This window comes from Neofelis nebulosa, chromosome 15, assembly GCF_028018385.1.
Source record: "Neofelis nebulosa isolate mNeoNeb1 chromosome 15, mNeoNeb1.pri, whole genome shotgun sequence".
NCBI classification, from domain to species: domain Eukaryota; kingdom Metazoa; phylum Chordata; class Mammalia; order Carnivora; family Felidae; genus Neofelis; species Neofelis nebulosa.
Window position 1 is genome coordinate 24,500,016 of NC_080796.1, and position 111,931 is coordinate 24,611,946.

General features: G+C 41.0%; 1 pseudogene; it reads right to left on the minus strand.

The window, feature by feature from the left end:
• Positions 1–29,034: 29,034 nt before the first annotated feature.
• LOC131495538 (small ribosomal subunit protein eS4, X isoform-like) lies at positions 29,035–90,839 on the minus strand (annotated as a pseudogene).
• Positions 90,840–111,931: the final 21,092 nt, after the last annotated feature.

The window sequence follows — 111,931 nt, forward strand, 5'->3', positions numbered from 1 at the left end:
CTCTACTAGATTATCAGCTTCAGCTTTGTATCCCCAGCATGTAACATACTTGGCCCACGGTAGGTGCTTATTAAATATTTCTTAGGGTAGCTCAGTTGGTTGAGCATCCAACTCGATTTCGGCTCAAGTCACCTCACAGTTGGTGAGATGGACCCCCAACTCCGGGTCTTTACTGACAGAGCCGACATTGCTTGGGATTCTGTTTTCCTCTCTCTCTCTCTCTCTCTCTCTCTGCCCCTCCCCCACAAGCACGCTCTGTCTGAAAATGTTTATTAACATTTAAAAAGAAAATTTTTTTATTTTTTTAATGTTTATTTTTGACAGAGAGACAGAGCATTCGTGGGGGAGGGGCAGAGAGAGAGGGAGACACAGAATCGGAAGCAGGCTCCAGGCTCTGAGCTGTCAACACAGAGCCCAATGCCGGGCTTGAACTCACAGACTGTGGGGGCACCTGGGTGGGTGGCTCAGTCCGTTAAGCGTCCGACTTCAGCTCAGGTCACGATCTCGCGCTCCAGTGGTTGAGCTCCGCGTCAGGCTCTGGGCTGATGGCTCAGAGCCTGGGGGGCCTGCTTCCGATTTCTGTGTCTCCCTCTCCCTCTGCCCCTCCCCCATTCATGCTCTGTCTCTCTTTGTCTCAAAAATAAATAAACTTAAAAAAAAAAAAAAAAAAGAACTCACAGACTTGAGATCATGACCTGAGCCGAAGTCAGATGCTCAACCGACTGAGCCACCCAGGCGCCCCAAAATATTTCTTGACTAACAAATAAGTAAAGCAGTTGATCTCATTTTTAGTTTAATTATTTGCTTAAAGTGTGCTTTAGTTTTTCCAACTAAATTGTAAGCTCCATTAAAGAAAGGACTGTATTGGTTCTTACAAATGAGTGCATAAAAGAAGAATGTAAAGAATCTGATGAATATTTGTTGAATATTTTCTATACATTGGCCTGGACTAGGCAAGGAAGAGATAAAGAAGCATATAAAACATTGTCCCTGCATTCAGGAAGCTTAAGGAATAATTGAAGAATTAGAAAAATACATAAAAAGATAAGTAATGTTGGAGGGGAGGGTCTGGGAGAGTTGGGGCTGGGGGAGGATAAGTAATGTTACCAAAGAGCACATACTAAATGCTCAATGAGTAAAGCAGAGAATAACAGTTTGAGCAGAAACAAACGTAAATGCTAAGGGCCAGCCATGTTGGGGGGTGGGGCTGATAGGCCTTTAAGAGAAAAGTGTGACTTGCTCAGTCAGAAAGTGTAAAGTCATGAGCCCAGAAAATAAATAAGTAAAACTGCTTACATCAAATTCAGACATCTATTTCATTGGGGGGAGTGATTATTCAGAAGTTCATCTGAGGCCCACTTTGGAAAATAACCTATAAGCACTCGGAAACAATGAAAGCATTACAAGGAGGTAAAATATATTCAAGGTGTTGCTTTGAAGATTAAGTTTTCAGCACATTAATCTTTCAGAAGAGGTGGGAGATTAGGAGCAAAGAAACTAATTAGGAAAAAATGATGGCGTCCAAACATAAGTGATGAGATTGTAGATTAAGGTGCTGACAAGGAAAATAAGGGAGTATTCTGAGAAAAAAAAAAAAGAAAAAGAAAAACTGTAGGATTAAGTTACTCTCTGTAAAAGAATCTTTAGATACCTGAGGGCATAACCCATGGTCTTGTTCATCACTGTCTTTTCCAGTGCTTGGCACAAAGGCCAATAAATTGATTAAGTAAAAAAATTATGGAATACAAAGAGGAATGACTCCAAAGATGTGTCCAGGGATAATAACATGATGACAGCATCAGAGATGGCCAGTGAATGCTTTAGTTTGTGTTGAGGAAGTAAGACGAAAATATATTCAAGTAAGCATATCCAGGCAGTGACCAAAAATTCAGGTGAAGGCACGGGAGAAAGTTTAGGGCATGAAAACTAAAAATTGCAGGTTCCTGAGGTTCTGACTGTAGGTCTGGGGTAAGGTCTATGAATATGCATTATTACCAGCACCCCGGTAAACCGAATCCCTTGAGAAACACTGTGATTGATATTGTAGGGAATGTAAGAAGTATGTAAAATGGTTTCTTCCTTCCAGGTAGCTTACTTACTGAGAGAACAAAAGTGGTATGACCCCAACTGAGAAGTCTCCTAGGAAGAAATCATCTGTGCTTAGTATTACCTCTTTGGAACCTAGCTTCAGTAAAATCTAAATGTGCAAAAGGAAGCTGAGGGGAGAGAGGATGTCGTGCAATAGAATTTCCCTTTTATATCAGTTAAATGTATGCAGACTATTCTGAAAGTACACAGTCCTTAGTAGTTTCCACTGGCAAGTTGTTCTGGAAAAGCAGAAGAGAAAAGAGGAAGCATGGCAAAACACACACACACACACACACACACACACACACACACACGGAAGTCAGACAACTCAGGAAAAGAAACAAATAGAAGACAAAAAAATATATGATAAATGAAAGTAAATGTAAAATAAAACCTAAGCGCTTAATAATTGAAAGAATTCCGTCGTGTTGTTAAATATTAATATTAATATTGTCAAAAATGACAAGACAAAATCCAAAGTCTTTTATGAAAATACTGTTACTGAAGTAAAATCTAATGGAGTTTCGATGGAATGGAATTACCAAGAAGATTGAACTTCCCAGACACATTTGTAAAGTGACTTATACAAATATGATAGGGAAATAGGCAGCTGGTTTCTACCTCCAGCTTGTCCTACCCTTTGGTAACCAATTTCTCAAAAAGATCCTTTCTAAAAAGCTTTACCTGCCTGAGTCACCTGAAGACTTTCCTACTTGTTAGCCCTATTTGCTGTCCAACCAAATCTCTGAATAATAGCGTCCTGTTAAGTTTTTTTTTTTTAATTTAATGGTGTTACCCTGTTTTAAAAAAAATGTGAAATGAACACGGTATTAAAAAGCTAAAGTTGGGGCACCTGGGTGGCTCAGTCGGTTGAGTGTCCGACTTTGGCTCAGGTCATGATCTCACAGTTTGTGAGTTCGAGCCCTGCATCGGGCTCTGTGCTGACAGCTCGGAGCCTGGAGCCTGCTTCAGATCCTGTGTCTCCCTCTCTGACTGCTCCTCCCCCTCTCACGCTCTGTCTCTCTCTCCTTCAAAAATAAATAAACATAAAAAAAAATAAAAATAAATTAAAAAAATAAAAAGCTAAAGTTGGTGGGGAAGGAGAAAATATATTTTTTTTGTCAGTGTGAATGGACAGGAAAGAAATAGAAAAGTTCCTGTAATACAATAGTATAATAATGCATCTGGAAGAAAATAATCTACAAGCTACTGGTAAAATGAAAAGCTCCAACTTATACATTAAAAACCAGAGGTAGACGGTTACCTATAGAGAACTGTAATTTCTCAAGAGTTACTGTTTGCAGACAATCTCCTTTCTAAAAATGTCTATCACACTGATCTCATTGCTAGAATTGCATTGTTAGCTTTTATTCTCTTCTCCCAGTGTTCCTATGTAAAATTACAAGCACTGTTCAAAGAAGGTAAATGAATAGTGCTAATACCTTGGTAAGTCAGTCATCGTATTAAAAGAAGTTAATTTCCTTTATTAAGGCACTCCTTTGGCAAGCTACTGCTGGCAATTTTAGTCAAAGCAGTTGTAAAATAGGCCAATCAGACATACTGTAACAATGAAAGATTGTAGGTGGAGCTGTGAATGTAAATGCAAGTTACCAAATAGGTTTAGTCAATTTCAAAAAAAAATGCCAAGACTGGGAGAAAACAACATTGACTAGAAAAACATTTGCTCATTCTGTATATAGCAATATGTACATATTTTATGAATATGTGGGCAGGTTTAGATGCACTTGAATGTAATAAACCAAAACAAACTGATGTCTAATGAATTCAAAGGAAAACAAGTGGTGTCATCATTAGGTGGAGCCCAAGTAATAAAGGATAAAAGAAAAAAAAAAAAAAAAACCTCCTGTTGAAAATGGAAACACATAACCTCGCAAATCTTTTGCTCCATGGATTTGACCACCCATGCGTGTGATGTGGCATAACTAAACAATCTGGGAAAGTGTATATAGCTAGAATCAAGAAATGTTTAAAACAGTAACCTGTTCACTGTAATTTGCAACAAAACTCCTTCCTAGTGTGTGATATTTCTTCCTGCCTAGTGCCCCGGGAAATTCCGCTGTAATAGCGGGTGAGTCATACCATGCGTGACTCCTCCTGCAATGCTCACTCCTATCAGCCACTAAATTCTGTTAAGAAACTGGGAGTGCTAAAGAAGCACTGAAGTGTGAACTTATGTAAACAACCTACAATGAAGAGTGAATAGTATTTGGTTATAATATAATTATAATTGGATTTATATCAGGTTGCAAGAGAAGTTACTTTGGGAAGCCTATTAACCCTTGAAGGTGATGTCAAATAAAACAAGGATTCCTTTTTTTTTTTTTTTTTTGACAGAGAGAGAGCTAGGAAAGAGAGAGCGAGTGAGGAAGGCGCAGAAAGAGGGGAAGCACGGAGAGAGAGAGAATCCCAGGCAGGCTCCTTGCTGTCAGCGCAGAGCCCAGTTTGGGGCTCTATCTCACAAACCATGAGATCGTGACCTGGGCCGAAATCAAGAGTCAGGCGCTTAACCAACTGAGCCACCCAGGCGCCCCAACAAGGATTACTTCTGACATGTTTCCTCTTTTTTTTTTTTTTTAATGTTTATTTATTTTTATTTGAGAGAGAGAGAGAGAGAGCGTGCCTGCGTGCAAGTTGGGGAGGGGCAGAGAGAGAGGGAGACAATCCAAAGCAGGCTCCAAGCTCTGAGCTGTCAGAGCTCTCATTACAAACCTTGAGATCATGACCTGAGCTGAATGAAGTCAGAGGCTTAACTGACTGAGCCACCCAGGCGCCCCTGACATTTCCTCCTCTTATTTCCTGAGTCCGTATGGTAATTCTTATCTTTTCAATTCGATTTACTCAGATAACAAAGGGTATTTCTTTTCTCACCCTGTTGAGCCCTCCCACACACAGCCTCAGGCATCTACCATCACACCAGTTCATAAACTGCATTTGCACTTATCAATTTATTGTGAGATAGTAGAAATTCACCTTCAGTTGGGAAAAATTAAGTCAGCAGTAAAGCTGCTGGCCCAAATCCTGGCACCCCACCCTATGTTCAAAAATCGAGGGTTGCTGAATCTGGGTGATCTCTGACAATGGTTCAACTGATATAAGAGCATATATTAGTTTTGAGTCATTAAACCAAAGTCCTAAGTAAAAACTACACCATTCTTCCTCCTTCCTTCACTGTATGCTACTACATCATTCTCAAATACTTGGTTTGTACCAAGATGTAACCGATATTGATAACATGTCTGAAGACATTATAAGCTGAATCCCATACTAAAAATCAAATTCAGTCTTGGTATCTGCTGCAGTGTCAGTAGAAGTGTATTACTTTTCCCTTGCTGCCATAACAAATTACCACAAGTTCAGCGGCTCAAAACAACAGAATTTAGGCTTGCCGATTTCACTGCCAAGTCTCACAAGACTGAAATCAAGCAGAGCCGTTTTCCTTTCTGGAGGCTCTGGGGGATAATCTGCGTCTAGGCTCCTTCGAGTTGTTGGCAGAATTGAATTTTATGTGGTCATAAGACTGTTTCCTTCCTGGCTGTCAGCTCAGAGCTATTCTCAGCTTCCATTCACCTGCATTCCTTGGCACATGGCCCCTTACCTTTCTTAACAGCAACAGTGGATCAAGTCCTTCTCACGCTGTATCTCTCTGACTCTTCTGCCTTCCTCCTCCGCATTTTAAGGGCTTATGTGATTAACTGGACCAACCCAAATAATCCAGGATAATCTCTCTAAAAGTCAGCAAATTCCACCTGCAAAATCTCAATGCCTTGTAACATAACATTGACCCAGTTCCAGGGATTAGGGCATGGACCTCTTTGGCAGGGCTTTAATCTGCCTACTATATGCAGTATAGACTACATATTGCTCAATGAATACTTCTTGGTTGATTAGGCAACATGAAGTACTACATGGCTTATCTACACAGGTAAGAATTTGCTTCTTCCAAAGAACCACTTTATAAGATAATGATTCCTTTGAATGTTCTCTTTAGAGAAACAGAATACTGAGAAAATCTGTTCCTCTTCTTGTGTGAATCATCTCAGCTTCTGACATTAAGTGGACCAGTTGCCTTCATTTAGTACACTTATTAAATATTGATTAACTTAACATATCAATACAAATTTATACTGACTGATAAATTTAAGTACCCACTCTAGACATCATTACTGAACATTTCTTTGTATATCATGGCAGAACAATGCACCTGCTTCCTTGATAGGAATTTTTTTCCATGATTTTTTTTTTTTTTTGAATTGTGTCCTTTCCATGGCTGTGTCAGGTTACCTTTTCTTTTTTTATTTTTTTTATTTTTATTTTTTTTTTTCAATGTTTTTTATTTATTTTTGGGACAGAGAGACACAGAGCATGAACAGGGGAGGGGCAGAGAGAGAGGGAGACACAGAATTGGAAACAGGCTCCAGGCTCCGAGCTGTCAGCACAGAGCCCGACGCGGGGCTCGAACTCACAGATGTGAGATCGTGACCTGGCTGAAGTCGGCCACTCAACCGACTGCGCCACCCAGGCGCCCCTCTTTTTTTATTTTTTTTAACGTTTTATTTACTTTTGAGACAGGGAGAGACAGAGCATGAACAGGGGAGGGTCAGAGAAAGAGGGAGACACAGAATCCGAAACAGGCTCCAGGCTCTGAGCTGTCAGCACAGAGCCCGACGCGGGGCTCGAACTCACGGACCGCGAGATCATGACCTGAGCCGAAGTCAGACGCCCAACCGACTGAGCCACCCGGGCGCCCCTCCATGATTTTTTTTATACTTAGAGCATATTTATATTGCAAGAGATTCTTTCACCTGAGAAGTGAGACAGAAAAATCCGGGGAGCTTTGAAATTTGGTTTGTTGAGCCAGCATGTCATTTATTCCTCCTATTCTACTCTACAAATGAATACAGAAGTAGAATTTACGACTAAAATGAAAACCTTGTGATTGCTACTTCAAGATGGCAGACTGAGATCACACATTTACCTCTTCTCTTTCTGAAAATGCCTTGAAAAGGAAATGAATGAGATCTCTAAAGGAATAAATTCTTAACAGCACCATAAAACAGAATGGAAGACCAATAGTGAACAAGAAAATTGGGGGAGTTTCTCAAATATATATGTATATTTGTATCTATATGTACATAAGTGTATACTGTATATAGCAGATGGTAATTAACTAATATATGCAGTTATACTATGATAGGATATATATATATATATATATATAATATAGATTTTATGATATATGTGTATATCATAATAGACCAATGAAGAATCTAGAGTAGACAAGGTCATTTCCAAAGTATATTCAGGCTAAAGTTACTGGAGAGCAACAAAGCCTTTTTTTCCCAATAGAGCCTCAAGCATGATGAAGCCTTCTAGCACTAGTTATGATAATTAATTAAAAGACTACCTGTGGAACAGTTGGTCTAAGTACATACAGATGGTACAGTAAAACTACAAATGGCTCATTAAATCAGTTATGTTTCCTTTGGTTGTTCCCTCCTCTCCTACTTGAATAACTATGATAATTCTAGAACTAATACATGCCAGTGGCAGGTGGGCACCGACCCCCCCCCCACTTGAACATGTATGCATTTATCAGATCAAAACCAGGACCTCTGTGGTTAAGCCCTCCCCCATTCAGCTATACCTAAAAAGGCTAGCAGTGATAAGATTTGTCTCTAAGCTAAAGACCAGGAAAATCTCTCAAAGAAAGTGAATCCTCTAGATAAGCAGGCTCTTATTATAGGTAAAGCATACCGTTGAGAGAAAGGCTGAATAAACCCTTAGATAACATGGACTCACATAATGGACAGGGGAGTAGTGGAAAGAAGGAGGAAGATGGAAATTCAGCCTTTGCCCAGTACCCTCAAGAATGAAGCCCTCCTTCCTCCAGCACTTGTGGAAGTGCCCGGCTTTACATGCTTCCTTCCACATCCATACACCCTGAGGAGATAGCTTATTGCTAAGTGACAGAAGCCAGTCTGAAAGGCTATATACTGTATAATGCTAACAATATGACATTTGGGAAAAAGCAAAATGTAGAGACAGTAAACATATCAGTGATTTCCAGGAATTCAGGGAAGAGGGAAGGAGGGATAAATAGGTGAAGCATAGGGGACTTCCAGGCCAGTGCAACTACTCCAAGTGATACTATAATGGTTGACACAGAGCATTATACCTATATCAAAACCCACAGAACTGTACAACACTAAGATTGAGCCCTAATGTAAACTATAGGCTTTAGTTAATAATAGTGTGTTAATATTCCATTCATTCATTATAACAAATGTACTACACTAATGCGGTATGTTAATAATAGGAGAAACTGTTGGTGGGGGTGGAGGGGGGGAGATAGGGAAGTTCTATGTCCTTTCTGCTCTTTGTGTCTTTAAATCTAAAACTGCTCTAAATAATGAAGCCTATCAATTAAAAAAAAAAAAATACAGGCTCTTGGATGGTTCCGTTGGTTAAGCATCTGACTTCGGCTCAGGTCATGATCTCACAGTTGGTGAGATCGAGTCCCTCTGTGTTGACAGCTCAGAGCCTGGAGCCTGCTTTGGATTCTGTGTCTCCCCCTCTCTTTGCTCCTCCCCTGCTTGGGCCCTGTCTATCTCTTTCAAAAAACAATAAACATTAAAAAAATAAAGATAAAAATAGGGGCGCCTGGGTGGTTCAGTCAGTTAAGTGTCTGAATTCAGCTCAGGTCGTGATCTCACAGTTCATGGGTTCGAGCCCTGTGTCGGGCTCTGTGCTGGAAACTTCTTTGAATTCTCTGTGTGTGTGGATCTCTCTCTCTGCCCCTCCCTGTCTGCTCCCATTCTCTCTCTCTCTCTTTCAAAAATAAACATTAAAAATTTTTTGAAAAATAAAAATAAAAATAAATACACAAAATTTAAAAAACAAAATAATGTGTTAGCTAACATGAATTTAAATTTTTAAAAAATGAAATGAATTTTCAGAGGTTTAAGGAATAGGTTATGGATAACTAAAGGGAAAAAATAGACAAATGTTAAAGAAAAATTCCCAGATCAGAATAAAAAATTCCCAATCATTATAATATTATTCATGACAGATCTGTATTGAGACAGTAAGATCAGACTACCTAACAAGTGCCAAACAAGAACATTAAAAAAATATTTTACCAGTGAAATTTCAAATCATCAAGGATAAAAACAAAGTACTAAATTTTTTCCTCTTTTTTTTTTTTTAAAGATTTTATTTTTAAGTTATCTCTGTACCCTAAGTGGGGCTCAAACTCACAACCACAAGATGAAGAGTCACCTGCTCTACTGGCTGAGCCAGCTAGGCACCCCAAGAAAATACCAAATTATTGTCAATATATAGGAAGGTAAGTATTACTTTAAAATAATGAGAATCAGGGGTGCCTATGTGGCTCTATCCAAGGAGCATGTGAGTCTTGACCTCAGAGTCATGAGTTCAAGCCCCATGTTGGGTGTAGAGATTACTTACATAAATAAATTTTAAAATAATGAGAATCAGATTGACATTGGATATTGCTATGGACTGAGTGCTTGTGTCCTTCCAAAGTTCTTATGTTGAATTCCTAACCCCCAGCGTGATGATATTAGGAGGCAGATTTGGGGAGGTGATTAGGTCAGCCCTCATAAATGGAATTAGTGCCCTTACAAGAGACAAAAGAGCTTACTGCCTCTCTCTCCCTCCTCACTGTCATATGAAGATACAAGGACAAGACAGCCATCTACAAACCATGAAGTGGGCTTTCACCAGATACTAAATCTACAAGTACCTTGATCTTGGACTTCCCAGGCTTCAGAGCTCAGAGAAGTAAATGTTGTTTAAGCCACTCAGTCTGTGGCAATGAGTTGTGGTAGCCCAAGCTGGCTAAGACAGATGTGTTGTAAGCAACACTAGATGCTATTAGAAAAAAATGCCTACCAAGTTCTGAGGGAAAACTATTTTAAGCCTAAAATTCTAAAACCAAAGTATGAGTCAAGTGTGAGGGCAAAACAAAGATATTTTCAGACATAAAAGTGCTTGAAATGCTTACTACCTGTAGTAGATACCGATGGTGCCCAACCCAATTCCTTTTACCTGGCCGGGTCACCTGGCTGTTGAGTATTGGCTGCGAATGGCTCACAACACAGCCTTGTTTTCTGGAGGGTGCCCTGCTGCAGCTGGGAGCCACCTTCCTAACTGGCTTCTATCCTTCCACCCATCTTCCACACCGGGAGCCAATGGCCAATCCACTGACACAAGCTGAACAAAACTCCAGCCTCCAGGGACCAACCCTGCAGTGTACATGGTGCTCCTTGGCTCCCCAGAAAACTAGACTGAAATGAGTTGCCAGATGAAACCTCATTCTCACCTTGTTTTCTTCCCCTACCCTATCCTGCTTCCCTCCCTCCCCTTCTCCTGAGAGAAAACCCTCATTAAATCATTTTCATAAGAATTCCCATCTCAGACTCTGCTTCTAGGGAACACAACCTACCACCCTACACATTCCCCAAAAAAGTTGGCTTAAGAATGAACTCCAGGGGCGCCTGGGTGGCTCAGTCGGTTAGTCGTCCACCTTCAGCTCAGGTCATGATCTCACAGTTTGTGAGTTTGAGCCCCGCGTCAGGCTCTGTGCTGACAGCTCAGAGCCTGGAGACTGCTTTGGATTCTCTGTCTCTTTCTCTCTCTGCCCCTCCCCACTTGTGCTCTCGCTCTCTCTCTCTCTCTCTCGAAAATAAATAAATGTAAAAAACTTAAAAAAAGAATGAACTCCAATTGGGGCACTTGGGTGTCTTAGTTGGTTAGGTGTCTGACTCTTGATTTCGGCTCAGGTCATGGATACAGCCCCAGGCCAGGCTCTGCACTGACAGCACAGAGTCTGCTTGGGATTCTCTCTCTCTCCCTCTCTCTTTGCTTCTCCCCTGTATGTGTGCTCTCTCTCTCTCTCAAAATAAATAGATAAACTTAAAAAAAAAAAAAAAAAAAAAGAGGGGCGCCTGGGTGGCGCAGTCGGTTAAGCGTCCGACTTCAGCCAGGTCACGATCTCGCGGTCCGTGAGTTCGAGCCCCGCGTCAGGCTCTGAGCTGATGGCTCGGAGCCTGGAGCCTGTTTCTGATTCTGTGTCTCCCTCTCTCTCTGCCCCTCCCCTGTTCATGCTCTGTCTCTCTCTGTCCCAAAAAATAAATAAAAAACGTTGAAAAAAAAAAAAAATTAAAAAAAAAAAAAAAAAAAAAAGAATCCAAGGGACTTCCATTTCTGACCAATATGGAGTAACATGGACTAAATTTACCCTCTCACAAGAAACCACTAAAAAACTAGGCTCACTGTGTGAGACAATGCTTTCATTTTTTTATTTTTTTATTTTTATTTTTATTTTTAAAAATTTTTTAACGTTTATTTATTTTTGAGACAGAGAGAGAGCGAGCATGAACAGGGAAAGGTCAGAGAAAGAGGGAGACACAGAATCTGAAACAGTCTCCAGGCTCTGAGCTGTCAGCACAGAACCCGACGTGGGGCTCAAACCCACGGACCGAGATCATGACCTGAGCTGAAGTCAGACGCTTAACCAACTGAGCCACCCAGGCGCCCCTGCTTTCATTTTTTTTAATGTTTATTTTATTATTTTTGAGAGCGAGGGAACATGAGTGGGGGAGGTGCAGAGAGGGAGGGAACAGAGGGTCTGAAGTAGGCTCCACGCTGACAGCAGAGAGCCCAATGCAGGGCTCAAACTCACGAACCATCAAATCATGACCTGAGCTGAAGTCAGACACTCACCCAACTGAGCCACCCAGGTGCCCCTAAAACAATGATTTTAGACATTGGATATTGAGTAGCGTAGAGCAGTGGTCCCCAAGAAACGGGAAATAAATGAGGTGAACCCTAAAATTATCCCAGCTTACTGCCTGAAGAACATCTCCAGTCCACTCTACACCCCCAGGCAGCACCAGAGGGTGGTTCTCAGTTGAGGAAACGTAAGTGGGAGTTGGAGTGGCTGAGAATCCAGTGGCTAGAGTTTTCAGGGCAGTGCTGCAGAAAGGAAAAAACTATATGAAAAGATCTAAAAAGTATCTTAGGGTGGCTCAGTCCATTTAGCGGCCAACTGTTGATTTCCACTCAGGTCATGATCCTAGGGTCATGGGATGGAGCCCTGCATCAGACTTCAGGCTGAGTGTGGAGCCTGCTTGGGATATTCTCTCTCTCTCTCTCTCTCTCTCTCTCTCTCTCTCTCTCTCTCTCTCCCTCCTCGGCCCCTCTTCCCCTCTTACATGCTCTCTCTCTAAAATAAAAATAAATTTAAAAATCTCTTAAAAAGATAAAGAAAGAATATCTTCTTTAAGTCTTCAACTGAATACCGATTCATGCCTGTACGTGAGGAAAATGCCTGAGATTGGGTAAGAACCACCCAAAGGAGCAAGATTGGAATCACTCCCAAAGTCTGCACTGAACCAGGAAGAGACATTGCAACTAGAGCAAATTACTCTGGCTAATTCACCAGAATTTCATCATGGTCTTCAATTCTGTCAAGTGCTGAAAAAATAAAAATAACAAGACATAAAATATGGAGAACCAACAGAGGGCTGCTGGAGGGGTTGGGGGGGATTGGATAGGCTAAATGGGTAAGGAGCTCTAAGGAATCTACTCCTGAAATCATTGTTGGACCATATGCTAACTAACTTGGATGTAACTTAAACAATAAATTAATTAATTAATTAAAAAAATAACAAGACATACAAATATTACACAAAGAGGCAGTGCTATCATTATTCAATAAATAATGTTGGAAACATTGTTCATTTAGAAAAATTGTAAATTAGGGGCGCCTGGGTGGCGCAGTCGGTTAAGCGTCCGACTTCAGCCAGGTCACGATCTCGCGGTCCGTGAGTTCGAGCCCCGCGTCAGGCTCTGGGCTGATGGCTCGGCTCGGAGCCTGGAGCCTGTTTCCGATTCTGTGTCTCCCTCTCTCTCTGCCCCTCCCCCGTTCATGCTCTGTCTCTCTCTGTCCCAAAAATAAATAAAAAACGTTGAAAAAAAAAAATTTAAAAAAAATAAAAAAAAAAGAAAAATTGTAAATTAAACCCCCGGTTTGTGCCATGCAAAAAAATATATATTCCAAATAAAGTTTTAAATATAAAAGAATAAGGGGCACCTCAGTGGCTCAGTCAGTTAAGCAGCTGACATCCGTTCAGGTCATGATCTCATGGTTCCTGAGTTTGAGGATGTGCAAACTGACAGTGCAGAACCTGCTTGGGAGTCTATCTCTCTCTGTCCCTCCCCCACGTGTGTGTGTGTGTGTGTGTGTGTGTGTGCGCGTGCACGCTCTCTCTCTCAAAATAAACTTAAAAAATTATATATATATAAAATAATAATTATCAAGTAATAGGTAGTATTTCTGAGCGTTCATATTGAGCCTGACATAATCTTTTCCAAAACGTTATGGAATAAATATACTAGAACATTTAGGTTATAGTGAAGAGGGTTGTAGGTTTTGGAGTAAGACTCTGATATCTGTGTCATTCCCCACCTCCAGCCCTCACTCTCTTCTAGTATTAAAACCTGAGATCACGTCCTTTATTCTTGTCTCTTTTGTTTGCCACTCTAAGGGCCTCTTCAAACTGAGTAGTGTTTTGTTTTTTTAATTCTGGGAAATTAATCATCACAGTTCATTATATTATTTCACCTTATAGTTCCTCCTTTTTCTTTCCTTCTCGATTTCAATTAATTGGTTTTGGCACTTTTATTTTTCTTCACTCTACCTCTTATCTATATACATATACATATATAGTTTACATGTTGTTATATATATCTATAATTTATATATTTATAGTATTATCTATATATTTATATTCTCCTTCATTTTTTACTTTCAAGTAGAGCTCCTCCATCTAATTATCTTTCACTAATTTTCATTCATCTGTTATTCTATTATTATACGTTTCCTACCAAATAGTTCCACTTTTTTGTTTTTTAAATAATTTTTGGTTCCAGGGGTGCCTGGATGGCTCACTCAGTAGGGCATGTGACTTTTGATCTTGGGGTTGTGAGTTCGAGCTCAGTTGGGGATTGAGATTACTTAATAAATGGAAGTAAAATTAAAATAATAATAATAATAACTTTTGGTTCCTAAGAGACGTAAGATTAGCAGATGATATCCAATCATAACTTAATTACTAATCTGTAGAAGATTCAGTGTGTCAGTCTTTCTCTGTTCTTCAGGAATAACATTTATTCATTCAACAAACATTTATTAGATACTTGCTGTGTATCAACCACTGTATCAACTTCTGGAGACACGGTAGTTACACAAGCTTCCTTCCTACATAAGCTTTATGTGCTAATAAATATATTAAGTCAGTAGATAAATTCTGTGAAACACAGTTGACTGATGGAAATGATGTTTTGATTAAATTGGTCAAAACCATCTCTAATGAAACTAATATTTCATCAGATAATGAAACCTGAATGAAAAAAGGAAGTGGGCCAGGGAACAGCCAGGGAAGATCATTCTAGGCAGAAATTATCAGAGCGTGTGCAAAGGCCCTTTGTAGGGGGAACGCTTAATAGTCGAAACTCAAAAAAAAACAGTGTGCTAAAAGAGTATGTCGGCGGGGGGGTGGGGGGGATATAAAGTTAGAAAGGTGGTGTTATGGGCTAAATTGTATCCCCTACCATTCATATGTTGAAGTCCTAACCCTAATCCTTCAGAATGCAACTACATTTGGAGATAGGGTCTTTATAGAGGTGACTAAATTCAAATTAAGGCCTTTAAGGTAAGCTGTAATTCAATCTGACCAGTGCACTTGTAAGTAGAGAAATGTGGACAACAGAGAGATGCCAGGAGCATGTACAGAGGAAGGAGCATGTGAGGAACAGCAAGAAGGTGACCAGCTGGAAGCCAAGAAGGTAGACCTGAGGAGAAACCAGTCCAGTTAACATCCTGATCTCAGACTTCCAACTCCTAGAACCATGCGAAAATAAATGCCTGTTGTTTAAGCCACCTAGTCTGGGGGGCGCCTGGGTGGCTTGGTTGGTTAAGCGTCCAACTTTGGCTCAGGTCATGATTTCATGGCTTGAGAGTTCAAGTCCTGCATCCGGGTCTGTGCTCACAGCTCAGAACCTGGATCCTGTGTCCCTCCCTGCCTCTCTCCTGCTTGCACTCTGTCTGTCTCTCTCTCTCTCCCTCTCTCTCTCTCAAAAATAAACATTAAGACAAAATTTAAGCCACCTAGTCTATAGTATTTTGTTATAGTAGCACTCGCAAACTAATACAGGTAGCCAGGAACCATTTTTAACAGTAGGTGTTATAATTGTAACAGATTTTATTCACAGAAACTATGCGAGATTACATGTTCTTGTTTTAATGGTGTACTTGATGAGACTTTCTTGAGAATAACATTAAGACTCTGTACAGATCAAGGGAAAACTACCCTAACATATGCCACTTTGGCATATTGATCATTTTAAATAAAAGTCACTTAAGAGATGACTTATACAAAAAGGACACTCAGACCCTTCATCCTTCTGAAGGCAGGAAATGAATTTCCCATGTGAAAGTTACCCTCCCTGTACCAGGAGGTAAAGAGACATCCTTCTCACCAGAGATGAGAAATTTAGAGCTCAGAAGGTTGTATAAATAACTCTTGTTACTTTGTTTTTAGAAGTTTTATTTAAAGATTTTATTTTAAAGTAATCTCTATACCTAATGTGGGGGCTTGAACTTACAACCCTGAGATCAAGAGTCACATGCCTGACAGGTGCCCCAACTTTTCTTACTTTTTACTAATTTACTACCCCAGCCCAAATTCTGTTTAGAATTCCTTAACTGAAACTCCCCAAGTTAAGTTTTTTTAATCCTGTCAATTCCTCACAGATTTATTGTTTCTTTGGCTGAGAAGTATAAAAACTGCTGCCTTGGTAATTTCTTTGGGTCTCCATTTCATTATGTGGCCTCTGTGTGCACATAATAAAACTTTGGTTTGGTTTTTTTTTTCCTGTTAATCTGTCTCATGTAAATTTAACAGTTTTTCATCTAGCTGGAAGACCTTGAGGATAGAGAAGCACTTTTCTTTCCTTTCAACTCACAGGTTGTTTCCATTTTTTTCCCCATGAGGAAAGAAAGCATAATCAATAGTGTGGTGAGAATTAAGAGTTTGGCTAAAGGTCCAGAACTAATCACTAAGAACAAAAAAATAGACATATTATTTAACAATAAGAACAATAAAAATGCAACTCCCACTTGTCAAGAAAAAAAAAAGAATGAAAGAAAGAGAAAGAAAAAGGTCAACATAAAAAGGTAAATCATAAACTGTGGGTAAATTTTTGCAGTAAATAAGAATGACAAAACATAGGCCCTCTGTAATCTATAGTAATTGTGGTTTTTTAAAAAAATTTTTGATGTTTATTTCAAGAGAGAGACAGAGAGAGACAGAGTGTGTGTGTGTGTGTGTGTGTGTGTGTGTGTGTGTGTGAGCCCAGGAGGGGCACAGAGAGAGGTAGAGAGAGAATCCCATGCAGGCTCTGTGCTGTAAAGGCAGAGTCCAATGAGGGACTGGGGGCTCGAACTCACAAATGGTGGGATCATGACCTGAGCTGAAATCAAGAGTTAGATGCTTAATGGCCTGAGCTCCCCAGGCGCCCCAGTGATTGCATTTTGAATACCACCATCTATTTACCTTACCTCTGGTGACACATGGAGAGCTGTGCCCTTTCTCATTTCTCATTTTCAGTCCACGTGGTTCTGAAAAGAACCAAACCCCAAAACTCCAAATTTAACATATTATCCAGACTTAAACCAATCAGTGAATCACATTCTTAGGGCCTTACCCACACCTCCAACCAGAATGATTGGTTTAGGAATGGACAAATTATTCAAGAAAGGGGAGCTTTTGCTGGGACATCTAGAAAGGAGAGGGGTTTTTTTTGTTTTGGTTTGGTTTTTTATTGGATATGAAGCTAACTAGGTCATAGGGACTGAAACTGTTGCCACCATAATGGTACCATCTTGTTACCACGTGGAAACCAAGAATGAGTCCGACACAGAGGAAAGCAGTATTAACACGTGGAGAGATGAAATTCTGACCACATCATTTCAGCCCTGAATCCAGCCATATCTGATATTAGCACCAACCCCAAGTATTTAGTTACACAGGCAGTAAATCCCTTACTGCTGTCATTGCTCTTGGCATTGTAGTTATCAATATCTTTCAACAAGATTGTCAGGTTCTTAATTGTAATGACTATTCTGATCTATTCCTAGCATCTGGCAAAGTGCCTAGTATATAAAGGGCAAGGTACATATATTTTTGCTAAACGGATATTGAATTAAGATGCTGTCATATTTTAAAGATGCCTTAAAGACTAATCCAACTTCCCCTGTGATTCTGACTTTTCACAACATCATGAAGATATTTTCTAGTCCAAGGTGAATGTATGACTCACACAGAACTCACTAATACCCTCTTAGTATCACGACTCCATATTTTTGGTGGGTGATAAATTTTATACACTTCCAAACACCCCCATAGCAACTAAAGTTTCAAAAATACACTCAAAATCGTATTTTTATCCTCATCAGCTCATATACTATTTATCATCTCAGATCGGAAGCCCCAGTAGCAATCTACTTCGGAAGTCCTGGTTTGCCTTCCTCCTACTCAGGAAGGAACAAAATCTCCAGAGTGACATTGTTCATTTGCACATTCTTTCCTTCACGTGTTCACTGTATCATTGATCTGTGGCTACTTATCAAATGCCCATAAACTTAGAGGCTTAAAAAATATCACTTACTGAGTTCTTCGCTCTACAGGTTAGCGGTTTCCTCTGAGCTCCACTGGGCAGTTAGCTCTTCATGTCTCAATTGGACTGCCTCACGCTCCTGCTGAATTGGCTGGGAGCCAGCTGTTCTATGATGACTTTAGCTGGGACACCACAGTCTGCTCTACGTACTGTCGTATCACTCTATCCTGAACATTAACTCAAGGTAAACCATAAAACATAAAACCCGTATGTTCAGGATGTCACAAGGTAGGCAATACCAAGAGAAATTACTCATAAGACTGGAATAAAAATCAAATCTGGATTTAATGAAGAAGAGATGGTATTCAAAAGCATTATTGCAAGAGAGGGGAAAGGGTTATTGCAAGTGGGGGAGGGCGATTATAGCAACAGGAAGAAGGCTTTGACCACAAGGTGTGCAAGCAACACGCAAGACTTAAGCAAAAGGGAAGAGTAAACAAAGCTAAAAAGAACTAGGCGTGGGGAAGTGGGGTGAATGGGTGGTGTGAAACGTAATTATTGCAAACCTCACTAAAGTGGCATTAGGAGGTTTCAACCACACCAATAGTAGTTAATCGCAGCCCCAATAGGAAGAGATGGACTTGACTTTAGGACTTGACCTTACATAGATTTCACCTTGCATGTGGATACTACTCTACCATTCCAGCCGGAGGAAGAGAAGCTTTCCTCCCCAATCCCCGCTTCCCCGTAACAGTTCAGCCAATGAGGAGCCACCACACATTGAACTTCCAGTTTACTCCAATGGGGGCTGAGTTTATAACAGCCTTTCCAACTTACCTCTTTTCTCCTTGCAGAAGGGTGCCTCTCCGGGTGCCTAGCTGGCTCAATCTGAAGAGTATGCGACTCTTGAGCTAGGGATCCTGAGTTTGAGCCCCATGTGGGGTGTGAAAATTACTTACATAAGAAAAATACCTAATTAACAACAACAACAAAAAAAAAGCCTGCCCCTCTTTTATTCCCCAGACTTGGGTAAGATTTTGCTGTAGCTTGTTTGTCTCAGATTTCATTCTCTTTTATTCCCCATAACCCCATCTTTGGCTGGTGAAGTAACCTGCAGTTTAAGGTTAAGGGTGGCATATCCAAGTAGTAGATGAGAGAATATTTTATTTTACCCTGATGCCCGTGTATTCTCAGGGGAATGTATACTGCTCAGGTTGAGGATGGGCTAAAGTTTAGGGGCCTGAGGTAAGGAGACAGATTAACAGAAAAAAAAATTTTTTTTAATGTTTATTTTATTTTTGAGAGAGAGGACGAGGGAGGGAGGGACACAGAGAGAGGGAGACAGAGAACCCGAAGCAGGCTCCACGCTGATACCAGACAGCCCTACCCAGGACTCGAACTCATTAACCGTGAGATCATGACCTGAGCCGAAGTCAACCGCTTAACTGACTGAGCCACCCAAGTGCACCCCCCCCCCACACACACACCAATTTTTTTTTTAAAGATGTTTTAGTTACTTAATGGGAGCCCCTCAAAAATATAAGACTCCAAGCCTAGAAGATTGAGGCTTATAGACCACCATGAGCTAAAGAGAGGCTTAGGGGCTTGGGGCTTCAAAAAAATGGAAAGGCAATTCACAGAAGTTGAGAAAAAATGTTTGGTAAACAAAGGTTGCCTGGCCAGGAAGGTAATAGCTCTCTTCCTGTAAACAGGCCCCCTTTCTAATGTAAATTTACTTTACAAATGTAGATTTCTCTTACAAACAGGTAATTTCTGTTTTCAGAGCTTCTGCAGGGTCTATAGTTTCTTAAAAATAATCAGTTTAAAATAATCCTTCTGCCAAAGAGGCATATTTTGGGGTGGCTTATTATGCTACTCTTCAAATTGCTAAGTTGTTTTTATTATAATAAATCTTAAAAAGTCCTATCTCTTAGGAATGGATAAGTATAAAAGAGCCTGGAGGAAAGGTGATCCCTCATTCTGGTAGGAAAAAGACTTGCATGTCAGCAAAGACATGATTATTTCATACTTTCCAAAGGAAAAGGGCAGGAAGGCTAACTTTTCCCAATTTACATGAAGTTAACTGAAGAATTTTTGGTTGTTAGGAGGGAATAATTTTTAAATGTGGACATCCTGATGGCAGTAGGCAGAAAGAGAATGAACGGAGATGTTCTATTAATATCAAGGGAACGTGTGTGGGTGTCTGTGGTACAGCAGTGACTTAAATCACTGCTAACTTGGGAAGCAGGGGCTATGGCGTGAGTTTGGTGCAGGTCAGGGCCTTGGTCACAGCATGCTGGTTAAGCCCGGGGCCCAGTAGTCCTTGCCACAGCTTGGGAGCCATGGTTTCTTGCCAGGAGAGACAAGCCCAGGGGATCTCAGGCTGCTGCCTTCCCCCACTTCGCTGAACACTCAGCGTCTGCAGCAGAGGTGGAAGTCTCAGAGAAGCAAGCACTGTTCCTAACCCCAGCTCAAGAGCTCGGGCTCAGAAATTTTGCTTAGAGAGAGAAGTAGTCCATAGAAGTTTATTCCTAATCTCATCATCGGGAGGACATGGAAGCTCCCAGTTTCCAAAAGAACTGACTTTGTTCTTTTTTTTTTTTTTTTAAGTTTTTATTTATTTATTTATTTAGAGAGAGAGACAAAGAGAGTCAGCAGGAGAGGGGCAGAGAGAGAGAGAGAGAGGGAAAGAGAGACTCCCAAGCAGGCTCCATGCTGTCAGTGCAGAGCCCAATGTGGGGCTCAAACCCACGAACCCATTAGATCATAACCTGAGCCAAACCAAGAGTCGGCGCTTAACCAACCGAGTCACCCAGGTACTTCCGAACGGACTTCATTCTTACAGCTTGCAGAAGTTCAAGCCTAAGGACCTGAACCACAGAGGTTGTGGTGAAAGGCAATTGGAAAGAGATTCCTGCATTTAATGTAGACACAGACTAGACTGTTGGCTGGCTAGTTTGTGGGAGAGATCCAAGGAATAGGACAAGGGGGAGGAATTCTCTTTGAGTCAGAAAATATATCAAACACTGACTTCAGAAACTATTCCTTTAAAGGAGACACCATTTTGGGGCACCTGGGTGGCTCAGTAGGTTAAGCGTCTGACTCTTGATCTCAGCTTAGGCCACGATCTCACAGTTTGTGAGTTCAAGCCCCATATTGGGCTCTGTGCTGATGATGTGTAACCCGCTTGGGATTCTGTCTCTCCTCCTTCTCTCTGCCCCTCCCTGGCTTGTGCTCTGTCTCTCAATAAATAAATAAATAAATAAATAAATAAATAAATAGAAATAACAAACTTAAAAAAAAATAAAAAGGATAGGGGACCTGGGTGGCTCAGTCAGTTAAAGCATCTGATTTCGGTTCAGGTCATGATCTCACGGTTTATGAGTTTGAGCCCCTCATTGGGCTCTGTGCAGCTCAGAACCTGGAATTTGCCTCCGGTTCTGTGTCTCCCTTTTTCTCTGCCCCTTCCCCGCTCATGCCCTGTCTCTCTCTGTCTCTCAAAAATGAATAAATGTTGAAAAAAAATTTTAAAAGACACAATTTTATTGGATTGGTTTGCAGAACAATTTATGCCTAAAGACAGTTGAAAAAAAAATAGAGCAACTGGCCGGCAATTAGCGTTTAACAGTTGAATGTGGTCAGGGAAAGAAAGGAAGAGTGCCAGGTGACCATGGGCATACCCAAAGTATACCTCCATGAGGAGCAATATGAAAGGTTCAGTACAGTGTATGTGCGCATGTATTGAGGGGTGGAGAGGGGACTAGACTTCCCTAAAATAATCTGGCCAATCCCTGAACGAGTTGAAGGAGAGGTGCTTGCTGCTAGGGTTGCTGCTATCAATCTGAACCAGCATGGTGGCCAAAACCCATGCCCTTTCTAAAGGCAGGAAAGTTTGGGTACAAATGAATGACAATTAAATGATAAACGGACAGAAGGAGAAATAATAGTTGAGCATAAAAAACAGATAAGTGGGTTATGAAATGACAGAAACTCGACATTATATTAATACTTTGAGAGAGAGGCTCAAGGCAAGAGAATAGTATTATCTCTTAGCGCAATTATACCAGATGTCCAGGAAGTTGAAGCTAGGTTTCCTGAGGCTCCCCCCGCTGTTGGAACCTGACCAGGTCAGATGGGAGTCTGCAAACCTGAGTGTGGGAGGCATTCTGGTCATACAATCTGTTGATGAATTGGATCAACTGTTAATGGCTAAATTGAACTCTAATAATGCCCTAGCATCTTTTGACTAGTAATTTTCAGGCTACATCTACTACAGAGGACATCATGTGGGAGGGGATTTCCAAGAATTGCTTCCTACTGAGACTTTAAGTCATTTGGTATATAGCTCCCAGCACACTGATTGCTGCATGGCTATAAACCTTGACGATCAAATGCTTGCAAAAGTCTCTGGTTATAAAGGAAAAATGTAACGGCAGCATGCCCAACATGCCACAGTGTGTTATGTGTACCCACAACCTTCTTGTCTGGGGGAACAGAAAGCTATTAATCAGAATAGGGGAAAACAATAGGCTCCCGATGAAATTAAAGCATTGGGCATCAAGTGGTAGATCTGAGATCCTCTAAGGAAGGGACCCACCCTGAGAGGAGGAAGGCTATGCGAGGCCTTATGGCATACTCAAACTAAATTACAGATGGCTTCGACTACCACTCATTTAACTCTTATATGGGGTGCCCAACATTTTTGGGTAGAAAATATGTATCCTAACCATACCCAAGCCATTAGTACACAATGGAAACAACATACATGGTGTATCAAACAATGGCCCCCAAGTCAGAAAAGAACCTTAGAGGATATAGATGCCAGTCTAGCTATCCTGAGACAGTAGAATTTGTTTTTGATGAAAAGCAGAAGTCAGAGGAAAAAGATTAACTAGAATAGGCAGATTAGAGGGAGTTCTCTTCCTGGAGGAAGATAAAGGATAGGAGTCAGCCTGGAGAAATACCAAAGTGTTAGCAGAGTGGGTTTGGCCGACTCAACAAATAACGCTGGATAATGCCTATTCTCTGACCAAAAAGTATGTCTTGACTAATTTAATACAGATAAGAAGCTGAAATGGCCATGGAGGAAGAGATCCCAGCCTGAGGTTTGACAGACACACCTGTACAAATCTTTTCTTTTTTTACGTTTTTTTTTTTAATTTTTAAAATTTATTTTGAGAGAGCGCAAGCAGAGAAGGGGCAGAGAGAGGGGGGGAGAGAGGAGAGAGAGAGAGAGAGAGAGAGAGAGACAGAGACAGAGAACATCCCAAGCAGGTTTTGCACTGTCAGCATGGAGGACGACTCAGGGCTCGAACCCACACAGCACAAGATCATGACATGAGCTGAAACCAAGAGCCAGATGCTTAACCGACTAAGCCCCCCAGGTGCCCCAATGTTCTTTTTCTAATGTTTATTTATTTTGAGAGACAGAGAGAGAAAGAGAGAGAGCAAGCACGAGCAGGGGAAGGGCAGAGAGAAAGAGAGGGGGAGAGAGAGGATCCCAAGCAGTCTCTTAGCAAAGAGCCCAAGGCGGGGCTCAATCCCAGGAGCAATGAAATCATGACCCCAGCTGAAATCTGAAGTCGGATGCTTAACCGACTGAATTACCCAAGCTCCCCCATGCCTGTGTAATCTCCTGACCTCCAAACTCCTGGAAGTTCTCTAGAGGTTCTTGTAATTTACACTGAGGTATCATGACTGCTTGTGCCCCCACGTAGGTTCAAATAAAACATATCCTGCAGTATAATTAGTAGGGATAGTGAAACTGCTATAGAAACGTAAAAATGGATGGAAATTAAGATGGACACACTACTGCTTCAGCAAAGCTTGACTTTAAACTGAACAAATTTTTCTCTTCCTCATTCTTGAAGCCCCCACCCCTTCACTTATTTTTCTGTCCTGTATTTTCCTATAAAATCCCTCAGCCTTTTACCCGGGAAGGATTTGCAGCCTTGGAGGCACTTGCCTGCTTCAGTCTCCTTTGCCTGGACAAGTAATAAACTATCTCTCTTCTTTCTTCTTCTTCTTCTTCTTCTTCTTCTTCTTCTTCTTCTTCTTCTTCTTCTTCTTCTTCTTCTTCTTCTAACATGTATTTATTTTTGAGGGGGGGGAGGGGCAGAGAGAGAGAGGGAGACACAGAATCGGAAGCAGGCTCCAGGCTCTGAGCTGCCAGCACAGAGCGCAATGTGGGGTCAAATCCACGAACCTTGAGATCATGACCTGAGCCAAAGTCGGACGCTGAACCGACTGAGCCACCCAGGTGCCCCTCTAAATCTTAAAAGTGTATGAAGAGGTCCTGACTGGGCTCAGTCACATGTACCATGCAGGTGTTTTCAGCACATCACCATCTCAAGGCTCTGTCCTTGGAGCAGCCTCTGGGAGCCTGAAAGGCAAGGGGAACCCACATTCCAAGGACAGGGGAGGGAGTGAGGAGCCTCCCAGTGCCCAGGTCCAGCACAGGGGTCAATCAGTGGTCACATCTTTCTGATGACCTTCTGAAACAAAGATAGATTGAAAAACTTCCTGTAAGTACTCTTTAGCTCCATCCCAAATATTTAATATATGTTTATTACTAGTTTCAAATAAGTGTTAATTTTTCTGATATCTTTTTTGATTAATGATTTAGAAGTTTATTGTTTAACCTGCAACTGGCAAATATTTGAGACTTTTAACAGACTTTTTTTTAAAGTTTATTTTTATTTATTTTGAGAGAGAAACAGAGAGCAAGCAGGAGAAGGGCAGAAAGAGAGGGAGACACAGAATCAGAAGCAGGCTCCACATGGTGTCAGCACAGAGCCCAATGCAGGGCTCAAACTCATGAACCGTTCATGAAGTCTTGAGCTGAAGTTGAGAGTTGGACGCTTACCCCACTGAACCACCCAGATGCCCCGGAATATTTCAGACTTAAAAATACCTAATTGCCATTGACTTCTGATTTAATTTGGTTGTGTTTAGAGAACATATTCTGTAAAGTTGCAAACTTAAAAAATATTGAGATGTTTTTTGTCCTGACATGAGGTCTTTCTTGGTTAATGCTCTGTGTGCACATGGAAAAAAACGTGAATTCTGCTGTTAGTGGATAAATGGTTCTATAAAGGTGAATCACGTTAGAGCGTTCAATAGTTATTTTTAGATCTTCCACATCCTTCTAGAATTTTATCTAGTTATTAAAGAGGAAATTGATATTTCTACTTCTGATTGTAGATTTGTCTATTTTGCCTTCTTAGTTCGGTCAGATTAGCATTATCTATTTTTTTTAAGAAGATTTCACACCCAGTGTGGAGACAAAGTGGGTCCCAACTCACGACCCTGAGATCAAGACCCTGAGCTGAGGACCCCAGCCAAGATCAAGAGTCAGACGCTGAATGGACTGAGCCACTCAGGCACCCTTTGCTTCATCTATTTTTAAGCTCAGTTATTAGCCACTTACATTTTAGGTTTGCTATGTCTTCATTCATCATTGTAAATGTCTCCCTTTATTTCTGATAGTTCTTCTTGTCTTAAGTCCATTAAGTCTAATATTAACATGACCATGTCAGCTTTCTTTTGCATCCCATTTATATGATGTATCTTCTTTCATGATTTTCCTTTTGACCTATTTATGTTTTTGTTTTACATTTAATAAAATCATGGATATGGTCGGATTTAGGTCTATTCTTTTTGTTAGTTGCTTTCAATGTGCCAATGCTATTATTTTGCTTTTCTCTTTTTCCTTTCCTGACTTCTTTTGGGTTAATAGAATATTAATTTAGTATTCTAGTGTAATCATTCTGTTGGCTTTTCAGCTATATTTCTTTATGTTATTTTTTTTTAGGGTTGCCATCAGGATTGCAATATGAATCCCAACCATAGTCTACTTACAGTTAATATTATGTAATACTTTTTGTAAAATGTACGACCCTTGGGATGCCTGGGTGGCTCAGTCAGTTGAGCATCTGACTCTTGGTATTAGTTCAGGTCTCTCTCCCTCAAAAACAAACGAACAAACAAACAAACAAAAGTAGCATCTCTGGGGCACCTAGGTAGCTCAGTCGGTTAAGCATCCGACTTTGGCTTGGGTCATGATCTCAAGGTTCATGAGTTCAAGCCCCACATCAGCCTCTGCGCTGACAGTGTGGAGCTTGCTTGGAATTCTCCCTCTCCCTCTCTCTCTCTGCCCCTCCCCTATCCACTCTCTATCTCTCTCTCTCAAAAATAAATAAACATTAAAGAAAATGTATGACCCTTGTAACAAAGTGGTTCCTGTTTTCTACAACTCCCCTCCCTTGTGCTTACATATTTATAAACATGTATGTATCTATTGGAATATATAGATTGTGAATGCTATGTAGTTGAGAGCCTGGGTTGCTACTTTTTCCTTCATAAGGAATACTGAATTTTGTTTTGCAATCATCTGAACTACTGGTAGATCCTTTTGGTCTTGTCAGGCTTCAATTTTGAGCTTAGTCCTAGGATGTGCCCCTTAGTCTGGATGATGATTCTTACTTTAAGACATGAACTTCCTGGGGCATGTGGGTAGCTCAGTCAGATGAGCGTCTGACTTCAGCTCAGGTCATGATCTCACAGCTTGTGAGTTCGAGCCCCACACTGGTCTCTGTGCTGACAGCTCAGAGCCTGGAGACTGCTTCAGATTCTGTGTCTCCCTCTCTCTCTCTCTGCCTCTGTGTCTCTCTCTCCCAAAAATAAATTAAAACATTAAAAAAAAAAAAAAAGACATGAACTTCCTGAAGTTCTGAGGATGCTTCTGAGATGCTGGGCTGGGTCTTCAATGTAGGATCATAATTTGGCTCTCAGCTCTCGGCAGGCCGCCCCCGCTAGGCCTTGAGCAGTTTTGTCCTGTGCTCACGGCCCTGGTCCTGCAGTGAGTCCCACGCTGACATCTGGGCTCCCTCTTCTCAGGTACCCTGCTGCACAAATTCGAGGCACTTCAGAAGTCTCTAACTTTTGTCTGTTCCTCAGCTGAAAGGAGCATCATTCCACCAGGCCTCCACTTCCCTCTTCCACTGCACCAGAGTTATCTCCTGACAAACATCTGACCTGATTGTGGGACCCCCTTTATATATTTCTATTTTTGCAATGTTCGGTCAGAAACTGACTGTTGTTCATGCCTGAACACAATATTTTGTCCTTATTTGGGTTGTACTTGATAGTTTGGTATTAATCTCTCTGCCGTGGCTAGAAGCAGAAGTTTCTGCATGGTATTTTAGAAATGCAATGGATTGAACACAATGTGAAATCCTGGACTGGATCCTGGAATAGAAAAGGGGCATTTATTTTATTTTTTTATTCTTCTAAAGATTTTATTTTTAAGTAATCTCTACACCCAATGTGGGGGTTGAACTTCTACCCCAAGATCGAGAGTTGCAAACTCCACCAGCTGAGCCAGCCAGGCACCCCAAGGGCATTCTTAAAAAACTGGCAAAATCAAAATAAAGTTTGGGGTTAATTTAATGATAATGTACCAATGTTACTCTTTCAGTTTTGGCAAATGCATTGTGGTCATGTGTATTAACTTTAGGGAGAACTGGGTGAAAGGAACACAAGAATTCTCTATCATTTTTTAAAAACTTTTTTGTATACCTAAAATTATCTAAAAATAAATTATTAAAAATATGGTGTTGCATTCTAAGCCCATTAATAATAGTAGCTGACCTTACATAGCACTACTATATGCTACGTATTGTTTTAAGTTATTCACATATGTTAACTTACTCTCTCCTCACCAGTGAAACAGCCCTGTATGGTAAGTGTTCTTAACATCTGCATTTTACAGAAGAAGAAATTTCCCACAGAGAGATTAAGTTAGTAAATGGCAGAACTAGGATTTTAATCCTGAAATCTGGTCCAATCATTCAAGCTTCTAACCACCACGTTAGGAGTAAGAGATGCTGCTTTCCTTTCTTTTCTTTTTCCTTTTTAAATTTTTTTTTTTTTTTTTGAGAGAGAGAGAGAGAGAGAGAGAGAGACAGAGCATGAGTGGGGGAGGGGCAGAGAGAGAGAGAGGGAGACACAGAATCTGAAGCAGGCTCCAGGCTCTGAGCTGTCAGCACAGAGCCAGACACTGGGCTCGAACTCACAAACTTTGAGATCATGGACAGAGCCAAAGTTGCACACTTAACTGACTGAGCCACCCAGGCACCTCAGAGATACTGCTTTTTTTTTTTTTTTTAAAATGTTTATTTATTTTTGAGAGAGACAGGCAGAGCATGAGCAGGGATAGGGCAGAGAGAGAGGGAGACACAGAATCGGAAGCAGGCTCCAGACTTTGAGCTGTCAGCATAGAGCCAGATGGAGAGGCTCAAACTCACAAATGGTGAGATTGCAACCTGAGCCGAAGCTGGAAGCTTAACTGACTGAGCCACCCAGGTGCCCCGAGATGGTGCTTTCTAATACCTACTGCCAGGTCTGAACAATTTTGCTTCAGTTGATGCCAAGCATATATTGAAGGATGCAGTGTGAAAAGAGAATTACACAGAAACAGGAGGCCAAAGTATCAAAGGAAGGCACCTGGACCACACATTTCTAATACCATACAACATAAGTCACCCAGAAATTTTGTCCCCTATTGCCAGGGGATAGGGGCAGAAAAGGAAGAGGGGAAAGAAACACTACATATTTATTCTCAAAGAAGTTGTGTTAATAGAGAAGTAATTAAAATTTTCCCCGGGGTCATCATTCCCACTAAAAATGTGTCCGTATATCCACTAAGTGAGGACTTTGAGCCTGTGTTAACAGAAAATAAAGTTTTATTTTTGCAAGTCACCATCATGTGTGAATTTCAAATCTGCTGCAAAAGCACATCTTGTTATGTCACTTTCTTTTTGAAAACTAGTGTCTTCTCCGTCTCTTAAAGCCCAAGTTCTTTCAACAGCCTGAAGGGCCTTCTTCCTGGCTCTCTGACTCGTCTACGATCTCTCCTTTGCTCTCCTTGCTCCAGTCATTTCTTTAAAAATTGCTTTGTGTAACGTTTTGGTTAAATTTGTACAATGTGTTAAGAGAAATGCCCCCCTCCCCAGTAGTGTGCTTGTGGTGGGGTGGGGGTGGCAGCGTGTGAATCTGCACCCAGAGAGGGAGAAGTTGTATACGTTTTTACTCTTTGCTGCAAGAAGCCTTATTGTTTCCATTTGGCCCACCGCTTGGGAGCCAGCTGCAGGCGCCCGGAGCGGTTCAGGCAGAAGCCCGGGCTCCGTGGGGGAGGCCATCGGGGCCCCTCCGAGGCTCCTAGCGGGGCCGGAGGGTGGGCCTTCGGAAGAGAACGCGCCGGCGCAGCCCGCAGCCTGCGGAGGTGAGTCGCGTGCCGGGCGTCTTCCGATGAGCCGCGCGGCCTCGTGCAGGAAGTGGCCGTCCGGAAGCCACCGAGCCGGGCGTCCGCGTGGCGGCCCCGGGCCCGCAGGTCCAGGGGGCCTGGTTCGGCTCCGCTCGGGTCCCGCGGCGGTGGGACCCACGTCCTCGGGAGCCACCAGGTCTTGGCCGAGCGGCAGCTCCGAGACAGGTGGGGGCGAGGCCCGCAGGTGCCGGGGAGCGGACCGTGGAGTCGTTCGGGTGAGCCCGGGAGCTCGTGGCCCACGGCGACGGGGCGTGAAGCTCAAATGTTGTGTCGGCTGCTGGCCGGGGCAGAGGGTCGCGGAGAAGACGGTTCCGGAGGCTGCGGCTGGAGAGGAGGTTAGAGGCTGGTGGGAGGCCGGAAGACAGGGGCGTCCCTGGGTCACTTGCGTCCAAGTGAAATTTTGTGTGTCTCTTTTCTGGTCTGTTTTCCTGCTTGTTCTTGCCCGTGGTTTCTTGTTTGTTTATGCACGTGGTTATTTGGGTCACCAGAATGTGGTGTGTCTCCTCCAATGGCCTGGGGGCTCCCAGATTTAAGGCGACCGACCGGATTGAGTGCAAACTGGTGGCAGGAAGTGATAGGATTTACCTGCGGCAGAACAATGGCGCCAGAAGTTTATCGAGTACATTGCAAAAGAGCTGTGGGCAGGACCACATAGACCTTCTCCAACAAGGCAGTGGGTAGGGGCTAATTTGTAAAGGGGGAAAGTGAGGTGTGCTGTCGGGTGGGATTTTCTATTTTTTGTTAACCGCACCTGGTTATAAGTAGCCCATTGGTCACTTAGGGCCTATGGATACTTTGAGGTGGGTCGCCTGATGTGCATGTCTGTATTCAACCAGGTGGTCGCTGTGGGTCTTTGTGCCTTGATCCAGTTTCTGTTGCTCAAGCCTGTTGCCTAAAAGCAGCCTCTACACATTGTAGCAATAACATTAGGCCAGGACAGAGTCACATTCCTCCGGAGAGGATTTCCATTTGCCTCCACCGCATGGAGTATTGGGGGGATTATTTGGGGTATTCTCAGTGGACAACCTAAATTTTAAGGATCGGGGTTCTCTACATATCAGGCAGGTAGAATGTAAGATGAAATTCTATATGAGGGCTGGGCCACATCCTACATCCTGGGGGTGGGTCCTTTTGGGGGGAGGGCAGCTTCTTTGATACATTGTTATTAATTGAAGTTCATGCTTATTCATATTTTCTTACTTTTTACCTAATATGCTGCTGTTCCAGGACCCTATCCACAGTACATTACATGTAATAAAGCATCGTGTCCCTCTAGGCTCTTCTTGGATAGTTTCTCAGACTTCCCATTTTTTTTTTTTTTTTTTTTTTTTAATTTATTTTTGGGACAGAGAGAGACAGAGCATGAACGGGGGAGGGGCAGAGAGAGAGGGAGACACAGAATCGGAAACAGGCTCCAGGCTCTGAGCCATCAGCCCAGAGCCTGACGCGGGGCTCGAACTCACGGACCGCGAGATCGTGACCTGGCTGAAGTCGGACGCTTAACCGACTGCGCCACCCAGGCGCCCCAAGACTTCCCATTTTTTAAAACATATTTTATTTTTGGGGCGCCTGGGTGGCTCAGTTGGTTAAGCGTCCGACTTCGGCTCAAGTTGTGATTTCGCAGTCCGTGAGTTCGAGCCCCGCGTCAGGCTCTGGAGCCTGTTTCAGATTCTGTGTCTCCCTCTCTCTGACCCTCCCCCGTTCATGCTCTGTCTCTCTCTGTCTCAAAAATAAATAAAGGTTAAAAAAATTAAAAAATATATTTTATTTTTGAGAGAGTGTAGGCGGGGCAAGCGCAGAGAGAGGAGACAGAAGATCTGGAGTGGGTTCTGGGCTGACATTAGTGACCCCGATGTGGGGCTTAACTCAGCAATCTGGAGATCATGACCTGAGCCGAAGTCAGATGCTCAGCTTACTGAGCCACCCAGGTGCCCCTGGACTTTCCAACACTGTGACAGTTTTGAGGAGTATTGGCTAGGTATTATATAGAATGTTCCTCACTTGGCATTTGTCTGATGTTTTTCTTATGATTAGTTTGAACTTGTGGATCTTGGGGAACAAAGCCACAGAAATAAATTACCTTTTTTCATTACATTATATCAAAAATATTTTCTAGCAGCATGACTGATCATCTGGATCACCCGGCTGAGGTGATTATTTGTCATTTCTGTACGCTGAGTTTCTTCCCCTCATCACCCCTCTTTCCATACTGCAGTCTTTGGAAAGAAGTCATCATAGGCAGCTCATACTTAAGGAGCAGGGAGGTAGGCTTTACTTCTATGAAGACAGAGTATCTACATAAATTATTTGTAATTCTATAGAGGAAATTTGTCTCTTCTCTACCATGTACTTATTTATTCAGTCATTTTTTTATATCCATACGGGCTCATGGAATTTTTTTTTGTTTAATACTTTTGGTTATAATCCAGTACTACTTTATGTTGTTTATGCTTAAATGGTCCCAGCTTTGGTCACTGGGAGCTCTTTCAGTTGGCTCCTGGGTCCCTTTGACATACCCTTATCGTTGTGATTTTATTTGTTTGTTTTTAGTACTTCTTACTTTCTGGCACTGAAAGATGGTCCAGTTTTGTGTTGGATGTTTCCTGCCCCAGTTCTGGATTCAGCTGTTTCTCCAAGGCACTCTGGTTCCTTTTATTAGAGAAGAGTATTAAGATCCAAGATCTGGATGCTAGGTGTATTTTTTGATACTGGGTTGTCATTGCTCAGCTGACAGATGAAGGAAATATATGTGTATATGCTAACCAGTGTATATACACGTATCTATAAATTTTTTTATATGTAACTATTCATTAAGGTAAACATAAGTTCATACTCTCTCCAACTCCAGTCCATTACCACAGGGATCTTTGTGGCCTCCTCCCCTTGTTTGTGTATGTGCTGCTGAAGTGAGCACTCCCCTTGCTTGTTTGCAAATTCCCATTTCAACAGTGAGAACATTGGCTCCCCCAAGTCCCCCTCCCCCCTGCCACACCATCCCACCCATTTACTTCAATTCCAGTGCATTGATTGTAGTATACAAGAATAGCAGTATCGAAAATTAAGCCCCAATGGGAATGAGACTACGGTTCTATGGACGGTTTTTTTTTTTTTTTTTTTTTTTACTTTATTTATTTATTTATTTATTTATTTACTTAAAAAAATTTTTTTTTAACGTTTATTTATTTTTGAGACAGAGAGAGACAGAGCATGAATAGGGGAGGGGCAGAGAGAGAGGGAGACACAGAATCGGAAGCAGGCTCCAGGCTCTGAGCCATCAGCCCAGAGCCTGACGCGGGGCATGAACTCACGAACGGTGAGATTGTGACCTGAGCTGAAGTCGGACGCTCAACCGATTGGGCCACCCAGGCGCCCCACTTTATTTATTTTTAATGTTTTTATTTATTTTTGAGACAGAGAGAGATAGAGCATGAGCAGGGGAGGGGCAGAGAGAGAGGGAGACACAGAATCTGAAGCAGGCTCCAGGCTCTGAGCTGTCAGCACAGAGCCTGATGCTGGGCTCGAACTCACGGAGTGTGAGATCATGACCTGAACCCAAGTCGGATGCCCAACCGACTGAGCCACCCAGGCACGGCATCTTTTGACTTTAATCTTACAGCCTCCACTTATTTCCAGAGTTACTTGGATCAGCACCATCTTCCCCATTAGTGAAGTTGTTTTGTTGATTTGTAATGCAATTACATTATTTTGTCACAATCTGCATTTTTTTCTAGGATCTCTGCCACTTCTAAATGATTTTCCTTTAGGGGCGCCTGGGTGGTTCAGTCAGTTAAGCATCTGACTTCAGCTTAGGCCATGATCTCATGGTCTGTGAGTTTGAGTCCCGCATCAGGCTCTGTGCTGACAGCTGGGAGCCTGGAGTCTGCTTCAGATTCTGTGTCTTCTGCTCTCTTTCTGGCCCTTCTCCACTCACACTCTGTCTCTCTCTCTCTCAAAAATAAATAAACATTAAAAAACATAAATGATTTTCCTTTAAATTTTCATATACTAAGATTCACTGTTTATGCTGTGATGTTCTAGGAGTTTTGTCAAATGCATAGTATTATATATCCACAGTTATAGTATCATAGAGAGTAGCTTCGTTGCCATGAAAATAATCCCTTGTACTTCACCTTATCCCTTCTCCTCATCTCCTCATGTCTGGCAACTACTGATCTTTTTAGTCTCCATAGTTTATTCCAGAATGTCATATATTTGGATTCAACAGCCTTTTCAGATTGGCTTCTTTCACTTAGCAGTATACATTTAAGGTTCCTCCCTGTCTTTTCATGGTTTAATGCCTCATTTGTTTTTATCTTTAAATAATATTCCATTATATGGATATAACACAAATTATTTACCCCTTGAAGGAGATCTTGTCTGCTTCCAGTTTTGACAGTTATGTATATTGTATTATGTATTATCGTATAGAGTTTAATGTTGACACAAGTTTTTTTTATTAATTTTTTTCAATGTCTATTTTTTATTTTTGAGAGAGAGAGAGACAGAGCATGAGTGGAGGAGGAGCAGAGAGAGAGGGAGACACAGAATCCGAAGCAGGCTCCAGGCTCTGAGCTGTCAGCACAGAGCCCGACATGGGGCTCAAACTCACAGACCACGAGAGCATGACCTGAGCCAAAGTGGGAAGCTCAACCGACTGAGCCACCCAGGCGCCCGGTATTGACACAGTTTTGAAATCAGTTGAGGAAATACCTATGAGCACACTTGCTGGACCATATAAGAAAAGTGTGTTTAGCTTTGTAATAAATTGCCAAATTGTCTTCCAAACTGGTTTCACCATTTTGCATTCCCACCATTTGCATTCCCACCATTTGCGTTCCCACCAGCAAAGAGTGAGTGTTCGTGCTGCTCCACATTCTTCACAGCATTTGATGTCAGTGCTCTGCATTTTAGCCATTCTTTTTTTTTTTTTTTTTTTTTTTAAATTTTTTTTTTTTTTTTCAACGTTTTTTATTTATTTTTTTTGGGACAGAGAGAGACAGAGCATGAACGGGGGAGGGGCAGAGAGAGAGGGAGACGCAGAATCAGAAACAGGCTCCAGGCTCCGAGCCATCAGCCCAGAGCCTGACGCGGGGCTCGAACTCACGGACCGCGAGATCGTGACCTGGCTGAAGTCGGACGCTTAACCGACTGCGCCACCCAGGTGCCCCTTAGCCATTCTTTAAAAAAAAATTTTTTTTTAATGTTTATTTATTTTTGAGAGGAAAGAGAGGCAGACTGCAAGTGGGGGAGGGGCAGAGAGAGAGAGAGGCACAGAATCTGAAGCAGGCTTCAGGCTCCCAGCTGTCAGCACAGAGCCCAACGCGGGGCTAGAACTCACCAACCGTGAGATCATGACCTGAGCGGAAGTCGATCACTTAACCGACTAAGCCCCTGGATTTGAGCCATTCTAAAAGGGGTGTAGTGGAAGGTCGTTGTTTTAATTTGTATTTCCCCAGTGGCAAATCACGTTGTGCATCTTTTTTGCCGTCTCATCTCATTTGCCGTCTGTTTATTTTCTTTGGTGTGATGTCCAGATCTCTTGCCTGTTTTAAAAATTGAGTTTTTGGGGGCGCCTGGGTGGCTCAGTCGGTTAAGCGTCCGACTTCGGCTCAGGTCACGATCTCACGGTCCGTGAGTTTGAGCCCCGCGTCAGGCTCTGGGCTGATGGCTCAGAGCCTGGAGCCTGCTTCCGATTCTGTGTCTCCCTCTCTCTCTGCCCCTCCCCCATTCATGCTCTGTCTCTCTCTGTCTGAAAAATAAATAAACGTTAAAAAAAAAAATTGAGTTTTTGGAGCCCCTGGGTGGCTCAGTTGGTTGAGTGTCAGACTTTGACTCAGATCATGATCTCTCATAGTTTGTGAGTTCGAGCCCTGCGTCGGGCTCGCTGCTAGCAGTGCAGAGCCCGCTTTAGATCCTCTGTCCCCCCCCCCCCCCTCCCCGCTCCCCCTTCCCCTTTCACACTTTCTCTCTCAAAAATAAATGTTAAAACAAAAAAATTGAATTTTTTTTTTTTTTTACTTGTTGAATTTTAAGAGTTGTATATTTTGGATATAAGCCCTTAGATATGTGTTTTGTAAATATTTTTTTCTCAGTCTGAGGCTTATCTTTTGATTTGTGTTTGTAGTATTTTATTTATTTTTTTTAAAATATTTTTTCAATCTTTATTTTTGAGAGAGAGACATAGTGTAAGCAGGAGAGGAGCAGAGAGAGAGAGAGGGAGACACAGAATCCAAGGCAGGCTCCAGGCTCTGAGCTGTCAGGACAGAGCCCGACGCAGGGCTTGAACCCAAGAACAGTGAGATCATGACCTGAATTGCAGCCAGATGCTCAACTGACAGAGCCACTCAGGCTCCCCTGTTTTTGTAGTATTTTATTTTTTTAAATTTTTTTTTTTTTTCAACGTTTTTTTATTTATTTTTGGGACAGAGAGAGACATAGCATGAACGGGGGAGGGGCAGAGAGAGAGGGAGACACAGAATCGGAAACAGGCTCCAGGCTCCGAGCCATCAGCCCAGAGCCTGACGCGGGGCTCGAACTCACGGACCGCGAGATCGTGACCTGGCTGAAGTCGGACGCTTAACCGACTGCGCCACCCAGGCGCCCCTGTTTTTGTAGTATTTTAAAGTCAAACAAGGTCTCATAGGTTTTTTTTAAATGTTAATTTGTTTTGGCGGGGGAGGGGCAGAGAGAGAGGGAGACAGAGCTGAAGCAGGCTCCCCACTGTCAGCACAGAGCCCTACCAGGGCCTGGAACTCAGGAACTCTGAGATAACAACCTGAGCCAAAGTTGGACGTTTAACTGGCTGAGCCACCCTCGTGCTCCTCTCATGTATTTTTTAAAATAGTTATTTCTATGTTCTGTTATATATTCTTTCTCTTCATTCATTCTCTGGACTGTATTATTTCTATTGGTACTGAATATAAATCACAACTACCTGAAGAAAGTTTTGCATTATTTTCTGTGTAACTTGTAATTCAGGGCTTCCTGCAAGGTTTATTTTTTTTTAATCATTATTTTTACAAAAAGTAATACAAGCTCATTGGGAAAAAAATAAAACAATATAGAAACATATCAAAACGTGAAGTTTTACAGTGAAGTTTTATAATTTCATTCCTATAGATATTACTCATTTTGTGTTTCTTCCCTCCCCTGTGTAAGTTATGGTAATGTATATTAATATCTATAAGGATGGGTATTATATTTGTATCAAATGTCTTTTTGGCATCTATCAAAATAACCATGTAACCAAAATAACCAAATAACTCTTTCTTACTGGAGTAAGTCACATTAATGGATTTCCTGATGTGGAACCACCCTTGTGTTCCTGGAATAAATCTTACTTGGTCATAGAGTGTTATCTTTTTAACACACTGGTAAATTAAATTTACCTGTCTTTATTTAGGATTTTTGTTTTTATAGCCGTAAGTGAGGTTGGCCTTCTTTCCTATTTTGTGGTATTTTATGCTTATTTTCTTGTGTTCATTATCAGATTTTCCAAAGGTTTGATTATTTTATTGGTCATTTTATAGGACCTTCATATGAGTTTCTTTGTTCATGTGTAGATTTTGGTTGACACAACTTACAGTTCTTAAAGAGACTTAAAAAAATGTCTTAATAGAATCCAATTTATTTTTTAAATGCATGATGCTTTTGTGTTGTATCTAAAAATTCATTGCCAAGGAAGTTTGAAAAAATAAAAATGAAATACATTTCCAAATCCAAGGTCCCTGAGATTTTCTCTTATGTTTTAGGAGTTTTTTGTTTTTGTATTTTATGTTTAGATTTATGGTCTGTTTCAACGTTTATTTTTGAGAGAGAGAGAGAGAGAACGAAGGAGCTGGGGAAGTGCAGAGAGAGAGGGGGATAGAGGATCCAAAGCAGGCTCTGCGCTGACAGCAGAGAACCTGATGCTGGATTCAAACTCACAAACTGGGAGATTATGACCTGAGCTGAAGTTGGATGCTTAACCGACTGAGCCACCAAGGTGCCCCTTATGGCCTATTTTGAATTAATTTTTGTGAAAAGTGTAAGTCTAGTTTCATTCCTCCTCCTCCTCCTCCCCCTTGCACATGGACATCCAATTGTTGCACATCATTTGTTGAAAAGACTTCCTTTTTTTTTCATTCTATTGTCTTTACTCCTGACACTCTCCTTGACCAAACCTTGGTCAGGCTCCTCTTGGCCCTCCTCTCTACTAGGCCCCAACTTTGCGCCCTGTCCTTGGCTTGCTTAGTTCAGTTTTAGCAAGAATTCTAAATCAGTTTGGAAGACTCCCCATTCTTAGTAAGTAATGACCCTTGATATCACATCAAATTCCTAATCTCTCATCCTCAATATCTTATCACCATGGCCTGTCTTTAGCAAGAATCCCCTGCTGGGTGGGTCTGGCAAGAATCCCCCTTACTCCAATGTTTCCTTTTAGTATTTTCCATTCTCTGAATCCCACCTGCTCCTTGGCTATAAATCTCCATTTGTCCTTGTTGTATTCAGAATTGAGAGACACGTCTCTCTCTCTCTCTCCTTCTTCAGATCTTATTGCAATAATTCCTGTTTAATAATGTCTTACTTGTTATCTTTAACAAGTGGTGACACATATTTTTTTATTTGACACCCCTTTGTCAAAATCAGTTGACAGTATTTTATGGGGATATTTCTGGGCTCTCTGTTCTGTTGCTCTATGTGTCTATGATTTTTTTTTTTTTTTATGGATACCGTACTCTCTTGATTACTGTAGCTTTATAGTAAGCCTTGAAATCAGGTAATTTGAGTCTTCCAACTTTGTTTTCAGTATTATGTTGGCTATTCTATGTCTTTTGTCTTTCTATATAAACTTTAGAATCATTTTGTCAGTATCTACAAAATAGCTTGAAAAGAATGTGATTTGAATTGCATCAAATCTACAGATCATGTTGGAAGAATTAACATCTTAATAATATTGAATCTATTAATATATGAACATGAAACATCTGTTTATTTAGAACTTCCATTTTTTATCAGAATTTTATAGTTTCCACTTATAAATATTGCAAATATTTTCTTAGGTTTACATCCAAGTATTCTTTATTTACTTATTTGGCAGGATGAGTTGCTATTATAGGTTTTAAAAAATTATTTTGTTTCTTTTATTTGGTGAGGGGGGCAGAGGGGGTAGAGGGAGAGAGAAAGTAATTAAGCAGACCCCACACCCAGCATGGAGCCCAATGTGGGGCTCCGTCTCACAGCCCTGAGATCATGACCTGAACCGAAATCTAGAGTAGCCACCCAGGCTTCCCCCCAATAATTTTAAATTCTGATTGTTCATTGCGGGTATATAGGAAAGCAATAGACTTTTATATATTAATCTTGTATCCTGCAACCTTGGTATAATAGGTTATTACAGGAATATCTCCTTTTATTGCATTTCGTTTTACTGTGCTTTGCAGATACTGTGTATTTTACAAATTGAAGATCGTGGCAACCCTGCATCAAACAAGTCTATTGGTGCCATTTTCCAACATCATTTGCTTACTTTGTGACTGTCACATTTTGGTAATTCTCACAATATTTCCAACTTTTCCAGTACTATTATGTTTGTTATGGTGATCTGTGATCAGTGTTTATGACTTGTTAAAAGCTTAGATGATGGTTAGCTTATTTTTTAGCATAGAGTATTGCTTTTTTTTTTTTTTTTTGAGAGAGAGAGAGAGAGGGCACAAGTGAGTGAGGGGCAGAGAGAGAGAGAGAGAGAGAGAGAGAGAAAGAGAGAGGGAGAGGGGCAGGGGTCACCTGAAGCTGGGCTCGAGCTCCCCAGATGTGGGACTTGAACTCAAGAACCATGAGATCATGACCTAAGCCAAAGTCAGATGCTTACCACCTGAGCCAGTCAGGCGCCCCAAGCATAGAGTATTTTTTAATTAAGGTATGTACTTGTTCCTTTAGACATAATGCTTTTGCACACTCTATATACTACAGTATGGCATAAACATAACTTTTACGTTTGCACCGGGAAACCAAAGGAAATCATTTGACTTGTTTTATTGTGATATTTGCTTCGTTGTGATGGTCTGGGACTGAACCTGCATCTCTGAGGTATGCCTATAGTTCGAGAAATGTGGTAGGTTTTTGGGAATTTCTATATAGGCAATCATGTCATTTGCAAGCAAGAACCATTTTATTTCTTCTTTCCAATCTACATGCATTTTATTTCTGTTGCTTGTTTTATTGCAGTAGCCAGGACTTGCAATATAATATTGCTGTGGACTGAGGGTTTTTGTTTTCCCCAAATTCATATGTTGAAACACTAACCCCAAATGAGATGGTATTTGGGTGAGGTTTTGGGAAGTAATAAGCACCTTGGGTTATGAGGGTGGAGCCCTTATGATAGGATTAATGTCCTTATAAAAGAGGAAAAGGTACGAATCTCTTTTTCTGCTTGTTTGCATCAAGGAAAGGCTATTTGAGGATATAACCAGGAAGAGGGCCCTTACTGAGCATTCGGTACCCTGTTCTCAACTTCCCAGCCTTCAGAGCTGTGAGAAATGAATGTGTCTTGTTTAAACCACCCAGTCTATGGTAATTTGTTATTGCAGCCTGAACTGACTAAGACAGATGTTAAAGAGGCGTGGTGAGAAAGGACAGTCTTGGCTAGCTCCCGTTCTCAGGATAAAAGCATCCCGAAACTGGATGTAGTGTGAGCCCTGACATAGTTCTTCTAGTGTCTTGTTTTTGATCTTCCTGTGATGTTTGGGCTTCCCTGAGACCTCCTCACTGGAGAGAGTTTGCACTTGCAGGAAAGGGGAATATCCTGTAATCTCACGATTAAACTTCAGCGTTTCAGTGGGCTTTTAGCGTGTCTGCAGGCTATGACCTTCACAAGTTTTTCTTAGCTTTGTTCCTCTCTCTTAGAAGAGATAGGAAGGTTGGATGGGGCTGGAGTCACACACTTGCCTTTATCATGTTTGATGGTCTTTTCTCCTGCAGAGTAGGCCTGCTGTGTTATGGAGAAAGCTCTGGACTATACGATTATTCTCCCTTCTCCCCACACCCTTCCACAGCCACAAGGGGATCTTGCTTGGATCTTCACCATGAGAGACTGGTGGGGCTACTGGAGGTAAAAATCTGTGAGGTTGTGGTAGTCCCCCCAAGACTGCGGCTCTCCGGATTTATTTCCTCGCTCCCATGCTGGTCCCCGTGCAGACTGGCGTTTGTCAGTATAACCACTGAAATGTTTCTGCCAGTTTATGGCTCCAGCAGTTCGGCTTCAGGTAAGCAGATTTCAGCTGTGTCCCTGAATGAGCCTGTTTCTCCAGAATTTGGGGTGGTGATTTGTCCTGCAGCCACAGTTCTCTAATGAGTCCAAGAAAAATCACTGATTTTTAGTTTGCCCAACTTTTTCTTGTTTTAAGTACAGAGTGACCTCTTTCAAACTCTTTACAGGTCCTTGCTGAAGTCGGAAGTCTGGGAAGTGTTTTACCGCTGATACTGTTTAGAATGGCTGACTCATGCTGCTGATAAAAAGTAGACTTTTAGTAGGTTTTATTTTTTTGTTTTAAGTTCTCTGTGGATAAACGTACTCCTTATCGCTTCATCTGGGATGACTATTCCTCTCTCCACCTCAAGCCCTTTGTACACGCAGGACCACCCCTGGTTTTTCTACCACCTCTCGTGCTTTACCTGCTGACTCTTAATTATCCTTTTGGTCTCAGATCTCATTTCTTCAGGAATATCTCCCTTCAAACCGGGTTAAATCTAAACTAGGTTAAATTACTTTATATTCCTTTAGCTTCCTGTATACCACTTTTTGTAATATTTAACTTCCTTAAAATTATGTTTTCAATGTCATCCTTATAAGGGCAGGGATCACCTGGCACAAAGTAAGTACTCAGAAACCTTTCATTTGATTGATAATTGACTGAAAGGTGTGACCCTGGGATTGTATATCTTGCTGAGTTGCCTTTAATGTGCAGTGGTAACAGAAAGTCTGTAAAATGTCATAATTGAAGGGCCCTTGGCTGGCTCAGTCAGTAGAGCGTGTGACTCTTGATCTTGGGGTTGTGAGTTTCAGCCCCACGTTGGGTGTAGAGATTACTTAAATAAATCTTTAACAAATATATTTGGAAAATATTACTTGAATTTGTAATCCAGCTAATCAAAAAATAAAACAAGAAATCATGCATAACTGTAGAAGATGTAGTATAAATAGTGAGTTGTCAACATTAAGTCCAGTAAGTCAGAAACTTTTTCTTTCTTTCTTTTTTTTTTTAAGCACGAAACAGACTGCTGTTGTTGTTAGTATCATTGGAACAGGAGTTCTGTGATGTATTGCCAATAATAATAATTTGGCAATAATAGAATGATATAAAAATTGTAGGACGTGACCCAAAATTGACAAGTGTCAAATCTATACGGTTTAATTCTGAAGTTAACTGACTGAAAAACATAAAGGTCTAAGGATTTATTTAAAAATCTTAAAGGTTATCATTGGTTTAAAAAAAAAAAAAAGGAAAACAAAAAACAGATTATGACTTCCAAATTTCTTTGGCAGAGGATAGGAGAGGGAGCAAACAAAGTAAATAGAAACTGCATAATAAAAGTTAGAAATCAGAGACAATATTAAGCATGAAAAACAAAAGTTATGAAATAATACAGAATTAGGACCTACTTGGAGTGCCTGGCTGGCGCAGTTGGAAGAGCGGGTGACTCTTGATCTCGGGGTCATGAGTTTGAGCCCCATGTTGGATGTAGAGATTACTTAAATAAAAACTTAACAACAACAAAAACTTAAAAAAAAAAAGTAGAACCTACTCTCTCTATTCACCCATGCAAACCTGTACAACTTAAAAGGGGTAAAATTTTCTAATAAAGGAAAAGAGATGCTCAGATCAAGTAAAAAGATACAAGCACACACATATATTGTCTATGGAAGACATAATTTAGAAAAGTGACTCAAATTAAAAATGAGTATGCAGGGGCACCTGGGTGGCTCAGATGGTAGAGCATGCAGGTCTTGATTTTGGGGTTGTGAGTTCAAACCCTGCGTTGGGCCTAGAGCTTACTTTTTTTTTTTTTTTTTTAAATTTTTTTTCAACGTTTTTTATTTATTTTTGGGACAGAGAGAGACAGAGCATGAACGGGGGAGGGTCAGAGAGAGAGGGAGACACAGAATCGGAAACAGGCTCCAGGCTCCGAGCCATCAGCCCAGAGCCTGACGCGGGGCTCGAACTCACGGACCGCGAGATCGTGACCTGGCTGAAGTCGGACGCTTAACCGACTGCGCCACCCAGGCGCCCCCCTAGAGCTTACTTAAAAAAAAAAAAGTATGCAAAGAAATGCAAAAAACAGTGTGCAAAAAATGCAATAAAAACCTTACAATGACAGAAAAAGTTGCATTTATTTGTTTATGAAAAGATTTTTGGGGCACCTGGGTGGCTAAATCAGTTAAGCATCTGACTCTTGATTTTGGCTTAGGCAAGTCATGATCTCATGGTTTGTGGGGTTGAGCCCATGTCAGGCCCCATGCTGACAGTGTGGGGCCTGCTTGGGATTTTCTCTCTGCCCCTCCCTGGCTTGTGCTTTCTCTCCCTCAAGATAAATAAATAAACATTAAAGAAAGATTATATTTTGTTTTTATTTTACTTATTTTAAGTAGGCTCTATGCCCAACGTGGGGTTTGAACTTACAACCCCAAGTCACATGCTCTACTGACTGAACCAGCCAGGCACCCCCAGAAAAAGTTGAATTTAGAGAGGAATATCACTCATGTTCATAAAGGGTGTAACCCAAGTAAGATATAACCAGAATATATGAACCAAAAGGTTCTTTTCAGGAGTATAAAGAAAATATATGAAAAATATAATAGTAGTGGAAAACCTCATCTAACCTCTTATAATACTTGAATGATAAAGTAGACAAAAAAATATGTGAAGATGTAGAGAAATAAAAGTTGGACTAATAAGATTAATTGATATGCTTTTCTTCATCTCCATCTATATCTAGCAAACAGGTAATACACTTGCTTCTCACTTATAAAATACTTATAGATTTTGTCCATAGATTAGATCACAAAGAAACCTGACTAAATCCAAAATATAATACAAACCGTGTTCGCTGATTATGATTTGAAAGATTTCTGATATTGTTATTTATAAGCATGAGTGCAAATAAGATTCACCCATTGGGAGTGAAATAAATCTTTCTTCATACCTTCATGTTAAAAAGTTGGATTCAGAAGGGACGCCTGGTAGGCTTAGTTGGTGGAGCGTCTGTCTGACTTTTGATCTCGTGGGTGTGAATTCGAGCCCCATATTGGGTGTTGAGATTACTTAAAAATAAAATCTTAAGAAAAAAGAAAAAACTGGACTCAGAAGAAAATGCATTCTTTTAAGTATTTTCATTATCAGGGTGCTGGGTGGCTCAGTTGGTTAAGTGTCCGACTCTTGATTTCAGCTCAGGTCATGATCTCTGGTTTGTGGGATCAAGCCCTGAGTTGGGGTCTGCGCTGACAGTGTGGAGCCTGCTTGGGTTCTCTCCCTCTCTCTCTGTCTCTCAAAATAAATAAACATTAAAAAAGTTCATTATCAAACAAGAACAATTATAAATATCAAACTCAGATTTAAAAAAACTATGGAAAATGGAATATAGGAGTATTAATGCATTAGAAAAAAAATAGAATAAATATATGATCTAAGATCTATTTCCTTGAAAACAAACCTTATTAAATAGTAAACCCACTAAGGTGAACTTATCAAGAGAGGGTGAAATGTAAATATAGGGCACCTGGCTGGCTCAGTCAGTAGAGCATGTGACTCTTGATCTCAGAATCATGAGTTCAAGCCCCAGGTTGGGTATGGAGTCTACTTAATAAAAGAGAAAAAAGGAGGGATGCCTGGGTGGCTCAGTTGGTTAAGCATTAGACTTCAGCTCAGGTCATGATCTTGCAGTTTGTGAGTTCCAGCCCCATATCAGGCTCTCTGTTGTCAGCACAGAGCCTGCTTTCGATCCTCTGTTCCCCTCCACCTTCCACCTTTCCCCTGCTTGTTCTCTCTCTCTCTCACTGTCTCTCTCAAAATAAATAAGCTTTAAACAAAAGTAAAATATTAAAAAGAGAATGTAAATACGCAAAACTCCAATGAAACAGTAAAAACAATAGCTTTAGAAAAAAAAAGAAATAAGAGTATTTTTCAATTATGTTAATAAATTTGAAAAATGGACTGGTATTGAAATTTATATGCTGCTGTTCAAGTTTTATAAAATTCATAGTTTTTTAAATTTTCTATAAGTGACCTGAATATTTTCAGGAACTCACATCCCAGTGAATTGTAGAAAGCTAAATGTATACTTGCCAATTAGAAACATGTCGTTCTCTTCACGATAAGAGTCTCCTTTCTTTAAAACTGTCCCTTTTGGGTAAATGCCCAGTCTCTGATTTTCTTACCCCTCTTCTCCCCCAAGATAGGGCCTGGGTGTATTGGACCGGAAAACTGCTGTTTGGTGATGGGGAAGGGGAAGGCCTTGCACTGGCTCTTCAGCGGCCTCTGCTGTTGAGCTGTACTCCTGGTGAAATTCATGGTCTGCTCTCTCAGCCTGGGGATTACTGGTGGGGAGTATGGCCAACTTCCTTGTGAGTAGACCTTTCTTCAGCTTTTGCTGAGGCTTCTGACCTTCAGGGATCTGGTTGAGACTTCTGTGTCACTCCTTGGGGCCACCTGCCCAGAGGTTCTCAATTACATTTTTTGCTCTGCCTCTCCTGTAGCAATCCCTTGGCAAAGTCACTAATCAGCAACATTCTGCACATAGGAACTTCTGGATCCTTTAGGATCTTAGCACTATAGCTGGCTATCTATTTGGTGAATTTGTTCTGTAGATTTCACTCTGGAGTGGTTGTCCCATTTTGATGTGGCAACGTCTGGAGCCATTCTCTACCCTGCTTGAGGGCATCTAACCTTTCCACTAAATCTGGAGCTTCTATTTTGGGAGGGGTAGTAGAAAAGAGGTAAAGGAGATTTTTAATGTTTATTTATTTTTGAGAGAGAGTGAGGGGCAGAGAGAGAGGGAGAGAGAGAATCCTAAGCAGGCTCCATGCTGTCAGTGCAGAGCCTGACACGGGGCTCAGTCCCACAAACCATAAGATCATGACCTGAGCTGAAACCAAGAGTTGGACACTTAACCAACTGAGCCACCCAGGTGCCCCGGTAGAGGAGATATTTTTAACTGAAAGATAATATTTTAGATCAGAAGAGAATAGACTCTTAGGGGCACCTGGGTGGCTCAGTCAGTTGAGCTTCTGACTCTTGATTTTAGCTCATGTCCTGATCTCACAGTTCTTGGGATTGAACCCTTGTTGGGCTCTATGCCGACAGCACGAAATCTGCTTGGGATTCTCTATCCCTCTCTCTCTGCTCCTCCCCCATGCACATTGCTCGCTCTTTCTCTCTCTCTCTCTCTCTCTCTCTCTCTCTCTCTCTCTCTCCCTCTCTGTCTCTCTCTAAATAATAAACATTAAAAAAAAAAAAGAATAGGCTGCTATAAACTGGCTACTTTATCCTCTTCTTGTACTGCTTACTGGGATGGGTACCCAAGAGCAACATGGGTTTAGTTATGGAAAATAAAATAAACCTGCTTGTTTTTCACATCTCATTGGTAGTTTTTAAATTTTTGAGCTCACTACATTTGAAGTATTTTGAGGTGTACTCTTATCTGTTGTAAATCTTGTTGCCCAAAAGGTGTTTCCTTCAGGGACAGGGTAGATTCTATTTAGAACAAAAGGAGTCAAGGATCTTGAAAGTTCCTAGTTGACTTTTTTGGAGTCTTTGGTGAAACACTAGTCTGATGGCCAGAATTTATTAACTATGAGAAGATATTTCTCAAGAAACAAATGTCCCTTTATATAGCAAAAGCAAAGTTTAGAGCACTGAATAGGAATTCTATTGTAAGTGTAAGGCGAAGAAAATTTAGGGTTTAAGACTGGGAAGTATCCACCAGTCAAGAAGAGGAGGAAGGTTTCCACATAAAAAATTGGTAGGGAAGAAGGTGCATGAGGCCAGAAGTTAGCATCTTCATCTATCCCCCTCTCAGGGCCAGACCTTAGGGGATCACAGACCTTAGGTGGCACATACAAATGGGCACAGGTAAATCAGGGCTAGTGACCAGCTTTCCTAGGCACAACCAGGGGTTATGGAGGCCTCTCCAGTATGACTCACATACAAGTAGGGCCACACCTAAAATGACTCAGGACCCAGCAACATTGGAAAAGATAGGTTCCCCATGACTTGTGTCGAGTTCAGAAGATTGAGAAAGCCCCGTGTACTCCGTGTGGGGGACACAGAAGATAGCCAAGTAGAGAACAGGTGGGCCTACTCTGGAGCCACCTTGGCAAGGAACAAGGTGACTCTACAGCAGAGGCTCCTGGGTTAGTGATTTAATCCTAGGGCAAATGGAGGACATGGTTGAGACCCAGAGGATCTCCAGCCCCAGAAAGAGTGAAGGTGGGACCATCAGACACTGATGGTATCTAGAAAACAGACCAAGTAAATCACTACTCTGGACTTCGGTATTGGAGGCCAGTGAGTTTCAGAGGCTAACCTAAGGTCATACACATGGACTCAAAGCACCTCCCTTTTTTCTTTAAGGATTGATAAGCCTCCAAACATACCGGATTACATCTTGAGTAGAGACAGTGGGGAGAAATTCTGAAGCATTCAATATTAACCCTCCACAGGGGCACCTGGGTGGCTCAGTCAGTTAACCTTCTGACTCTTAATTTCGGCTCAAGGCATGATCTCACGGTTCATGAGTTCGAGCCCCACACTGGGCTCTGTGGTGACAGTGCAAAGCCTGCTTGGGATTCTCTCCCTCTCCCTTTCTGTCTGCTCTTCCCCTGCTTGTCCTTTCTGTCTTTCTCTCAAAACAAATAAACATTTTAAAAAATAATAAATAATTTTAACTTCCAGGATGATGCAAAGGCCTGAGAACCCTTTAGCTACATTTACCCACATTCCAATTTACATGTTTATTGCTACCATGTAGTTTATTTCTCTGGCTAGCTAAGTCTAAACACCACAAAAATGTTACTGCTTTATACAGTATTCATTTAAATTGACCCCTCTAATTGTTCTTCATTTCTTTTTATACCTCTGGCTTACACCTAGGGTCATTTTCCTTCAGTCCGAAAAATGGATATTAGAATTCCCTTTTGTGTGAGTAAGTCGGTTTCTGTTTATATAAAAAATTTTACATATGTTTTTTCTATATCCAAAGGATTCTTCGACTTTGTAGAGCTTTCTAGATTGGCTGTTGTATTGTACATCACCTTGAAGACATTATTCCTGTTTCTGGTCTCTGTTGTTCCCATTGAGAAGTTAGCTCCTAATCTATCTGTAGCTCCTTTAAGTAATCTGTCTCTTCTCTCTAGCTGCTTTAAAAGATTTTCTACTGGGGCGCCTGGGTGGCTCAGTCGGTTGAGCGTCCGACTTCAGCTCAGGTCACGATCTCGCAGTCTGTGAGTTCGAGCCCCGCGTCGGGCTCTGTGCTGACAGCTCAGAGCCGGGGGCCTGTTTCGGATTCTGTGTCTCCCTCTCTCTCTGCCCCTTCCCCGCTCATGCTCTATCTCTCTCTGTCTCAAAAATAAATAAACGTTAAAAATTAAAAAAAAAAAAAAAAGATTTTCTACTTAATTGTCTTATGCAAGTATTTGAAAAGATAATATTTGAGATTTGGTAGAACTCATAAAAGACATCAATGCAAAGAAGTCCAGTGAATCCCATGGTAGATAATAAAAAGAAATAGACATTTTGTAGAGAAATTGCAAAATGTCACTTTTAATAGTTGCTAGTTTATGACGAATTTGGATGACACTTTTATACATTTTTGTGTATATTCTCTAAATTTTCAGTTGTCTCCAGTGAGAGGGTTTGTCCAAATTATCTTGTCTGATATTTACCTGGCATTTCTTGTCTATAATTTAAACTCATCTTGATTTGAGTTTCCAGGCTAGGTAGTGAAAGGTAGTGAGAGGGAGTAATTTCCACTTTCCAGTTAAAACCATCTTGATCTCAGGGCGCCTAGGTGGCTTAGTCGGTTGAGCATCCAACTTTGGCTCAGGTCATGATCTCCTGGTTTGTGAGTTCGAGCCCCACATTGGGCTCACTGCTGTCAGCACAGAGCCTGCTTCAGATCCTGTCCTCCTCTCTCTGCCCCTCCCCTGCTTGCATTCTCTCTCTCTCTCTCTCTGTCAAAAATAAACATTAAAAAAAAAAGATCCTTAAAAAACCCACAAAAGTGCATCTTGGTCTCTTAAGCTTTAAAAGAATGAATTCAGTCTCTTTTGGAGAAATTCAAAGTTTATTTATTTATTTTGGGAGAGGGAGAGAGAAAGAGAATCCCAAAAGTCTCAGAGCCTGATGTGGGGCTCGAGCTCATGAACCATGAAATCATGACCTGAGCCAAAATCAAGAGTTAGCCACTTAACCGACTGAGCCATCCGGCACTCCTAAAATTATTGATTATCAGACTTTGGTAAGTGAAGAATCCATGTTGTAATTTCTAGTGTAACTATTAAAAAAATACAGAAACAACATATAATTTACAAGTTAATAGATAGTAAGATAAAAAATAGTAAATATGTTCAAAAGACGGTTATACCGTTCTCCTGAAGTCTGTAGTATCCCTATATACCACCTTTTATCATGACCACATACCAATATTCCTTGATCACTTACACAAAGAGAAGGGTGTGTTACATTAGGGCAAAGAAAAAAATGTCTTTAAATAGTGCTGAGGCGAAAGGGAACACTAATTCTACACGCTATTTTGGGGTTATTTGGATATAAGCCAAGAAACGGCTTATGTTATCCTTTTGTAGCCACCAGCATCTCCCTCCTTCATTCTGTCACTCAACATCTGGCAACTAACAATCTGTTCACCATCTCTATAATTTTGTCATTTAAAAAAATGCTTTCATAAATGAAATCATAACCTTAAACTCTCCATGTTCCCCTTCTCCGAGCTCCTGGCAACCATTCTACTTAATGTAAGTTAAAAAAAAGTATTTATTTAATTAGGGAACGTGTGTGTGTGTGCACGCAAGCAGGCACATGAGAGTGGGGGAGGGCCAGAGAGAGGGAAAGAGGGAGGGAGAGAGAGAATCCCAAAGAGGCTGTGCAGCTGTCAGTGAGGAGCCTGACTTGGGACTTGAACTCAAACCATGAGATCATAACCTGAGCCGAAATCAGGAGTCGGGAGCTTAACCGACTGAACCCCTCGGGCACCCCTACTTTCTGTGAATTTGATTATTCTCCATAATTTATGTAAGTGGAATCGGATGGTGTCTCTTGTGACTGGTTTTTGCATTTAGCATAACATTCTCCAGCTGCCTCTGTCTTGTATCGTATGTCAGACTCTGCTTCTTTTTAAAAGCTGAATCCTGTTCCATGGTATATGCAGGTATAGCATTTGCCCATCCATCTGTCAGTGGACACTTGAGTTGTTTCCACCTGTTGGCTATTATGAATAATGTTGCTTTGAAGACACATGTACAGATATCTTTTCAAGTCCCTGTTTGCAATGCTTAGGGGCAAATGTGCAGACGTGGAATGGTTGAATCATTTGGTGATGCCACTTTTAATGTTTTGATGTAACACCATTCTGTGTTCCATGATGGCTGTACCATTTTACGCACTAACTGAGCACAGGGGTGGTAGTTTCTCTGTGTCCTTGCTGACACTTGCTATTTTCTATTTTTTAAAACCTTATTTATCTATTTATTTTAAAGGTTATTTATTTTTGAGAGAGATGAGGGAAGGGGCAGGAGAGAGAGAGAGAGAGAGAGAGAGAGGGAGAGAGGATCCCAAGCAGGCCCTGTGCTGTCAGCACAAAGCCCAATGTGGGGCTGGGATTCATGAGCTGGAATTCATGGAGGTCATGACCTGAGCGTGAGTTGGATGCTTACCTGGCTGAGCCACCCAGGCGCCCCTCTATTTTTCTTTTAATTAATTAATTAATTAATTAATTAATTTTTTGCATGGTAGCCATCCTAATGAGTGTGATATGGTATCTCATTATGGTTTTTGTGTGCATTTACCCAATGATCGGTAATGTTGGACACCTTTTCATGTGCTTGTTAGCCATTTGTATATCTTCTTTGGAGAAATGTTTATTCAAGTCCTTTACCCATTTTTAAATCAGGCTTTTTGTTGTTGTGATTGAATTGTAAGAGTTCTTTATATGTCCTGGATGTGAACTCTTTATCAAATATATGATTTGCAGATACTGCGTCCCTTTCATAGGTTGCCTTTTTTTTTTTTTTTTTTTTATTTTTTTTATTTTTTTTATTTTTTTTCAACGTTTTTTATTTATTTTTGGGACAGAGAGAGACAGAGCATGAACGGGGGAGGGGCAGAGAGAGAGGGAGACACAGAATCGGAAACAGGCTCCAGGCTCCGAGCCATCAGCCCAGAGCCTGACGCGGGGCTCGAACTCACGGACCGCGAGATCGTGACCTGGCTGAAGTCGGACGCTTAACCGACTGCGCCACCCAGGCGCCCCATAGGTTGCCTTTTTACTGTATTGTGTTTCTGTGCACACAAGGTTTTAATTTTGAAGTAGTCCAATTTATTTTTACATTTTTTTGTTGCTTTTGTTGTCATATTCAAGAAATCCTTGCCAAATCCAATATGATGCAATTTTTTCCTGTGTTTTCTAAGAGTTTTATAGTTTTAGCTTTTATATGTCATTTCTTTAATCCATCATGTGGTATCTTTGATTTGTTGAACTCTGTGACTTTATCACCTCCACAAATTTCACACAGAAAAACTGGTGAAGAAACATTATTGAGGCATTTATTGAGTTGAGATTAAACTAATACAATCATTTGGAGAGAATTAGCAACTTTGTAGTTTTCAGACTTCACATGTAAGAAATTTTTATGTAAGTTTATTTATTTGTAGGTTTTCTAATGTGGCCGATTAAATATTTGAATTTTTTTTTTACACAGGCTTTGCATGTTTCTTTCATTATTCCTAGGTACAATATATTTAAATGCTATTCTAAATACTACACGTTCCTATTATGTTTTTTCACTGTTTGTACCTGGCTTTGAGGAAAACTGTGTTCAAAATGATTTGTATTGTGTATTTCACTTTGATGAGCTAATTATTTACATTGTTTCTTATACATTTTCCAATTGTTTATAGAATTGTCTGTATGGAAGAAAATACAGGAACTCATCTCTATTCCCAGATGATATGTTTCTCTAGCAGTATAACCCTAGAGCATCAATTTAAGATTACTATACAGATCAGTAAGGTAGTTATCTTTCAAATGAATATAAGCATGAATGGTTTTTCTTTATATCCAGAAAATGTATTAGAAAATTGCCTTCAAGTTATAGGAAAGATGTATAAAAACCAAAGATAAAATATTCTCCTTCCAATTTAATTTTAATTTTTAAATATTTCCTGTATTGTAGAGTTGAGTTACTGAGGGCACAGACTTTATACAAACCTGACATTTAGTAACCGTGTATCTTTGGGCAATTAACAACCACTGTGAGCCTCAGTTTCAGCATCTGAAGAGGGTTATTATAGTTCCTACCTTATGAGGTTGTTGTAAATGATTATATTAAATAATCTATGTGAACTGCTTAGTGTAGTGCATGATAGATGATAAACATTAAATATGCTGTCATTATTGTTATTTTATGAACAATGTTTATTTTATGAGCAAGACATTTAGAACAATGTTACATAGTAAGGTTATTCCTTTACTTTACCTAAAGTCATTCCTTTATTCTCTATGACAGTAAAGAGGATGTTGTTAGTATTTCAAAATTAAGCATCATGCTTAGGGGATATAGATTAACCTTGAATGAAGCTTCAGATTAAGGGATTCCCACTTATACATGCTCCTTCCAGGTTCTAGACAACATGTTCACGTGATTGCATGCTTTGGCAAAATTTGCAAAAGCAAACTGTTTAAACATAGTTTGCTAAGACTGCCACCATTTCTTTCTTTTTCTTTTTTTAATGTTTATTTATTTTTGAGAGAGAGAGAGAGAGAGACAGACAGACAGACAGGGCACAAGCAGGGTAGGGGCAGAGAGGGAGGGAGACCCAGAATCTGAAGCAGGCTCCAGGCTCTGAGCTGTCAGCACAGAGCTGGGGGCAGGGCTCAAATCCATGAACAGTGAGATCATGACCTGAGCTGAAGTCAGACGTTTAACCAACTGAGCCGCTCAGGCGCCCCACCCCCCACCATTTCTTTTCATGTTGGCTTCCCTTCCAGCAAAATTGTGCTACTGCTAGTTGGCATTAGAGTTACTGTGGTATATCAGTTATTTATTGCCATGTAAAGACACCACCCTCCAAAATCAAAACAAAAATCATTTATTCAAAATTCTGTGGGTGGGCAATTTTGCCTGATCTCTACTGGATGGTTCTGCTGGTCTTCCCTGAGTCAGATGGTGGGATGGCTTGGGGGACAAAGAGTTACTGATGGCTTCACTCATAGGTCTAGGACGGTGGAGGAGCTGGACTTCACATCTCTAGCATCTGTCAAGTTGCCATAATAACTATTTGTTTTGCCAATACCAAGCTGTCTTGATTTACTATAATTTGGGCTCCTCCTCCAACTTTGCTCTTCTTTTCTGAATTGTTTTGGCAATTCTCGTTCCTTTGCTTTTGCATATGACTTTTAGAAGAAACATATTAATATCTGTAAAAAAGCTTGCTGGGGTATCTATTGGGATTTCACTGTACCTACAGATCATATTGGGGAGAATTGGTATCTCAACAATATCGAGTCTAGTTCATGAGTGTGGTATATCTGTCCACTTATTTAGATCTTCTTTGACTTCTTTTATTGATGATTTTTAGTTTCCAATATACAGAACCTATTCATATTTTGTTAGATTTATTCCTTAAGTATTTCATTTTTTGTGTGATATAGTCGTTGGTATTTCTATTAATTTGAAATTCCAGTTGTTCATTAGTGATATATAGGAATATAATTGACTTTCGTGTGTTCACCTTGAACTCTACAATCTTACTACATTTACTTCTTAGTTCTAAGAGATGTTTTGTAGATTACTTGAGATTTTCTACATAATCATAGCAAATAGAGACAGTTTTATTACTTATTTTCAATATTTATGCCTTTTGATGATTTTTCTTGCCTTATTGCCATGGGCAGGATCCCAGTATGGTGATGTATAGGAGTGGTGAGGGAGGACATCTTGCCTTTTTCTATAATCAGTGAAGACATTCAGTCTCTCACCCCTCAACATAACATCAAATAAAAGTGCTGAGCAAGTGGTAGGTGTTTTATAGATGTCTTTTATTAGGTTAAAGAGGTTCTCCTGTGTTCTCAGTTGCTAAGAGTTTTTTGTTCTAAATCATAAATGGACATTGAATTTTGTTTAATGCTTTTTCTATATCTAATGAAATGATCATATGATTTAACAAATCTGTTAATATAATTACTTCATTCATTGTTGTTTAAATACTGGAATGGCCTTGAATTCCTAGGATAAGCCCCATTTGGTCAGAAGATGTTATCCTGGATTAAATTAGCTGATTCAGGTTTCTGTAGTAATTGTTACAATCTCAGATGTAGATTTTAATTTAGCATTCTATTTTGGAGTTCCTTGCATTGTTTTTATTTCACCTCTCCCTTTATTTCAATTTATTTTCTGTTTATGGCTTCGTCTTCTGCTTTATAAAGGCTGTGTTCTAGCTTTTTGTGGAAGACATCAAGTTAATTACTTATAAGAGATTAAACTTTTTATTTTATCACGAGCAGGTTGGTATGTATAATGACTATCTTATGTGGACCTGCTGGACTGGCATTAGATCTTGGTTTAACAATTGGGTTCTGCAACTTACTAGAACATACGATGCAGCTTTTTTCCTGGTATAATGTGGTACGAAAAATTATATCTCCAGTAGTATTTTTATTTAGACATACTTAGGCAACTAAAAATCATTGGATGCAGGGGCGCCTGGGTGGCTCAGTCGGTTAAGCATCTGACTCTTTGTTTCGGCTCAGGTCATGATCTCGCAGTTCCGTGCATTTGAGCCCTGTGTTGGGCTCTGTGCTGACAGTGTGGAGCCTGCTTGGGATTCTGTCTCTCTCTCTCTCTCTCTCTCTCTCTCTCTCTCTCTCCCTCCCCCTCACCCCCTCTCTCAGACCCTCCCTGACTCATGCTGTCTCTGTCTCTCTCAAAATAAATAAATAAATAAACTTAAAAAAGATTGGATGCAATATACCTCCAGATACCCTGTCTGCCTTCTACTGCATTGGGCACTAGAGATTATAGTCCTTGAATAGATACAGAAAGAGAGGAAATAATAAATAGAAGAATCAAAGAACATGACTGTTTTTTATGCTGGTTTTGGCTGATATAGTTGAAAGACAGTCATTTGTTTTGCTGGTTATTATTTTCCCTGTATCTCAGAGTTGGAGACACACAACGAGAGAGGCAAAGCCTTCTCCTCCCTTTTTCGGAATTTTCTATGATATTTTATTTAGATTGTGGAAAATGTGATTTATAGTTCAAGAATGTTTCTTCATCCATTTTGACTATCAGTGCAGCTAATGGAAATTCCCCTCAGAAATGTTATGTGGTATTCTTATTTTTAGCTGATAATATTACAGCCAGTTTTTGTCATCTTGTGTAGTGTCTTGGGTTGTCGTATCGGGCAATGACGATATGTTGCTATACCAAGAAACAGCCTGAGGTTTGCAGAGTAACTCTTGTAAAGTTCATATGGCCTATAAATATGAAAGTTTGTATTTAAATTTAGTTTTATTTACAGCCCAAATCATAATGAAGTTTAAGAAAGAGTTCGATACAAGTAAGGGAATCAAAGTGTTGTATACAGGAAACCCAGATTTAATGAGTTTGGAGCCATGTTACAAATAAAACCCAAAGTGCATCTGTGCCATCTTGTAACTGAAGTGAAGTGTTAGTGCATCTCATTGGAATCGAAGAATTTTGTAGACAGGAACTAAGTGTTAAGTCAGTAAGAATGGGAATGGGATTCGGTAGGGAGTCAGATGATCAAAGTCATCAGGAATGGTGGTATGACCTGGAAGTAATGGTAACAAGAGTGGTAAAAAGCTATCATGAGTTGTTGACAAAACAGTTTGGAGCAAGGACCATTCAGAGCCATATTTCTTCTTGCCCAGTTAATGAAAGGGACTGTGGAAAAGAATGGCTTCCACTGGTGGAAAAGATTAATGAGGTAGTTGTGTTATCACTGTTATCACAAAGCAGTGTTTCATTTGAGGCAACATTTGTGGAAAGTTCTGAGATTTTGTAGAAGTTTCTCATAATTGGAGCAGTCCCCTTGTGGCTTCTTTAGTCCCTGTGGGAGTGTACCCCTTGGCTTCAGGTCAAAACCATGTTAGAGTCAATGGAATCTTGCACTCAATTCCCGTTTCCTTGTGATTCTGTCTACACGGATTAAACTTCTTTCCATTTCCTCAGCATGAAAAAAATCAGAGCCCCTGCACTCCTTTGTTTTTCTTTAGCCCATCTTGGTTTTACCCAGCTCGCTTACTTTCCCTGCATCCCTTGAACGTCTCTCATTTTTGGAGGGGGAGCAAATCCCTTAGCTTTTGGTTATAGGTGAATGTAGCATAAAAGAAATTCATCTGCAAAGCCATTTACAGATGGATATTGAAGACTTTGACTATTACAAATTTATAAATTCAAAGTAGAGAGAGGCCCCAGGGGTGAGAGGAAGGAAACAGTTAAAAAAAAAAAAAAAAAAAGGAAACCAAGTGGAGAATGTGTTTTCTCCATTTGCAGAAAGAATGACACACTCCCAATTTATTTTTTTATTTTTTTTAAACGTTTTATTTATTTTTGAGACAGGGAGAGACAGAGCATGAACAGGGGAGGGTCGGAGAGAGGGAGACACAGAATCTGAAACAGGCTCCAGGCTCCGAGCTGTCAGCACAGAGCCCGACGCGGGGCTCGAACTCACGGACCGCGAGATCATGACCTGAGCCGAAGTCGGCCGCTTAACCGACTGAGCCACCCAGGTGCCCCACACACTCCCAATTTACAAAAACTTGGTAAAGATTTGTTGTTGTTGTTGTTGTTCCCATATATTTAATTAAAACTTAACCATTCCTTTTGTCCTTTCGCCAGGAAAGAAAAGGGGAGAATAAAATTCCATCTGTCCTGACTTCTAACAAGTTCAGAATTCGTGTAGTCATGTACTTTGAAAATATTTTCCCAACTTTATTTATGAGTATGTCCTTTAAGACCAGGATTAAAGTCTTTTTTTTTTTTTTTTTTTGTTCCCCCTTTCTCATCCCATCAATAATGCCTGGCGGTCTGTCATGGACTGATACTACACAGGGCTGACTGATTTATCCTTCCCAAAGTCCCGCTTACCATTCACTGGCACCCTGTGATCTTTTTAGTGGTTTATAAATGAAATGATTGATGAGTTTGGTCTTTTCAGGTATCAAAGTTAAGGTGACCAGGCAATAATTTCTAGAGTTATTAGTTTATTTTCTTTAGAGGCAGACCTTACATGTGTCCTTTCTGTTTTTAGGGTTCACAGTTGTCCATCATGTGTTTAGAAAGATTGTTTCTATGATAAATTGAGGACATGGCTTAAATATTCCTGGATCCATGCTACCAGGGCATTCTGATCTGAAAACGGCTACTATATTTAATCTCTGACTCACTTATCTCCTATTCTGGGTGACCTTTGTATCCTATTGCAAAGGTGGTTGACACTTTGTTCATTTGATCACAGTTGAACTTTTTCACACTCAGGTTCAGCTTTAGAAAAAAAGAAAAAGAGTTACTCACCTGGAAGCCCTGTAATTCACAGGTCACAATCTCCCTGTTCTGAGCTGAGGTGATAGAAGGAATTCGAGGTATTTGGGAAAACTTTGAGGAGATGCTGAATACAGTGCAGTAAAAATAATTATTTTTCTAGGAACTTCTAATCTTCTGTTGCCATAGGTGATTAAGAAATTGGACAAGGAGGCATTGTTTAGCTTTACTTTTCCTATCAAAGAATCCACGTCTGTGTCACCCTGTTCTCTCAGTATATCTGATTCAGAAGTTTTCCTAACTGTGGATTTCTTCCTCCTTAGGACAAGCTAAGCCTACTTAATTGGTTTGTTAAATGAGCCCGCACTCCGTAGAGTGAGGCAGAAAGTGCCTTTCATTTTTTTCTGCTTGTCCTTTGGATTAGTTATTTCTAGCCCCTGGGATAGAGCCTCAGTTAGGTTGCAAGGTTTTCCCGTCTCACTAAAGAATTAAAAGTACATCATAGACAACTATCAAAAGTCCAAAATCTCATTCACTGTAAAATCTCTTATTTCCCAGTTTAGATTGGCCTCAGGCTTAGAAGATTATAGGGGTAAAGTCGGGAGGTGGGAGGGGGGAGAGTTAATCTGACTTTTGTCTTTTCTTGCTACAATGCATTCTCCACTTAATGGTTGCTATTTGGGGGCCCTTTAATATTAAAACAGGGGAAGGAGAAGCAAGGGATAGGAAAGTCCTTCTGCACTGATAAGGTTACACTGGTGAGGATGCCATCTGAGCAGGGTGGAATCCCAGACTTAGCCTTTCTTTTTCCTGTGGCACTTCTTAATGTTTAGTGATCGTTTCCCTGCAGGCCTTCCTTCGTCTGCAGCTCCTGGCATGAGTGTTGCTGCCCTGTGGCCAGTTTCTTCCCTCCACTCCACTTCTGCATCCATGGGTCGCCACCTTCCTCCTCTTGTTGAGGCCGCCTGACTGTTGGCCAGAAATGTTGGTGAAACTCATGGTCAGCTAATCAACTGGACTATCAGATAGCTCCATTCTACAGGGTCTGTAGCTGATCGTTGGAAAACAGACCCTTCTGCCCGGCTGTCAGCAGATATGTGGCTTACCGTTGATACAAACTTTTTCTTCTATAGACAGCTCTTAGCTATCCTTACCTTTGCTTCTTTGTGTAGTCACGTATCAGGTAACTTCCCCTATGTCCCTCAAATTCCAGAAAACGCATATTAACTTTTCATATGGTCCTGTTGAACCTTCAGCTGGCTTGAGGTGACGACAGAACTTCTCTTCCCTCCCATGGGGGAAAGAAATTTATAACACTCTAACAACAGTTTTCAAAAAAAAAAATCCTTATCAGCAGCCTCTTCACCCTCCCAGTGGATTCTTACTTAGCCTCCTCTTAGACAATCAAGAAGTGAGTAATTGAAGAACTGGCTTCACAGTGTCTTTGATGTCCCTTGCAATGTCAGCAGCAATAAAGCAGGCATTTGTGTGTGTTTTGTGTATTGCCGTATCATTAGGTTTTTGAAGAGTGCATCATACATAGTAGGCACTCAATAGTTGTATGTTGAGCATATGAATGAATGAATAAATGAATGAATAAAAAAGTCAAGCACCTTGTTTTTTTTTTTTTTTAATGTTTATTTAATTTTGAGAGAGAGAGAGTGTGTGTGTGTGAACAGGGAGGGGCAGAGAGAGAGGGAGACAGAGCCTGACATGGCCTCGAACTTACGAACTGTGAGATCATGACCTGAGCTGAAGTCAGGCTCTTAACCAACTGAGCCACCCAGGTGCCCCAACCACCTTGTTTTATAATATATATGTGTGTGTATGTATGTGTGTGTGTATGTATATATACACACACATATATAAGACATCTGTCGTATAAAAAAAAAGAGAAACCAAAAACTAAGTGATGTCAGATTTAATATCCTGTTAAAACTATTTTAAAATTGTCTTTATAAAGAAAATAAGTGTGAAGTTTTTGGATTATCACCCAGTTGTGAGATCCAAAAAATATACGTCTTTTTCAGAGAGCAAAGGCAATACATTCAAAGCTAAAAGTTTAATCTCAGGCAGTCCAGAACGAATAAGGAATTTGGTACATTTTAGTGATTTGTTCTGTCCATTTGCCGATTACAAATTCCAGCTAAAACCTTAAGAGTCTGCGAAGAGTGTGCTCAAGTGGAACTTACCAGACTGTGGCTCACAGAGGAAGAGACGCTTCAGGGTTAGTGCCTGGTCATGCTCCTCTCTCGGATTTCTCGCCTATGTGCCTGTGCCTTTCAGTCAGAAGTTTGAAAACTTGTTCTGACTATGGATCATGTTGGGAGTAGAGACTGCGAATCAGTTTGGACTCTTAGGAGTCCAAATGTCAACAAAGATGGTCTACCAGTGACATCACTGGAAAAATTTCCCTAAGATTAACTGGATAAATGGTACTGTTAGAAGTTTTGAAGGAGGGATTTCACAAGTAAATTCTTTACTTTATTCAAGTAAATAAATTTTTTATTTATGCCAGAATCACAAATGTAATCACAGAATGGCAAATGATTTTCTTCTTTCTCTTAAGATTTAATTTTTTTTATGGCATAAGCGTTTTTTACAAGTAATCTCTACACCCAACATGGGGCTCAGACTCACCACCCCAAGATCAAGAGTGGCATGCTCTACTGACTGAGCCAGCCGGGCACCCCTGGCAAGTGATTTTCTTGTCAGTAGCCAACTTTTCATTCGTTGATAGTGGTGCCTGGAAAGTGGGCTGGAAGGGTTTTGAGACTAAATCCAGTCCCAGTGCTCTGTGGCTGATCACGGGCAGCACACAGCTCTGGGGAGACAGCACGCTCGCACTGAGCGAGAATTGGTACGTGATGTTCTCACATGGAAATGATCCTGTTTCTGTGGGATGAGGCACAGGAGAGCATGGAGGTGTGCTGTGGGGCACCCGGCGTCGTGGGCAAGTATCTGAGAAAAACATGCAGTCATTGAACTTGTCTGTTGTATCAACTTACCTCCCTGGTTTTCTCTTCAACAAATAGCAGGTGTAGAAAGAGTGGCTTAAAAGCGAACCAGCACCAGGCTTAAACTGCAGTATAATAGGGACAGCAGGAAAGGAACCAAATCCACTAGAGGTAGATGGTGGGGTTGCCTGGGTGGCTCCGTCGGTTAAGCATGTGAGTTCAGCTCGGGTCATGATCTCACGGTTTGTGAGTTCGAGGCCCGCTTCGGGTGAGCCCCGCTTCTCTCTCCCTCTCTTTCTCTCTGACCCTACTGGGATTTTCTCTCCCTCTCTTTCTCTGCATCTTGCTCACGTGCACTCTCTCAAAACAAAAAAAAATAAAAGGTCGATGGTGAATACACACCAAACAAGATATGCTAGGCAATAGTTGATTAATGCAAATAAACACTTGTCAGTGATACCAAAGAGATTTTTAGAATGGACTTTATGAAACAAGAGCACAAGAAAAAATACCAGTTTTAAAGAAATGATTACTAAGACAATGTGAGGAAATGAAAAGTGATCTGGAAGCCTACAGAAAAAATAGAAGGGGAAAAAAAAAAAAAAGTATTCCAGGAATGGAAGTAGTGTTAAAAAGCAGAAAAAACAATTGGGTGTATCGAAGACAGGTTTGTTTGAGAAAATTTTGCAAAATTAGGTATGAATAAAAACTTAATTAAAAAGAATAAAGAGTTAAAAATGTTCGAGAAAACAATATGAATGGAGACAAACTAGACAGTAATTACAACCTGGGAAAGTACAACCTAGTGAATTATTAACCATAACAAGATGTTGGGATAATGGGACTGATCAGTGCATAGTTAGCTAAGGCTGCCACGTAATAAGTACCACAGACTGGGTGGCTTCACGACAGACATCTGTTTTCTCACAATTTCTGGTGAAATCAGCAGGGTTGATTTCTTCTGAGGCCATTCTCCTTGGATGATAGATGGCTGTCATCTCCCTCTGTCTTCACACGGTCTGCCTTCTGTGTCTGTGTCCAAATTTCCTCTTCTTATAAGGACACCACTCGTATTTGATTAGGGCCCACCCTAATGACCTCATTTAAATTACCTTTCGAAAGGCTATATTTTCAAATAGTCATATTCCGAGATACTAGGAATTAAGACTTGCCAATAGGAATCTTGGCAGAACACAGTTTAGCCCGTAACAGCTAGTAAGGAGTTAAAAGAATGCTGAGTACATAAGTAGTAGATATAGGGAGCAGCTACCACCCCTAGGAATAAAGTACATTAGCAGTCCAGGAAGGTACAATACCCAAACTCTGGAAGACCTTCTTCCTTTTCGCCCAGGTCCGAGATCCAGATCTTGTGGAGAGGGTGTGCTATGGCTCACTGGAAGGCAGAAGTTCACTGAGGCTATGGAGTTGTGCGCCAGGAGGAGCAGGGCTGACGGAGAAGACTCTAGGGGAAGTTTCCCATGGGAAGGGGCCATGAGCTTCTGGTCTCTGGCAGTTGTTGGTACCTGCTGCGTCAGAAACCGTATGTGCTGCTTGATGGGGCACCGCAGAGGCTCTCTGTGCTATGGGGGCCTGCCGAGAAGAGTGCATCAGAACCTGGAAAGAGACCAGTGCCCTCTACTAACAGAGGACAGATGTTTGTAAGGTCTGTCTTCATTATCACAGAACAGGTGGTGAAGGGCAGGTCTGGAGAGGAGAGACAATAAATTAATAACTTGCACGACAGGCAGAGGAGGTCCAACTTACTTACCATTGGTGTCCCTGAAGAAGAAATGGCAACGAATGGGAAAGAAAATGTAGTAAGAGGGATGAACCCTATGAGGACAGGCATTCAAGGTCATCGACAAGATATAGGAGTTTATTATTTGTATATTTATTCTTTTGATATATGAGTTCATTATTTACATATGTATTCTGTTGAATTTTTCATGTGCAAAAGTATTCTGTGTAATTGAAAATATTCTTTAGAAAAAGTCCTAGTTGTACTTTATTACATGCAAGGAAGGGGAAAAGGCATTTGAGGAAGTCAGTAGGTAGATCCCTAGATTTTACAGATCTTGTCTTGGGCACGTATTTATTTATCTTGAGAGAGAGACTGTCTTTAAGCAGGGGAGGCGCAGAGAGAGAGGGGGAGACAGAGAATCCCAAGCAGGCTCTGCGCCATCAACGCAGAGCCCCGGGCGGAGCTCGATTTCATGAGTTGTGAGATCATGACCTGAACTGAAATCAAGAGTCAGATGCTTAACTGACTGAGCCACCCAGGTGCCCCAAAATACTAACTTTTAAAAAATTGATTATTGTTTTTATTTTTTGAGAGAGAGCACACGTGGGGGAGGGGAGAGAGAGACACACACAGAATCCGAAGGAAGCTCCAGAGCTGTCAGCACAGAGCCTGATGTGGGCCTTGAACCCACATACCCTGAGGTCATGACCTGAGCCAAAGTTGGATGCTTAACTGACTGAGCCACCCAGGCGCCCTGTAATGTTCTTAAATACGCAAGTATTCTTTTAAAAAATTTTTTTTTCAACGTTTATTCATTTTTTGATAGAGCTTGAGTGGGGGAGGGGCAGAGAGAGAGGGAGACACAGAATCCGAAGCAGGCTCCAGGCTCTGAGCTGTCAGCACAGAGCCCGACATGGGGCTCAAACTCACAGACCGTGAGATCATGACCTGAGCTGAAGTTGGAAGCTCAACCGACTGAGCCACCCAGGTGCCCTAAATACGCAAGTATTCTTATACGTTAATAGGGAAAATACAAGTTACACGAAATAGCCAATAATATAAATAGGCATTTTACAGAAAAATAAGTGCAAATAGATTGTAAACACATCAAAGTGCTCAACCTCATTTATACATAAATATATATTGAAACAAAAGAGCACAAAAAGGGGTTATTTTTACCTATCAGATTTTGAAAAGGATTAAAAATTGGATAATATAATAACATACATGAGGCTATGGGTAAGTAAGTAGTTTCTATTTTTTTCAAAGATTTTATTTACATTCCGGTTAGTTAGCATACGGTGTAATATTTGTTTCGGGTGTATGATATAATGAGTCAACACTTCCACACATCACGCAGTGCTCCTCACGGCAGGTGCATTCCTTAATCCCCATCACCTATTTCACGCATCCCCCTGCCCACCTCCCCTCTGGTAACCACCAGTTTGTTCTTTATAGTTAAGAGGCTGTTTCTTGGTTTGCCTCTCTCTTTCTTTTTTTTTCCTTTGCTCATTTGTTTTGTTTCTTATATTCCACATGAATGAAATCATATGGTATTTGTCTTTATACTAACATATTTTGCTTAGCATAATCCTCTCTTGCTCCATCCGTGGCATTGCAAATGGCAAGATTTCATTTGGTTTATGGCTGAATAATATTCCATTGTATATATATATATATACACCACATCTTCTTTATCCATTCATCGGTTGATGGACACTTGGGCCATTTCCATAGCTTGGCTATTGTAGATAATGCTGCTATAAACATGGGGGTGCATGTATCCCTTTGTATTAGTATTTTTGTGTTCTTTGGGTAAATACCTAGTAGTGCAATTGCTAGATCTTACACCCTTTCTTTCTTTCTTTCTTCCTTTCTTTTCTTCTTTCTTTCTTTCTTTCTTTCTTTCTTTCTTTCTTTCTTTCTTTCTTCATGTTTTATTTATTTTTGAGAGTGAGAGCATGAGTGGCGGAGGGGCAGAGAGAGAGAGGGACAGAGGATCTGAAGCGGGCTCTGCACTGACAGCAGCGAGCCCATGTGGGGCTTGAACTCACCAACCACAAGATCATGACCTGAGCCGAAGTCGGAAACTCAACTGACTGAGCCACCCAGGCGCCCCATGGATCTTAGGGTAGTTCTTATTGTAAACTTTTTGAGGAACCTCCATACTGTTTTCCAGAGTGACTGCACCAATTTGCATTCCCACCAATAGGGTAAGAGGGTTCCGCTTTCTCTGCTCCTTGCCAGCACCTATTATTTCTTGTGTTGTTGATTTTAGCCATTCCGACCGGGTGTGAGGTGATTTCACATTATGGGTTTGATTTGCATGGGAAGGAAGTACTTTGATCTCCACTATTAGTCCAAGGACAAATTGGCGCAGATTACCCTGTGAAGGACACTTTCACAATATCCATTAAAATTAACCATACACAGAACTTTTAGGAACTTATCCAAATGGATATATATCCACAAGTCAGAAAAGATGTGCATATAAGTTGTTGCAACATAGTTTGTAATGAGAAAAAAAATTGGAAACAACCTAAACATATAATAAGGAAATACCGTGCAGCTCTTAACAAAAGTGAGATGTATTATTAAAAAATATAGAACAAACCATATTCCTCCTTTTGTGTAAAACATTGGAATTAGATGGATTACTATTAAAGCACATATACATATATAAATGCACAGAAAGTCTGGAAAATAAGAAACTCCTAATGGAGGTAATTTTGAGAAAGAACTTTCCAAGGGCTATAGTAGGAAGGAACTCTCTGTTCTGTGAAAAATCTTGCACCTGTGCTATTTTATTGTAACAAAGAAAGAACAGTAAATTGCTCTTTAAAAGATTTTTTTTTAAATGTTTATTTTTGAGAGAGAGAGAGAGCGAGCACGAGTGAGGGAGGGGCAGAGAGGGAGGGAGGCACAGAGTCCGAAGCAGGTTCCAGGCTCTGAGCTGTCAGCATAGGGCTACACGCGGGGCTGGAACTCATGCTGTGAGATCATGACCTGAACTGGAGCCAGACGCTTAACCAACTGAACCACCCAGGCGCCCCCAGAACAGTAAATTGCTGTTAACAATACTGATCATCTTAGGAAGTCTGGTGTCCTGTGGAGAATGACCTTTTACAGAATGGCCACTCTCCAAATAAAGCCACCATAAAATATCTCAGTGATTCATTATATCTTCATTTATACTTGGTTGTAACCAAGTTTTTCTGGTTCACTTTCTACTTGACCAAATATGCATTTGGGATTGCCAGACGTGGACTTTGGAATGTAAGACCAGACTCTTTATCTGACTCCCATTTCCCCTCAGACTTGTAGAATAAGCCCACTTTTGGTGTGGTTCTGCAGAGGAGAACATCTTCCAGATCAGATGATTAGAAGGTGGGGTGAGAACGTTAATGAGGATAGAAAGAGAGAGGTAAAGAAAATCTGTATTTTAAGTGTCTTTATCTGACCCTTTGCTGTCAGCCTATGGAGGTCATTTCCATGACCCATAGGGATTAACCACTCAACTGCAAACATTGGTCCATTGTTGGGGAGACTTGAAATTACATTTGAAATAGAGATGAAGGAGGGGAGAAACGTGTGTGCTTTAGGAAAGTGAGTGTATGGTGACCTAGCCATCTCTTTCAGTGTGAGGAATGGGAACTCAAAAGGGAGGGAGAATTGGCACTTAACTGAATTCAACTTCTAAAAAATGGAATGTATCTTAAAGTTTTTGCTTGTAGACAAGTCTTTCTGCCATTGAAGGCTTTTTAAATTTTTTTACATAGGCATATGAAACAAAGAAGCAGTCAGTCATTCAGTCAAAATAGTTTGCAATTTTCGATAATGTTTTTTTTTTTTTTTTTTTGCTTCTTTCTCCTCCCTAATCTTTCTCCAAGTGCAGGAAGTACAGGCATATCTTTTTATTGATTTTTTAAAACTGAAGTATAATTGACACACATTTTAGGAATACAACATGATGATTCCACAAGTCTGTGCGTTATGCTGTGCTCACTGTGAGTGTAGCCACCATCTGTATACATTCCTTATGCTGTGCCCTTTTATCCCCGTGACTTATTCATTCTGTAACTGGGAGCCTGTATCTCCCTCTGCCCTTTGCCCATTTTGTCTATCCCCCTGGGCTTCCTCCCCTCTAGTAACCATCAGTTTGTTCTCTGTATTTATGGGTCTTTCTGCTTTTTGTTTGTTTATTCATTTGTTTTTTACATTCCATATGTAGTGAAATCATATGGTATTTGTCTTTCTCTGACTTACTTATTTTTTTAATGTTTATTTATTTTTGGGGGGGAAGGAGTAGAGAGAGAGGGAGACAGAGGATCAGAAGCAGGCTCTGTACTGACAGCGGAGAGGCTGATATGAGGCTCAAACTCATCAACTGTGAGATCGTGACCTGAGCTGAAGTCAAACACTTAACCTCTGAGCTACCCAGGCTCCCCTCTCTGACTTATTTCACTTAGCATCATACCCTCTAGATCCGTCCATGTTGTTGCAAATGGCAAAATCTCATTTTTTTATGTCTGAGTAATACTCCATTGCATATACATACTACCTGTTCTTTATCCATTGTGTATCGATGGATGTTGGGTTGCTTCCATATCTTGGCTATTGTGAATATTGCTGCAGTAAACACAGGCATACATATATCTTTTCAAATTACTGTTTTTGTTTTCTTTGGGTAAATACGTAGTAGTATGGATCATATGATATTTCTGTTTTTAAGTTTTTGAGGAACCTCCATACTGTTTTCTGCAGTGGCTGCCCCACCCAATTTACATTTCCACCAGCAGTGCATGTGGGTTTCCTTTTCTCCACATCCTCACCCACACTTATTATTTCTTGTCTTTTTGATTCTAGCTATTCTGACAGGTATAGGGTGATATCTCATTGTGGGTTTAAAATTTTTTTTTAATGTTTATTTATTTTGAGAGAGAGAGACAGAGCACGAGCAGGGGAAGGGCAGAGAGAGGGAGAGGGAGACACAGAATCCGAAGCAGGCTCCAGGCTCTGAGCTGTCAGCACAGAGCCCGACACGGGGCTCGAACCCACGAACCATGAGATTATGACCTGAGCTGAAGTCAGGAGGTAGACGTTTAACTGACTTAACCACCCAGGCGCCCCAATATATATTTTGGATATTAAGTGCTTATTGGATGTATCATTTGTAAGTATCGTCTCCCATTCAGTAGGTTGTCGTTTTGTTTCGTTCATGATTTCTTTTGCTGTGCAAAAGCTTTTTATTTTGGTGTAGTTCCAATGGTTTATCAGACATACCTTAATGAATGTCTTCCTGATTAAATTTTCTTCTGACAGAATGCCTTTATTTTTTTTACATCAAAAGATTATTTATTATCCTGTTTCCAACCATCTGTTTAATTTTTATTTATCCTTCCCCAGAGCCACTCCCTACACAGAGGAGGTTATTTGGAGTCAGTCACAGCCTGGGATTTAGAGTCTAAAATACGAGACACCCTCTCCCTTCACTTTGTGGCTTAGGTGGGGCACGAACCGGTTAGAACTGGCATCTTCCTTTGGGTGCTGCAGAAGGTGGCCTACAGGTGGCTGTGACCAGGAGGGTGTGTACAGTTATCCCAGTCAAGGCACTTGTAGCTGAATAGAGGGCTGGCAGTTGGCATATTGTTGACACTGGAGAGAGTTATTCTGGAAGGAGGGGTTACTTGCAGACTGCAGAGAAGTGAGGGGCATTGGCCTGTTCGTCATCTGCAGAGGCTGTGGAGGCTACTGTATGTCTTTTTGCCATAAGAGAAAGGTGGAATAGGGCATCATGGCCAAAGAGGCCCTTGGTGATTAGGTTACCCTGCAAACAATTCTGGAGGGGTTTCCTTGTTTAACAGGGACAACAGTGGACATGATCAGGTAGTGGTTCACAGCATGAAGATTCACAGCATGAAGAAAACACTTCAGGGCTAGTTGATAAACTGCCTCTTGACGTGCAGGTCACATATGTAGATGACGAAGAAGAAAGCAAGGACCATCTCAACCACTGACAGGGAGGAGCGCCCCACGTGCTGTGCCAGGGCACTGAAGCAGATGAGGATCGCTGGGCGCAATATAACATCAGCAAAAAGGAAAGTTCCTCCTGGGGCACATAAGAAGTTGGCGCAGAGGGGCTCTTGGAGTTTACCTCAGTATTTGTGGGAGAGTTCGACAATGCCAGGCGTCTGCTGGCTTGCTCAAGGTTCAAGGGCATAGTGCCCACTGTCTGCCCAGGACATCTCTCTGTTTCTGCCTGTCTCTTCCTCTGTGTCTCCATCTGTATCTCTGTGTCTCTATCTCTGTCCATCCACTCATCCATCTCTGGGTCTCTATCTATGTCTATGTCCCTCTCTCTATCTCCATCTATGTGTATCTGTTGAATGTTAAGACCATACTGCACAACATTATTCATCTATGTGTGACATATTTGGGGCCATCGTTTACACACACATAACAAACTACCATATTAGGATGTAAAATGCTTAAAACATCTTCCCAATCACCAAATAACTGATGTGGTTGTTAACAAGCAATTGCTTTGAATGTAGTAACATAAAGTTTACGTGCTATACCATAAGCTTTATGTTCACAACAAGCAGCAGTAAACATAGCCATACATAAATTTGTTATAAAATGCAGACAGCGTTTTAAAATAAAGAGCAAGACAGTTTTTGGTAATGAACTGTTACTTTACAAATAGAGTGAAGATTTGAGTCTTGAAAAAGGTTGAGAAGGAGAAATAGAATTGAGGTGAACATAAGGGAAGGGAAACAAAAATAATATAAAAACAGGGAGGGGGACAAAACACAAGAGACTCATAAATATGGCAAACAAACTGAGGGTTACGGGAGGGGTGGTGGGAGGGGGGGATGGGCTAAATGGGTAAAGGGCACTAAGGAATCTACTCCTGAAATCATTGTTGCACTGTATGCTAACTAATTTGGATGTAAATTTTAAAAAATAAAAAATAAAAAAAAAAGGAGAATTGAAACAGTCATTATTTGTCACTGATAACCAAAGGCAATGATGTGAATATGCTTCATAAAAAAGAGACAATTGCAGGCAAATTAGAGTGATGCAGTAAAGTCAGTCTGTTCTTGGAAGCATTATTTTTTCTCCTCCTTCTAATTTTTTTTTTTAACATTTATTTATTTTTGAGACAGAGAGAGACAGAGCATGAACAGGGGAGGGGCAGAGAGAGAGGGAGACACAGAATCGGAAGTAGGCTCCAGGCTCTGAGCCATCAGCCCGGAGCCCAATGCGGGGTTCGAACTCATAGACCACGAGATCGTGACCTGAGCTGAAGTCAGACGCTCAACCAACTGAGCCACCCAGGCGCCCCTTTCTCCTCCTTCTAGATAAGGACATAGGATCATATGTGCTTCCAAAGTAATCCCAGCTCATCTCACTGAAAATTGTTTTAATGAATAACTTCCCTAATCTGTAATGTTGTGGATCAGATGGGTGAGTCGACAGATTCAAGACTGTAGGATATCAAAATAACAGGCAGTGGCACATCAGTCCAAAAGCCACAACTCTTTTCTTACAGTGTAACAAAAGCATTTTGTTGTGCTGTCTAGGACTTCCAATACAGTGTTGAATAGAAGTGATGAGCAGATATTGTTGTCTTATTCTTTAAAAAAATATTTTTTAAATTTATTTTTGAGAGGGGTGCCTGGGTGGCTCAGTCAATTGAGCGTCTGACTCTGATTCAGGTCATGATATCAGGGTTCGTGGGTTCGAGCCCCGTGTCGGGCTCTGTGCTGACAGCTCAGAGCCTGGAGCCTGCTTTGGATTCTGTGTCTCCCTCTCTCTTCCTTGTTCGTGTTCTCTCTCTCTCTCTCTCTCTCTCTCTCTCTCTCTCTCTCTCTTTTCAAATAAGTAAACATTAAAAAAAACAACAACAACGCTGTGAGCTGTCAGCAGAGAGCCTGACGTGGGGCTTGAACCCTCCAACCATGAGATCATGACCTAAGCCGAAGTCGGACATTCAACCAACTGAGCCACCCAGGAGCCCCCCAAAATAAATTTATTTTTGAGAGAGAGAGAAAGAGAGAGAGAGCACGCACTTGCACATGCAAGTGGGGGGAGGCTCAGAGGATCTGAAGTGGGCTCTGTGCAGACCACAGAGAGCCTAATGTGGGGCTCAGACTCACGAACTGTGTGTATGTTAGCCAAACTCATAAACCAAATTGGGACTCTTGTGCCAGAAGACTTTTGTGCCTGTTTCTTTCCTTTGCTGTAATGGTGCTAGGATATTGTGAGTTTGGGGTTGTCAGTGGCCATTTTTCCCAATCGCAGGGAAGAAGACTGGTTAGAAGGGAAGACCAGTTTGTGGAGGGAAGCAGAATGAAAAGGTAAAGAGGAGAGAAGCTTAATTACATCATTTGGACTTTCAGGTCAAATCATGCCTAAAACTAGTTCTGCTTCTAGGCTTTTGGTACATAAGCCAATTTATTCTTCAAAAAAATTGTTAAGTTTAGGTTAATTTGGGTTGGGTGTCTAACTTTTGTAGTAAGAAGAAATTTGATTAATCTTTCTCAAGAATCTGTACTCTTGGGCTTTCAACCTTAGTCTGTGGAGTCACGAGCTGTGGATTGGTGTTAAGGGACTTCTTTTTCTCTTTGCTCATTAGGTAGGAGGTGAAGAAAAGAGGTGTAGGTGTGCAGATGATCAATAAATATTTTTTGAAGTAAAATGCATCGAAAGAGTGACTCTGATCTTATGTCAGAGGTACAGTAGGGAAATGTGAACTTGACATCCTAAATGACACTCTGAGTGTATTTTATCTTTAAAAAATCATGGTATATAGCGACTAGATTTACTAGAAGCATTTAGTCTTGGCCTCAGGAATGTTATATATTTCTAGATAGCATTTGTGGGCTGTCCTGGCATCTCCAGTTATGGATCAGATTCTGATGTAAAAGAGCACAAGTTCCAAAATACTGACTTAGCCATGATTTTGTTTTTGTTTTTTAAGATGTTTTATTTATTTTTGAGAGAGAGAGAGCATGAGAGGGAGAGGGAAAAAGAGGGAGGGGGACAGAGGATCTGAAGCGGGCTCTGTGCTGACAGCAAGGAGCCTGACGTGGGGGCCAAACTTACGAACCCATGAGATCATGACCCGAGCCGAAGTTGGAAGCTCAACTGACTGAGCCACCCAGGTGCCCCTAGATGTTTTTGTTTTTGTTTTAAGGTCATTGGAAAGTCTGGGAAGTATTTTACTTTTCTAACATAAAAATTGTTTCTTACAATATAATGAAATGTGACATAATAAGACGTGTCAAAGATAGGCTTTGTTCTGAGAATAAATGAGCTGAACACTTGTCTCTTGTGGTGAGTAAAGGAGTCAATAGCATCATATCTGAATTTCCAGGCACTGAATAATTTTTAAAAATAAATCTACAAAGGCATGTTATTTAATGAACCTTCAAAAACTTCTGCTTGAAATCTCTTTATAACTTAAGGGTTACAGAAATTCAGCAAATGTATATTTAGAAATAGAGTGAGTTTTACAAAATCAGGGAGATTGTTATAGTTATTTATTTAAATTATCTGAAAAGGTGTTTTTTTTATTTTATATTATGTTGTAAATACATTTGGTGTGTCATTTTTAGGAAAATAAATTTATGTGAATCTGCTTGGGACCCTTGTGTCACGCAAAGGAGTCCATGTGTAACACGGCTCCATGACACGGATCCCGAACAGATTGCAGTATTGTTCATTCTCACACATCAATAAAGAGTCTGTTTCCAGATGTAATGGGACTTACTGGTTTGGAAACTATTTACAACTGAATATTAAAGAATATTACTTTTATTAAAAATCTCTTGGAGGTCCCATGACATTTGCTGATTGAATTTGAAAAGTCAAGTAAAATGAGAGGTTCCCCCAGGCACTATATACATGGGTTTTAGAGTTAGACTGACCTGCATCTGGTTTCTTTCGCTGAGCGTAATGTTTTCAAGGCTCATGCATGTTATGGCATGCTCTAATAATCCATTCTGTTTGATTGCCTGAATAATATTCCATTGTATGGATTTACCACATTTTATTTCTTCATCAGTTGATAGACATTTGGGTTGTTCCTTTTCTTAGCTATTATGAGTAAGGCTGCTGTGAACATTGGTGTACAGATTTTCTGCATACACATCTGGTTTTTTTTTAAATTTTCTTTTAATGTTTATTTATTTTTGAGACAGAGAGAGACAGAGCATGAATGGGGGAGGGGCAGAGAGAGAAGGAGACACAGAATCGGAAGCAGGCTCTAGGCTCTGAGCCATCAGCCCAGAGCCTGATGTGGGGCTCGAACTCACGAACCGTGAGATCGTGACCTGAGCTGAAGTCGGACGCCCAACCGACTGAGCCACCCAGGCGCCCCATACACATCTGTTTTAATTTCTCTTGTGTATATACCTAGAAGTGAAATTGCTGGTATAGCACTATTTCATATGGTAATATATATGTATTTTTTAAATGTGTATCTTTTGAGAGAGAGAGCGAGAGAGCGCGCGTGTGCACAAGAGCAGGGAGGGGCAGAGAGAGAGGGAGGGGGTCCCAAGCAGGCTCTGCACTGTCAGTGCGGAACCTGTTGCGGGGCTCAAACCCATGAGCCGTGAGACCATGACCTGAGCCGAAGTCGGACGCTACCCAGGCACCCTTCATATGGTAGTATTTTGAAGAAATGCTGACCTGTTTTCCAAAGCAGCTGTACCATTTAGCATTCCTAAATGGTACCAGCAATATATGAAGGCTCCAATTTCTCTACATCTTCACCAGCACTTGTTATTGTCCATTTATTTGGTGATTGCCACCCTAGTAGGCCCGAAGTGGTATCTCAGCGTGGTTTTGATCTGTATTTCTCCAATAACTAATGGTGTTGAACATATTTTCATGGACTTATTGGCCATTTATATGTCTTTGTTGGGGAAATACCTATTCAAATCTTTTGCCTATTTTTTTCCTCTGCCTATTTTTAAGTGGGCTTTTTTATTATTAAGTTGTAAGTGTAGTAACCATTTAACTACTTAAGTAGCAACTTTTTCTTTTTTTTTTCAACGTTTATTTTATTTTTTTGGGACAGAGAGAGACAGAGCATGAACGGGGGAGGGACAGAGAGAGAGGGAGACACAGAATTGGAAACAGGCTCCAGGCTCTGAGCCATCAGCCCAGAGCCTGACGCGGGGCTCGAACTCACGGACCGTGAGATCGTGACCTGGCTGAAGTCGGACGCTTAACCGACTGCGCCACCCAGGCGCCCCCAGTAGCAACTTTTTCTAAAACAATACACTTTAAATCTAGTAGGGTATTTGTAAATTGTCATTTTGATGCTTTCAGGTTGTTCATAAAAGGTATAGGCATTACATTTTTATTAACATGAAGGTACAATAATTAACTAGTAATAGTGTATTATTATAAATGTGTTTGTTCCTAAATCTTTTATTAAATATTAAAGAAAAAAGTTTATTTTGTGAGAAAGAGTGAGCTGGGGACAAGCAGAGAGAGGGAGAGAGAGAATCCCAAGCAGACTCTGTGCTCGATCTTATGAATCATGAAATCATGACCTGAGCCAGAATTAAGAGTCAGACGCTTAACTGACTGAACTACCCAGGCGTCCCTCTTTATTAAATCTTAACTGTTAATGTTCTCAATTTAACCAACTTTGGACCACGTAGAATCAAATTGGCTAGATTTTTTTCTGGGCTTGTATAGGATCACTCGGATAGCAAAGTCAGTCAAAGCCCCCAAATATTAAATGCTTATATTTTCTGCTTTATTGTTAATTAATGAAACAACCTCCTTAAGGTGCATAGTTTCTGACTCCCAGGAAAAAAGGATATGACCTTCACCTTCCCTGAGAGTCAGAGATCACTAGAGTAGGATATTAATTTACTCCAAATACCCGAAGTTGTTCATGAACTATTTCTCATGGCAATGCTACCTGTTTAAGCCTGTATTCTCTAGAGGCGGTCGATCCATACAGAGATGATTTTTTCTCCTGAACTAGGGTAATGACAGTGGAGAATAAGGGACATGGACAGATTTGAGAGACATATAGGAAGTAGCTGTGACAAGATTTGGTGACTGATCAGAGAAGGGAAGGGGGAAATTGAGAGTGGAGTTAAGGGTGATGCAGGTTTATGAAATGTGTGACTGGATGGGTCACGGTGCTTTCATTAGCAGAAGGAAGAGGAGAATATAGGCTGGGTGTGAAGGAAGTGCCAAGTTCCTGCTTGGACATGATCCATTTGAAGTGTCTCTGGGAAATGTATATGGTGGGTGATATTGAGTAGACTGTTGTATACCTGGATCTGGACCTTGGGAGACAATTGTATGCCATTGTGGGAGTCTGACCATGGGAGAGAGTGATAGTGCCAAGAAAGAATGGAGTGAGGGGAAAAGAGTGCCTAGTTCAGAACTCTGAGGAAAGGAGAAAAGAGAGCCTAGTTCAGAACTCTGAGAAACATCAATATTTGGAAGACAAAAAAGGAAGAGTTTGAGAAGGAACAGCCAAAAATGTAGAAAGAAAGCAAAATTCGTGGAAAAAAAAAAAAAAGGAATCATCATCCACACCAAATGATTCAGAGTGTTCCAGTCACATAAGATCTGGAATGTGTCTGTTGGATTTTTGGAGGTTTTGGTGCTTTTAATGAGAGTAGTTTCAGGTGTAGGCTCACACAGCCAGTTAGTTGAAGACCTGAGATTTGAGCCAGGTCTGTCTAACTTTAAAAGCCACATATATATTTAGTGCCTGAGAGGGGCCATCTCATTTTACTTGACTTTCAAATCCAATCAGCAAATGTCATCAGACCTCCAAGAAATTTCTAATGAAAGTAATACTCTTTAATATTAAGGCTCAAATAGTTTCCAAGTCAGTAAACGTCCTTATGTCTGGAAACAATCTTTATTGACGTGCAAGGATGAGTAATGCTGCTGTTTATTTCAGGATCCATGTCATGGAGCCATCCTAATGCTGGGTCTATTACACATGAACTTCTTCTTGTTATTTCAGTCACAAGGATCCAAAGCAGATTTGCATAACAGTCTATTGCATCAGGGAAAGGGTGCAGAGTGATGGGGGCGTGTACTGCCAGAGGAGAGGATATTTGGGCAGAGACAGGAGTGCAGTGGGGAGCAAAGCCATGGGCACATTCAGGGTAAGGCATTTCTGGCAGACGGAGTGCGAGTGTAAAGACTCTAAAGTGGAAAAGGGTTTATCAAGTGGAAGGCCAAGCAGGAAAGCTCAGAGATTTAAGGCTTAATCCTGCAGTGGAAGCCAAAAAAAGTCTCAAAGGATGCAGTTTCTAGCCTTTTTATCTTTTTTCAGTATTAAAAAAATCTTTTGAAAAAGAAATCTTATGTAGAAAAGATTCAAGTACATACTGCAGTTTTTTCCTTTGAAACATTTGGGAGTAAGTTTTTGTTTTAAGTTATTTTTAAAATTTACATCCAAGTTAGTTAGCATATGGTGCAACAGTGATTTCAGGAGTAGATTCCTTAATGCCCCTTACCCATTTAGCCCATCCCCTGTCCCACAACCCCTCCAGCAAACCTCTGTTTGTTCTCCATGTTTAAGAGTCTCTTGTGTTTTGTCCCCCTCCCTGTTTTTGTATTATTTTTGTTTCCCTTCCCTCATGTTCATCTGTTGTGTATCTTAAAGTCCTCATATGAGTGGAGTCATATGATAGTTGTCTTTCTCTAATTTTGCTTAACATAATACCCTCTAGTTCCATGTAGCTGCAAATGGCAAGATTTCATTCTTTTTGATTGCTGAGTAATACTCCATTGTATATACATACCACATCTTCTTTATCCGTTCATCCATCGATGGACATTTGGGCTCGTTCCATACTTTGGCTATTGTTGATAGTGCTGCTATACACATTGGGGTGCATGTGCCCCTTCAAAACAGCATACCTGTATCCCTTGGATAAATACCTAGTAGTGCAATTGCTGGGTTGTAGGGTACTTCTATTTTTAAACTTTTTGAGGAACCTCTGCACCCTTTTCCAGAGTGGCTGCACAAGTTTGCATTCCCACCAGCAGTGCAAAAGAGACCCTCTTTCTTCACATCCTTGCCAACATCTGTTGTTGCCTGAGTTGTTAATGTTAGCCATTCTGACAGGTGTGAGGTGGTATCTCATTGTGGTTTTGATGTGTATTTCCCTGATGATGAGTGATATGGAGCATTTTTTCATGTGTCTGTTGGCCATCTGGATGTCTTCTTTGGAGAAGTGTCTATTCACGTCTTTTGCCCATTTCTTCACTGGATTATTTGTTGTTTTGGGTATTGAGTTCTTTGATAAGTTCTTTATAGATTTTGGATACTAACCCTTGATCTGATATGCTGTTTGCAACTATCTTCTCCCATTCTGTCGGTTGCCTTTTAGTTTTGCTGATTGTTTCCTTCACTGTGCAACAGCTTTTTATTTTGATGAGGTCCCAGTAGTTCATTTTGCTTTTGTTTCCCTTGTGTTCGGAGACATGTTGCATAAGAAGTTGCTGTGGCTGGTCCCCAATTTTTTAATGTGTATTTTCCTCAAATAAAAATTGGTCTCAGGTGGCGCCTGGGTGGCTCAGTCGCCAACTTCAGGCATCCAACTTCAGCTCGGGTCATGATCTTGTGGTTTGTGAGTTTGAGCCCCACGTCGGACTCTGTGCTGACAGCTCAGATCCTGGAGCCTGCTTCAGATTCTGTGTCTCCCTCTGCCCTTCCCCTGCTCATGCTCTGATTCTCTCTGTCTTTCAGTAATAAATAAACATTAAAAAAAAGTTGGTCTCAGGAAAAACATTTTGAGAAAACTATGAGATTTTCTCAAGAGTTTCATCACAGAGTTCATTAACTATATTTAAGAACAGGGGAACTTGGGTGGCTCAGTTGGTTAAGCATCCTACTCTTAAATTTGGCTCATGTCATGATCTCACGGTTCGTGGGTTCGAGCCCCACGTCAGGCTCTCTGCTGGTAGCGTGGAGCCTACTTGGGATTCTCTCTCTCTCCCTCTTTCTATCCCCCTCCTCCACGCATGTGCACTCTTCCTTCTCAAAATAAATATTAAAAAAAGTATATCTAAGAACAATGTTTATTGAACTCATAATAGACTATATGAATAAAATGTTCAATAAATGTATTAATACTTACCAAAAATGGGTAGTACAACATATGTTATACTGTTTTATGGGTACTTAATATTATTGTTAGTTGAATGGATGAATGAATGAACAAATGAACAAATGAGTACTTTTATTTCCTCAGGTTTTATAACCTAACATTTTTAGCTTGGGCAGTTTTATCTGAATGCGATATCCCAGGTGTCTTAATTGTAGTATCACATAATTCAGCACTAGTATTACTTTTTAATTACTTTTATAAAGAAACAAATGTCAGAATGATGGTGTATTGTCTTAGTGGATTTTAATAATAAAATACTTACTGTTTTGTATTTGTATTCGTTTGTGTAATCACTGGCATAACAAGGTAGGAAATGTGTGAACACTGTGTTGCTGAAGGTTCAGGTGTATGGATTTGTTAAAAATAAGAAGGCTTGGGGCACCTGGGTGGCTCAGTTGGTTAAGCATGTGACTTTGATTCAGGTCATTATCTCACAGTTTGTGAGTTCGAGCCCCACATCAGGCTCTCTGCTGTCCGCACAGAGCCTGCTTCAGATCCTCTGTCCCCCTTTCTTTCTACCCCTCCCCTACTTTTTCTCTCTCTCAAAATAAAAAAAAGTTTTCAAAAATAAGAGGGCTTACATGTAATTTTCACTAGCAACTCATGTGCTATTAACAAAGGTGTTATTTGAAGATATGATTACATGTTCTGCTTACTTCAAGTGTCTTGATATTGCTTCTAGATGATTAACTATGGTTTTCACATTTACTTTCCATTTGCAGGTTTAATTTAGTTTTTAATTTTGTATTTTCTTTTATAAAAATAAATCAACATTAATGAAACAAGATTTTTAGTTAAGGCTCCATGATTGTCCAAATGATTTACTAAGAATTGAATAGATTAGAAATGGTGTATTTCATGTGATCATCTCAGTGACTGTAATATCAAGCCTATATCTCATAAGGCAAGCAATTCCTTTCATGAATAACCTTGGAGGATCACATGGGCACTTGGGCATTATTATTTTCATTGTGAACTATAATGATGCTGTGACATTTCCTGTTGCTGAAATAGTTGAACTTGTTTAATAATATCCATAAGTTTGAATTTCTCTTAGGCCCAAAGCATTAGTTTTTAAGTCATAATCCCCTAGAACTGGCTCCTTGAAGTAATTTCGGTAATTTTGGTTGTTTCTATCAAGTCAATGCTAATATATGGTAGGATTCACCAATCCAGGCATGTGCAGGTGCGTCAACTGGGCACACGTGGCTCAGGTGGAGTGCCTGTCTTATAAAACTGTGTATCATCACCACATATGTTAATGCCATAAGAAGAAAGAAGAAATGATGATGTTGGTCAAACAAACAAAGGAAACAACTAGTAATGGAGGTCTAATCTGATCTTCACTGCTTACAGCTCCTCACATTGTCTGAAAGAGTTTTGTGCTGTCCATTAATCTGAAGAGATGAGTAACTTGGAAGGAGTGATGATGCTTCTTCACCCTCCCTCCTGCCCCCCCCCAACCCCACCCCCCGCCGATGCCTTCATGATTGTTGTGACATTAGTTCAGTGATGCCTCATTGCCATAATTGATATTCATTCATTTCCTTCCTTGCATACCTGTTTGTAGCTGATATGCCAAGAAGGGTATATCTTACTCTCCCTTAAATATTATTGAGGAAAAGCCACACTACAGTATTTACCTTATTTCTTAGAATTTGATTTGTTCACAACAGATGCACAGTATTTTCTGTATTTAAAAAAAAATTTTTTTTTTAATGTTTATTTATTTTTGAGACAGAGAGAGACAGAGCATGAATGGGGGAGGGTCAGAGAGAGAGGGAGACACAGAATCGGAAGCAGGCTCCAGGCTCTGAGCTGTCAGCACAGAGCCTGACGTGGGGCTCGAACCTACAGACTGTGAGACCATGACCTGAGCCGAAGTCAGACGCTCAACCGACTGAGCCACCCAGGCGCCCCAGTATTTTTTTTTTATTTATGTTGATTTATTTTTGAGAAAGTGTGTGAGTGGAGGAGGGTCAGAGAGAGAAAGACAGAGAATCCGAGGCAGGCTTCACGCTGTCAGCATAGAGCCTGACATGGGGCTCAAACTCATGAACCATGAGCTTATGACCTGAGGGAAAGTCAGATGCTCAATCAACTGAGCTACCCAGGCACCTCAATATTTTCTGTATGGTTTTTAATGGCTTCCTATTTTAGCAGTTGTTGAATGTCTTCCTTTAGTGATGATGCAGGTATTGTACCCATTTTGGTAACACCCACCTATACTGATCAGGTTGGTCTGTTGTCTCTTTGTAGTTGTTTGTGGCAACACAGCTCCTTGGATGGGCATCATTTTCCTTCTTCTTGTGCAGTGCTTCTTGAATGTTTTGTAACTTCAAGATATCTTTCAGTAGAGTTTATAAACATGTTGTGTACCCCTTAGGCAGGTAGTATAGTGGTTAATAGTATGGATTCCAGAGCCATAAATCCCTAGCTTTGAATCCTAGCTCCATTGCCTACCCACTTACTATATGTATGATTTGGGGCAAGTTGCCTGTTCTCTTTGTGTCTGTTTCTTCATTTGCATGGTGTTAAAACCAGTAACAGCCTACTGCTAACTACCTGCTGTGAGGTTTCTATTACTAATATGTTAAAGGACTTCGGACAGCTCCTGGCACATAGTAAGTACTAAATAAATACTAAGTAATAAGTTCTAAATATTATTAGTAAAGAAGTATAAATGTTATTTGTGTTGCATTCACTGGTACTGAGTAAAATACTTTCCAGCTCTGTGCACCTGCATTTGGGATTGAAACTGCGTGATGAACCTTTACCTTCTCTTCCTCTTGTTTCGGATTTATGCCCCGGTTTGTGTAGGGTGTTGTAGACCATTTTTGAAGACAGCCTTGTGAACAAGCCATACTCCCATCTGACTCTCACGAGCATCAGTGGAATGGATTAGTGTCAGCAAACATGCATCTATCTATTTTGACCATGGGGGGCGCATAATTGACATTTGTTCATTTCCTTCCTTGCATACCTGTTTGTGGCTGACTACAGCTATTTTCTGTTGTTAGCAAGCCAACCTGGAAGTAATGCTTGTTGCAGTTAGTAACAGTTGTCTGTGTAACCTTCCCATACATGTCAGGTTTCTGATTCTAAGGGCTTAAAGAACGGTGAATATTTTAAAATTCAAAGAGTTTGCATGCAACAACAATTTATTTATCATCACAAAACATTTAAACTTTGTAAGTAACTGGACAGTATTCACAAAATGCACTAGGTCTGTTTCTGAACACAATAGTTCCTAATCTGGAGACATAACTTTAAAAAAAAATTCTTTTCAATGTTTATTTATTTTTGAAGGAGAGAGAGACAGAGCGTGAGTGGGTGAGGGGCAGAGAGAGACAGAGACACAGAATCCAAAGCAGGCTCCAGGCTCTGAACTGTCAGCACAGAGCCTGACATGTAGCTTGAACTCACAAGCCATGAGGTCATGACCTGAGCTGAAGTTGGCTGCTTAACCGACTGAGCCACCCAGGTGCCCCCACAACAACTTCTGCTATGCTTTGCGTCAGGGAATCCTTTTGCCCAGTATTTATTTCAGAAATTTTAAGATTAGTCCAAATTAGTTTAGTCTTAAGAATTTTATGATACCCTTTGGGGTATCACACCTAGGTATGAAAAAATGAACCTTGGAAATCACCAATTTGTACCCCACCATTCACACTGGTAGAAAAACAAAACCAAATAAACAGCAGCTGTGCTATCGTCCACAGATTTCATTCACCTCTAGATCCAGCAAGAGATACTGAAGAGCAGGTTGAAATAATAAGAAGGACATTTTTCTGTGGTATAAGGCCACGAAGGAGCATAGAGGTAGTACAGAGAAAAAAAAGCATGGGATTAAACATTGATAATTTTTATGGTCAGAGGACTCACTATCATTACGTGCCATGAGAATTCTTGTTTAGAGTATAGTTGAAGAACGTATTACTGAATGGGCTGTTAGAGATTGAGTGCCCTCAGGGGGAGGGATGAGAAAGGGGAATTTGGTCGTTGAAAAATGAGTAGGACTAGAATGACTCACCTGGTACTAAGGCCCATCAGTTCAAGGGATGAACAAAAGCATTTCTCCTTCTGCCTTCCTAAATCTCAGCTAACCCGTTCAGGCCAGATTCCTCCACGAGGGCAGCAAAGAGGTCAGCCTGACATAAACCTAAGGACAGGAGGCCCATTCAGATTTATGTAGGCTTGGGAAGGTTCTGTCTTATCTTCTTTCCTTTTCTTTTTCTAAACTCCTATCAGAAGGCCATAGGGAGTCCTGACTGTGTCCCAGAAACCAGGCAGAGGACAACTCAATAGCTCAATAGGACAGCTCAATATGACAAAATAAATCCAAGTTTATTAACTAATGATCTGAATTTGCACCAGAGTTTTGCCTTTCTGGCTGTTTATGAGTGTATTGAACACCAGTAATTGATATATTTCTCTTGCCATTTCACAGCACTAACCAAATGATAGGTCCACTTGTTAAATTTTTAGCTAAGGTGAAATCACATTAAGAACTTGAATGGTGCCTTAGTCCCATTCATTACGGTAATGAATAAGTATCACTGTGCCAGTGTGTGTGTGTGTGTGTGTGTGCGTGCGCGCGTGTGTGTGCGTGCACACATTTGTGTGTCTGTTTTTTTAAAATTAATTAATTAATTAATTTAAAAATTTACATCCAAGTTAATTAGCATAGCAACAATGATTTCAGGAGTAGATTCCTTAATGCCCCTTACCCATTTAGCCCATCCCCCTCCCACAACCCCCTCTAATTACCCTCTGTTTGTTCTCCATATTTAAGAGTCTCTTATGTTTTGTTCCCCTCCCTGTTTTTATATTATTTTTGCTTCCCTTCCCTTATGTTCATGTTTTGTGTCTTAAATTCCTCATGAGTGAAGTCACATGATATTTGTCTTTCTCTGACAAATTTTGGTTAGCATAATAATGCCCTCTAGTTCCATCCATGTAATTGTAAATGGCAAGATTTCATTCTGATTTTTTAAAAAATTTTGTTGTTTTAATTTACATTTGAAAGAGACAGACCATGAGCAGGGGAGGGGCAGAGAGATGGAGAGAGAATCTGAAGTAGGCTCCAGGCTCCATGCTGTCAGCACAGAGCTTGATGCAGGGCTTGAACTCATGAACCTCGAGACTGTGACCCGAGCTGAAGTCAGATGCTTAACCAACTGAGCCACCCAGGCACCCCAAAATTTCATTCTTTTTGATTGCTGAGTAATACTCCATTGAATATATATATATATATATATACATATATATATATACACCACATCTTCTTTTATTTATTTATTTATTTATTTATTTATTTTTATTTATTTATTTATTTATTTTTTTGGGACAGAGAGAGACAGAGCATGAACGGGGGAGGGGCAGAGAGAGAGGGAGACACAGAATCGGAAACAGGCTCCAGGCTCCGAGCCATCAGCCCAGAGCCTGACGCGGGGCTCGAACTCACGGACCGCGAGATCGTGACCTGGCTGAAGTCGGACGCTTAACCGACTGCGCCACCCAGGCGCCCCACATCTTCTTTATCCGTTCATCCATTGATGGACATTTGGGCTCTTTCCATACTTTGGCTATTGTGGATAGTGCTGCTATACACATTGGAGTGCATGTGCCCTTCGAAACGGCACACCTGTGTCCCTTGGATAAATACCTAGTAGTGCAATTGCTGGTTGTAGGGTACTTCTATTTTTAAACTTTTTGAGGAAACTCCATACTGTTTTCCAGAGTGGCTGCATCAGTTTGCATTCCCGCCAGCAGTGGAAAAGAGATCCTCTTTCTCTGCATCCTTGCCAACATCTGTTGTTGCCTGAGTTGTTAGTGTTAGCCATTCTGACAGGTGTCAGGTGGTATCTCACTGTGGTTTTGATTTGTATTTCCCTGATGATGAGTGATGTGGAGCATTTTTTCATGTGTCTGTTGGCCATCTGGATGTCTTCTTTGGAGAAGTGTCTATTCACGTCTTTTGCCCATTTCTTCACTGGATTATTTGTTTTTTGGGTGTTGAGTTTGATAAGTCCAAAATCTATAGATTTTGGATACTAACCCTTTATCTGATATGTCGTTTGCAAATATCTTCTCCCATTCTGTCGGTTGCCTTTTAGTTATGCTATTGTTTCCTTTGCTGTGCAACAGCTTTTTATCTTGATGAGGTCCCAATAGTTCATTTTTGTTTTTGTTTCCCTTGTGTCCGGAGATGTGTTGAGTAAGAAGTTGCTGCGGCCAAGGTCAAAGAGGTTTTTGCCTGCTTTCCCCTCGAAGATTTTGATGGTTTCCTGTCTTACATTTAGGTCTTTCATCCATTTTGAGTTTATTTTTGTGTGTGGTGTAAGAAAGTGATCCAGGTTCATTTTTCTGCATGTCGCTGTCCAGTTTTCCCAGCACCACTTGCTGAAGAGACTGTCTTTATTCCGTTGGATACTCTTTCCTGCTTTGTCAAAGATCAGTTGGCCATATGTTTGTGGGTCCATTTCTGGGTTCTCTGTTCTGTTCCATTGATCTGAATGTCTTGTTTTTGTGCCAGTACCATACTGTCTTGATGATTACAGCTTTGTAATACAGCTTGAAATCCGGGATTGTGATGCCTTCTGCTTTGGCTTTCTTTTTCAAGATTGCTTTGGATATTCGGGGTCTTTTCTGGTTCCATACATGTTTTAGAATTGTTTGTTCTAGCTCTGTGAAGAATGCTGGTGTTATTTTGATAGGGATTGCATTGAATATGTAGATTGCTTTGGGTAGTATCGACATTTTAACAATATTTGTTCTTCCTATTCAGGAGCATGGAATCTTTTTCCTTTTATTTGTGTCTTCTTCAATTTTTTTCATAAGCTTTCTATAGCTTTCAGTGTATAGATTTTTTACCTCTTTGGTTAGATTTATTCCTAGGTATTTTATGGTTTTTGGTTCAGTTGTAAATGGGATTGATTCCTTGATTTCTCTTTCTGTTGCTTCATTTGGTGTATAGGAATGCAACCGATTTCTGCATTGATTTTATATCTTGCAACTTTGCTAAATTCATGGATCAGTTCTAGCATTTTTTTGTCGAATCTTTTGTGTTTTCCATATATAGTGTCTTGTCATCTGTGAAGAGTGGAAGTTTGACCTCCTCCTGGCCGATTTGGATGCCTTTTATTTCTTTGTGTTGTCTGATGGCTGAAGCTAAGACTTCCCATACATACTATGTTCATTAACAATGGCGAGAGTGGACATCTCTGTCTTGTTCCTGACCTTAGGGGGAAAGCTCTCAGGTTTTCCCCATTGAGGATGATATTAGCATTGGGTCTTTCATATATGACTTTTGTGATCTCGAGGTATGATTCTTCTATCCCTACTTTCTTGGGGGTTTTTGTCAAGAAAGGATGATGTATTTTGTCAAATGCTTTCTCTACATCTATTGAGAGGATCATGTGATTCCTGTCCTTTCTTTTATTGATGTGATGAATCACTTTAATTGTTTTGTGCCTATTGAACCAGCCCTCCATCCCGGTATAAATCCCACTTGGTCGTGTTGAATAATTTTTTAATGTATTGTTGGATCTGGTTGGCTAATATCTTGTTGAGGATTTTTGCATCCATGTTCATCAGGGAAATTGGTCTGTAGTTCTCCTTTTTAGTGGGGTCTCTGTCTGGTTTTGGAATCAAGGTAATGCTGGCTTCATAGAAGGAGTCTGGAAGTTTTCCTTCCATTTCTATTTTTTGGAACAGCTTCAAGAGAATAGGTGTTAACTCTTCCTTAAATGTTTGGTAGAACTTCCCTGGAAAGCCATCTGGCCCTGGACTCTTGTTTTTTGGGAGACAAAAGTTCATTTTTGCTATGTTTCCCTTGCCTCTGGAGATGTGTTGAGTAAGAAGTTGTTGTGGCTGAGGCCAAAGATGTTTTTGCCTGCTTTCTCCTTTAGGATTTTTATGGCTTCCTGTCTTACGTTTAGGTCTTTCATCCATTTTGGGTTTATTTTTGTGTCTGGTGTAAGAAAGTGGTCCAGGTTTTTTTTTTCTGCATGTCACTATCTAGTTTTCCTAGCACCGTTTGTTGAAGAGACTGTCTTTATTCCACTGGATATTCTTTCCTGCTTCATCAAAGATTAGTTGGTGTGTCCGTATTTGAAAAGAAACTATCAAAGGCTGATCCTGTAAGTAGCTTCCACTCTGTGGAGGGGGCTGAAGCATGCATACTGGCAACTCTAACATGTGCCTAGATGCCACAAAATTTCAGCTGGACTGTTAAGATGTATAGAAGGAGAGGACAGGCCTTCTAGATGGAGGAAACTTTATATTCCAAGGCACAGACACAGTGAAGCTTGGATGTTTCTGGGAATGGTTTCATTAATTCATTCCTTTTATGTGTATATATATATATATATATATATATATATATAGAGAGAGAGAGAGAGAGAGAGAGAGAGAGGAGAGAGAGGAGAGAGAGTGGGGAGAGAGAGGGAGAGGAAGAGTAACTCCTTTGTGTCAAACACTGTTCTAGACCCCGGAGATACAGCACCAAACAGGGCAAAATCTTTGCTCTTATGAGGCTTTCATTCTGAGAGGCAAGAGGATAGACAGTAAAAAATCAATTAGATAACTTCAGATAGTGATAAGTATTATCAAGAAAACAAAGCAGCATAATATAAAGCATAAGTGGGATGGAAAACATTAGATAGTGTTGTCAAGAAGGAGTTTAATTAGACTTGAGAATAGAGTCTATGATAGAAAAGTGGAAAGGTCATATTGGGGCGGCCATGCAACATCTTGAATGTCAGGTCTGCTAAGCTCTCTTTGGGCATTTCAAGAAAACACTAAGTACTTTAATTCTCAAAGAAGTGGGAACTGGTGCTTGCTTTCCTGACCAATGGTCTTTTCCAGAACCATGTATAGAGGCACTGTAACCATGTATCCATGCTGGACAACTCAGTGGAAATGGTCATTCTATACTTGGACCCTGTTGTATCTTGAGATATTTAAATCTATTCAGTTTCTAAATGCCCAAAAGGCTAATGTTGATGTGCTTGTCCAGGAGATATTGAAGACCTTTTCGTAGTCACTCATAAAGTACTTTTGAATCACAGGTAACTTTAGTTTATTATTTTTCCTAACATTATCTCTCACTGAAGTCAGTTCACACAGGAATTCACAAGACTCAACCACTTTTCAGTTGTTTTTGTCAAAATGACTAAATACAGTTTTCAAAAAATAAACGTGTCATTTCTTGAATTCTGTACCTAAAAAAAGTCAAATTGGATTTATCTAAAATAGTCTTAGCTATATGATTTTCATTCAGTGAAAATTCAGAATATTTTGGCCCACAAGGAGAATTTTTAAAAATGTTTATTTATTTATTTATTTTGAGAGAGAGGCAGAGAAAGAGGGAGGGAGAAACCCAAGCAAGGCCATGCTTGGTCAGTGCAGAGCCTGATGTGGGGTTTGATCCCGTGAACTGTGAGATCATGAGCTGAGCTGTTAAGTCAAGAGTTGGATGCTTAACTGACTGAACCACTCAGGTACCCCACGAGGAAAATTTTTAAGGAAAGTTTTAAGCATGTGAGCTGTAGTGGACACTGTTATTTTATATATATATATATATATATACCTTAACATTTTTTTAAAGTTTATTTATTTATTTTGAATGAGAGTGATCGTGGGGGGAGGGGCAGAGAGAGGGAGAGGGAGCGACACAGAATCTTAAGCAGGCTCCATGCTGTCAGCACAGAGCCTTCTGCGGGGCTCGAACTCATAAACCGTGAGATCATGACCTGAGCCAAAGTCAGATGCTTAACTGACTGAGCCACCCAGGTGGCCCAAAACTCTGTTATCTTAATCCATGATTTTTTTTTCTTGACACAAAAACTATTCATTGGACAATATCAGCTTTTCTGTAACTCTAAACATCTATACTTCTAGAAGATCTTACAGTTTGGAAGGCTTATAAGATAGCTATCTGGAGTATGTCTTACGCGAAGAAAAGAGTTTTCTCTCTGAGCTGAATGACAGCAAAGAAATAGGCAATACCTAGCTTGTTTGTTGCCAGCGTGGTAGGAGGGACAGTCCTGAGAATGGAGGAGGGGGGCTGGGTTGTGGATGATACTACAGATTAGAAAAAAGAGGAAAACATGAAAACAAAGCAAATGGGGTAGAAGTGGGCTTGTTTCAGTGTTCGGTAAGGATACACCGTCCCATGAAATCAAGCCACAGCAGTATACTTATTAATTTTGCCACTTTTATAGAAACAGCACTTACAAAACTGGACAGCAGAGTATATGAAGGAAAAAAGTTATCATTGCTTTTTATAAAATTATGGAGGATACTCTTTAAAAGCAACAGACAAGGTTGAATTAAGGTTGTAAGTATGGGGCGCCTGGGTGGCTCAGTCAGTTAAGTGTCCGACTTCAGCTCAGGTCACGATCTCATGGTTTGAGAGTTCGAGCCTCACGTCGGTCTCTGTGCTGACAGCTCAGAGTCTGCAGCCTGCTTAGGATTCTGTGTCTCCCTCTCTCTCTGCATCTCCCTGCTTGGGTGTGTTCTCTCTCTCTCACAAAAATAAGTAAACATTAAAAAATTTCTTTTAGGTTCCAAGTATAGATTGAGTATAGCCCCCAAATTATTGTGCTGAGTTATTACCTTTCTTGATTTCATTCAGCTTATGAAGTATTTTTTTCCAAGTTTGTGTGCCTGGTGGGTGGATGATGCGAGATGTAGTACAGCAGAGTTTACAGCGACCGGAGCTCAGGGGCTAGTTGCCAGGTGAGCAGTGAAGAGTCAGACAAAGAGAGAATCATATGTGTAATAGCCGGGGCTGCCATAGCAAAATATTGTTGACTGGATGGCTTAAACAACAGAAGTGTGTTTTCTCACAGTTCTGGAAGCTGGAAGTCCCAAGATCAAGGTTCTAGCTTGTTTGGTTTCTGGTGAGAGCTCTCCTTTTGGCTGCCTTCTTGCTATGCCCTCACATGGCCTTTCCTTAATGTGTGTGCAGGGAGGGCCGAAAGGAGGGAAAGGGGAAAGAGAAAGAGAGTTCACTAGTTCTCTGGTGACTCTTCCTGTAAGGACACTAATCCTGTTGAATCAGGGCCCCACCTTAATGACCTAACTTAACTTTAATTCCTAAGAGGCTCCCATCTCCAAATATAACCACACTAGGGGGTTTGGGCTTCAAGATATGAATTTGGGGGGGTAGTAACGTGTAGTTCATAAAATACAGTGGACGGAATGAAGCTTCTAACTGAAGCAGAGAGTAGAACAGTTTTATGACTGAGTAATAAATTGGCCTCTGAGCTTCCAGGCTAAGAAGGCAAAAAAGGGAAACATAGTAGGCTGTGTGAGTTTAAGTCAGTGGATGATCTCTGTAACATCTGAGGCCTTAGTCCCTCTTATTTTGTGTTTCTGTTTGTTGAAGCAGTTATAGACACTGGGCAGTAATGGCAGGGGTAGAGAGGGATGTAGTTTAAGGGTAGAAAGAGTGTTGAACTTCATCACACTCCAGGTTTTTTTTTCTACATAGAAGGCTGATTTTAATGTTTATTTTTTGAGAGAGAGGGAGAGAGAGAAAATGAGCAGTGAGGAGCACAGAGGGGGAGACATAGAATACGAAGCAGGCTCCAGGCTCCCAGCTGTCAGCACAGAGCATGGCGTGGGGCTCGAACCCATGAACTGTGAGATTATGACCTGAGCCGAAGTTGACGTTTAACCGACTGAGCCACCCAGGTGCCTCAGAAGGCTGATTTTAAACAGTGCTTTTATCCCTCAGAGCCTGGTGGAAGACGTCACAAAGTGCAAGTTCTGGACTGGAGCTGGGTTTATTCCCACTAGAATTAAATATTGGAGTCTCTGAACTCTCAGTGCCTTTGGAGGAATACAAGAAAACAAGTGGAAAGTCACAAATCCTGCAAGCAGATTATTCTAAATTTAAAAATTTTTATTTATCTTTGAGAGAAAGAGAGAGAATGGGAGACAGAGGATCTGAAGTGGGCTCTGTGCTGAGAGTGGAGAGACCGATGTGGGGCTCGAACTCAAGAGCTGTGAGATCATGACCTGAGCTAAAGTCGGACGCTTAACTGACTGAGCCACTCAGATGCCCCTGGATTATTTTAAATATGAGAAGGATTTGTAAACCCTATTACTGGTTCAAGTTAATAACATACTTTTTCTGAAACTGCTAAGAATTTTATGTTAATTCCTTTGTATTCAAGTTAATTTAAAATGATTTTATCCTGAAAATTACCAATATCTATGGGATAACTGGAGGCAGCTCACTGGTCACGAACTAGAGTTGGTATTTTTATTTTAGGTTTTGTGTTGGCCAATATGTGACCTGTGTGCCATGCAGGGGATCACAGGACCATTCGAATGATGCCTGTGTAATTCATTAATACTTAGTTCTGAAATGGTTTCAGAACTAATACTTAGTTCTGAAATGGCATTCTTCAATTCTTTGTTTTTTATTCTAATTGTGCCATATTATCTTTTTTAAAAATGCTTATTTATTTTTGAGAGCGAGAGTATGAGCCAAAGAGGGGCAGAGAGAAGGAGAGGGAGAATTCCCAAGGAAGCTCTGTGCTGTCAGTGCACAAGCTCATGAACTTGTGGGACTCAGGCTCATGAACTGTGAGATCAGGAACTGAGCTGAAATCAAGAGTCGGTTACTTAACTGACTGAACCACCCAGGCACCTCTATCTTATTTTTATTTTTATTTTTATTAAAAAACTTCTTTTTCATGTTTGTTTATTCTGATAGAGAAAGAGAGCACAAGCAGGGGAGAGGCAGAGAGAGAGGGAGAGAGAGAATCCCAAGCAGTCTCTGCACTGCGGGGCTTGATCCCACGAACTGTGAGATCATGATCTGAGCTGAAATCAAGAGTCAGGCATTTAAGCAACTGAGCCACCCAGGTGCCCCACCATATTATCTTTTTAAAAAATTGAAATATGGTTGACCCATAATGTGACATTTGTTTCAAGTATGTAACATAGTGATTCAACAACATCTATGTTATGCTATGCCTATCACAAGGGTAGCCACAATCTGTCACCATTACAGTGCCATTGACTGTGTTCCTTATGCTGTGCCTTTTATCCCAATGACTTACTCATTCCATAACTGAAAGCCTGTGTCTTTCCCTCTATTTCATCCATTTTGCCCACCCCCCCAACCTCTCCCCTTTGCCAAACATCAGTTTGTTCTCCATATTTATGGGTCTGTTTGTGCCATCTTATCTTAAATTAAGTACAAAGACCCTTCAGGTCACATCACTAGAGATCATTTCACCTACTGTTCTGTTTGACTGCCAGTGTCTTGTCTGTCCTTCAGCAATGGTGAAGTGGATCCCTTTTCCTCAGGCAAGAGAAATCCATGTTTTGTTGCCTTTGCCAATAATGAAAATGTTGGAGAGTTGAGAGGCAAAGCTGTTGCCTCTGACGTCTTTCATGGGAACAACGCCGAAAGAACTAGGATGTAGGATGTCTCTCTTCATCGGTGGTCACACCAATTCTTTACATGTTAGCACCTCTGATCTCTATATACAGGTCACCAGTGTCAAACTTGATGCAATCAGTAATCTGTCCAGTCTCCAAATCAATCTGAATGGTTTCATTTACTTTGGTGAGGAATCAGGGGGACAGTTGGTGTGAGCATCATGGGTCACCAGATGAGGGATTTCTTTTGTGCCCAGAAAGACCTTTCTTACTTCACACAACTTGTACTTGGCTTCCTAAGGTGTAATATAATGAACAGCAAAGGACCCTTGGTGTTACAGATGAGATAGGAATTCTCTTCAGTCTTGTCAATGCCCATGACATCTATTAAGCCAGTAAGGTAGGTTGTATCAGTTTGGACTTTGCCATCAACCTTATTGGACTGCTGCATGCAGATCTTCTTTATTTCCTCTCCTGTCAGAGCATACTAAGTGTGTTCCTTGGAGAATGATGAGGAGAAGACATTCTCTCAGCTCATGGGGCCTGGTAGATGGACGAGCAACAAACACACTGGTCAAATTATTAGCATCCACTGCTTTAGAACTGCTGTACACTTGAGATGCTTCTTGGGACCAGGAGCCATGGCTGTGGTAGCCATGAAAAGAGCATTCTTCAGTTCTTAGCTTGTGTAAACTTTCTTTTAGTTCAGCTTGGTTCTTAAATCTATGTTGTTTTTTCAAAATGGTAGAAAGGGAAGAAATAATTCCTGATCATTAAGATCCTTTCAAAATGGAAAATTCAGGGGGCACCTGGGTGGCTCAGCGGTAGCATCTAACTAGAGCTCAGGTCATGATCTCATAGTTCGTGAGTTTGAGCCTCGTGTGAGGCTCTGTGCTGACAGCTTGGAGCCTGGAGCCCACTTTGAATTCTGTATCTCCCTTTCTCCCTGCCCCTCCCCCACTCACATGCTTTCTCTCTCTCAACAATAAATATCAAAAAATTAAAAAAAAAAAACAAAATGGAAAATTCAAGAATTATCAATGTCTAAAGGTATAACTAGAAAAACAAATATACTATAAATGCAAACTTTTATTGCTCCATTCATCCTTTGTCCCTTCATAATGTGATCTTTTTTTTTTAATTTTTAGTGTTTATTTATTTTTGAGATAGAGAGAGAGAGAGAGAGAGAGAGCATAAGAGGCAGAGGGGCAGAGAGAGAGGGAGACACAGAATGAGAAACAGGCTCCAGGCTCCGAGCTGTCAGCACAGAGCCCGACATGGGGCTTGAACTCACAGACTGCGAGATCATGACCTGAGACAAAGTCAGAGGCTTAACTGACTGAGCCACCCAGGTGCCCCATAATGTGATCAATTTTTATGGAGTACCTTCTACATACCAGGATATTAAAAAAATTTTTTTTTAAATTTTTTTTTTTTTTAAATTTTTGAGAGAGAGAGAGAATGTGGGAGGGGCAGAGAGAGACAGAGACACAGAATCTGCAGCAGGCTCCAGGCTCCGAGCTGTCAGCACAGAGCCCGATGCGGGGCTCGAACTCACGAACTGCGAGATCATGACCTGAGCCGAAGCCAGACGCTCAACCTACTGAGCCCCCCAGGCGCCCTACATACCAGGGTATTTGTTACGCTCTGGATAAAACATGGTCCCTTGGAACTTTTCTGTGATTACAGTGCTGTGTGAGTGTGAACAGCTGCCATCCTAGAGACATGCACAAGTACTACTGGAACACTTGTGGACGTCACCTTTTCTAGATGAGAAAATTTGGGTTGGTTTCTAGAGAAGATGGCACATGGGCTGAAAGGTGAATAGGAGCAAGCCATGGAAAGGCAGGGAGTTCAGAGAGGACCTTACATGCATGGGAGCAGCTGGCTCAAAAGCAGAGAGGCACAACTGAGTGATACCTTAGCCAGTGACACGTGGTTCAGAAGAATATAGAGTGAGAGTTGTGTGAGGTGAGAGAAAAGGTTAGGATAGAGTGTTGCATTCCAAGCTAATTTGGCACTTTTTCCTAAAAGCTCTCCAAAATTGTGTGAAGGGTTTTAACCATTGGATTGGGGTGATCAGATCTGCTTTTTTGAATGACAGGGCCAGTAAGACTATGGCAAATGGATTGAGGGTGGGGTGCCCCACTGTGGTCTGGGATCAAGATAGAAATGATTGCCGTAATCCAGTCAAGAAGCGAAGAAGTCCTGTACTAGACTGTTAAATATTTCCCAAAGACATAAAAACAAATCTCTTACACAATCCTGGGCCAGATGCTTTAAACAGTTATTTAGAGAAAAGCAGATAATATCTGCTTGCAGGCAGGGCTAGTTATTTTTTTTCTTTCTTATTTAAAAAATAAAATAACCCATCAATGCAGTTTCAAACCCATATGATATGTTAGAACTCCTGAAGAAAAAACAACAGATAGCAGCCATTAAATCACCCATGCTTACCAATAGTCTACTCCCTTTTCAGGCAACTCTGTGCAGATTAATCAGAACCAAACCCATAAATTTTAATTGTAACATATGTTCTGTCATCTGCCAATGTATTTTCAAGTCTGTGCAGGTATAACCATATGCTACGATGAACAAATGAACTGGAAAGATCAAAGTTATTTGATCTGGTTCCATGATTTAGAATTTCCAAATCAACATGAAGAGAAAATAGCAGGCATCAAACATCCATCTATGCTCGCACCAGGTCATACACTGTAATTCTATCCAAGTACAAGTTTCCATGGTAAACAGGGCAAGACTTGCCAACACTTCACAGGTTTCCAAAAAGCAGCTATGTCCCTCTTGGGAGAACTTTGTAACTGGAAAAGAAAATCTTCACGGATGAAACCTCCAGCAAAATAAAGTCACAGACTATATTTCTGCAGCAGGCCGTTTGCCAAATGTCTCATCAACAAGTATGGGGCTGGCAGTGACCCGTCCTATGGTAGAGGTGATAAAATGCTCCCGCCAAACCTTGTTTTCATTTGCTCACAGCTTCCTAGGGGGAAAAAAAAATCTTACTTTGAGTTGGAATTTTCCATGTTTCATCCCAGTCCAAAGGTGACTTTAAAAAAAAAAAATTTTTTTTTTTTTTTTTTTTACAAAGTTGAATTAAAATCAAGTGACATTTGTAAAGTTTAGTCATTTGGGGAGCTATGTGTACACAAAGATCTCACTGGGTAACACCAAAAAAATTACATTTTCCTTTTCCTTGTGACTTTTAGAAGAATAACTCTTTTTGGTTGTTTCTTTTGAAAGGATTTAACCCTAAGTTACAGGGAGAGGAGACCAACCATTTTTGCAATTTACTCAGATTTTTGCCCATGAAGACCTAATAAAATAAGACTTTGCATGTTAAATCCACTAATAGTTTAACAAAAACTTAGAATGTCCCCACAGGTATTTGATAGAAAAAAATATTTAAAAATAATGAGTTTAATTCAATTAAATTCAACAAATCTACAAAGTACCAGGTACTAAGTGAGTGCTCTGTGTTATAGGTATATAAAGATGATAAGGTGATTCCTGTCTTCAAGGATGTATTATTTGGTGGTGGAGATAAGAGTCACAAAAATGGCACTAATTAAAGGCAGAATACAGTAAGTGTTAAAGCAGAGGTTTAAGCAAAGTGATGTGGAACCACAGAAATGGGAGAAGTTAATGTTGATGGGGTGGTGGGAATAGTTTATTCTGGGTTTTGAAGGATTGAGGGTGGTAAAGATCAGTGAGCTGGGAAGGACATTCCAGACCAGAGACTTGTGTGAACACGACCACTGAGGTCAGAAGTGGGACTAGTCAAGGTGGCTGGAGCATTGGATATGACAGAGAAAGGAATAGAAAATACATATGGAGAATACATATGGAGAACTTGAGAAGGTAGCCTTAGAGTTTCTCAATGGGTAATCCATTGGTATTTTGGGGTGCAAGCTTCTTTGTCATCTCAGGGAGTGTCTATCCCTAGTCCCAGCCTTCTCAAAGCCAGTAGTGGTCCCTGTCATGTTGACCACTGGAAAGACCCTCTGCCCCCCCCCCCCCAACATTTTCAAATACCCCCTGGGGGAGGCAGGATCACTTCTGTTGAGAATGGCTCTAGGGGGAATGTGGGCAACCAAGTTGGGGCAGTCTTTACATCTGTAGGTGCTAGGGGCCTACTAAATGATTCTGACCAGAGCGAGGGCATGATCAGACTTGGGATTCAGGACAATGATTTCTGGAGATTGAATCCGAGGAGGGAAAAATTGGGAAGCAGGATAATTCAGTCTATTGCCATCGTTTAGGCAACAGTCAATGCGGACTCAAATTAGACAATTTCATCACTTTTATGCCTGAAAACATTAATAGACATTATTATTATTATTATTTTTAGCTATTCCTCTTGACTCTGAAACCCCATAGCCCTGCAATGTGAACTCTGTGTGCTGTGGCTGCTTCCCTGTGTTTTTCTTTCCCCAAATTAATATCATATGGCAAATTCAGTGTTATAAAAACAAGATTTTTAAAGGGTGATCATAACACCCTTTCTACAACATACTTTCTAATTATAGCATAAACACATGGGGTATGGAAAGCTCTATTTAAAAAACAAGACAAAAAGAATGCTGTTTCTCTGTTTCATTTTAGATAGTGTTTGGATTCCTTTACTTCTTGACTGTTTTTTTTTCCCCTTAATTTTTTTTTTTTTTTAAAGAAGACTCTGTTGACAGTAGATTGAATAGTTTTGAATCCCAGATGTCAGTGCAGTGGAAACTCAAAGTGGATGGGCAGATGGAGTCTGTCAGAAGCGCGCTCGTTGCCAAAACAGAAGACAGTGCCCAAGGCAAGGGAGGCAAGGAGGTGGTGCCCCTACCCTGCTGTGTGCGGGGAATCCTCGCGACTGGCGGCGCGGGGTGGAGAGCACCAGTCTGAGCGCAGTCAGAAGGATGTCCTGACAACACAGCAGCTGTGATCGCGTCTTGTAATGTGTCCTCCTCTCCCAACTGCTGAGATGCTGCTGACTTCTGGTTTTCTCAGGGAACTTTGGGAGGGACTCCACTGACTGAAGTTCAACCACAGATATGTTATGCTTAAATTTTCCCTAAGAAAACCCTTTTCAGGAAACTTTCAGGTGGCTTTTCATTTGAAACAAGATGGGATCTCCAGCACATTAAGCAGCCGAAAAGCTGTACCACGTCTCCGCAGAGGCCCAAAGGCGAGATCACGAATTTGAATCTGATCCTCTTCATTAGTGAGACGTGCACTCTCCAGACCTCAGTTTTGTAACCTAAGGTTCCTGTTGAGGAGCTCCCAAACCGGCTTGGGTCCCTCCTCAGACTTTCTGGGGCTACGGCCCCTTGGGGTTCCCTCGTGCAAAATTGCTAATTTTACTATTCATTGAGGAATATACTGAGAACATAATGACAACAGTGTTATTGATTTTCCTGTTACTTTGTATGTTATAAAGCGTTTATATATATATTGGCTTATTAAATCCTCTGAAACTCAGAGGATTAAGGGTCTTACTCAAGGGCATGGAATGGAAAATCCAGAACTCAAGTCCAGGTCTTTTGACTCCCAAGTCCATGCTGTTCCCTCTACAGTGTGCTCTTCACTGACCAGCACTTGGATCCCCTGCACTGGCTGTGAGGGGAGCCAGAACTTCTGAGCAGTAAGACCTCCCATTTCTCACCGAGGTTCTGCTGCTTTGAATCATGAGCATCGGTCGCATTGGCGGTTTCCAGCACCGTCTTTTAGGAGCCGCTGTCGATGGCACCTGCTTTTGTGGCTCATGGCCCTCAGTGACAGGGAAGGCCTGTGGGCCCAGCTCTTGGTGACCGTTCCTCTCTGTATTGTTGCATGCAGTGACTCTGTGCTGGGCGTGAGAACTCCCAGCTGCTTCTGTCAACGGCTTCTGAAAGGTCCTCTGGGTCGTTCCCGAGGCTCTGGCTTCCTGGAGTGACTCCTTGGCAAGGAGACGGCACAGCATCACAACCCCAGCACCACCTGCAAGGGCACAGCTCCGTTGCTCTACAGCCCTGACCAGAGTGTCATCAAACAGGCCCCCAACGGGACTTCCAGAGCAAGACTTTGTAAGGGCCCACGGCCTGGTTCTGTGCGCTGCTTGGGTTCTGCTGGGCTGTGACACAGATCTGGGCCCGCCGAGTATCCATTGCTTCAGAGTGAGTGCCTTGACGCCTTTCTCCCTGAAGTCGCCTGTGTGGCCCATAGCATTTCTCCGCCTCTGCTCGTCCTTTCCTTATTGTGCATTCGTGTGAGACAAGTTCCAGAAGCTGCCCTAGGTGTCTCCACGTTCTCAAGCTCTCCTGGTTTTCTAACCCTGGATTATGGAGAAACTCAAACATAGTCTCCATAACTACTTAGCAGTAATAATAATAAGGTAAGATTTATTTAGGGCTTACCATATGCCAATCCCCATCCTAAGGGTTTTGTATTAACTTTTAAAATCCTCAAAGCACACCCCTGAGGAAAGTCGTATTATAAACCCATTTTACAAACAAGGGAAAGGAGGCTTGGGAGGTTGAAAAACCTGCTCAGGACATAATGAATGAGAGATCTGTCTTTTGGTGCTTTCTGAATTCCAGAAGTTTCTAGTGGATTAGAAGTCTATATAATATTCAAAAATTCGAGTGCATATCTTTTCTCTTCTTGGAGAATGCCACATTTTCCCTGAGGGTAGGCTTATTTAAGCCTCATGTGGTCTGGGAAGAGCTAAGACTTCTGTGGCAGACTCTTCCTTTCTTGCCCAACATCCATCTATTCCTTGTTTTTTCTTGCTGAAGCATCTGGTTTTGTTCAGGTGGCTGTGTGCCCCACGGGATTGGATCTCCACTGCCCTCATTCAACCATAGCCATGCCGTTCTCCTTTGCATATTCAGTATAGGGGCAGTCTTGGATGAGCTGGGGGATCTTTGGGGAGCTTCCAGACCAGATCGTCCTCTCTGAGTGAAGATATAGTCACATGAAGAGAAAATGCTTTTGCCCTCATTCTTCCCTTCTTGCTTTGGAGAATGTTGAGTGAGGAGGTGATATTTGGGGCTCTAGAAGCTTGTGGCCATGACGTTACAAGCTTGAGGATAGGAACCAATATCCTGCAGATGACAAAATGGGATAATAAAAAAAAAGTCGGGGTCTTTTTTAATGACATGGAGCCCTCAAATTAACCCCGGTTAACTAACTAACCCCGGGACCACTTCTGAATTTCTCAGGAAGTTGACAATAAACATCCTTACGTTTATGCCAATACTATATACATAATATGAGGAAATATGTGCCAGTCCACAAATTCTCACTGCTCTGCAAAGAGATAAGAACAGAAATTTGAGAATAAGGTTTAGATACCTCTGTAGTACTTTGATAATTGTTTTAAACCAGAGACGGTAGATTTGTCTCAGTGAACAAAATATCGATTAATACAAGATGGATTGGTAATTAAAATGACAACACTACCACTATAGATATTTTAGTTGCGAATTTAGTTGATTCTTTTTTTACTTACTATCAGCTATGAGTATTCGTAACTTACAGACATCATAAGAAAAGAAGGTTGCGTCCACGTAACTGATACCTCTCAAATTTAAACAGATTTATTGTGTCGCACGGGGCAGACCTAGACATAGCAGGCCTTCTGCTTAGAGGCTGTTTCGGTAAGTTACATAAGATGGGTCTTTCTATCTGATCTGATTCTCTTGCTGTTGTCATGCTTTGAGGGAAGGCCAGACCACTTGGGGTAAGCAGGGTGGCCCAGACCAGTTGCTTCTTTTTTTTTTTAATTTTTTTTTCAACGTTTTTTATTTATTTTTGGGACAGAGAGAGACAGAGCATGAACGGGGGAGGGGCAGAGAGAGAGGGAGACACAGAATTGGAAACAGGCTCCAGGCTCCGAGCCATCGGCCCAGAGCCTGACGCGGGGCTCGAACTCACGGACCGTGAGATCGTGACCTGGCTGAAGTCGGACGCTTAACCGACTGCGCCACCCAGGCGCCCCCAGTTGCTTCTTAAATGTAGCAGAAGTGTGAAGTTGGCAACATTCAGCTCAGTGCTGTCTCTCATGGTCCTTCGAGAGCCCCTTCCACTCAGTCAGCCTGCTGTTCCTCCTCTTCTCTCCCTTAGTCTTGGGTTTGCTCTCAGCCTGACACCAGTTAACCTTTAGTAAGGTTTTAGCAAATAAATTTCCATAAGGCCGCTTAAGATACTGTATGTTTAGGAAAATCACTAACTCCTCTGAGGTCTCCCTTTCCTTGTTTATAACATGAAGATAATGTGACACTCCATTGTATAAATAATAATAATAACCTAACGTATACCATGCCCTTACTGTGTGCTTAGTACAACTTGACATTGTCCGTAGGTATTACCACAATTACTTCTCTTAACGTTAAGATGTACATGTTACAGTTTTATCTCTGCATGTTACAGTTTTATCTCTGTCATGTGAATGAGGAGACCGACAGGGTTACCCAGCTAGTAAAAGAGGCAGGATTTGATCTGGGACATGACTACAGGAGCCCTTCTGGTTGACCGTCATGCTGGTGCTCCTCATTGTAAATGTAAGAAACCATCAATATTATGTGATGGAAAAACTCTGCATCAAAAACTCACTTATTTAGTCATTTGTCTCTCTTAACCACCCTTTCATATCATTGTATGCTAACATGGTTAAATGTGTAGCATGAGCCATTTCTGAACACACACACACACACACACACACACACACACACGTACACACAAAAGTGAATCAGCTGGAACATCTGGTTTCTGGTTGGTTTTCCTGTTCAGGAGTTTCCTAAAAGTAAACTTAATTATAGTGTTAATATTAGTAGATTAGAACATGTGACTAGCTTGGAGTATATTGCCAATTGGACCAGCCCTTTTCAGGTGGATCACTCAGCAGCCAGAGGCAGTGGAAAGATGTACTTCATTCCTTGGTAATCAACTTGTTTGATAGGAGGCAGGACCAAGTCCAGGAAACAGACAAGACCAGAGTAAGAAGAGTTGGTCTCCAGGGCTGGCTCCCTTAACCACCTGGCTAAGTGATGTTGCACAAGTCACTTAACCCTTCCAAGTGCCTGCTTTCTTTGTGCAGAGGCTCAAATGAAAGAATAAAGGAATTGTTGAATCACTGGGTTGTATACCTGAAACTAATTTAACATCATATGTTCATTAACTGGAATTAAAAAAATTAAAAATAGGAATAGAGGCACAAATTGCTTATAAGCAAGAAGCATCAAGCTTTGTGAACATAATTTTTGTATTTTGTATTTATATGAGTGCCTAACCTCTGGCATTGACACTCGTATATTTTGAAGAAGTAGCATGCTTTAGGGGCACCTGGGTGGCTCAGTTGGTTACACGTCCAACTTTGACTCAGGTCATGATCTCATGGTTTGTGAGTTCGAGCCCCCCGTCGGGCTCTGTGCTGATAGCTCACAGCCTGGAGCCTGCTTCAGATTCTGTGTGTGTGTCTCTCTCTCTGCCCCTCCCCTGCTTGTACTCTGTCTCTCTCTTTCTCACAAACAAAATAAACATTAAAAAATTAAAAAAAAAAAAAAGTAGCATGCTTTAGTGAAAATTCTGCTGTCTCTGGGACAAGCAGACCCAGTCCTTGTTCTGGTCTTATTCCATCTCCAGCCCTGCTGCAGCGGTGTTTTCTTACATGGAAGATGAAAAATGTGTGTGGCAGGAGGGTTTCTATATGCTCTCTGGCCATTTGATCGTGAAAAACATATTTGATCCTGTGCCATTTGATCATCAAAAACACTGAGAAGGGCGCCTGGGTGGCTCAGTTGGTTAAGCATCTGACTTTGGCTCAGGTCATGATCACGCGATTCATGTCAAGCCCTGTGTAAGGCTCTGTGCTCACAGCTCAGACCTAATGCCTGCTTCATATTCTGTGTCTCCTCCCCCTCCCCCACTCATGCTCTGTCCCTCCCTCTCTCTCAGAGATAAATAAACATTAAAAAAAACACCACTGGGATATCTTCTTCAAGTATTTTTTTTAACGGATTTCTACCGTTGCACTTCCACATAGAGGAAGCTCCTCTCCGATAGACACCAGACACTGTCCTTGACACACAAAAGCAGACTGCACAGCCAGGGATCAAAAGGGTATCACACAGACACGGCTCAGGTGTTGTCTGCCAAGGTTAAGAGCTCGTGTGCACGTTCCAAGAGCTGCCAGGTACCTCCCTGGAGTGGACACTGCACGAGCACAGTGTTGTGAAGGTGTTTTCAACTCCCAGGATGCAAGGAAGGTTGGCAACATCAGCCCCACTTGGGATACCAGACCTACAAAGTTAGTCGTGGCGAGTGAGGAGGCTGAGGCTCGGGAAGGACACGTAAATTGTTGGATGTTGCACAGATGATTCACAGTAAGCAGGGCTGGAACCTAGCTCACCTACTTCCCAGGCTAGGGCTCTTGCTCTTATCCCATGCAGCCTTATCGACAAAGATGACCGTATTAAAATTATCCTGAGGAATAGTTCAGAGAAATCATCACAAAACACCTAAGGAACACAAAGCCTCTGAACTAGATGATTGATGTATATTTCACTCATCTCCTAGAAGACACATACTTGGGCAATTCCTTTTTTTAACCAACATATAGCATGCATACATAATTCAACTGCATTCCCTACATCATTCCTGAGAGTTGCATATAATTGCAAAGATAATATTGCCATACCAAGCTGATGCAACATTATATTTGAGAGATTTCTCTTTCTGATGGTCTGTTTCACAGGCGTCTAAGGAAATTCTTAGAAGTCTTTTGTTTTGTGTGGCACATAGTGTAAACACTCGCCCCGGGTCAACCAGAAGGAAATAATACATGGTGGTGAGAAACCAATGGTGAGGGGAACAGCATGCTTAGACATAGCAAGACCTGGGGGTCACAGTGTGCTATTAGCCAAGTAGGAGTCTACACTAGTTTATTATAAAAAAACAAATATTATACTTGGACATTGCAGATGGAGTAAACTGTATTTTCGCCAGGATTATAGCACTTTTCCTTTTATTCTCAGTGTTTGTCAGTCCTCTTAATTTAGCACCGAGTCTATTTTTGTTCTGCTCTTCAAGTCAATTGGATAAATGGCCAAGGGACAGTAGAAAAGAAGCAGCTCAGTGATTAAAGTATAAAGAAGAAAACCTTTCAATCATGTGATAGATTATTATAGAGGATGTTATTAGCCGCTAGAAGAGGAGGGAAGGTCAGCTTATATATCCGAAAGAATATCTGATTAGAAAATTGATTGAGAATTAGATGGCACATTAATAGCTAACACGTACTGGGTACTTACTTTGTGTCAGGCACTGTGCTAAGTGCTGTTCATGAACAATCCTATTTCATCCTCATAAAAGCCGAGATGGTAGTACTTTTATTATTTGCAGTTAATAGATGAGGAAACTGAGCCCGAGAGATGTTTAGTAACCTCTCTGAGGTAACTCAGCTAGAAAGAAGGTGGGAAGACACTATTTGTCACCCACCCAATAGCTCTTCTCTCCTTTATTTTGCAGAGAGAACCCCAATATTTTTCACCAGTGGGGGGTTACAGTGTTCGTCAGGGGTGATTTTTAGTTGGTCTAGTTCAGTCATGATGATGTACTTCCCCTTGCCAACTAATTGGTTCAGGCATGAGAATGAAAGACAGTTTTGGCCAATGAAACAAGAGAGGATGTCCACTGTGGGGCTTCTGGAAAGCTTATTATTGTTTTGAAAAGGACACTTTGTACTCTCCCTGCCTCTGGGTGCTCTGGTTTGAGGCTGCGATACGTGAGGCAAGCAAACATGAAGGGAGAAAACCAAAGAGCAGACATGACATGATGAAAATGGTGGAGTGGAGAGATGGAGAGACCCTGCTGAATCAATGAATCCAAACACCATCCTGCTTAGGGCTTATGAGACATAATAAATATTTTTTTAAAAAGGATATTTATTTGGTTTTTAAAAGTGTATTTATTTATTTTGAGAGAGCAAGTGAGCAGGTGTGGGGCAGAGAGAGAGGGAGAGAGAGCCCCAGGCAGGTTCTGCACTGTGAGCACAGACCCCGACACAGGGCTTGAACTTATGACCTGAGCCATAATCAAGAGTTGAACAGGCACCCTCATAATAAATATTCCTATCCCATAAGCCACTTTTGGTTGGTTTTTAGCTACTTGTTGCTAAATGCATCCTCACTGATAAAGTGAAAACAGTAGAATTTAAAGCCATCCCCACTTACATTTTTTTTTCAATATAGTCCAGTAGTATAAATGTATTTTCTCTTCCTTATGATTTTCTTAATAGCATTTTCTTTTCATTACCTTATTTTATTTAAGAATACAGTATGTAGTACATATAACATAAAAATATGTGTTAATCAACTGTTTATGTTATTGGTGAGGCTGCTAGTCAACGGTAGGCTATTAAGTAGTTAAGTTTTTGGGAAATCAAAAGTTAGACATGGATTTTTCTACTGCTCAGGGGCCGGTAACCTAACCTTGCTGTTGTTCAAGGGCCAACTGTATATGAATACTGTTCAGACTCCTATCTCATGGTATCTTGCTGGGGTTAGATTGAGTTGTGGTGTTTCCAAGCCTAGGCTGGGCTGGGTGGGATTTACCCTGGGTCAGAAATACTCATTAAAGTATAGTCCATGAATGTCCATGGGTCCTTGGGTCCCTTTCAGGATCTCCATAAGGTCAAAACTATTCTCATAATAATATTAGTATTTTCCTTTTTTACATTCTCATTATTTTATGAGGGAATAGTGTAATTTTCCATTATTATATGAAATGTTGTATCACAAAAACTTTAAAGCAGAAGTAGATACGAGAATCCACCTGTCTTCTGTTAAGTGAGATACTAAAAATTTTGCAAATATATTAAACAGTGCTACTTTTTAAAAACTATTTTTTGTTTTTGTTTTGGAAAATGTAGTTTTTTCATAACAAGTATGCTATTCATGTTAACGTGATGAGTTTACTGCTGTTGTTTTAAAATAAATGAATAGTTTAAAAAATTATCAGTTTTAATTTCTAATATGGAAGGCATCAATAGTTAAAACCCATAAAAAACTTCCCTGGTGCCCTCAATAATTTTTAAGAATGTAAAAGGGCCCCAAGACCAAAAAGCTTGAGGTCGTCTGCTCTACTCTTTTATGCTTAATGCTAATAGAGAAAAGAGTTGTGAGAGATAGATCTTAACATGAAGAGAAATGAACATTGAGAACCAGGCTGAAACTTATTTTTCAAATTGAGGGAGTAGCTAAAGAAGCTAAAAGGCAGGGGTGCCTGGGTGGCTCAGTTGGTTGGGCGTCCGACTTCAGCCCAGGTCATGATCTCGCAGTCTGTGAGTTCAAGCCCTGCATCGGGCTCTATGCTGACAGCTCGGAGCCTGGAACCTGCTTCAGATTCTGTGTCTCCCTCTGTCTCTGCCCCTCCCCTGCTCATGCTCTGTCTCTCTCTCTCTGTCAAAAATAAGTAAACATTAAAAAAAAAAAAAAAAAGAAGCTAAAAGCACTAAGGAAACCAGGGGGAAATGGGAGGTTCTTTTTTTTTTATTATTTTTCTTTTTTCTTTTTTTAATTAAAAAAATTTTTTTTTCAATATATGAAGTTTATTGTCAAATTGGTTTCCATACAACACCCAGTGCTCATCCCAAAAGGTGCCCTCCTCAATACCCATCACCCACCCTCCCCTCCCTCCCACCCCCCATCAACCCTCAGTTTGTTCTCAGTTTCTTATGCTTTGGCTGTCTTCCACTCTAACCTCTTTTTTTTTTTCCCTTCCCCTCCCCCATGGGTTTCTGTTAAGTTTCTCAGGATCCACATAAGAGTGAAACCATATAGTATCTGTCTTTCTCTGTATGGCTTATTTCACTTAGCATAACACTCTCCAGTTCCATCCATGTTGCTACAAAGGGCCATATTTCATTCTTTCTCATTGCCACGTAATACTCCATTGTGTATATAAACCACAATTTCTTTATCCATTCATCAGTTGATGGACATTTAGGCTCCTTCCATAATTTGGCTATTGTTGAGAGTGCTGCTATAAACATTGGGGTACAAGGGCCCCTATGCATCAGCACTCCTGTATCCCTTGGGTAAATTCCTAGCAGTGCTATTGCTGGGTTATAGGGTAGGTCTATTTTTAATTTTTGGAGGAACCTCCACACTGTTTTCCAGAGCAGCTGCACCAATTTGCATTCCCACCAACAGTGCAAGAGGGTTCCCGTTTCTCCACCTCCTCGCCAGCATCTATAGTCTCCTGATTTGTTCATTTTGGCCACTCTGACTGGCGTGAGGTGATATCTGAGTGCAGTTTTGATTTGTATTTCCCTGATGAGGAGCGACGTTGAGCATCTTTTCATGTGCCTGTTAGCTATCTGGATGTCTTCTTTAGAGAAGTGTCTATACATGTTTTCTGCCAGAAATGGGAGGTTCTAAGTTGGTTCATGGAAGGGGTGGTAGAGATGTGGAAGGATGGATGCAGGAGGTTTTTCAATGGAAGCTTACAGTGTCTTGTCATATGAGGGGGCCATGTAGGCCCTTAAGCATGTTGACATAGACCTTCAGAGCCTATTGAATTCAAGTGATACTGACATACAATTATTTGATGAAGGAAATACTTGAGTCCAGGAAGAATTAAGCAAAGAGATCAAGAGATTCCTAGATCCACTAAGTCTAAAGTCCTGGGATGGTGGCAGGGGTAGTCATGGAGACAGGAGCATCAAATTCCTAAAGGAAATTCTAGATTCTTCCTCGGAGGAAACATGCATTCTTTCCCTGGACTCTAATGAGACCTTCCTTTTTTCCTTAGTGGTTACTGAAAATAAAAATGAACAAACCAGGACCTTGGAAAAAATATGACCAAAGGGACTATGGTTGCCAATCGGCCTTGAAATTTCACAGAAAGGGCCCTTTTAGGCAAATGCTTCTTTAGCCTAAGGACTCAGCTGAGTTGCCTGAAACACATTTCAGTGTCCAATCTGTTTTTGGAAATAAACCCACTGGCAGACTGATGATTACATGATTATGCAGATATACAAACCCCAGAAACTCTCTGGATGGAAGGAATGCCTGAGTCCAGCAGGGGATGGGCACTGCAGGTCCGGAGAAAGTCGAGGAAACAACAGGTGCTTGTGGTTGGCGCCTATGGTCTGCTGCAGACAGTCCCATAAACATTTATGAGGTTGGCCCATGCTGGGGCAGAGCCCACAGTCAGGGCAGGTGCCGAGAACAGGGAAATCCCAGAGCAGCCGAAAATGGAGGGATCCTAGAAAAGAGACAGGCACATACCTCCACACCCAAATAGTGATGAATCACATAGGTTCAGGAGTCCTGCAGGGGAAGATGGAAGTCTGAGAGCATGAAGCTATTTTATGAAAAGGAAACAAATCACCCAAAGGAACACAGAACCAATAGCTATTATGTTCGCATAGCTCTAACAGAAGATTTTTAACCAACATGCAGTTGCTTGACTACAGTAAAATTAATCTTAAACTTTTGATCAGAATAAACCTATTGTTTAGTATGGTGTAGTCAGATGAAATGAGAGATCAAGAAGTCATTAGAATATACTGTTTTCCATAAAGGATTTTGACTTAATGACGTCTAGCTTTTTATTTTTAATTTTTTTTGATTTAACTTTATTTTTTATTTTTTAAAATTTACATCCAAATTAGTTAGTATATAGTGAAGCAGTGATTTCAGTAGATTCCTTAATGCCCCTTACCCATTTAGCCCATCCCCCCTCCCACAACCCCTTCAGCAACCCTCAGTTTGATCTCCATATTTATGAGTCTCTTTGTTTTGTCCCCGTCCCTGTTTTTATATTATTTTTGTTTCCCTTCCCTTATGTTCATCTGTTTTGTCTCTTAAAGTCCTCATATGAGTGAATCATATGATTTTTGTCTTTCTCTGACTGACTGAAGTCTAGCTTTTTAAAGAATAAACCAGTTCATATTCTAGAAAGGTGCTGACAAGCTTAATTAGTCTTTAACTGGGGAATAGGATGTCATAATTAAGGAACCTGGCAGGACGAAAACACAGGAGCTGGCTTGAAGTGTATGTTAATTTGGAAAAATAATTTATACTACATGATAATCTTACCCACTGAGATCCTTATTTTTTTTCTGTTCCTCTTTTGACTCAGAAGAGACAGACAATGGATCACTCTTCCTCTTACTTTTTCCTCCTATCGTTATCATCACTACTACATCACAAGATAGTTTTATTATTTTCTCCTCTCAGCCCTTTGTGAGTGTTTGTATGAAAATCTGGGGGCTACAGTTTAGCAGAAATTTATTGAATGCCTGCTGTGTCAAGTGAGGTATGAGGGACTGCATCTGTGAAGATGGGGTGTGGAATGATACAGAGATGGGGGGGTGGCAGGTAAAGTGTAAGTTCAGTCTTAGATGCTGGTTGATGAAGGTGGCTGAAGGGAGCTGGGGTTTATTATTAAAGGGAACTAGTGTTTAGGATACGGTTCCCAAAATTGGCTATATATTAGCATCATCTAAGAACATTAAAAAAAAATTTCCATTCCCCAGTTCTTACTACCTGGATTCTGGATTCATTACCTGGATGGGGCTCCGGCCCAGTCCTTTTCAAAAGCTTCTCAGGTTAACGGCCATTGGTTTAACAAAGGGCAGTCTTACTGCATTCAGGCCTGGCTTCTTTCCTGTTTCCATAAGACAAGCAAGAGAAAACCCAACACACACACACACACACACACACACACACACACACACACACACCCTTATAATATGTATAACTTAAGGAAAAACGCAGAATCTCTGAAGAAAAATTGCTAAAAAGCAACTTTCCCAGAAAAGTGTAACAGCATATTACTACTCTATACCAAAAACCATGAAATAAGCCATTATTAGTCAATAATTTTAGCAACCTCCATGATTTACAACGAAAGAGCTATTTACTTTAAGGACTATTAAAAAATGAGCACATAAGGGTCTTTTTTCACTTATGTGCATTGAATCAGAATATTAGGCACTCGGAATCAGACTATTTTATCGTGTAGCGTTAGCACGTACTATAAAATGCTTAGTGTATAAGGAATAGACACAGCAGCATTGTGAGAGCAGCTTTGTCAACCAGAAAACAAAGCCCTCTCTGTCCATCAGGTCACTTGTGGGTAGCAATTATGAACTAAGAAAAGGAGCTGTGCTTCTCTATTTTCTGTTAAAAACCAAAGAGAAAACAAGATTAAACATCACTCCTATCATGCACTAACAGTTTTTTTCAATAATTTATTTATTTTTTATAATTTATTTCCAAGTTAGTTAGCGCATGATGCAACAATGATTTCAGGGGTAGATTCCTTAATGGCCCTTACCCATTTAGCCCATCCCCCTTCCCACAACCCCTCTAGTAACTCTCTGTTTGTTCCCTGTATTTAAGAGTCTCTTCTGTTTTGTCCCCCTCCCTGTTTTCATAATATTTTTGCTTCCCTTCCCTTATGTTCATCTGTTTTGTGTATTAAAGTCCTTATAAGAGTGAAGTCATATGATACTTGTCTTTCTCTGACTGACTAATTTCACTTAGCATACCATCCAGTTCTATCCACATAGTTGCAAATGGCAAGACTTCATTCTTTTGATTGCCATTGTGTATATATACCACATCTTTATTCATTCATCCATCGATGGACATTTGGGCTCTTTCCATACTTTGGCTATTGTTGATAGTGCTGCTATAAACATTGGGGTGCATGTGCCCCTTCAAAACAGCATGCCTGTATCCCTTGGATAAATACCTAGTAGTACAATTGCTGGGTTGTAGAGTAGTTCTATTTTTAATTTTTTGAGGAACCTCCATACTGTTTTCCAGAGTGGTTGCATCAGTTTGCATTCCCACCAGCAGTGCGAAAGAGATCCTCTTTCTCTGCATCCTCGCCAACATCTGTTGTTGCCTGAATTGTTAATGTTAGCCATTCTGACAGGTAGGAGGTGGTATCTCATTGTGGTTTTGATTTGTATTTCCCTGATGATGAGCGATGTGGAGCATTTTTTCATGTGTCAGTTGGCCATCTGGATGTCTTCTCTGGAGAAGTATCTATTCATGTCTTTTGCCCATTTCTTCACTGGATTATCTGTTTTTTGGGTGTTGAGTTTGATAAATTTTCTATAGATTTTGGATACTAACCCTTTATCTGATATGTCATTTGCAGATATCTTCTCCCATTCTGTTGCCTTTTAGTTTTGCTGATGGTTTCCTTCACTGTGCAGAAGCTTTTTATTTTGATGAGGTCCCAATAGTTCATTTTTGCATTTGTTTCCCTTGCCTCCAGAGACGTGTTGAGTAAGAAGTTGCTGCGGCCAAGATCAAAGAGGTTTTTGCCTGCTTTCTCCTCGAGGATTTTGATGGCTTCCTGTCTTACCTTTAGGTCTTTCATGCATTTTGATTTTTATGTGTGTGTATGGTGTAAGAAAGTGGTCCAGGTTCATTCTGCTGCATGTTGCTGTCTGGTTTTCCCAGCACCACTTGCTGAAGAGACTGTCTTTTCCATTGGATATTCTTTCCTGCTTAGTCAAGGATTAGTTGGTCATATGTTTCTGGGTCCAGCTAACAGTTTTGAAGTACACTATTTGTACAAAGAAAGGCCAGGAACAAAAATATTTTTACAGATGATGGTGGGCTGGAGGTGACGGGAGTTGTTTCCAGCAGCTCACAAGAGATGATTGTATGCATCTCTTCCCAAACACTTGTCCAGAGATGTTGAGATTGTACCTTGAAATCAGTCATGGTGGGAGTATTTACACCCCAGAGATTGGCAAATGGTACAAATCAGTGCTCCTACCTCCCCCCAAAAGAGCTGTTGTTAAACATTTTCTAGCATGCCACTGAGATTCAAACACGAGTGCGGACAGATCACAACTTCCTGATGGAACCTTATCATTGCTGGCACTATGCAAAGTTGCAGAAATCTCTTCCAGGTCCTTTGGAAATCTTGCAGATAGTCTAGTATTAAAGCGAAGTTCTCATCCGGAAGTTCCACGCAGAGGTGCAAAGGCCAGTATTGCTTGGATGCATACAGATAATCTCAGTAAACGTAGTGCGGTGTAACCCTGGTATAAGGGTATGTCAGCGTGGTCTGTAAGAACTCCATGATGCTGTGATCTCAGAGCTGTAGAGCGGCTGAGTGCCCGGCATCTGAGAGAGTATGCATTTATGTGTGCCGTCATTTCACTCCAGCATACTCCTCATTGTCTATGTGCCCTTGAAAATGCTTGTAATTTGTATAATCCTCAAGGATGACTCCACATTCCTTTTGGTAAGACGATAAAAGCAGCTTTGTTTGGTAACCAAGATCCTGCCGTCCATGAGTCATGGTTTTGACTAGTCAGGAAATTTTAACTTCCCCTCTGTTCTGGGTGTTCCTTTGCTTTCAGTGATGGGGTGCACTTAAGTACTTGTTGTCTTAGTTTTTTTTTTTAAAGATTACAAAACTTTTTAAAAGTAATCTCGACATCCCATGTGGGGTTCGAACTCAGGACCCCAAGACAGAGAGTCACGTGCTCTATTGACAAGCCGGCCAGGTGCCCTGTGTCCTTGTCTTCTGAGGTGACTGAGAGATCTCACTAGTTTGGTCACCAACTCCATTTTCAGGTTTCTGTTTGTTCTTTTTCATTTTTATTCTAACTTCTTTCTTTTCTTGTCTCTAACTTTTTCTGACCAGATGTCTTCTGTCCTGGGGAAGCCCCTCTCACCATCCCCTCTGCATATAGTTGTTGATTGGCTTTAGAAGTTCTCTCTGTGAAGATTGGTGTCTGTGTTTTTGAAAACCCTGCTTTTCTTTCTTTCTTTCTTTCTTTCTTTCTTTCTTTCTTTCTTTCTTTCTTTCTTTCTCAATGTTTGTTTATTTTTGAGAGAGAGAGAGAGAGAGGCAGAGTGTGAGTGGGAGAAGGACAGAGAGAGGGGGACAGAATCTGAAGCAGGCTCCAGGCTCTGAGCTGTTAGTACAGAGCCCAGCACGGGGCCTGAACTCTCGAACAACAAGATCATGACCTGAGCCAAAGTTGGCTGCTTAACTGACTGAGCCACCCAGGCACCCTTAAAACCCTGCTTTTTGAATGAAACACACTTATCCTTTTTTTCTTTTTAAAGTTTATATATTTTGAGAGAGACAGAGCACAAGTGCAGGAGGGGCAGAGAGAGAGAGAGAGAGAGTGCAAGAGAAAGAATCCCAAGCAGGCTGTGTGCTAAGCAGGCTCTGTGCTGTTAGCACAGAGCCTGACATGGAGTTTGAACTCACAAAACCATGAGATCATGACCTGAGCTGAAACCAAGAGTTGGACACTTAACCAACTGAGCCACCCAGACGCCCTGACCTTTTTCATTTCATCTGCTCTAATATATAAAGATTCTTGCTTGTTGTCTGATGATCTTCCCACAGAGAAGGATCCATGAAAGTAAAGTGGCTGCTTGCTCTCCTGGAATTAGACTTCAGGGCCTGCTTCGTGCTATTCGTGATTTGCAGCCTCCCTCCTCCTCCCACCACCCGTGATCCCCCAGCTAATACTTCTTTCAGGACCCTGCTTGTGAAACATGCCTATATGAAGTCATTCACTCACTCAACAAATATTTTTGGGGACACACTGTATACCAAACATCATATTAGGTGCGGGGGATACTCTTATACTCTAGTAAGGGTACACTGAAAATAAGCCCTTTTCGGGGGACCTGGGGGCTCAGTCAGCGGAGTGTCTGACTCTTGATTTCGGCTCAGGTCATGATCCCAGGGTTGTGGGATCGAGCCCCGCACTGAGCTCTGCACTGAGCGTGGAGCCTGCTTACAATTCTCTCTCTCCCTCTGCGTCTCTACTCCGCTTGTGCCTCTCATGAGAAGAAAAGCCCTTCTTAGAGAATTAAAATATGGTGATGTGTGTGAGGCTAACACAAGAGAGGGCTGGCAGACAGGCACAGGTGGGGGCTGGCGCCCTGGCCGGAGTAGGCAGCAGCCTGGCAGCATCGGGAGGTAATAAGCCACAAGGTGGGAGCTGGAGAGAATGTTTCTCATTGTCAGAGATGGACGGGCAGGTGTGGAGAGGGACAAAGCTAGAGTGAAATGGACCGCATGTTAGAGTTGAAGGTATTGATACGAAATTGTGGATATACATACAAAGTATAGACCTGTGTGTACGTGTGTATACTATGTGTGTGTATGCATGCATGTGTGCGTGCATCTGTGTGTGTATGTGTGCACACACATATGCTTGCTGGTCTGTGTTTGTGTGTGTGCATATGTATGTGTGCATGTGCACATGTTGTCTAGCTCTGTCCACTGAAACAGACTGGGAACAGCAATACCCCAGTACTGAGCACATCTAGAGCCCAGACCTCGGATTCCAGATGCCACTCTCTGCTTGAAGAAATGATGGATTCTAGGGCTGAGGCAAAGTATAAGATGAGCCTGGAATATCTTGTGTCAGAAAGAAAAAAATGCTCAAAGAATGATGGGAACCTGGCAAGGACACAAGAAACCAGCTTGAAGGGCTCCCCTGGGCCAAGTCTAGAACAAGTTGAGCATGAAAATAAACTCTGGTAGTTATGGATTATAACCTGCTGTACGAAAAAGGATCTCCTGACTCCACATTGATATTCACAAATGAGTGAATAAATAAACGGGGAGAAGAGAAGAGAAAGCTCCTCCGTGAGTCAACTAATAATGTCGAAGGAGTGATGGTATCAGACAGTCACCATTGGCAACTGTCAGAGGAGTAATTAAATAAGATACATT